The following is a 140,865-nucleotide window of genomic DNA, read 5'->3' on the forward strand; positions in this document are numbered from 1 at the left end:
CCCTAGAACTTGAAGAGGCCACAAGGCAGAAAACCCCTTGGTGGCAGCTCTGCTGCAAGAATGGGTAATGGTGGCAGTGGTGAAGCCTTGGAGGTGGCTGAGGATGGGAAAAGGCACCAAGCTGCCTGTCGGGCTTCCTGTATCTGCCCCACCTGGGAAGGAGATGTCCACTGAGTCCAGGGTGGGATGGGTGTGAAGCCACTTGGCTTTCTGGTACAAAACAGCAACTGAGCCTAAAGCTGCAGGGAACAGTCTCTGACATTTATTTTTGGAGGCTGTTTAGGACCCTTTGTCTTTGGAAACTTGCCCCTGTGTGCAAATAGATAAGGGAAAGGCAGTTTGAGTAGAGTGGACTTTACAATAGGATACTGCTGGGAATGGCATTTGTATTTTCAAACTTTAATAATCTGGCAGTTCCCACTGTGGCCCCATGCTATTTAGGTCTATCTCAATTTTATTGAAAAGTGGTGTTGAAAAGACATATAGACATATTTTGCACACTGGTAAGAGCAGACCTCTTCGGAGTTACTTTAAATAAGATTTCAGAACCCTTTTTTTTTCCCCTCTCCAGGTTATTTTCCAGCCCCGTTCTGCAGTGTTTGTGAGCAATTTTAACAGCTGTTCTTTCCTTAACCATTGTCATTGGTCTTGTTTTCTTGGTTTTTTTTTTTTTTTCTTTTTTTTTTTTTTTTTTTTGATCCAAGGCAGAAGGTGATGGCCAGGCCCTTGCATCTCCAATACAACTTTTTTCTCTGTTGTCTGTATAGAAATGTGCACCTCTGCAGGTGAGTGAGCTCAGGTGTTCAGCCCTAGGAAGGAGTTCTAGGTGCCTCTCTACAGTGCACCAGCCACTGAGGGATGTGTGTGCTTGCAGCTGGCAGCAGGATGAGGCAAAAGTGGAAGAGAATTGTTCCAGCAAAGAACACTGCCCAATCCTCTTCTTCTGGAGGAGCTGGGTAGCCAGAGGGATGAGCAGGGAGTATCCAAGCACCATTGGCGTGGGAAATGCAGCTGGATCCTTTCCTTACCACCTTGAGGTAGGGATTATACACTGATTCTAGTAACTGGCTAATGCAGAGTGCTACAAAGTGCCACTTGCTAAAACCAGAGTCTTACAGTTCATCCTCATGTTCTGAGCTGCCACCCCGCCCCTGGTGTTCACTTTTTCTAGTCAGTATGCCAGATAACGCTCATGGAGGGACACTGGCCAATGGCTCACCAGCTGACACCAGCAGAGCATGAAGTGAGGGCCTCTCCTTCTCTTGTCATCTCTTTTTGCAGCATTCACTTTCTTGCAGCCACCTACCTCTCTAGTTTTCATCATTCAGAAGAAATTCAGTTCTTTCTCTGCAATATCATTAATAAAAAATGAAATTAAAACCAAATACCATGGAAAAACCCGGAAAAAATTACATCAATGATGCAACATTTCAATATTTACTTAATTGCTGCCATTTCAGATCAGATTCCCTTGATACTGTTGACTTCAAATAAAATTTAAAGTATAATTTTTCATACATAAGTACATTCCTGACGGGTGAAGACGGTGGCCAGTATTGGAACAGAGTTGGAATTGTTTGTGAACCTCATACTGGGACTTATTTCACTTTTAACTTCTTTTGCAGGGATAGCAGTCCAGTTGGGTTATTGAGTTGATATTTATAACCATTTTTTAAAGTATTCTGATCTGGGAAATTACCATTGCATATTTTTAGATCAGATTTCTGAGTAAAGAGAGTAGTGGTTTGCTATGTGCAAATAAGATGATGTTACTATTTTTCAACTGCCTCTACTTGCAGTGGAGAAAGTTAGTTCAGCAAGCAAAAAGAAAAATTTGAGCCTTCATAGCAAATGCTGTTTTTAGCCTGCTTCAATCTTTGAACTAAGTTTATATTCAACCACTCTTTCTCATTGCACAAGCAGACTTTGGAAACTGATACACTAAAATTAGGAGGCATGTTTGCATTTTCTGCCTCTCCAAGTGCAGTGCTGCAAATAGTTCATTCCAGCTATGTCATTATTGTACAACATAGGGTTTGGGGTTTTTTTTAGAAAGCAAATGTCACTGCTTACATCTCTTCCACATTGCTTTAAAAAAATACCCACTTTGTTTGGCAAAATGAGTGTGAGGACCAGAGCTGCCCTTACTGCAGTGTCCTCGCTGACCTCATAAGCATAGGAGCCTGAGTTTGTCACAGGCACTTTGGCAGCTGGTGGCTCATCTGGAGAGAAGGTGTGAATGCAAAGTTGTGTCTTTTCTGTGTTCAGGAGATGGAGAAGGGATCACTAGAATAGTAAGTTGTCCCTTCTATTCAACAGTATGTTATTAGTCCTGAAAAAAATGTAATTGAATGTGTATCATTCTGCTAGGGTTGTGTAATCCTGGTACCTGGGACGATCGACAAATATTTAGCATGGTTCTCCTCATGAGTATGGATGACGTAGTGTATTTTAAGACATTGTGATGAAAAAATCCATTGTTTTGTTTGTTTGTTTTGTTGTTTGGTTCTTTTCATTCTGAAAGCTTACAACTAAAGTGAACTACCTCCTTACCCTTTCAGCGCTCCACATGCCTTGAACTGCTCAGCACAAGTTTGCACAAAACAATGAGGAAACTTAATTTGCTTAAATACGAGCAAGGAATGATTTGATAAAAGTATACAAGCAAAAATCCAGTAAATCCTCCCTGACGAGAAACAGGTAGCCCAGCTTTTAATTGCATACAATCTAAACACTGTCACTACCAGAAGAAATTTACTGCTGTAGTTAATCCTTGCTGGCACCATGCCACACCTTGGAATGGGTTTTTTGTGGGGTACAGGCTCTGTTCATGGGCATGTATAAAAGACTTTTTTCATGAAGCCCTGAGCAGGTGTGGGATTGAATATAGACTTAAGTTTGGCTTAAGGACAGAAAATTACATAAGGATTGGTCTGGGGGAGGGAGGAAACCTCTTTGTATTATATAGAGAAGACCTTGCTTAATTTTGGTTTGGGTTTGTTGGTTTCTTTTATTTTGGTTAGATTTCGGTGTTTGTTTGTTTGAGAGACAAAGAAAAAAAGTTTTATTGCTAACTTGTTAACGAGGGAAACTTCGAGGAACAGATCCGAGTTTCTACACTTTGCCGCCAGATGTCCGTCATGAGCAGGGAAAGGCCGGTGAATTGCGCGACGCCCAAAAACCTGGATTCGCAGCGTTTCTGAAGATCTGACAGCGAAAACTCGAGTGAAATTAGGTGTTTCCATAGAGTTTTGCACAGTAGGTATGCTGCGAAGGCTTCTTGGCAGCGAAAAATCAAAAATCCTGCCGATAGCTCTAAAATAGATGTTTAACTCTTAAAACGTGTGTGTCTCAGCCCGCAGCTGCTGTAGAATACAGAACCTTTGCACTCCTCCAGAGAATTAGGTACACAGCTCTCATCCAAAGTTCTAAAATCCTTTTGGGAAGCTTGCCCTTTCAGATGGCAGGAATATCTGAAAGCAGTCACTGCATGTGACCTCTCTGGAAGGAGACCGAGTCCTTTTCAGCCCCGTGGAGTTGCTGAGTGACACTGTAACTTTCATAGGTCAGATAGCATTAACTGAGCCCCACAGTAAAGCTTCACATCCACAAGCAAGCGGCATTTTCCAGGCGTAAAGTAGCGTACCACTCTGGAAAGCACTTCTGGAAAAGAAGTGGAACTCTTTAAAATTAACAAGGTGCAATGACTTCTTAAAGAGGGCATTAGCTTCCCACCTACACGAAGGAGTTTACCTCCAGATAAGGTAACTTAAGAGGGAAGTACTGGAAGCTTTGCTGTGTGTCCCTGTCCTCAGACTTCTTTAAACTCAGATGCCCAAATGCTTCCAACAGTTATAACAGCTGCTGTTTATTGCAGTAACCCCTATTTCAGATTAAAAACGTAAAGGTGATGTCAGAGGAGAATCAGAGCAGCACAAACACCCAAGAGCTGCTCCGGAGTTTGACACAGTCTGTTGCTAAACGTGCACCATCTCTTCCTGTCTTCGGGAGAAGCAAGGGACACTTCGGATGGATGGGTTCATTCTTCAGCAATAACCGTGTAATGGGACACTTCCCTCTCTCATTATCAAAACAGGAAGCTGAGGCTACAAAGCTCTTCTGGACACAGCGACAGGAGCTACACCCAAACAAGCTCAGAGATCGGGAAATGGGAAGCGGCTGCTCTCCTCCCCCACAACCTGCGGGATAAGTACCCGCCTAGGAAATATCCCTCCCTCACCTAAGGGCTCCCGCACTTCCTCCCAGCTTCCAGACGCCCTTCCTAAAGGGCTGCAAGATGTCCTGCAGCCCTCTCAGCTCACCAAAGGGGACAGCTTGTGCTCCTGGCTCTACTCCTGGGAACCTGGGTTTTCCCAGCAGGATCCCACACTGCCTTACAGAAGGAAAGGTGCGTTGCTCACCTCCTCTCTGGGAGTGAGCCCTACTCTCCTCATCTAATAAAAGCAGCCCCACTGCTCTATGTTGAGAAAAGTGAATAAATGAACCAGGAGTACAAAAATTTTCCTGGACATTGCCTTCTTGAATCCTTCTGGGAAACACAGACTTCTTTCATGAAGGTAGTGTGATCCCCTACAGCAAAAGGAGCAGGGGTCACATGCATTCCCATTTTCAAATTTTGAATGGCTTCGCAATCTGGGGAAGAAAAAAAGAAGAAGAAAAAAAAAGACAGTTGCAAAAGCAACTTGCATGCTCTTCCCTCCCACCCCCATGACTGCTATGCTCAAATCTCCTTATAGATGCCTTTTTTCCTATCAAAACAAGTTTTAAAATATCCAGCATTAGTGTTCCTTGACTGGTGCAATGCAACCACACATCTGTAACCTTGCTTTCAGAGACGTGAAGGCTCTGTGTAACCTCCACTTCTGAAAATACCATATTCTGTCCTGAATATTCTCAGCTGTATCACTGGGAAGCTGAATATGAGCTTATTGCCAGATTCTGATTCTAATAAAGTTAATGGAAATGTTGCCAGTGACTTCAAATGGTCCAGATATTATTCTCGGGCCAACTCCCATGAAATTATCCCAGTTCAAACCTAGAGCAATTACACTGATTTCAGTGAGACTAGACAGGCTTTACTCATCCGATCCGAGGAAGATCCATGAAGTCAGAGATCAGGGTATGAAAGAGCTGCCTCTCGCTCACGCAAACAGCTGTTATTGGAGCTTTGGATGGTGTCTGGGTCTGGGGCTTCCCCTCCCGCCCCCTCTTTTGATGAAAGTGATGCAATCAGAGCTGTAGTATTACTGTAGGAAGGGTCGTGCTCTTTTCTGGCAGTGTAGCCCTCTCCACAGGGTGCAGAGCGGCACTCCACCGGTCAGGGCTGGCGGGGGGTACCTGGGTACCGCCAGCCGTGTACCACAGCTCCCTGTCCTGTTCTGCAAGACACTTCAGAAACAAAACCCGCGTAGTATGCCGTAACCCGCTAAAATGAACCGCAACGCTTATTCAGATTTAGAAAACTCCACCTATTTTCCGGACAAATAGCCAACACCCGCTGGGGGCAGGAGGGGTGGCCGAAACCCTTCCTTTAACAAGAAACAAGCCGGCAGAGTCCGGCGGCAGAGGCGGCCGGAGCCGCATCTTGGCGGAGCGCCTCTTCCAGCTCAGCGAGACCGTGCCATCCGACGGGGCCGGCTCTTCCCAACCTGCCCCGTGCCCCCGCCCCGCCCGTCCGCCCCGCGGGGCCGCGCTACCTGCGCCCGCTCCCCGCCCCGGAGGAGCGGCCGCCCGCCCCGCCGAGAGGCGGGCGCGCCGCTGATTTGCCTTCGCTGTCAGCAGCCGCGCTCCGGACAGCCCGCGGGGACCGGGGCTGCGGCCGCAGGAGCCGCTCGCTCGCTCGCTGGCGGCGAGAAAAGTTCCCCGCTCTTCACCCTGCTCCTTCTGCCCCCGTACGCAGCCCCCGCGGGCCCGGCGCGGATCCCCGGGCAGGGGCATGGCGAACTGAGCGGCCGGAGCGGGCCGGGGGGCGGCCCCGCCGCACCTGAGCGGCGGCGGGCGCGGGGGGCTCCGCGGCGCGGTGCCCCGCGGGCGGCCATGCGCGGCGGGGGCCGGCGCTGAGCCCCCCCGGCCTGGCCGCCCCCCGCCGGCCCGGGCCGAACCCGCCGCGGGGGGGGCGGCGCTGGAGGGCGGCGGGCGGCCCCCGGGGACAGCGGGGAGCGGGGACGTCGCCCGCCCGCGCCCGGCCGAGCGCCATGCCGCGCCGGCTGGCCTGGCTGTGCTGCTGCTGGGCGCTGCTGAGCGGCGCCTGCCGCCCCGCCGAGCCCGCGCTGCCCGCCGAGGGCGGGGAGCCGCCGCCGCCCGCCGCCGCCGCCGCCGCCTCGGGCTTCCTCTACCGGCGGCTGAAGTCGCACGAGAAGCGGGAGATGCAGCGGGAGATCCTCTCGGTGCTGGGGCTGCCCCACCGCCCCCGGCCGCTGCCGCGGGAGCCGCCCGCCCCGCCGCCGGGACGGCTGACGGCGGCGCCGCGCTTCATGCTGGACCTCTACCGCTCCCTGGCCGAGGGCGCCGAGGGCAGCGCGGGCGCGGAGCGCGGAGACCGCCCGCCCACCCCTGCCCCGCCGCTGCCCAGCCCGCAGGACAGCGCCTTCCTCAACGACGCCGACATGGTCATGAGCTTCGTCAACCTGGGTGAGTGAGTGAGTGAGGGAAGGAGGGAGCGAGCGCCGGGCTGCGCGGAGGCCGCCGGCCGCTCGCCCGTCCGCCCGTCCCGCGGACACCCCCGGCCCGGGCAGCGGGGACGGGCGGCCGCTCCCCGGTGGGGCGCGACGCGGTCGGGGCTTTGCCGGCCGGGACCCGCCTTTGGACTGCGCGGGTTTCGGCCAGGAGGGTAGCTCACTTCGGGGAAACGGCAAAAAAAAAAGCATTGTACCCCAGCGTGCAAAACCTTGATGGGGGGAGTGAGGGGAAGGAAGAAAAAAAGAATAGTTTTTTTTTTTTTTTTTTCTTTTTTTTTAATAGTCCTTGTTCTGATGTTAGTTGTCGGAGCCTGTAGTTCGGAATTAAATGCACGCTCCTCTGCTTCTTGGGCGGCAGAGCTGGGGTCATGCCGGAGTACAGGTTGCATTCACTCAATGCAAGATCCAACAGTGCAGAGATGCCTTTCTGTCTTAAGCAAAGTACAGCCACGCTACTTCACGACGTCCTCGCCCTCTGCTCTTAAAATTTGTTTGTTTGTTTTTAAGGGACCAGAACTAGTGAGGTAGTGAATATGTGACTCTGTGTAGGTTATTCTGGTGATTGAGCACGGGAACATGATAAAAATCTGTACTCTGTGGAAATCTTGAATTAAGTTCTGTTAGACGTCAAACTGCTCTTCAAATGAATCATCCTGTCAGTGACATGAAGGGCTCTGAGGTGGGCATTGCAGTGGGAAAATCATTAAGCTTTTTTACTTGAAGGAGCTCTTAGTACTATGCAATTGTAAAGGAAACAGTGTAATTAGATTCTGCCTAATGTGGATAATGAAAATATTTCAGTTGGCAAATTACAGTTCCTTTTTTTTAGGGAATTCCTGTGAAGCTCAAGTATCTTAGCTGATCAGCTGAAAACATTGGCTTTTTACTTGTGCTGCCAAAGCTGTGTGCCAGAACTACAACAGCTTGTTTTATTTAAAAAAACCCAAAAAATCCCAAGCCCAATTTGTTGCGTGTTTACTCATTTAGAGCAGGGATATGTCACTGCAGCAGGAAATTTCTTGGAGCTCTCAGTGCTGGTACAGGTGTTCAATAGCTTTGTACCATGCTGTGTGCATCTAGAACAAGAGCTGATTAATTTTCGTACCTGGTGGAAATCATGTAGTAGCTCAGAAGAGTTGCAAATAGCAGTTAAAGGATTTGTCTACACTGAAACTGAGGCGACCACAACTCGTATGGGTAGAGCTGAGCTGCCTTAGGTGCTCTGACCTTCCAGGAGCATGGGGTCCTGTTGCCTCCTCGAACTGCAGGTGTGTACCTGTCAGGTCTCAGCTGCCTTGTTTAAAGTCAGCTCAGGCACGCTTGGATTGTGCTATCATTTCAGAGCTCGGATGCATTTGATTGAGATATCCCGAAACTGTCCATCAATGAAACCAGCCTGGTCTGTGGTCTCAGCTGAGAAGCTGAGATCTGGGGAATACTGTACCAGTTTCAAGTCCAAAAGGGCACCTGCCTCTGTTTTTCTTCCCTCCCAGCCTTCCCAACCTCTCTGTCCTTTGAATACCCAGAGCTGCTGCTGCTGTCTCTGTTCTTTGGCTTGGGGACTTTCAGGACCTGTACTTGGAGCTGTGAATTTAAGAAGAGTGGTGCTGGCTGTAGCTGTCTGTAAGCGACCCCCGTGGCACATTTTACTTGAGGGATGTGAAACAAGGTGCCTGCAAGGGGCTAGGCAGCTCCCAAAAGAGCTGATTTCAGGGATAAGTGTGAGCATGTGGTGGTTTAGAAGGTAATTAGCTGTTTATGAAGCACCAGAGAGTATTATTAGATGGCAGACCTGAAAGTGTGTTTTGAAAATAACCCCTTCCACTCATATGATTCAAATCAGTTCTGATAATTTGAATCTAGACACTTACATAACAATGAGGGAAATTATTCATGTAATGTAATAAAATGGTGCAATTGAAATGCTAGTTATGCATATCAGGAAGCATGAATCAACTGTAGAAATTTCTCATCAACTTCCAAATCCCGGGTCATAAATCATAATGTCATTTAATGTGATTATTTGTTACCAGAGTGTTGACAAATCGATGGGCTGGGGCTGAGCAGCTGTTAGGCTGTTTTCTGTGGCTTCCCTGACATACCAGGGATTTTTTTGGGTCTTTCACCTGTTTATTGACATTTATGTTTCCATTTAATGGTAATTCAGGTCAGAAAACTAGAGGAAGCCTAAGTTTATATTCCAATACAGAAACCAAAGGTTTGATGGGAGAAAGCCAGCTTGTGATCTGTCAAAGTAGCTTATTAGATTAAGTCAGAAATGCAGCAAAAGATGGTGGGATCACAGCAGAAAGGAAAGAATTCTTGATTTCAAGCACGCTGACTGTTCCAATGAAGTACGTCAAACAACACTGAAAACTCACAGCTGGAGTCTGCTTATAAGTGGACACTGCCAGAATTATTTTAGTTGGGGCTTTCTGCATGTGTCCATACATACAGTTACCTCTGTCCAGTTAAAACTGACTTCAGAAGAACTTTGTGTTCAACCTTAAAGATTTTCCTTCCCATTATTGAAGGGGCAACTACCAAAGAGATGTGAGGGGCTCCTGCTGTTCTCTCAGGGTGAGGAGTGTATGGTATCACCTGGGGTTGCAGGTGTGTGTGACTGTGTGGGTGTCAAGTCAGTGTGGGTGACCTGCTTTCAGGTGCTGATGCTTCTTCTGCTGCAGCTCAGACCTAGACAAAAGTTTGATGGATGTCATGAAAGTTTGTAGGTGTTGGTGTTCTTTTAAAAGTATGTTTAATTTTTCCAGCCCCGTAGCCCAAAAAGAGTCACTAGCTTGTAGTCACCGCTGGTTCTAAACATGCAGGGCTCCTGTCCTTCCTCACCAACCTACCTTCTTCAGTCTGGGGACACAGCAGATGTATTTTCTGTCTGGGACAGGCTATGTTTCCATGTGTGCTCAGGAATGAATCCTCTTTGCAGAGGTCTTGCAAAGCTGAGGGACTTTGGTGAGGCCTCAGATTATTCAGGCAGTGCAGGCTTGTACCAGTCTCAAAGGTGATTGTGTTCTTGGAGATGGTTTCTATTTTTATTTATTTGTTTGTTTATTTATTTATTTATTTATTTTAAGTGAAAAAGGAAAGTCACAGAGGTTTGGAGGTTCCTCAGACATGGGGAGTTGCTGTCTCAAGGGAGGACAAGAAATATTAGTCTTTGAAATGGAGAGTCTGGGATTTATCTTGCCTGCCCGGTGATGTCTGTATTGTAGTATGGGCTTGTAAGGTGTGGGCAATGATTCCCAGAAAGGCTGATTATAGGGGAGCTTGGTGTGTTTGGGGTTTCCAGGAGATGCTTAGCACGTAGTTTTTTAAAACACCTGGAGAGCAGTATCAGGGAGGAGAAATAATTTTTTTGTTCCCATTACAAGCAAAACCACATGAGATATAAACCAGTTCAGATAATTTAGATAATAAATTTAATCTATCAGGTTGAATACCAAAAAATAATTTGACAGAAAACATAACCTGTCCTTGGTAAATCTGGTCCCCTTTTTTGGGAAGATGATCTTAGAAGTGTCTATTTGGGGTGTTTTCATTAGGATGAGACATCCGACAAGTGCCTGTTTCTTTTCATTTCCCACATAGGAAGTCTGGATAGCTAGCACAGATGGAAACATCTGCATGGATTCACAGATGAAGCAGGGTACCAAACTTCTGTGCTGTGGAAATGGCTGTACAGCAGGGTTGTGGGGCTGGGGCAGGGGAGTGCATTGTGGACCAGCAGGCGTCTTTGCAAAACTGTTCAGCTCTTCTTGTAGAACAGCCTTGATATAAATGTGTGGTGTGTCTTGACACAGTACTGTTGGGAGAATAACATCTATTGATGTTTCCAAAAAGGAAAATATACCTTCCTCATGGCATGAGGTAAGGTTATCTCCTCTTGGCAGAACAGCCCAGGGTTGGTATGGGGATCCCTCTTGAGGCAGTGATGCTGGATTGACAACTTGACCCCAAAGCTCTCAGGCACATCAGTGCTGATGTGAAGGGGATCTGCACTCCATCCTCTGTTTCATCCTCTGTTTCACCAGCTGGTGTCTTCAGAGTAGTGCATGCTGTGTGAAGCAGCGGAAAACAAGACTCTCAAAGACTTTAGAAGCTTTAGCTGCATCCAGAATTATCTGAGTATCATGAAAGGTTCTGTGAAACAATCCTGTGTCAGAACACGGTCTTCACCCATGTCTTCCTATCACGGCATCCACATTGAGAGGAAAAAACAGCCGTGCGCTTCCTACAATCAAACCCAAGGAATTCAGTGGCAGTCTGAGTTTCTGCCGTGACCCAAATCTGGGGCTGTTGAAAGCCGTGCAGGAAAAGTCCAAACCCATCGAACCCCCCAGAGATAAGGATCACAAAAAGTGTGCTTTGGGGTGTGGTACCTGGTTATTCAGAGTTGTGGCTTTTTGTAGCAATGAAAATATTCATTGCTACAAATGTTAGTATCTAACAGCACTGATTCACTGTATCTCTACTTTTGGAGAGAGGGTTTTCCTTTTTATCATATATTTTTCCCACAGGTCCCTTGGGAGGGCTTCATGCAAAAGGTTGAGGGGAAGCTTACCTTTTGCAGTCAGCCCTGAAGCTTCAACACTATTTGAGTTGAAGTTGTGGTGAAAAGCCTCCTCTATTTTTGAGTCCCCAAATTCCAGGCAATCCCCATCCTCCCTGCAAGACTTCAAGTGTCTGCTGGGGCAAGGGTGCTCCCTTTCAGTGCAAGGAAGTTGCTTGGAGGTAAATGTACTTGTTGTACAAATACTCTCTCTCTCTCCCCTTGCCTATAAAGCAGCACCTTATGGATGTGATGTCTTACAAACAGGCTTTTCATCTCTTTGGCAGTGGTCACCTACCAGATTTCCTTCTAGGAATGATCTTGCACAAATCCATAGCACTTTAGGTGCAAGCAGTATGCCTTTGTTCTGCACAGCTTTTCACAGGAGGGAAGCAGTGCTCCAATATCCTTACACGTGTTTCTAAAGCAGTTGAAATTTTACATCTGAAGGATTTGATCAGGCCCACCTGCCTTTTTCCCAGTACTGTGCTTGCTGTTGGGAGATACAAAATTAGGCAACCAAGATGTATCAGGGATGTTGCGTGATTGTATTGATGGGACCGTACCATTCATACTGTCATCCCATCTGTTTATACTCTTGGCCACGTGTTGTAAAGGTCAAGACATCTACTCAGAGGGAATAACTGGAGTGTGTGATGCTGCAGATCTGGCTGTGCTGCCAGCTGGCTGTGTACAGCCTCACTTGCTTGGCATGTGAGCAGTGTCCTCCACGTGTGTCCAGAGCAGGCCAATATTAGAAATCATGAAGCTGATGATGGGAATGAGTTTACTGACCTCTGCCAAGCCTTGTACAGTGTGCTTTGATGCCAAGACAGATTCCCAAGTGCCGAAGAGCAGCCTTATATTTGCTGTTCAACTGATGCAGCTCGAGATCCTCATTTATGCAATCTCCTTGAAGTAGCTGCTGATTGTGAAGCTAGCGTGAAACTGCCTGCCAACATGGTTAAGGAAAGGGCAAATGGTCTCTTAGAAGTCCTCAGCTCCTCTAGACTAGGAGTTTGAGGGACAGTAGTCATCCTTCTCCCTTTGGCTAGGAGCCCTGGAAGATGTGTGGCTCCTGGAAATGCTGCTCTTCACAACCTGTACTGTTGAACTAAGTGGAGGGTCATGTTCATGTAAGCAATTTATCCAAGCCTAACTGTCATCTGGTCTAAGCTACTGGAACCAGACAGTGTGACATTAGTAGGATTATTCTCTGTCTTGTGAAAGCTTTTCAGAGCTTGAAAATTTACAGTCTTAGACTTCAACATTTCACACAATTTTTTCTTCCAGCAACAACAATAACAACAGCGATTTACTGTAATTGTAAAAGCTAGTATTGCCAAACCAGTCTTGATTACTTCAAGCCATTTTTTTTAATCTTTAAATAAATGAAAATTTGCATTTTGAATTAGAAACCCAGGTGTGGGGATGGGTTGGTTTTATATATATATATATAGTAAAAATAAAAACAGAACTTCCTAGTTCTTTCCCTCAGAAAAAAATTGGAGCTAAACCACTTCTTATAAAAAGGTTTTCTTTCGGCAATTTTCTTCCAGCTCAACATGGCTCTAGCAGAAAATCACTTGGGCAGCTGTCATGGATGTCTTGTGCTGAACTCCTGCTGGGACTTTTTGCTGCAGGCTTGTACCTCTGCCAGGGAGCTGTGGGTCCTTGCTGGGTCCAGCTCGGTGCATTGGAGTGGTTACACTCTCTCTTGTAGTTTTAAATATAAACTTCTAAGTGGTGTTTGTGATTTAGGAGGAAGGAAGGTGGTGTTTAGACTTTCCATGCCATGGAGTCACGATTCTTTTTAGGTCATCTTGCCTCATTGCTAACTTGTTGGGGGTTAGAGGAAGGTATGATTTACTTGGGACGTAAACAGTCCCATTGTGTGTTTCTGCTGCATCCCAGCAGATGCACAGCGATGTTGTAAAGTTCAGCCCACCTACTGATCATTTATCATTGCCATTTGAACATTTGTATAGCAGTGTGAAGCAAAGAACAAGCCCTATTGACTAAATGGACAAATGGCTCATGGGTGAAATATTCATTTGTTACAGTAGGTATCAGAGCTCAGAGCCTGGGAGATGGAATTTAAGGATTGGAAAGCTGTCTTCTGCCCACCTGATTCTTGGAGCCTGCTGTTGGGTCACACCTAGATTCTCTGGGGCAACAGTTCTAAACTCAAAGGGGTTCTGATGGGGTAAGAGTTTTAAACTCAGAGGGGGTAGGTTTAGATTGGATAGAAGGCAGAATTTTTTTGAACAGAAGTAGTGAGACACTGAAACAGGTTCCCCAGAGGAGCTGTGGATGATGCCCCATCCTTGGAGTGATTCAATGTCAGGTTGGATGGGGCTTTGAGCAATCTGTTTTACTGAACAACGTTCCTGCCTGTGGCAGGGATTGATCTGGATGATTTTGAAGATCCATTCCAGCCCAAACTTCCTGAAATTCTAGGTGGGAATTGAGAGGTCACTCAGGACTGGGATTCTGTAGCCATGATATGCTGGGGGTGAGGAGACACGCCTGAAAAGCGTTCAGTGAGTTGTTTCTTCCCACCTTTTTTCAGTCGTGGCTGGCAGAGGAGGAGGAGTGGTGCCTTCTGCAGAGCTGCAGCGCTGGCAGCAGCACACCAAGTAGCCTGGTGCTTTCCACCCAGAGCAGGCTCCCACTTTGGGAGGGGCTTTGGGAAGGGCCATAGGGCTGCAGGGCTGGTGCAGGAGAAAAAAAGCTTAATTAAAGAATCTGAGTCCCTGTGGGATTGCAGGGGTGTTTAGTACCTTGTAATGGACTTTGATTCCTAAGGCCTGCTGTGGATCGAGGCTGGCATTTCCTGAACTTCCAGTTACTTAAGAAACAGTCTTGTAGTGTTGGGTAGAGTTTTGGAATGGATTTTTTCTGTTTGTTTGGGCTTTGGGTTGGTTGGATTTTTTGGTGATGTAATGAGATTATTTTTTGTTGTTGTTAGGGGCACAAAGATTTTGACAGCACCGCTTTCAGCTCTTTTTATTTTACGTAGCAGTGTTCATCATAACACAATGACAGAATTGAATCAGTGGTAGCAACAGTGGGAACTTTTGGCAAAAAAGGATAATGTAGACAGAGCCGAAGTGTTCTGCTAACTAAAACAGTAGCTGTATTTTTCAGAGAGCTAGACATGACTGTTTTGATCCAATGTGGTGTTAATCACAAGAATACATAACTGCTTTCCTGTGAACTTTCCCCTTAAAAATATCCAATGATATCACCTGATGTTTTGCACGAATGCTCACTATAACTAGAATTCAGAACAGCTGGCTCCATATAAACTTGGAACATTCGTAGGTCAAATATTGGAGTGTAAATAAAAACATTTTGAAAATGAAAACAGAAGCACAGTATTGGAAATATACTGAATGTGCAGATGTACTTCATGGCTTGAATAGCTTTACAAATTAATCAAGACAGTCTTAACACTTGTTCTGAAGTCAAATTTCCTGATAGTAAATGAGAGAGTGTTTTCAAACAGTATTCCAAAGATGTGCTATTCCATGTAAGTTAATGGTTGTTTGCAATGTGAGAAATGCATGAATTGGCTATTTGAAGTGCTCTTTTAATGAATATATATTTTTTCAACCCAAAATCTTGTCAAATGGAGATCTGCAGCTTCTTTTACTGAGTGCAGGCTGTAAAATGTGCCATGTTTAAAGCATGCACAGGGATGTTTATGTTGAAGTGTACTGCTGCAGGTTTATTATCTTGTCGCTCACCGCATCGCGTTCGTGTGGCATGTATGGTCAAGGTATTAGACACTCTGTTTGTACAAGGGCTAAAGGGTGACATAATGTCTATTGAAGCTCAAGTGCTAAGCTCCACACCAGGCAACAAAGAGCACTTAAAAAACGAGAACCGATTAGAGCTCATGAGCAGGGTCTGATAATCACACATGTAAGCTAAGAGGAGCTGGTGGGAGGAAAGGGTCGGTAGCTATGGTGTGAAACAGATGTGCCTTCTTGCATTCTTGTCTCTCCTGGGCTTTCCAGACCACTTGAGAGAGAAATCTGGAAGAGTAAAGCTCTTAGCAGTCAATTCCAGTCTTTTTATACGGAATAAAATTATCCAAATAAGTTGGAAAATAAGGTTTAACTGTAACTAATGTGTACAAGATGCAAAAGACTTGTCTGCCTCTGCCTCTGTAAGCTCTGTCATAATACAAAGTTGTTTGAACATTAACACTTGCTGCAGCCTGACTTCCATATTTTTCAAACTGCTTTAAAATATCTGGACAAAGGTTCTGTATCTGGGATTAAAGAAGTGGTCAGCTTTAATTCCTCATGGCACAGAGGTGCAAGTTCCCTCTGCTCAAATTCAGATGATCAGAGGCAGAGGCAGCAGTCTTTAGTCACCAGATGCTCTGCAGTTATAAAGGAGAAGGCATTTCCTATGTCACTCACCATGGGCTTCCCGTTCACATTTCTTCACTGTTTTTGGCCACACTGGTGGTGTGGTGCAAGAAGAGGCCTTACACACTTTTAATGTACCTGAATCTTCATAACAAAGCCAAACCTGGTTCTTCAAAACATTTGTGTGCAAGCAGGGAGAGGCTTCTGTGCAAGCCTTGACGTGAGTGCACAATTTTGATGCAAAATAGTAGGAGGGTAGTTCTAAAATTTAAGCCTGGTTTGAAATTAATCTTTTAATATCTACACAAAGATTTGATCCACAAGTACAGGATCCAGGTGCTCAATTTAAATGATGAAGGTTGGCAAAGAAACCCTTCCTTTTAGAAAAGGCCTCTCTTGCCCACAAGCCTTCATCCTGAGACAGCATTTCAAGCATGCAGACCTTTTTGCTTAATTATTGTAACATCAAACATCTTTGACATGAAAGGGACCAAGCAGTGGCTATGCAAGATAATGACTTGTTTATAAAAATAATTTAAACAGCATATGAAAAGGATAAACATGCATGTCCTGCCAAAATTCACTGTATGTTCTGCAGGCTTTGGTGATTGTGAATCTCTTGGCTTACTCTTTCAAAAAAAAATTTTTTATTATTTTTTTAAACCCACAAAGAAAAAAAGGCAGAGGGGAATGGGAGTGAAGAGAAATGAAAGGAGAAAAAAAAAAAAAAAAAAAAAGGGTTTTCATATTTAAGGCAGTTCCAGCTTATTATGCTATGGAAGATAGCTGGAGAGAAAATACATTTGTTCATTTGTTTAAAGTACTACAATAGATTTTCTCTTTGAGATGTCTGTGTCTTGTCTCTTGCATGTGATAGTTTTTACACTTTAATGATTGTAGCAGCTGTCCTGTCCAAAAATATTCCATTCTGCAGGATATGTAATGCTTGTTACTTGCTAGACAGTATCAAGATCTACTCTGTCTCTTATTCAGAATCTCAAAACACTTCATAAGCATTGAAGTCTCACAGTGTGCTCTGACAAATATAAATCACTCTTATACTGATTTTTCTAAATAACTAAGCTTAGGCTCAGCAGTTATGACTGGACCAGGGCTGTGATCCTGTGATTCCCTGAAATTCTTTCTACTGGTCCTGCAATCCCGCCATGAGCCTATGTGCTGTTTTACTGACCTGGACATGGCTCTTCAGACATACTTGCCAACAGCTGAACACAGGAAAGATGAAAGAGGTCACAGGCTAGCACAAGTTTCACTTGAAACAATAGGAGAGCCTAATAAAGGTTTGGTTGACTTTTGGTATGCCTATGCTGCGGGGAAGCTAACAGTAGATGTTCTTCCGAGTTAACCAACAGTTCTGCTGAGAAACTCCCCATAAAAATGCAGTGTAACAGCTGAAGTTGGTATAATAACTCCTTTATGTTTCAGAAGCTATTGGGATTGGGTCTGCCTGATACTTTTGCTATCTCTAGTCTCAGTAAAAACAGTTTTATGGGGTCCCAAAGCGGTCTGTTTCTTCTGGCAGCCAGAGAGCTGGCAGCTCCGATGCACTGAGGCTTGAAGAGATAGTTCATTAATTCATGGCACTTTCCAGAATAAACATGGCAAACCTCCTCTGAAATAACAGACGGTAAATCCTCCTTGTCACTCAAGACTGCGCGTTTGTCTTCAGAAGGGGGCTGTGAAAGAAGCTGTCCGTCTCCTAATGAATGAAAAAATAGAAGAAGAATTGTGTGTTATGTCATACTTCATACGGTGAAGCTTCGGGGTGGAATAATAACAGAGCTTGCCTCCAATCTTAGCCCTGTTAATTGTAGACCAAAACCAAGCAATTCCCTCTGGGCAGGCTATCAGATGGCATAAACTACCATAACCCTTTGCCTGGTGGGAATGACAGTGCTTTTTGCTCCTTCTTTGACTCTTTTTGGGAAGGTTGGTGTCAACATCTCTCAGCTTCAGGTCCTCAGGGATAGGACTTCTGGTCTCCCTGTGCTGGGAGACTTGTGAAGGTTACTGCAAGCCGGGGCTGCTAGGAGTGCACAGATGTTTTGTGCAGCTTGTTATTTTCTATGTTGGAGGTTATGAGTCAGATTACTGTTACCAAAATGTTTATGTGAAATCATTTCTGAGTCATATATTTGCATCATATACAACCTGTCTGACAATCAAAACATTCAGCACTCGGCTAATGATTATACTAAGTTTTCCAACACTCTGCTCCAACATAACATAATTACATGGCAGAGTGCAATATATTATTTTGGCAGGGTTCTTCATGCATCTTGTTATGTCAGAATATCATCGTTGCTATTATTTTAAATTATCAGGGTTTGTTGCATGAAACAAAGCTAAAAATAGTGAGAGGCAGCTCCTCAGAAACAAAACACCCTGCAAATGTTCCTGGCCTTTTTCAGTCCCCCCAAAAAACATATTTCAAGAAGTTGCATGGTACTTTTAAGTTTATTCTCTCCAGAGAGGTGCTTGATCAGGGCTTATTGGTTTAATTGACAGATTAGTTGTGGATATTTGCCTGAAGAAATCATTTGGTGTCTGTGGGACTGCTCGGTAGTTTCTCTAAGAAAAAAACTGCTTGGTAGTTTCTCTAAAAACTTGGGAGTTTCTCATTTTTTAAGAGAGAACCAGAGTATTTTTAGTAACATAAAGTGTCCAAACTACAACTTAATACACTTTATATTTGTCTCTTGCATGAGTTCTAACATAAATAGGAATTGCTTACAAATGTATTCTAAATAACTAGCGCAAGCATTTAAAATTACACTCAGCTTCTGGTGTGTGAGAACTCAGCAGGAGTGTTTGCCGCTATGTTCCAGTGAATTCAGTAAATCCTCTTTATCAGTTTATTCTAGAGCAAAATGGGGAAAATGGAAGCATGCCCCAGCTCTGTGCTAAGGTAATGGTCAAGGAGATAAAAAGTGCATAGGGGCAAAGGGCTGCTCTTTTGTTTGTTTTGAAATATGTGTCCATGAAAAAGCACATGAATGTTGAAATGAAAAATTATGTTAGGGCTGACTTTGGTTTCCAGTCTTTTGGAATTGACTTTGGGAGCTTGATTATAAGTGTGAAGGGCACAGGCAAGTCCATTTAAATATAAAATATCATTGCATTTCATTGCTCTTACTGAGCTGGTAGAGTGCAAAGTGCAGGATGGATTGTGATGACATTCTTTATGTTCCTAGTAAAAAAGTGTGGACAATACAGTAGTGGACTTTCCTGGCTACAATTGACTGGGCTGTGCTTAGTAATTAGGGAGCCCGAATTTGGAGCAATAAAAGTATCCCTGTGCAGTATTAGTGAGCACCATCTTTGCTTATGCACTCTACTTGGCCAGCGTCAGTGGCAAATTCATAATTGGTCTATGAGGACCAATATATTGTGAAGTGTAGTGGAAAATGCCAAAATAAAATTTCAGTTGGATGGAGTCCATTTGTCCTGTGCTAATTTCTAGCCCTGTAAACAAACACAGCTGCTGAACGTAGAATCAGTGCTCAGAGTGGTTAAAAACAGTGATGCATTGCTAGTGAGATCACAGCAGAAAAAAATATGTAACACATGAGGCTGCAGTAAGGATCAAACCTATCCTCAGCTCAGAATAATTGTTTCAGTTTGTATATTTTAATCTATTTATGGTGCTTAGAATGTAAAGATTACTGTTGATTGTCATACCATTCAGCTGGGACAGTCAGCATATTAAGTATTGATGAGCCCGTTGTCATGAACTTCTGCAAAGAGAGTGAATTGGCAAAGGCTTGATAAATGTATATGTGTGTATTTTATATTTCTCTCTTTTATACCAATATGTCACCCATTTGGTCATCTGGGCTTTGTTGTTATTTGTTTATAAATGTGAAGGATCCATGCAGGTAGGTTTGCCTGTCACTTCATCTTAATTAAAATGTCTTTAGAAGTACTGTAATACTTCTAAAGGAACAAGGAACGTGAGACTTCAAACATTAAAAATCTCAGGGCCAAGCCTGCTAGGTCATTGGCAGAGTAGCAGCACTTACACTGTAATTTGTCTCATGGCTCTGTTATATGTTTTGACATCCCTGAGCTGACTAATTGCTCTGGGGAAAAAAAAGAATCTTGGTTACTGTAGTAGAAAAGATTGTTTCCAACCTCTTCTGTCCATCAAATCCATTATCTAGGGACTGCTGCATGGTCATCCCCAGAGCTAGCAGAGTAGGGCACCCTTGAGCAGCATCAGTTTTAATGTTTTAGGCATTTAATAGCCATCCTGGGGCTTTGGCTTGTGGTAGATGCTTCACTCCATGCTCTTGCGTAGCACGGGTTGGTGCCACCCTCTTCAGAAGCCTCCTGGGGCTTGAGGAATAATTGGGTGTTCATGCTGCTGTGCACTGGACTCGTGCCATCATGGATTTTGTCATGTCTGCAGAGCACGACTGGGGTCCATTGGTGGCCTGGATTCTGGAAACTCTCCTAGCCCCTACCCCAGCTCTACTACAGGCTGGCATGGAGCATTTAAATCTCAAACTGTCAGTCTGGCACGTTCCATAAACACTAAATTGACTCAGAGTGGCTAGGTCTAGTGCTATAAAACATACCGTTCAGGTATTATTGCCAAGGAAAAAAATTACCTGTAAATAGCAGACTTACAGCATAGGGGCTTATTTCTGTGCTTATGCTTTTTACATTTCCATCTTTGCATCAGATTGGCAAGAGGGTAATTTAAATGTCAAAACTATTTTTATGTAAATATATGCATTATTGAATCTCTTACTCATAAGGCAAATAGTACTTAAACCCCACACAAAACAGTTGAAGCTATATATATTTTCTCACTACTGAATTTGGCTTTTAATAACTTGGAGTGAACTGTCCAAAATAAAGTTAGGAATCAAGGGCACTTTATTTTCCAGCTAGCAATATATGTATTCTTGGCTTTGCAGTGTACCAGTCTGAGATGGAAGAAAACCTGGATTTGTACTACAGATCCTCTCAGCAATCAAGGAGAGAGAAACATCATAGTTAAATAAACTCATTATTTTAAAATTAACAGAATTTTCTAAAACTGTACGAAGCTACAGAAAATATGAAGGACTGTTAGGAGACTGTGGAGGCTTTGATATCGAACAGTGATTTTCTAATGTATTTCTCCTGCTGGAGAGTGCAGTGTTGCGCCAGAGTCAGAGGCAGCAGCTACCCAGAGAAAAGATTTCACTGCTGCTATTTGAGGAATAAGGACAGCAAAACTTGCCCTCAGCATGTACAGACAAAACCTCAGCTGAGGTTAGGGATTGTGTACTAGACCTGGGTTGTAGTGGCCTGGAAGGAGATGTTTGCTGTCCTTTGTGGGTTTCATGGTCTGTCATGGATTTTATTGCCCCACTGTCCTCCCGCCTGTGGGAAGTTACTTGAGGTTGGTTCTGGATCCCAAAGATAAAGTGAGAAAATTCGCATCAGGAAGTCATGCAGACAAGAGCTTCTTGCTGAAGGATGCCTGGCCAGTGCTCTGCCACTGTGTCCTGTGGGATCCACCTTGTCGCTGTCTTATTGCTCCCTGCCACATGCTCAGTGTCGGAGCCGCTGTAGCAGAGGTCTCCACTGGTTTTGCCATGCCCTCTGTGCAACAGTTCCCCGAGCGTGTGGGTGTGTTCAGGCTATATGGGATGCAAAGAAGCAAGAGAAGAAAAGAGGAATCCTCAGCAGAATGGTGTATGATCTGCCAGCCCAGATTTCAATTCAAGCTTTCAAGTCAATTATCCAGCAATTCAGATCATCTCTGGCTGGGTATTTGCCTGCCACTGTGTGTGGCATGAAGGGCACACATTGCTACTTCTGCCCTTTCTTGTTGAATAAACCCAAGCTGTACTCAAGGAGAAAAAAAACTATTAGTGTGCATTCTAGGGCAGCTGGGCTGTGAAAGCTGCTTTGGTTATCTGAGGCTAAAGTACATGTGAAGCACAACTGGGGAAGACCCCTGAAAAAAGCAAGCCCTTGGAATGTTGGATACAATCACAAGCAAAATATGGAAGACTCCAGTGTTGTAGTGAATGCAGCAGCTGTTCATGGGCAGGTCATGTCCAGCAAATCACTTGGGCTTGCCATGCATGCCTGATTTCATGGGCATGAAGGAGGGGAGAAACTCTGGAGAAGGAGGAATGAACTGGACCAGAGAGAAGGTCATGGCTCTTGCCTGTGAAGGCAAGTGAATCTGAAGGATGGTGACTAAGAGGTTCTGGTTTTCTAAAAATCATGCTTTCCAATGACTGAAACCACAGCTCTTACTGATGCAGCTTTTGATTATTTTACCTCTTATTCCATCTTTCCTAGCTTGCATGATTCAGACTTATGTAAACACTAGTAATGGTGCCTCACTGCAGTGAGAGCAGCACTGTGTAAACGGGACAAGGCTCACGGGGCAGGAGATTTGTCCTGAAAGCCTTTTTGTCCATGAGATCCCCAGCGCATCCTCAAGCAGCTATTGGTGTGAGGGGTCAGATATCTCTCTTTGGTGATGCCCAGAAGAGAAGTCTGAGGAAAACAATGCTGTTTTCCTTTCTGGCAATGTCCCCTCCTACAAAACTTCACTGTAATGACTTTTGTTCTTTCTCATTAACTACAGGGTATGTGAAAGGGCTGCTGAGAGTGGGGTGCTTTGGGTTGTCTTTAAACACAAGTCTTAAGGAAAAATTGAAACAGCAGATGAATAAAGTGGTTGTGGTTTAACTTGAGCCATAAATACTATTTTCCTTTTTAATTATGTTTTTGGACGGTGAGGGGAAACCAGTTATGATCAAGTTTAAAGCAAACAGACTATTCCTTTACTTGACTGAGATGTGTGATTCATCTTGTCTGGCTTTTTCTTAGTTTTTAGGTTATTCTGCTTGTGTTGCATTAATTCCCTGAGCTTCTTTTGTTAACCTTGCCACCTGAACAAATTAAGCACGTGTCTTCATGTGGTGTTCCCTTAATTATGTACCTGCTGGTCACAGTTGGGCCACCTATATTTGCATCTCCTTCTCTGTGTAGCCAGAGGACAATTAATGCTGCAGGTTTTTACTCCAGCCTTTGAAAACCTTTTTTGTGTCTTGTGCATATTTTGTTAAATCACTGTTTTCCCATCACTTTGGCATTTCTTTACTTGCTTGGAGCACAGAGGTAGTAAGCTAGAGTACAACAGTTGATACTTTCATTAGCAATGTTGGTGAACACAAAAAGCCCAAGTCAGAACTAGAAAGGTAAATTCATGTTAGGACTAGCAAGGACCCTCAGAGCTATTGAAAAAAAAAGATGTTGTAGACATTTTGTCCAGCAAGCTCCACAAAAATCTGTTCCAGTTTTCCTCCATGTCTCACAGGTCACAGGACTTCAGCCAGCTGCTCTGGGGAGGGAAAAAAAAAAAAAAAAAAAAAAAAAAAAAAAAATTAGGGGTGAAGAAGTGAAAACCAGCATCTGCAACTGTAAGCTGCTGGGGAAGATGCTCTGGGAGCAGGAGAGATCAGCAGTGTTGCTGGTGTCCTGGGTCCTCACAGCAGTGCAGCAGCTGTTAGGTGGTGTTCCCAGGTGGAAAGTGGATGCGAACTCTTCTCAGTGTTACAGGAGGAAGAGAAAATGCCTGACATGCAAACTCCTCCTGCTGCTTTGATTTGAGGAGAATTTCATCACTGCCGTAGCATTTGAGAGATTGCCAGTAATTCAGCAATGGAGTCTGAGAAGGCTCTTGCCCCACAAGAGACGCTGAGGCTCTCTAGCTTGGTCAATACCTCATGCTTCTTTACAGGACCACAGGAAAAGGCTCAGATTGTTGATGTAAGTCATGAAATGTGGGACTGATACACTGTAACTATGGGCCAAATGAGCACGGAGAAAAGAATGATCGCTTCCTGCTTGATTGTGCTGTAGCAGTACCGACAAATTTTACACCTCTGTCCTCACTTCCCAAGTTTCAAGTTCCCATTCCAGAAGCTGGAGGAGTAGTGGTTAAGTAGGACAAAGCACACCTCAGCATTTCTCCGTTTTTCATGTGGATGTGTGCATGGATGTGTGCTCACGTGCTCTTCCCCTCCTGCTCAACACCATCGACATTCTATCAGGAAAATCTAAAGTCTGCAGTGCAAAGGTGTTGGAGGTAGCTTGTGAGAGATGTAAAACACAGGTACTGCATATTGGCTGTGGGGGAAAGGATCCGCTAGTTGAAATTTGGCTTATTGTTCTGACTTGTGACATCTATATTGCTATAAGATATAGGCATTACTATTGGTAGGAGCAGTGACTGAACACTGTTCAGTGAGTGCCCCACAAACAAGCGTTGGTTTAGATAAAGTTTGACTTTGTTCTCCACCATATAAGTAAGAAGGATATAGACTCAAAGGTCTCAAACTCCTTGCAATATTGCTTTGAGTGGTACGTGGCCAGTAGGTACCCTTTGTGAGAGTAACTGGTGCGTCAAGAAAACGAGACAGCTTCCTGATAGTGGGGGAAGAAGCCCTGGAGTTTAACTGAAACAGCATTAACAGATTGTTTCTTGGAATGCAATCAGCAAGCAGTAAGGGTTGTTAAATTGATACAAAATTCAAGTGACTTTACTCTTAATAAAAAAACAGCTAAATAAATATTTCAAGAAAACAGTGAAGTCAAATTGCAATAAATTTTATTATTTAGTGCACTTTTAAGGCCCCAGGACAGGAATATATCTGCATTCAGGAAAGCACTTAAGCACATCCTTTCCCGAATAGGGACAGTCTAAGGCTTATACTTAAGTGCTTTCCTGAATGTGGGCCAAAGCCTCCTAAGAGTTTATTTTAAAGACACTCTGCCCTTAATTAAAACACTTGGTCAAATGTAACAATTAGGTGTCAGCTTGCTTACTGTCGCACAGCAACCTTCTGTAACAGCAGGCGGTAGCACTCTACAATGACTGAGGTCAGGAAGCGAAGACTACTTCATCGGCTGACACTGTGAGAGGAAACTCAATTTTTATGGGCCCCCCAATAGTTCGCTCTGGCAAGTGCCAGCAATCTAAAATAAATTGAAGGGCTCTGCCAAGAAGTTGCCCAAAGCTGTTTACAGGGTCTGCACTGGAACCAGCCTGAGCTCGAGGCTTCTCCCCGCCTCAGCAGTGTTAAGCAAGCACTGGAGCTCTTGCTGGTGCTGCCAATATATGTGGCTGGACCCCACTCATTCTGCCAGATGTTCTGTTCCATTTATTCAGATGTTAAATTTTTATTTGATCGTTCCTCACAAACATCCAGTTGTTCTTTTTCTCCCTCAGGTGGCTGGGAGCCAGTTGTGCTAACGGCACTATCAGATGTGCTGGGGAAAGTGGAATCATTGCAATGCTGCTTCTCCCCAGTCCAGGGTCCTGGCTGGCTCTGAAATATAGATGGAGCAGTGGTGGATCCTCCTGCCCTTCCCTGCACTGGGTGTTCAGTGCTTCCCACCTGGAAGAACAAGAGCTGCCAAAGTAGTTAGGAAGTTGCCTTGCTGGGAGGAACAGGTGTGAACTGGTCACACAAGTAACCATGAAAATGAAGTTGTTCTAGAACATGTTGTTAAAGAGTCCCTGTTCCTCAAGAAGGTGGCCTTCTAGCATCTCCTGCGGTGCCAGGGAACATGGAAAAGCAAGGGTTTTATTCTAGCACCCCGGAGGCAGACAAATGACTTTGATGAGAGGATTTCCATACAGAGCTCACCTCAGATCCTGTATTTCAGGCACCCCTGTGCAGAAGCCATTTTGGTGAAGTATTGGGAGTGGTGTTGGATTCCAGCCTTGTAGCAGTCTCAGCTATCTTATGAATTAGGAAATTCACTCTTTAGTTTTCTTGAGGAGTTGGACTTTATATTTAAATTGTGTATGGTTTGAAAGCCTGTTGCATTTTCTTTCCTTCATCTTAGGCTTAGTATGCCTGCCCTCTACCTCGTAACTAAAGCAGTTCAGTGTCTTCCTCACTTCTGCTGTCCTTTTGACTCTGTTGTTATGATGGTTGCCCCATCTCACTCATTTTTATATTCTTTGCTCCAAATTGGTGATCTGTAATTGTGTGATAGCTCACAGCAATCCAAGCTGTTGTCTTTTTTTTTTTGTGTGGTTCTTCTGAATGACCCCTGCACAGGGTTTTCATCAGGTTGCAGTAACCTTGGTTTTTACATCAGCACTTCATTTCTGACATCCAGGGATGTTAGATATGGCAAGGATTTAAAAGACGAGGTGTAAGCAAGTCCATACCATGTTCAAAACTGATCCTGAAAGATTTTCCCACACTAGGCCTCACATGCAGTTGTCCCTTTCTTGCCCTTTTGGATGTGGTTTCAACTTGAGCTTGGGAGGACCTGAAGCCTTCTCTTGGCTCTTCCTGGCAAAGAGGCAAAGAACAAAAGAGAAAATACGTTTTGTGGAAAAAGGTAAAGAAGGATGTAAGATTTTGTAAACTGAAAACTTTGGTTTTCAGACTTTGACAAGGACTGAAAATTGCATCCCTGATAGGTTGAATTTTCCACTTTGCAGAGAATGTGCCAGAGTACTACAATAAAATGCATAATGTGTTTCCTCTGCCTTCCCATTGTAAAACTTGAGAGTCATGGCATATTAACCAAAACCAGATACATCCATTGAGTTTCCATACTCTGAAGCAGTATAGGGTGGGGTGAAACTGGTATTAATAGGTCTATTCATCACAATAAGTGTTCCTGGTAGATGTGGGTGGTTCAGACGCAGTGAAGAAATGGCTCAGAAGTGATCAGTCTCCACCCAGAGAAGCAGGAATTTTTAGCAGGGAGTGTCCCACATACCGGCAATAAAAAATGATGGCTAACTGAAGAATCTTTTCTTGAAGGGTTTTATTTTAAATTCAGGTGACCTGAGGTTTCATTACCAGCAGGAGTCATTTTAGTTCCCCAGCTGTTTCCTAATGCAACTTGCTAATCATTGGTCCCTACTCCATAGGTAAATCTGAGTTTGATTAAGAGCTGGCTTTAGGCTGTCAACTTCTCACTTCTGTCCCAGCGTGCCATAAAAAGCCCTGTAAAATATGGAGGTTCTTGAGGGAGTCGGCATCTGCAGCGCTGACTGACACTAAACCAGCATTTTTGTGAGTTTGTGTCATTATGTAAGTTGTACATTCTCTTCAGAAATTTATCTATTTCTTCATGGGTTTAATTGCTATTTCTTTTACAGCAGGGCTTGGAGTTTATAATGAGAAGTCTGTGCTGGGCGTTGTACCAATACATAACAGAGAAGGCAGCTCTGCCCTTGACTGCTAAGAGGACATGACGGGATGACAGGAATAACAAAAGGGGTGGAGGACAGAGTAGCAAAATGCACAGAGATTAACAGAAAAATATGTGTCTTCCCACACAAAATAATTTATTTGAAATACAGTGTGTTATGTGTCAATACGCAGGAATATGCAATTTTCAGTATTTCCTATCACATTTAGAGATTTACATGGCTTTTTAATCCTTAAGGAAAAGTAAGGATTGTACAAAGTTTATTTCTGTACAGGCGGAATAGTCTTCTGTACCTCATCTTTCTTCCATATCCCTGGGAGGCATGAGTACATGGCAATAATTTTTAGGCTGGTGCAGCTGAAACAGAAAATGAGACATTGGTGATATTTGGGTTTAGAACTTGGATATCTCCTCATAAATGAATGTTTTGAAATCTCTGCTTGCTGGAGAGCAGAGGGATAATTTCTCATGTTGAGTGATGGACCTGCATTGATGGTTGGTCTCAGCAGAATATACAGGATCACTTGGCATTTTGGAGAACAGCATGGAGGGGATTGAGTCAGTCAACCGAACAGGAGAAAAGCAAGCAAATTTCTATTGCAGTTCCAAGACCAAATATGGACAGAAAGAAACCTTTCCCCTTAAAGTTATGTTTTTGGAAGGATGGCAAGGGAACATATAGGGGTTTTGACACAAAGCAGTCACTGAGGTAAAGGTAACCTGTCATTTGCTGCCCACATTGTTTGCTGTGGGCATTTTCAGAGGCTTGTAGGCATGGCTTTGCATTTCATGGTATATTCTACAGAGGAGCTTATGGACTCCCTGGAGGTGAGAGGAGCACATTCTTCCTTGTCAGCTAAAATGGGCTTTCTGGCCATTTTGATGTCCATACTGTGAAGTCACAGAGACCAAGTGGGTTGAACAATGAACAGAAGTTGCCTGAGAAGGCTGGAAATGCAAATTCATTCCCATTGCTTGCAGTAAGGTGGATGTTGGTCTCAGCTCTGGGTTTGTTTGCTGTGGGCTTTCTTCAGCGATTGAAGACAGCCCATGCCTCGGTGGAGGAACATTGTCTGTTCAGCTATGCAAGGGCTTGTAATTTGATCACGTAATTCTGAAGTGGTCACATTTTTGTGGATGAATGTGGGAGGCTGTGTGCCACATCTCACCCTTTCTCTCTTGGGTTTTACCATTTAAGCCTCCTGTTTGCCGATTACGCAAATGCTGATATTTCAGACTTAGGGCTTCATTCCCGGGTCTTCCTGTTCTAACTTTTAAGAAAGCAGCATTCTCCACCACAGTCCAGCCAATGTTCACAATGTGACTACTGGGTTGGCTTTGTACACACTGTGGTTTGCACTGATGAACTGCTAGCTCTCATGGGTGAGAGGTGGCTGATGCCAGGATGAGTTTGGATGCTTGTGAACTCCCCTGAAATACGTGGCAGTGAGGAATTCAGATGGTAAATCATGTTCCTGGTTGTTGTTGGTGAGAATAGATGAGTAGTAAGTCAGGCTGAAGTGGAAAATGTTGCCAGAGGCTGGGGCCAGGACTCTGCATTGGTCAGTGATGGAGAGGAGAGAAATGTGGGACTGGCAAAATAGATGAGTCAGAGAGGAACATTTCTGCACATATTCCTGAGTGGAGGAGTGAGTGAGTGAGGTGGATTGCTGATGCACTGTGAGAGCAAGTTGGGGTGTAAGGCTGCTGCCGAGCTTCTGGTCGTAGCTGGCACAGCACTGCAGAAATGCAGTGCTTTTTGTGGAAGCAGTGGTAAATGGAGGCATTAAAGAAATTGAAAGAGTGTTCTTATGAGTTTGGGGTGCTGAATTACTCTGCAAGTGATATTTTGAGGGAATGGACAAATTTGCAAAGAAATTTGGAGTAATTTTGCTGCCGTTGAATTTCAGTGGTGCTATAAGTTAATCTCAACCACATCTGCAAGAAGGAGGAAAAGGCTCTTGAGTGCTAGGTGCCAGAGTTCCTACTCCAAATTGTCTTTTGTCCTATCTATGGCCAGTCCTCCTTGGGGATGAATGGGGTGCCCAGCATGATCCCCTCCACTTCCCGGGACCAGCCTGAGCATCCCTGCCACAAATATAAAATTATTCGAAACCTTGTTGCAGCATACCTGACTGAGAGGGAGGGCTGGGCATGACCTTTGCTTGCATCTTCTTCTGGAAGTGCTGGGGGCTACCAGCTTATAGTTATTTTGGCGTCTGAGTTAGCTCACTGGTACCAACAGTGTGTGACTTGTCATGAGTTGCACTGCTGGGCTTCAACGTTATTGTTGGTCAGACTTTTTCTAAAAATTAACATTTTAGCTTTTTTAGCAAAAGACCTAAAGTGTTATGGTTTGGACTTTAAAAGGACATTATTCTTCTTTCTATTGAAATAGAAATGAAAAAGAGAAGAAAAAGAAATTTTTTTAAAAAATAGTCTCTTTCCCATTATGAAAGATTCTTTTTTCCATCCTTTTACTGGCATATGTGATGGTTATTTGCAAAAGTTTCTTTCATTTTTTAAGACCCCCAGGCATTTTTTCTTAAAGGGAATGTTTTAAATATGAAAAACATCATTTTTCGTTAACTTGATTTTTCATTAACCTCATTTTGGAGGGTTTTTCTTGCTGTAAGCTCAGTTTACCAACTGGAGCTACCTAGTTGTTTTCTTGAATCTGTTTTTGTTAGTGAATCTCTGCATAACAGTTTCCCTCTTCTTTTTTTGCCAGAGTAGGATTAGAATGAAAGAATCAGCCAAAAGATAGAGAGTGCGCATAGATTAAAGTGTTAGTCCAGATGATTTATGCAGAAAACATGCATCTCATGCATTGTGAAAAACACCAGGGGTAAAAAGATTCATCTTTTGAAGGTTAGTTTGTAGAGGGCAAAGAAAATAATGATTGCAGCACTTTGGAGCAAACTTTTTGCTTCCCTTTTAAAATAATTGAAAAATCAGTTATTTTTATACAGTCATGCTTAAGTATTTTAGTGTTGACCTTGCCTTTTTGTAACTTTTTCTTACACAGTTCTTCAAAAATTCCTTTACTGTTTTTCTCAAATTTTATCTCAGAACACGTGTTTTTGTCATTAATTTCATTCTTATACCTTCATTGTTTTACCAACTTTTTGTTGGCCTACAGTCTCTCTCTCTGTGTCTCACTATTAGTTCCAATTCAGTTTGTCCTACGAGCGTGATTTCTCCTCCTTCCCTTCCTTCACCCCTTTCCCCTCCAAGACTCCCTTTGTAGTGACAAGGTTCTGATGGCTGGAACACAGTGACAGGGTGCTGATCCTCCTGTGTTGCCTTGCATTTGCCCCTGAACATTTCTTACTGGCCGCCTTTGGAAACAAATCTCTGGGCTTCCTGAGTTGTCAGTCTGGTCTATTAAAGCTGTTTCTGTGATCTCATCAATCTGACACTCTCTGGTTAGGGCTGTAAATAAATGTGACTTGCTAAGTGCCACATCACAGACAGAAGGATCAGCCTCAGCCCTCCATCAGCCTTTGTTGGCTGTTATTTTGGTTGAGCAAATGAAAAGGAGGCAAACCCTTTCGTTTTTGAGCTTGCCATGGAGCAATATCAAGAGACTTTACTGGAAATTGTCCCTTTGCTTGCATATTGTTGGTTTTCTTTTCTGAGAAGCTTTGCTCACATACTGCCTTACAGCACCTGCCTCCAGGGCACGAGCTTGTGAGCAGACCTCCCTTGTGAGGGACCCACAACCACTTCTGTGAAATTTCCCCCCATCAGCCTTTTCCCATGAAAACTCTAGAGAGTGGACTGCCGGCCTTTCTTTTTTCTGTATTTCTATAGAAGAAATGAGCAGCAAAGATCAAACTCCTCAGGTTGTTGTCTTGACTGAAAAGAGCAAGTTGGTTAATATCTTGTTCTTCGCTTATCAGTCTTTAGTTCTGAATTCTCCTGTGGAAGTCTAGAAAGATACCTTTATATGTGTCATTTAATACCAGAAGGAGTTGTGTTTCATTTAGTGGCTGACTCAAAGATTTTGAATATATAACAACAAATATAAGTGTATAATATAAGACCCACAATAAAACAACTCAATATGGGAATGGGATGAAGCGCAGTGTTACAGGTACAAGGCATCAGCTGCACTGTGGCTGAGGAAACCCCTTCCTGTTAGTCTGCTGGACAGATTGTGCACCAGGCAAGCTGTGTTACAGTGATGAAAAAAAGTAGGTAACAGGCAGAGCTATACCTCTTCATTAGAGGTCCTTGAGCAGAAACCCAAGTGGTGAACTACAGACCTAGGAAAAGTCCAGACCTATGGACTTTGATTTTATGAGAGCACCAACAGGGGGTAACCTTTTGACGTAAGATTGTTTGGTTTGGACATACCTACAATTAGAAAAACAAAAATGTGCAAACAGATGTTTCAAGGTTTTGTTTTGAATGAAAATATCCAGTCCTAGCTCAGGGTTTTTTTAGGCCAAGTTCTGGGTCAAGGCAGGTGGGAGATCTTTCAACTGACTTAGAAAGCCCTGACATGACTCAAAAAGTGAGTACCAGCATAAATTGTAATGATGCCCATGGACATCACTGATCTGCAGATTCAGAGTGGACAGGGAAGATGAACCTCTGCCAAATGGCAGTCCTGCAGTGGGGCTGCTTTCACTGATCCCAGTCTGTGCACTGTGCATTTTGTTCTGGGAGGCAATGCTGTGTTTCTGTGTGCTTTTTGGATCCTACAAGAATTTTGTTGTTTTGGTTTGGCGCTTTTTTGCAGTCAAGAGAGTGGACAAATCAGAAATCTGTTGCTGGCGTAAGATTTTAGTAGGGTTGTATATGTGAACGAAAAGGAGCTGCAGATTGTGTCCATTGAATAAGTCAATGGCATGACAGTGAGTGAATGGCCTGTTTGCAGCCGACGGGCCCTGGGATTTGGCTGTAAAAAAGAGTGGAATGAATGATTCCAACTAACAGATCTGGGGCTCACAAGCTGCTCATTGACAACTGGAAAATGGAATCAGGTCTTTTGTCTGGTTAAATCCTTGAAGGATTAGTAACCTTGGGAAGAGTAGCTCTTGATGGGTGGGAGGACTACTTAAAAAAAAAAATAGAGAAACTAGTTCAAGAGATTTTGTTGCTTTTTTTCCTTTCATAAGTTGAATTTCGGAAAGACACCTTTCACAGCAACTGTCAGAAGTAAGTGTGATATGAATTGCCCTCAGCCCCTTGAGAATCCTCAAAGAGCTGGTTGATGTCAATCTCAAAACCGTTCTTGATGATTTTGAGAGGTTGTGTCCTGATTTTAAAGGGCAAGAAAGGATGCCAGAAATTACAGGCCTGACAGTCTCACTTTAGTGCCTGGTACAGCTATGGAGAAAATTATTCTTGGAGGTGTGGATAAACACCTGAAAGACAACACAGTCATTGGTCACAGCCGGCAGGGCTTCATGAGGGGAAAGTCCTGCTTATCAAACAAGATTTCCTTGTATGACAAGTTAACCCATGCAGCTGACCAAGGGAAGCCAGCTGATGGGACCTTTCTGAATTTCAGTAAACCTTTTGATACTGTCTCTCACAGGTTCCTCCTGGACAAACACCCATCGTGTGATGGGTGAACAAATGGCTCACGGGTCGTGCACAAAGGGTTACAGTCAATGGGGTGACATCAGACTGGGGATCTGTCACCAGGGGGGTCCCACTGGGCTCCATCCTCAGCCCTGTGCTCTTCAACATCTTCATAAATGACTTGGATGCAGGACTGGAAGGGACACTGAGCAAATGATACAGATACAAAAATGATACAAAACTGGGAGGAGCTGTTGACGCAGTTGAAGGCAGAGAGGCCCTGCTGAGAGACTTTGACAAATCAGAGATGGGCAATAACCAACAGGAAATATCAATGAGGGAAAGTGCTGGATTCTGCGCCTGAGATGGGACAGCCCTGGGTAGATGGACAGACTGGGGAATGAGAGGTTGGAAAGCAGCCCCATGGAAAGGGACCTGGGGGTCCTGGTCAGCGGCAAGTTGATCAGAGTCAGCAGTGCCCTGGCAGCCAGGAGGGTCCTGGGGGCATCAGGCACAGCATGGCCAGGAGGGCAAGGCAGGGATTGTCCCCTCTGCTCTGCACTGGGGCAGCCTGACCTTGAGTGCTGGGGGCAGTTTTGGGAGGCACAATATAAGAAATATGTTAAGCTATTAGAAAGTGTCCAACGGAGAGCTACAAAGATGGTGAAGAGACTTGAGGGAAAGTCTTATGAGGTGTGACTGAGGTTACTTGGTGTGTTCAGCCTGGAGGTGACTGAGGAGAAACCTCATTGCAATTACAACTTCCTTGTGAGGGGAAGAGGAAGGGCAGACATTGATTTCTTTCTTGTGGTGACCCGTGACAGAACCCAAGGGAATGGCCTGAAGTTGTGTCAGGGAGGCTTAGGATGGGTATTTTCACTCTGAGGGTAGTTGGGCACTGGAACAGGCTCCCCAGGAAAGTGGTCACAGCACCAAGCCTGACAGAGTTCCAGAAGCATTTGGGCAGTTCTTTTGGGCTTCGGGTGTGGTTCCTGCAGATGGTGGTGTGCAGGGCCAGGTGTTGGACTCAGTGACCCTGATGAGTCCCATCCAACTCAGTATAGTCTGTGATTCTCTGGCTCTGGTGAGCCATCTGAAATGGATCATCCCTCTTTACTCTCTGGGCTGATGGGTTTCCAAGATGGAGGATTTACTTCTTCCATACCCACTCCTCTTAGATGTTTCTGGCACTTTATCTCAGACCCTGAGTTTTGTTTTGACTGTCCATTACTTCTGTGAGTTCAGAATATAGATGATACAAGTTTGGATTGCAGTTTGTGGGATGTGAAAGGCACTTTGGTGAGCTCAGCAGAGCCCTCTGGTCTACTCAGGACATCAGGGCTTTGTGTAGGGATAACTTCTTTGTGGATCAGGTGTATTACCTCGAGGAAATTCTAGCAAGGATTAAGGAGGACATGCCAGTAGCTGACCCTACGTTGTTTCACTTGAAATATCTTGGGCTGCTGAGCTGCTGCTGAATATAGAGTCCAGGAGAAATGTGCTGCATGTGGCAGCCCTCCCCTGTGGCAGGAGGTGCTGGGAGTGTTGGGGTCCCTAATTCCAGGACAGGTATTACAGGAGGATCTCCACCATGATGCCCATCTGCAGAAAAATACATCCAATTTAGCCCAAAACCATACTCAAAAGAAATTAAAATTTCCTGACAACTGGAAATGCTGTTTTTCTGCCAGCTCTCTACCTGACTCCAATTTCATCTCCTAATGGAAACAACCTGCAAGATCCTAATTACTGGCTGACAGCTTGGGACAGAAGAGGTAATGGCACGGCTAAATGCAGGAAGGAGATTTCATCAGGCTTTGTGAACTGCCCTGCCTACTCATTGATGTGAGGCAATGACTCCACTGTGGGTTTGTTGTCTGGCCCCAGGTTCCTGTCTTGGACCAGATCACTCTGCAGTATGGAAGTGAACTGGATCAGATGTGAACAGATGACATGTGATATAATGCTACCTTGGTGCTTTTATGTTGGCCTTATGTTGTCTGTCGGCGGCACAGACTGACAGATGACTTGGCCAGCAGCCTGCCAATGCAAAGTCAAACAGGCAACAAGGAGTGGAGCAAGCTTCAACCACCAGAGGAAGTTTTTCCTGATCTTGGTTCTTTATCACTTTTTTTTTTTTTTTTTTTTTTTTTTTTTTGGTAGTAGGCATTTTAAAACTGGATTCACCATACCAGTAAACCACAACATCAGCATTAATACTGATTTTCATCCCCTTTCCTTCTGCTTTTTTTACTAGATTGTTTTGCAGATCTGACCTGGAGCTTGGCTTCACACACACTTCAGTCAGCACAACAAGGCTCCAACAAGAGCCATTGAGGATGTGATGTCTAGAATGGCATCCTGGAAGTAGAAAGGCAGACAGCAACATCTAAACTGTCTCTGCCACCAAGGGATGTAAGTTGTGGGACTCCCCTCTTGGAACTAGAATCTGCCATCATAGCTTTTCAGGAGGCTTCAGAAGTGTTTCTTCTGGTACTGAATATTGTTTCTTTTAAGTAAAGTTTGTCCTTCCTCCCCCCTTTTTCTTTTTTTTTTTTTTTTTTTTTTTTTTTTTTTTTTTTTTTTTTTTTTTTTTTTTTCCCTGGTGCTTAAAATCAGTTTTGCATATTTTGCATATTTTGCATATTTTTTTGCTTGCTGGAATTCTTGACAGTTTATCATTAGAATCACAAATTATATATTTAATTAGAGGCTGTGTCTACAGATCCTTTTTTGCTCTAATGAACCCAAAGAAGTTAACGTAAGCAATTTTGTAGTATGATGTAAGAACCATAAAGTGCTTTTTGTAGGCTCTTAGATGTGTTCATAAATACATCTTACCCCAGTTAACACAGTTACCCTAAGTGTTCTCTATTAAATCTGTGCCCCAGGAAATGGTAGGGTGGGTTGGCCTCGCTCTTCCCAGAATTCTTTATTCCTGCTTGTAGGCACATGTGTACAGATATACTGTTGTGCCTAGTCTGTGTGGCAGCTAAATGTTTACATGATTTCATTGCAGCTCTTGTAAGGTGACTGTCTCTCTTGCTTCTGCATTGCCAGAAAACCTTGATGATTTAGTAGTTTTAAGGTTAAATATAGGTAGACCTAATATAGATATTGTGCATATTAATCCATGTAAATGCATGTATATGTAGAAAAAGGAATGAAGTACAGCTGTGCAGAGGGCAGAACCTCATTTTTTTTCTGCATCAGTATTGATATATTAAAAACAAAGGGGAAAAAAGAAAAAAAAAAAGCCTAAACAAAAAACTCAAACCCCCTCCCAAATCCCCTCAAAATTCTGTGGTGTGAAGACCCTCTGGGCTTTGGCTGAATCTCTTCTCCAGGTCTGAGTGAGAACAGGCTTGGAGATTTGTTGTCTCTTAACTTGTTTTAAGAGGGTTTCCTTTAAAAATCTGTTTATGGTTGGGGAGGACATGCCTGAAAAAATATTTGCACATAAAACAGCTGTTAAGTGAATCTCCACACACTGAGATCAAGAGAACGTGAAGAAATATGTACTTCCAAAGACCTCTCTGCCAACTTGGAGCCTCCTTCAGAAAGTAAATACAATCTCCCTACAAGTCTCTGGTAACTTAGTTACTGAAAAATAAATTGAGCTACTTAGACCCTTGAACCTTCTTATTTTTTTTTCCTCCCCCTCCTGCTAGGTCTGAAGCAAATGCATAAAATTGTGCTGGAATGATACGCACCGAAGCCAAATAGATTGATTTTAATGTTTCTTTGGTATGTTGTCAGCTAGTCAAGTCGCAGGCAGCGATGAAGTTCATCTGTGTGTGAACTAACCACTTCCAGTGGTGCAGCAGCCAGCCTTCCAGCAATAAACTAAAACATCACAAAGCCCATTTTTAAATCCCCCCTCGTTGCCTTCCTGTCATCTAAAAAGATCATCACCTGTGAGGGGCTGATGGAGGTGCAGGCCAATGTTATTAAGGACTTTTTCTTGCTTATAGTTTTAATTTGTCTTTCCTTCTTTTACCTGGCCCCAAAAGCAGAGGGTTCACCGTGGCGGCATGACTCGGTTTTGCTCTGTTTTTGTTTGTTTGGGGGTGCCATTTGGTCCTGGTGTCCTTCTAATCAGGATGCTTAAGTCCCAGTTCTCTGCTGGAACCTCATGGCCCTTTAAAACGCTCAGTGGCCACAGCCAGAAGCGGTTGGTGGTGCGCTACAGATGTTTTTACAGTTCGTTTCCGAACAGCTGCTTTTTCCTTCTTTCGTCTGTTTTTCCTTTATTTATCAAGTCCCTGAGGAAGGCTGACTGCTCACAACCCTGGCCTCTGTAAGAGACGGAGCCCGGGGCAGACCCCCGGCAGCACCTGTTACTGCTGGGGGGGACGTCACTTCAGCAGGTTGCAGCGAGCCCAGGCAGGGGCTCTGCAGCCTCAGCCGTGGGCAGGCAAGCCAATGTACCTGCAGCTTCTCCTAAAATGGTCTGGGAAAAAGATGGAAAAGCACTTGAGACAAAGGTCAGTCATGCCAGGGCCCTTCTGAGGACGGTGGAGCTGTCCTCCGCCTCGAGGGTGTGCCATCTGAATAGCTTTTGTCCAACCACAGGTCCTTAAGTGAGCTCCCTGGATTAACACATCAAGGCACGTATCCTATCTGTCATCTTGGAGAGGAGTGCATGCTTGCTCACCTGCTGCTGCCATCCACCCACAGTGTTCCTTCATGTGCCTTCAGTGGAGATTTGTCCTCTACTGACATAAAAAGTTTTGATTGCAGGTAGTGGGCAGAAGAATAAAAACAAGCCAGAGGGCTTTATTTGGCCAGCTGACAAAAATTCCCAGGCGTTCGCAACCAGTCCTTGGCTCATGAGATGGATTTTTCCCATTCATATTCCCTTTCAGCAGTCAGATCTCTGTGGATTGTTTCAGGGGAAGAAGTCCAAAGATGAATCCTGTCTCCACTTGCACTCTAACAAAGTTGTTTGTTTCTTAACTTGTTTGCAAAATCACAAATATATTTCATCTGCTGCTTTTTCTTTTAAATTTTCTTTATGGCAGTTTCTTTCTTCGTTGGAGTGCAGGACAAGTGAATGCTGTTGGGAGGCTCCAGGGTTGTTACAGCCACGTTTGCTTCTGTTGTGTGGGCCAATAAATCTGGGGCTGCTTTTTCCCAGCAAAGTTTCAAGTTTTATAACAGCAGATTTCAGATGTCTCCTGGACTGGAGGATGCTGATGGAATTGGTTGGTCGAGGGTTCAGTCCGGCTTTGTTAACTTGAAGGCCTGTCAATTCTTTCATCATTGTTTTGTCAAGTCTGGGCTGGGCAGATAATTACTTGTGACAACTCCACAACTCTGAGAAATAAAGTTGATTTTTTTTCACTCCAGACCTTCAGAGCAGCAGCTGAAAGGTTGGATGCCAAACCAAAGGGTTTGCTGGAGAAGGAGACAAGTGGTAAAATGATTTTGCATTTTGCGTTCTTTTGTCAAAGAGCTCAGCTGGCCACCCCTAGCGATGAGTTAAATTAGCTGTGTGGTCTTGCAAAAGGAAGGGCAAGACGCTGCCATTCTCTTTTAATAAATGGCCATCGTGCTCTGGCTTCTTGCAGAGCATGGGGAATGGGGGCAGGTCTGGCATGGAAGGAAGAAGCACTGAGAAATCAAATTTGAATAGAGTAGATTTTATGCAAGCTGGCAGGAAACTTTGTGTCCTGGAGGGGAATGACAGGAGGCAGGAAGGATAGTCTTTTTCTTGAGATGATTTCTGGGCATCCTCAGCAGAGGGTGAGGTGGAGGTTGCCTGTGGCGGGGGAGCAGCAGGGTCAGAGGGCAGCACCGCTGCTGGCGGTCCTGCCTATCCAGGGGCATGGGGGAAATGCCTGAGGTTGGGTGAATTTGGTTTGGTTCCTATCCAATGTGTGCTTGTGCAGCAGGCAAGCCAGAAGGCTGCAAGGATTCCTGAGAAGAGGGTTGAGGTAAAAGTGTGGTGATATTCACCCTCTGGACTGAGGTCAGAGTGTCCAAGAAAGAGAATAATGTGTAAGTAATCATTGTGGAAAGGTCCCTATGTATGTCCTTCATGCCTATTGCCCAGTTTCTCCTCACAGCTGGATCTCTTTCACTTGAGTAGACTAATGTTCTGCAAGTGGTTGGAGGTGATTTTCTCATTTGAAACACCTTCCAGCTTAGCTTTTGAAAGAGAAAGTCGCTTTTTGTTGGCATTTGAGTTGCATCATTCCTGTCAATACTGCCCTTTCTACATCACTGTCACTAGTCTACATCACATCTCCCGTGCTGGATTAAGTGGGTTGAAGCTGAATGTCCTAGCCTTGTGTGGTGTCATGCAAAATTAAATGCCATTTCTTTGCCTGATGAGTCAAGAGGGCCAAGAACAGGGATGCTATTTACTAGTAAACTCATTTCCGTACTTTGGGTATTTGGCAGTAGCTTTGAGAAGTTTTCTCTTTCTGTTTTAGCAGGTGATTTGTTTCAGAGCTTATTTGCTGTTGAGGTAAGCTCTTCAGATTTAGCAAACTGTGTCTCACCACTCTATCAGCAAAAAGTTACGCAGCAAGTTTTTCCTATGATTTTATCATTATTATGGCATTTGCAGTATTAGGAAATGCTCTATGAAAAATATTATAAGGCTAGAAAGGTGTATTTGGCTTTCACATTTTTAAAGATGTTCATTAGGACAAAACCACTTTTTAAGGTTAATGAACCTTAAAGTTCATTAAAGTTAAGTAAGAGTTGGGATTTCTTTATATCCTGAAGTGAGGCACCTTAATTCCTAATAAATAAGAGGTCTGATTTCTTTTTTCAGTTCATGTAGGTTTAACAGTCCTGCCCAGATGCTTGCTTAGCTAGACAGCTCCCCTTGGTCTTTGAAACCTACTTGCTTCTGATTTAGGTTTGAACACCACAAAAGCTTAAGCTGAGAGTTAAACCTTTGTACTTGGAAAAGGCTCAATAAAACTTGAGTGAAATGTAGTCAGCTTGAAAAACTGTGCATGTGGATACCATTTTGGGGAACTGATGAAGCATTTGGGTTCAGCTGAGTGAGAGCACTGCTTTGTTCTGTGTAGCTTGAGAGGCAAAACCATGAGTCTTCCTGAGAGCCTCTTTCTGCAACCCCTCTTCTTACAGAGTTGTTACCAACTGACTTCAGTGGAAGATCCACGCTGAGAAACTTTGTCACCCACAATCGTTGCATTTCAATGACTATTTAAAACACTGTGTAGAAGTTCACCCTTTAGAGAAGATTATGGAATAGCCCTTAATTTCACTTCTGTTTAGGATTATTTTTGGCCAAGTTTTTTTTTTACCAAAAAGGGCTTAGTTTCAGAATACTGAATGTGAAAATCTGTACTGCATGACTTCATTTATTAACAACAGAAAAACTGTCCCATATGCTTTACTGGCAGGGAAAACATATTTTTACATAATAGAATTAGAGTAGAAAATATTGTTCCCTCTTGGAAACATTATAGCACATTAAATATGAACTTGGGAGCCACATTTCCAAACAGTTTGATTGTAAAACTTATTACAGTTTGATGTATGCTCTAGTATCTTTCAGTTACGTTGGTTGCAGGCATATTAATTAGCTAAGAAAATATCAGTTGATGGCTGTAAAATTATGAATGTGTATCTTGCCACTCCTGAGTCTTCAAGAAATTTTCAGGGACTACCTTTGGTTTTGTGGGGCTCAAAAACGGAAAGGTAGTTTTCCTGGCAAAATAAGTGAAGGAAGTACAAACACAACTGGCCTTTTACGCCTTAAGAGCTACTCCAAGCATTGACATTTATGAACATACTGTTTTGCTTGGTTTATGCTGACATCTGGAAGCCTTGATCTGAACTGGCGCTCTCCTGTTGTGCAAGGCACTCTACATAAGGATCAATCCTTGTCTAGGAGAGTTCACAGTCTAATTAAAACTAGATGCAATAAGTTGCTTTGCCAAAAATTCAAAAGGGAATGGGAAGGGGGAAATGGTAAAGCACGGTGGTTTTTGTTGTCTCTGGATTCACATTTAAAAGCTTCAAATTCATAGGAAATTGTGAAAGCAGTATTTTAAGTTATGAAACTCATTGTTTTGCTGGTACACTTTGCATTTTTTCACAGTTGGATTTCTACAGCTGTGTTCAGATGAAGGTTTGAAGGTTGCAATGGTAGAGAGATCTCCTGGTGGGAGCCTGGACAAGTGCAAAGCTCATGGAGACACATCTGCTGGAGTCTTGGACCTAAGTGCTGCAGCCTCAACTGTCAGCAGCACAGTCTCCAAAGAAATACAGGCAGAGAACTAATAAAGGTCTCTGCATTATTACACTCCCACTGGGCATCCTTGACCAGACATGTCATATATGCCTTGATGTGTTCACGATTCCAGGTTGCTCCTGGTCCTCTCCCTGGCTTTGATTACAAGCAAGTTCCAACACATGTTGCTGGTAAGAGTGAGCCCTGCTGGAAAAATGTAGGCACTGCCTGGTAAAACAGGAGGGTTAAACCACTACCTGTTCCTCCTTAGGAGTCCTGCGGACAGGTTTGGAATGCAGTAGCAAGACATGTTCTGCAGTGCTGTTCCACTGCTGTCCTCCTTCTTCTACCTGGGGACATGGTGGCTGCATCCCCCTTGTCTATTAAGGAGCCTTTCCACAGGGATTGGCAAGAAGGAATCCTTCTGAGATGGCTTCCAGTTGACTTTTCTTCTAGAACCTGAACTGGAAATACCACTGACCTTCCCATCACTGTCCCCCTCTAGAAAGGTTACAAACATTTCATCAGGAGTTTCTTCGTCCAGAGCACGCTCCAGCGCATCAGGGCCAGTAAGGGGAAATCTTTGTAGAAACACCTGCATCATAACAAGCCTACTGCCATTAAGAAAAGGAAGAAGTTTCTTGTAGCTCTGGATGTATGAATTAAATCTCATACTCAGTTTTTATATTTAACCCCCCATTATTTTTAATACAAACTATTACTGGAGGTGGGGAGGAAAGAACTCTCTTTGGAGAGATGCCTTCAGGCAGTAAATGGAGACCAGAAAAAGTATTTGAAGACTGGCCTAAGCACGTTTTAACAATACTAAAAGAAACCAAAGGCAAAATTCATGGTGTTTTTTGTTAGCATATTAAGTGATCTTTTGTTATCATCCTGACTGTCTGGTCAGAGAACGTTTTATTCATTAAGCAGAGCAAGTTGGAGTATAACTTTTTTTACTCTGTCTTTGTGTTGCATTGTGTGTTAAATGTTCACATGTGCTTTCATAAACAATGAGGACAGTATCTTAGGTCCTAAGTAAGGTAGGCTTAGAATTAAGATTTTTGATATGGAAGACGCATAGATGAGAACTAATGAATGCTTCTGTCAACTGGGATTGTAGGGAACTCCTTGAAAAGGCATCAGGTATTTTTAAAATCCCACCCATGAAATATCCTCCAAAATACCTCTTCCCTCTGTCTGTCACAGAAATCTAGGAAGTGGTGTGATTTGTCATGAAGCTGTTTCAGTCCCAGGCTCTCTGTGATAGCAGCAGCTTGCAGGCAGATGGGTGCTCCTCTGATTTGCTTCACTTGCCCAGACTTCAAATGAGACTCTGTGTAGAGTGAGATTTAAGAGCAGCAGAAGCTGAGCCCACATGGTTCGACTTAAGGAGGTACTGGGTCCCTGTGGCCGTCCTTGGTGGCAGTGGGGCTTGCAAGGGGCGCTGCTGCCCCAGGTATGTGTAACTGAGCCTTTGCTAAGGCTGCCATTGACATCTTTTTCCAGAAAGGTCTTGTTCATTTTGTTGACCTTTGGGTTAGACCCTGTGTTTGGCAGGCTGTACTTAATCATGCTGTCACTGAAGGACGGCCTATTTGTTCTTCACAGTCTTCCCATTACCCATATTTAGGGACTGTCAGCGAGAGCCGTAGGCTGTTAGCCATCTCTCCATGCCCACACTGTCTTCATAACCAGATATTTCCACAACAGAAAAGGGGATTAGTCACAGGAAGAAGCAGGTGTGTCATATGTAGGAAAGAGCATGATTGAACAGTGGTATTTTCTGCTTAGGCTTCTCCAGTGAACCGAAGGAGTTATCCTCAGCGCGGCATTTGCTGAGGTTCAGCTGTGAGGCTCAGGGACAGGAATACCCCCAGGCTAACACCTGCATTTTGTGCAGAAGCATGTTGCCTTTAACTAACCCGTGGGAAATTTTCTCCTTTCTGCTTGTGAGCCTTTGGAGGAGGAGGAAAAAAAAAAAGTATTCTTGAATTCACAGTAAATATAGTTATAAATGTTTTGTCCTTTTTTAAGTAAAGGCTTTCCATGTCTTTCTTCTTGAAATTGTTGGTGTTTCTTCTGAGTTTTGCCACCCCTGTGATGGCTGGGGATTTGAGCACCCTTGTCAGAGGAAGGTGGTGTGAAGGGAAGAGGAGATGTTTCGACCTGCTGCTGTTGGTGTCACCCGGAGCAGTGGGAAGATCTTCTCCTCCTGCTGCTCTGCTGTACCTGTGCCTGCAAAGTTGTGTTTGTTCCTGACTCTCCTGGTGGGCCAGCAGCCAAATGTGGGTTTCCAGAGTGATGCTATAGTTGCTGGGGTCGTTTTTGCTTTGCCCTAACCATAGCAGGCCCTTGTTCTAGCAGCAATTTTTCTCACGTGTCAGACTGCCCTTGCTTACGGAAGGAAGATGTGTACCTTGAATAAGGCTGCAACTTGGCATCCTTCTTACTTTTCCCTATATCAAGATGGCCACATATTTCTGCTTTTCAAACCTAGGCTGCAGTTGCCATGGAAGGCTTTGGTTTTGTTTTATTTAAAATCTTCATTTCTGATTGTTGTGTTGCTAGACCAAAGTTGAGCTCTATGTCATTGGTTTTTGAGATTTTGAACCATGTTAGAGAGAAACCTGTGAGAATTCCTACTGTGAAGCAGTTTTCTGCCTGGTTGGGTGTGAATGCTTCTTAAAGAAAAGCAAATCCAGATGAAGGGAAAATTTTTCCTCTTTACCAAGGTTTTAGGGGTAAATTTCACCTTCAACAGCACCTGTGCTACAGGTACTCCCATGGCAAAAGGGGACAGAATTTAGGCTTTGATGCTCTGATCTAACATGAGACAAGGTTCAAATGGATTTTTCCCAGTTGCACGTTGCTTGCATTTTTGTTTTCTAATACACTCATAGAGAGTATGAGTGTATGTAGCCATAAGAAATGACTAAGAAGTCCACAATGTAGGTTTATTGTTATGCTGCTGTTGTTCAGGCAATTCAGAGTAAAACACTACATGTATCTTGAAAGAGACAAAACAAATAGTAGAACTTTGTGCCTCACTACCCTTCCACAGTTGCTCTGTATATCAACTGCAGTAATGAAGTAATAACAGAAAGATAGTCACCTCCCTGGAGTGGTTTCTGATCTGCAAGCAGAATTTATGGGGGTGTATTGTTCAGGAAACTGCAAGCAGAATTTATGGGGGTGCATTGTTCAGGAAACTGCAAGCAGAATTTATGGGGGTGCATTGTTCAGGAAACTTATTTTCCCCATGGCAGATACTGCAACCAAGTTTACGAAATGATGTGTTGCTGAAAATAATCCCTTGTATTTTGACAGTGGCTTCTGAAACCCCCTACCTAGTTCAAGGATTGTCTTAATCTGGATCAAGAGATACAGATGAGAGTTTGTAGGAGCGTATTTAGGGGTGTTATATGTACTTCAGGCAGCTAAAGAGAGATCACGGACAAATTTTGCTGATACCTGATTACAGCGAGCATCCAAAATGAGTAAGGGTAAATGCCGTGATTGGACTGTGTACTTAATTCTCTGATATGAATGGATATTGCTAACAGAGTCTCTCTTCTGTCTGATGGTCATCCTGGGAGCACTCTGCCGTGCATATGGGGAAAGAAAACAGTGATAGGAACAAGAGGGAAGCAGCACCTGGGGATGCAGTTGTGTTAGGAGGTGTTGTTCTTGTTCAGAGGAGGCATGGGAAGATAGTCGGATGTGTGCTGAGACCTGTGTTGCTGCTTTCTCTAACCTCCACGGTTCAGAGATCCTGTCATGAGGATGTGGCCAAAATATTAGGTCATTAGTAAAGGAAAGATGATTATGAGGAGCGTGGCACACAAATGATATGGAGAGGTTTGAATGCGAGTGGCCTTTCACATTAGCTAGTATGAACTGGGGGGTTTTGTTCATAAATCACAGCCAGTCGGCAAGTGGGATGGGTGGCATTCAAAGATGGTCTCAAAGAGGTTTCGTATTCTTTCCATCAGGGGCAGGAAGCAGACCTTCTCTGTCAGTAAAATTTTATAGAAGAAAGAGCCTTGTTCCAACTGGTGACAGGGCCAGCATCGTCCCTCAAGTAACTGTATCCACCACAAAAGGGATTTTGTGTCAAAGGACCCTGACCCGATTCATCAGGTGGGTGAGGGGCTCCTATAATTGGTCTGAAATTATGATTTTGATGATAGACATGGAGAGCAATGAAGTTAGTCTTGGCTAATTGCAGGCTTTCTGAGCAGCAATTAACATGTCAGAAATGTAGTTATGCTTGAGGCAAATGCTGATACTTTCCCTGCCTATTATTTAAAGAAAAAAAAACAACCCAAAAAACCAAACCAAGACAACAAAACCACAAATGGAAGTCTCCTGTAAACTAATGCAAAGAATCTGGTAATACTTGGGAACCTGTTTGTCAGTGGCGTGACCCGATGGCTGTAAAGTGGGCTGCCAGCAGCTCTAGCTTTGCTCTTACTCAAAGCAGAGAGGATCACGCTGTGTGTATGAGCCCTGTTAATGCCCTTGGCAGCTGTAAGAATTGCCAAGTCTATAAAAGCAGCTTATCTCCTGAGGAGGAGAGCCCCCTCACCAACCCCCTCCAAAATTAGACAGATTAACTTCCTAAGAAATGGAGAGTTACTCCGCCCCAAACCTATGCTGCTCATTCAAGCTAATCTCTGGAGGGCTGAAAGGCCTCTTGTCTGTGATTGGAATCATATGATAAAGCCTTGCTTGCTTTCTCTTTTACTGTGCCAAAAAGTTTTTCTTGCTTTTGATCTAGCTGAGAGCTGAAGTGGCTTTTAGTCTGTTTATGTGTCATGTGGAGCATTTTGAGACAAGAATTTTGGGTCTTGTCTCTGGGTTTCTGGCATGGTATGTCTTCATACCCCATGTGGTGCTCTCCTGAGGCATCAGCTGTACCTTCCCCTTCCTCGTGATGGTTAAGAGCACCTCCCAGGGAGCTTTTCCACTGACACAGTGAGGCAGAGTGCAGACTAAACAGGGGTAAAGTTATCTCCATTTTCAGACTATATTCTGTAGGCTGGGAAGGAGAGAATGCTACCAGAAATTGTGATCACTCCTCCTCTCCTATGTCCTGGCCCCATGTGGGAGAATGACACTTGTGTCTTCTGCTGTACTCAGGAATGACCTACAAAAATACTGTTAGTAAACAGTAAATTGCACTAGCTGCATAGTAATGAAGAGATGTAATGAATAATCTTCGCCCCACTCTTCTCTGTGATCTCCTAATCCTTGCCTGATGAACACCAAGTTTACTTCTTAAGAGGTCTAACTTTGGCATAGATGTGTGAAGGCTATAAATGTTGTGAGGTTTTTTCCCCCAAAAAAGACTAACTTTCCACTTTATTAAATGCTTGAGAGTCTTTTGCATCAAAAATCTGTTACAGATTTTTTCCTAAGAACAAGCACTCCTTCCTCTTCCCACAGAAAAAAAAGTCCCAAGGAAAAAAAGAAGTCTTTCCAATGTACAGTACATCAGGGTTGTAAAAAGGCAACAAGCACGGAATGCTTGGGTGACTTCTATGCTCCCCAGGACTGGATCCTCGTTGCTCTGTAGAGCTATAGCACATAGGTTTTGCTTGGGCATGCTAAGATTACATTTCATGAGGGCAGGGGAACTTCCCCCACGCTGTTTTTAGTGCTGATGCCAGATGCTGATGCTGAGGTGTATCCCGTGCTGCTGCAGCTGTGGGTGTCTGTGGTTGCAACCTTCCCCTCTTGGCATGAAGAGCTGAGCTGGGAGGTTTATGGCAGAGCCAGAATGTGCTAATGCTTGGCTGGTGCTGGGGGAAGCTGAGGGACTGATGACGATGATGATGTGGGCTACAGACTTCCCACACTGTTGGTTACTCCGTGCTTTCCCAGGGTGCAGTAGATTGGTACCGCTCCTGCTTTGTTTATTGCCAGCTGGGATTGAGGGTCCTGGGAAATGCTTGTCCCTGAACGCCCTGAAAGGAGAAAGAAAAGAGAAATATCAGGACATGTGATTAGTTGAGCACTTCATAATTCGGGAACATCAAGGCAGACTCCCAGGCCCTCTTCTGATAAGATGAAACACTCTTAACTGTGTCAAAAATGAGGCTTCCAAAAACATCTGAATTTGGATCATGGTTCAGACCATGACTCCTTTCTGATCTTGTGTAAATCATAAAATTTCCCCTAAGAAAGATAAGGGACCTTGCCCTTTGAACCTGTAGTTCTTGGCTTGTCCCTCTTCTGGCTTTCCTGTTCAGCTCTTGGAAGCCATTCCTATTTGCTCTCAGGTTGGGGAACTGACTGCTCCCTCTTCTCCTTGCAGAACAATGGGGGAAGAGTCATTCACCTGGAAGCTGGTTTCTGTCACAACAAAGTTTTTGCCTTCTTCGCTTTTTTGGTCTATCTTGCTGGTCTAAAGTCTGAATGACAATTAGAAGCCTGCCTAGCTAACGTCATGTGAGGAATGGAACATTTTGGAGTAATGGAGGGAGTAATGATATTGTTTTCCTGAACCCTGGAAATATGTGATGTTTTGGGCAGGAGAGCCTCTTATCACTGAGCATTCTGAAACTCCTCTCTCTATCAGGAGAAGAGCAGAGCATCTACCTCGCTCACTTCATTTGAAAGGAACAAAAATACTTTTTGCACACAGTCTGTACTATGCTGCATGCATGTATGTGTACCATTCAAAAGCATTGTTGTTTTAAAAACCTTTGTCGTTTCCCATTAATTGATCAGAAATACAGTGGCCAGCATCACTTCAACTGTGCTTTGCTTCCTCCATCACTTCTGTGAAGGCCAGCACAGGTGATTTGGTGGTTGTGTTAGTGGAAGCTGTCACTGAGGGCTTGCCTTTATTTTTTTCTTTGTGTGATGATTATAACAACTTGATGTTTCTTAAACTGTCTGTGACAATTACTGCCCTATTGTTTTCCTGCTTTGTAAGCAGGAAGGAAGAACTGTATATTTTCCTATACAACAAATGGGCCTTTGTCAGATGTTGACTTTCGCCTTGGTGAGCTAGTCTGTCACAAATGGGCTCATCATAAATGTCTAACAATATGTCGTTCATGCCTTATGCTTTTTGAATTGTGAAATCATATACTGATATACAGGTATGAGAAGGGCTCTGGATCCATTCAGTGCAGGTGAGATTGTTATCTAGGCAGTAATTAGCTTGAATGGGAGACTGGATTTAACTGTTTCCCTATGATAACTTTACAGAGTTCAGACATTGAGGTGCTGATGTTGGGGGTTTTTTTGCAATTACACAGGTTGCTTTTCTTCTCACAGCTTATCTCTGTTTTAAATGGTTCAAAATAATGGCATTTTAATTGTACAGATGGATCAGATACTCTGGAATGAATCCAGATCTTTCCCAGTGAGGGTCATGCTGAAGTTTTCATGTAACGAGAATGACTATGAATCAATTACTTGGGACTTCATTATGATGAAAGAAAACAAACATGGCATAAGCAGTGGGCTTAGCAGCCTTTGTTTCAAAAAGGAACTTGCAGAACCATTTAAGGCAAAATAGAATCCCAGAGAGAAGCATCAAAGGGCTCAAATGAGAGCATAAAATTCTGTACAATGAAAAATGTCACAAGAGCTTCAATGCCTAAGATATGTATGTGAAAAATTTCAGGCTGAGCCTTCCCACACTATTGGAGGTCATCAAGTAAAGCAGAGCTAGCACTGTTTATCTCCAGTTGAAGCGACACATGACTTCATTTGGGTTTTAGTCTCATTACTGCTGAAGTGTGAAGTGTCAGGTTAAAAAGACTACACGCTTTTCACCCCTAGGGATTGCTCTGTTTTAATGGGTCAGGTCAATGCTATGGCTCAAAACATTTCAAACTATTAATGTTTAATGCATTTTAAACTAAAGTCCTTGAGAATGTAAAATTAACCCTGTGGATGTCTGTGGTTGGAACTTCTTGATACTCAACTCTTTCAAGGAGTATAATGTCCTATTACTGCTGGCAATGGAGGTCTGTAACAAAATCAGAAGAAGATATTTTTCTCAAACTCTATTGCTCTTCACAGAGTGGTCCTGGCAGGCTCTGTTCTCTTGCATCCTCAAAGGTTGCCAGGATGAGTTACGTTACACAAATTTGTCAGTCCTGGGCTATGAGAGGAGAGCAAGCATCCAACCTAAGTCAAACAAGACAGTGCTGCTACTTTTCAACCAGGAGTTTCCCATTTCTGACTTTACCTTCTACATTCCTCCTGTCATATACTGCAACTTAAAAAAAAAAAAAAAAAAAAAACACACCACTAAAAACCCCCCAAACAAACAAAAAAAACCCCCATCAAACCAAACCAAACTAGACAAAACTGAAAAAACCCCAGGAAAAACCCAGCAAAAAAAACCCCAAACCAAACAAACCCCAAACCCTCAACAGCCTTTGCCCAGAAGGGTGAAGGTTGCAGTTTCTATTGCCATTTTAGTGGCAAAAAATAGGAGACAGAGTGCCCTCCTTATGCCCACAGTTTAAAAATCTTCCATGAGCTTTTCCAACATACCACACAATACCTCTGGTGTCTTTTGGCATTGTAACTGTAGTGGTAGATGTCTGAAACAAGTAACTAAGAGAAATTTGTGACTTCTTCTATCTTGTCAGGAATATCACTTTTGTGGTGTTTTATCCTTCCTTGTTAAATTTAAATAATTCAGGAAAAACTGGCTAAGAAACTGCCTTTTTTGGAGTGGCATGTGGACAATTTGCCTTAGTCATAATTTTAAAGGAATGCAGTAGTCTCTACTGTATAAAATCTTAAGAGGAACACATTTCTATGGTGGTAGCATTCTTCATTCAGACCTTTTTTTTACCCTAGACTACTGGGACATTTATTTCAGAAAGGCATACATTATGTCAGTGTTGAGTTTGTGTCTGTGTAAAACAGTGGGAAGATGAGTTAAATTCATGTAGAGTGCTTTGTGGCTGACTTTTTATATGATTTCGTAAAAGGAAACATCATTAATTAAATGTTTCAAAATTTAAGATCAGTGTTGTTCTTCTAGGTGTATGATCTCCTAAGGTCCTCTCACAGCTTTTGTTGTTGAATGTCAAAAGAAATATTCTGATCAGCAAGGCCTAATGGAGGGATGTTTCTAAAACAGGATTATGAATCTTGTAAAACTTTCTTTTACAGAAAAAGGAGCCTTTTCACTGTCTTGAACATTAAGCTGGTGTGTCGCAATCTGTTACTTGGACTCAGTGGAACAAAAAGCTCAGTTGAGATCCTGGTTTTGAATTTTAAAATTTTTTAATTGAACATTTGTTCTTAGGAAAGAGAAAGGCTTACAAAGATGCTGATATTTCCCCCTCACTGCCAACATTAGAGTTGTCTATTTTTATTTACTTTGAGAGGCAGGGGAAATTGGACAATTGGCTGAACTACAGTAACCAGCATCACCCGCTTCTCATTATTTCTGATGCTTCCTTAAACTTCTGAAATCTTGAGACTGTAAGGAAAACATAAAGGGTGGTGGTGTGTTTTTTTTTTGTGGTGTGTGGGTTGTTTTTTTTTTTTTTTAAATTTAGAGACTACATATAATCTTGCAAAAATTCCAGTGCTTTCAAGCAATGACAGGATATATACTCTTGTCTTTGATCCATACATTGGGAAGGGCCTTGCCCCCTACCTCATCCCCACCCTTCTTCTCTTCGCAGTTTAACTTGGACTGTCAGAAGTGGTTTCAGTGTATAATCCTTTGCAGACAGAAATCAATCTACATCCCTACAAGGGCTAATTTGGCTGGCAATCCCCAAAAAATAAAGCTTGCGGTCCTGGTGTTTGCATCCCAGCTTACCTTGCTGCAAGATAAAGCACTTTTTAGCAGATGAGCTGTCCCAAGGAAAAGTGGAAGAGCAGCTCCCAAGCTGGGAAAAGAATGCACAGTGTGGATGTTGCTTATTCTTCATGGTTGGGTGCAGGCAGAAAAGCATGAAACTGTGGTTCAGAAATCAAATGCAGACAACCTCTGTTCTCCTTGGAGGACTGCACAGAAAGTGTGTGTGTGCAGGAGACATTGCTGACCACTGACCACATCCCACTCACACCCAATAGGGATTTTCAGAGTCCAAAAGCAAGCCAATGGCAAGAGACTTTTTTTATTATTATTTTATTTTTTATTTTTTTAAATTTTTTTTATTGTGAGTATCTCTTCTAAGCTTTTGTAGCTGGTGAGTTGGGTTTATATCTGGACTTGAGGCCTTATCTGGGCTGGAAGGGGGTGGGAAAAGTTCCATAGACAAAGAATGGGAAGTTTATTCTGGGCATTTGCGAGTTCTTCCTGGGGATTTAAATTATTTGTAGATCTAAAGCTCAGATTCAGCTGCCCCATGGAAGGGGATTTGTCTTCTCTGTTTTCACTCTATCCCCAGCATTCTGAGTAGAGTAGCATAAAGCTTTGAAAACACTGCACTGAATAGTCTCAGTCTCAAAAGGCTTTATTTCAAAGAGTGATTGGCTAGGTCTATACAAGTGGCTTAACCCTGTTTAACTCCATCAGGTCATATGTTTCCAACTCACTTAAAACTTGCATTTAGAAGTTAAGCTCTACCCTCTTGGGATCTGGGCTGGTGCTTCCATCCCATGTCCTGGCACTCCAGCGTGCCAGGGGCTTGCACTGAGTTGGCAGGGCACTGGCACCTCCCAATCACCCTAGCCTGCATGAGCACTGGTGTGGCCAGTCAAACTTCTGCAAACAGACTCTAGCATCAGTCCTCTCATTAGCTGTGACCACACATAAAAGAGGCTAAAATTCATATTTTCACACTCAGAGGCTTTTGTCAGCTTTATAAATTCTGTTTCAGGTGCTTTCCAACTGGGTTTGTAGATATCATAAAAGTGTTTTTCCCCTTGTCCAATTAATCAGAGCTAAATCTAACATGCAGAAGTTAATGTTTCCAAAATTCTTATTCCCTTGATGAACCTCTGTGCTTGGAAAGGAGAAAAAACAGGTTCTTGCTGCTACTCTTCTGGTGAATCTGCTGGGTGTGACCAGGGAATGGGTAGCTTGTTTCCCTCTCTGACTTTTCAGGTGCTTGAGAGAGAAGCACACATCATCTCCCCCAGGTATCTCACTAGTGGTCTTTGACAATGCAGTATGCAAACATCCTGATCCATGTAGCCAGAAGGAAGGGAGGATTTCACCTGATGTAAATTTAGTTTTCAAGTAATTGTCTTAGTCTCTAATTTGAGAGGTAAGAGAAGTGGATGGGGTGAATGTGCCACAGTGGTGCTTCTCCCTTCCTGATGGGAGGCGAGTGTCTGCTGCTGGAGTTAATGTAGCACTTTGCTTAGGCTGGATGCAAAGCCATGGCCCTCCCGAGATGATAATTGGTGGTATGGAGGACCTGAGGCCTTCATGGTGTGAGTGCAAACTCAACAGACAAGAAAATAGTGAATTTGAACCTCTGTGTAGACCTATCTACTGCCAGTCTCTCCTCACCCAAGTGAAGGTAAGCATTTATACCCCGTCTCACTGCTGTTGGCTTAGCGAGTGTGCGTACGAGAGCAAGGGATCACACACTTGAAAGGAAGTTGGAGGGTGGAAATCCCACAGCCCGCCATGTTTTGTGAGTCATGGTGAAGGTGCAGCCAGTGGGAAGGAGAAAGGAATGTAAGAGCTGCAGCTCATCTGTGATTATGCTATTACACATGCCGATCAAACAAGAGGGGGAGTTTCATTCCTTTATTAATGCACCTACACTGGTACTTGGCAGTACCATCTGTCTCAGAGCTCTTTCCCACATATAAAACTGGAAAAAATAGGAAATGGCTGAAAACACATTTTTTACACTATAATGTTTGTAGCCTGGATAAAAGTTTAGCAAGTGTCTGCATGTATACCCAATGAGGAGTGGAGAGTAGATATTTAGGACTTGAAATAACTATTGAGCAGTGTAGTTTATGCAGTATTTGATGGTGTATTTTCTAGTCTTTCTGAAAGTCTGCTCCTGTACCTTGTGATGTGGATGCTATTTTCTGCAGAATGCAAACTTTTGTTACTGTTTCCCGCCATCTATAGGAATGCAAAATGAACTCTAAATATATGGAAACTTTCTATTACCTACACAGACCAAAAAGCAGATGTTAGTCTTGAGTTGGTGGAGGTGAACAGCCAAATAAAGTTCAGCCAATTTTATTGGGAAATGAGGAAAATCAAGTAGAATATTTTCCATCATTAAATTGCCTTGTTTCTCCATCATGCTACTGGTATTAAAAATATAGATTGGCTAGGGGTGCCAGCAAAATATTTCATCTTGTAAAAAGAAGAGCATTGTGAGGGAAGCTGCAAAATAATTTGTGTTCTGGTTTTCCAAGATCTTTCCAAGGTCTTTATTTGGGGGGGAAGTGCAGTTAGTAAAATAACAGACCCTTAACAACGGCTTAAGAATAGGAAGGGGTTTTCTGAGAGTCTTTACCTACTCGTTGCAGTTTTGTGAAAGGTGTAGCTGTTCTGTCACTTAAATAACTTGTCCCAATGAGCTTTTAATTGGGGCACCATTCTGATTGCAGTGCTTCAAATAACTCAGGAGTGTCAGGCATGATTTTGGTTGAGCCTTCTTGCTCAAACCAGAAGGGCCAAGACTTTCTGTGTTTCTGATAATTGTTTCAGCTCATCTGATTTCTTCATGAATTACCCTGAGTGGCTTAAGTGTACTTTTGGATTCTACCTGATAAAGCAGCCACTTTGGATGAAACTTGGTCAGGTTTCCCTGACCTCTTTCTCTTGCTCTGCCCTCTATTGAGGTGAAATTAGGCTATTTGTATATTTTCAACTAGTGCTTTCTGTTTTCTTACAAGCTGGAAGCTTTCTATACTGTTAGCATGAGAACTTTTGCTTCAATGAAAAATGATTTCAGAGGTTTTGGTTCACTTTGGGATGTTTTGGTTCCAGTCTGACATTAAAGAGCATCCATTTGGAAGTGTTAAGATTTTAGAAATGGAAGCTCCATTTCTAGCTCTATCATAACTCCAGGATCCCAAGACTGCTGGGTGTGTTCCTGTGACATTCATCTTTTAATGCTTCCCTGTAAGGCATCTGAACTATGATGGTATCCATAAAGTTTGTAAAGTATTTCAAATTGGAATATAAATAAGAGATATTTGCTCCTCATTCAGTAACATTCCCTGTTGAAGCTCTGTTTTCCAGTTATGTGGAATTCTAGGAAGACCTTAAGTTTCCCAGCAAAAGTAGCTGCATTCAAAAGGGGTTCTGAGGGGCAGTTTCTTGCTGTTGCTCAGTGCATGAACTTGTAATATTTGATCTCATGAGCTGTATGTCCTTGGACAAGGAATGAAAGGTAGAGGTAGATAGAATATTTGTTGTATTCTGAATATGACATATCAATCCAAAAGACTTTTGATTCAACCTGTGCTGCTTATTTAAGAGTGTGCAGCCTTTCAAAAACTTTTAGTTTTAAGAAGAAAACTATTCCATGTCAGAAAATAAAGCATTAAAACTGCATGTAGAAGAAATGCAAGTCTCTGAAGAAGAGTATAGTGAAAATACATCCCACAGCTTTACCTGAGCCATACAGAAATGCAGCTTTAGCCTCTTCTGATGTTCTACATGCAGGACATCATGAATATGTAGCCCAGAATGTTAACTTGAACAGTGGCTATTTATATCTAACATCAGGTTGTAAGTGTTAAGGCATTGAACTATTGCATTCATGTTTCTCTTTCTTTAGAAATAGAAATTTTTTTTTTTTTTTAATTCAAAGTGAATCAGTGTGTACTTGATTCCACACGTATATATGTACTAGTTGGGGAAGTTGATCAGTGTACATTTTGCTGTTAGCAATGTAATCAAAACTAAAATCCTTAGCAAATCCAGCTATATTTCCATTTATTTATGGATAGAGTAGATGATATTTCTCCTTTCCATCCATTCTGAAAGGAGAATTCACATTTGGCTTTCTTTTCAAAGCCTTTCAAACACTTTTTTTCTGTGTGCAGAGTACAGTTGATTCCTTTTCTAAAAACTAAATAGTCCTACTGCTTCAGATACCTGACAGAAGACCTTGATGCTTCTGCTTTGTAATCACTTGGTGCCCAAACAAGACTGGTCTGCGATGCTCTGAGCCAAATCAAACATTTGAGTGTAGCAAATCACAGGGGGTGATAACCTTATCCCAGGTCAGTCAAGCTGTCAGTGATCAGACCACTGCCCATGCCCAGAGCTATTTTGGGTGAGATGCAACTTGGGTAGGTCCTATGACAAACAATGCATTGGATGCAGGGCAGCCATCCCAGCTGCTGCTTATTGTGCTTTTTGTTTGTTTGTTTTGATTTCCCTAGTAGGAAAAAAAAAATTCAGATTCCAAAATCTTAAGAGCATAATTATGAGAAAAGCATTTCTTATGGAAATACTTGTTAGAAAATATTTTGTCTTTACCAGGATTTTTTTAAGTCCCCAGCCTTATCTCAGTGACTTCAGTAGAAGCTGAGAGCTCTGTTCCACCGAGCCTCTTCCTGGGTCAGCCTAAAGCAGAGTTGCTCAAGCTATTGATATTTTCCACATGGTAAAGGCAGAAACTTTTCTCTTCATCCCATAGAAAAGGTTTTCTAATACTAGATGGAAAGACTTTCTAACACTTTGAATGTATGCTATCCCCAGTAAGATAAACCTTCTATCTAAAATATTTTCCATCTCAGATTTTCCTCTGATGGAAAGATATCGAGTGATTCTTTCCATGCGTTTGAGTACCAGGGAGGAAAATAATGTTGATACAAGCTCTTCAGGATCTTGGAATACAAAGGGGATATTATTCAGGTTAGGGTTGTTTTGGTTTTTTTTTTTTAATAATGTCTTCAGATGAAAAGTGTGGGTCAGAAAGGATCTGGAAGGTTATATACATCAACACCTCACCAAGACATCAAGCATGTGGAATTCAATATTGCAGTAATTATGCTTGAAAGAATGTTTGAAAGAATTCTCCCTGGCTACCCAAACAAGTGCACATGTATCAGGTCTTCAGATCTAGTCACAGGTCTTCAGAAAACAAACAAAAAAGTCCACCAAATAATCCCTTCTTGAGTTGGTCTATTTCCTGTAATTTTCTAACTAGCATTAAGTAGCCAAATTCTGTGGTCTAGACTGATTTGTTCTGCAATTTTTTTTTCTTAGGGATTTACAAACCACAGAAAGTTGGAATGGATCAGAATAAATATTTGCTCATGCACCTACTGATTAGAGCTTTCAAAGTCCCCAATCTTGTAACAACACAATGTGAGCATTAGCATTCATATAGGTTAGGTAAATATAAAGGCTTTTCTCTCCACCCGCTTCTCCCCTCCTCAATTTCAGTTTCATGGAGACAACACTTTATATATGGTGCATTTTTCTTTTGGTATTCCTTAGTGTTTTCTGCCTGGCAATTATCTGAGACTGTTGCTGTACTAGAGAGTACATTTTTTAGAATCCTTTTTATCCCCCTCCCTTAACATCAAGCATATTATTACTCATCTTGGAGCACTTCATCACTGTGTTTCTGAGTAGGAGATTTCTCCAAGTATGATAGCAGCTGCAGCTAATAACATCAATTATACAACACTGAGGTTCCTGCTCTCCTGTTTTGACTGGAGGAAGTTCTTCACTAGTACATGCCATATAATTAATTACTTCTTTTTCTCTGATTATAAAAGCTTTAGTCTTGCTGTGTCTATGACAGAATAGCCGTAAAAAGATTCACTTGCTGAAGTTACAACACCACTTGTTAGGGCGGCTTAGTGTGCAGGGGTGAAAAAATTTAGTAAATTTGCATTAAAAAGGTCTGGTGCTTTTCAACTCTCCCCACTGTCTTTACATTTGTAAAAGGAGTGCTTTGATGTGCTAACCTGATCCAAACTTTCTTCTGGTTGATGGTTTTCTTATTAAAACACAAATAAAAAACTGAGTAGGTATGGCAGCTGTCTCCGTGGAGTCTTGTTAATACTGCCATATATATAACATTACCCTCCTGCTGTAATTGTAAAAAAATATTTTAAAGGACTTAAGAAAAAAAAAAAGGCAATTTTTTTAACCAATGTGCCTAAAGTCGTAAACTAAAATAAATAGTCACAAACTAAATCATAAACTGAGTCATAAACTAAAATCTGTGTCTGGGTAATTTAGTTGTTGACAACATTAAAAACACTTCAGGCACAACAAAAGATAAATGATGTATTTTAAAATTAAATTTCTTGTAGGTATTTATTTAAATTGATTTCTCTATATATATTTATGTATACTCAAGCTTGAAAGAGAAACATTTTGATGTTTTTCTCCAAGGATGGCATGAGACCAGTCAAGGCAAGAGAGGAGGGCATTACTAAGAGAGAAGAGTGGAAAAATGAAATCAGTGATGACAAGGCTGGACTGGGTGGGGCAGAGAAAATCTGGGATAGCCAAGCAGCCAGGACATGATTGCAAGGAGTGAAGATACAGAACCAAATGTCTAAAAATTAGTTTGTGGGCAAGTGGCTCTGCTGAAAATTTTAACGCATTCTCTCTCTGGTGGTTTTTTGTTTGTTTGTTTTGTTTTGTGTTTGTTTGTTTGTTTGTTTGTTTTTAAATTTTGTCTCCAGGTACCTTATAACTTACAGAAAAAGGGCAAGATAAACTGAAAGCCAGAAATGCCAATATACTGGGTTATTTCTTAAACCAGTGAAGTTTATTAGTTTCCTATTTGTTAACCTGAGACCTTTTGGAGTCAATTTATGTGCTATTACTTTGAGAACATTTGTAGATAACTTTTGATTTTTAAATGCCTAAAGCCCAAGGATTGTTTTAGGTATTTGCTGAAAGTGAGGGGGGTGGGGAGAAAGGAGAGGAAAAAAAAAAAAGTAGAACTTGGCAGAGTCTGTCCCTTTTCCTGCTGGATGTTTTTCAGGTGAACTACCCTGTTATGCTACTGTACGTAAGTCAAGCCAACTATGTGGAACTAAGGATTATTCCACAAATCCTCTTTTAATAGTTCTTTTAATGTTGTTTTTCCTCAAGTCTTACTTTTTCCCTAGGATTTCCTACCCTGACAGGGAGTCTCCCATCATTCCCAAAGCATTGCATCTCCCTGGCTTTCACCCGGGCTGGGTACCATGCTCTGCAGGCAGGAATAGGAGCTGTGTCCCCCGCAGGCCCAGAGTGGAGCTGCTGCCACTGATGGCTTTATCAGATGGACAGAGACATTCCAAGTATGTTTCTGGTCACTGTGGGATATGGGAATATAAAAAATAATGAAAAAGGAAGGCTTAGACCAAAGCTGTTAGTCAAACTGGGCATTTTTGTCAAGGGTTTTTTGTTTTGTTTTATTTTTTTCCTTAGGTTTTTTTTTTAACAAGTGAAATTCTTTATTCCTAAGCAGATTGTTAAAGCTGTGTGATGCCATTTTCTTTTCTTTTTAAAGCTGTGTTTTGAGCAGCTGAAAGCTGTGGGTTAGGTAAAACTATTAATGACCATTTTTTGACCTCTGCTCCAACCGCCCACAGCGGCAGCAAATTTTTAAATGTCTGACGGCTGCTTGGCTCTCCACAGCATCATTATGTTGGTTGACAGCAGATGAGGTTTCAGAGGTAAAAAAGTCACTTCCCAAATTGCACCCTGCTGGCATGGCCAGGAGACAGATTAAAAAATGGGAGTTCAGTGGCATGGTAGGGTAGGAGAACTTGGTGTTTTTATGAGCAAGGCATGCCAAGAGTTCCCTCTGAACCTCTCTGGCTGCGTGCATGATGGAGGCAAATCATGACACAGGGCTAGTGTAGGGAGAGGGCTTTGCGAGATGTTATTGCCTCAGAAAGAGGAACAATTACCTCACATTGCTGTAAGGGCTGTAAAATATTCTGGGATTTCTGTGGGGGTTTTTTTGTGTTTTTTTTTTTTTTTTTTTTTTTTTTTTTTTTTTTTTTTTGTTGTTGTTGTTGTTGTTTGGTTTGGTTTGGTTGGGTGGTTTTTGTTTGTTTGCTGTTTTTTTTGTTTGTTTGTTTTTTTGGGTTTTTTTTCAGTTTTCATGGTTGCTGCTCTTGAGCACTTCCCAGATGTGTTAGAGCTGCGCAGCGAGCAGCTTCATGGCCCTTCTGCCTTTCCTAGAAAAGGTTTTGTAAGTGGTGAGACTTTCCTTTGCCTTCTTCTGTCCCTCTTTGCCAGTCCTTCTCTTTCTTTGTCAGTTTTCTGGGCCTAGGAGAGTCTTGCCTGAACCTTCAGGGAACCTGTCAGGATGACCAGGAGAGAAGGATAGGGAGGAAGGTGTGGTAAATAAGAAGGGTGGCAAGAGAAATATTGAGTTTAGCAAAGGTGCTCTGGTATTGCTGTGTAGATCAATGTCTTCCCAGGTGCTGTTTTTTCCGTTTGGCACAGGGAGTTGTCCTAACACCGTGGTGGTGTTCAACCCCAGCAGTGGTTGAGAATCTCCCATGGCCATGAAATGTTGGAACCCCTTCCTCTGGATCAGTGTGCCAAGCCAGCACACAGTGAATGGATGCACTGAGGGGAGGTTCACTTACAAACGGCTCTGTTCTTTGGACAAATATACATAGCCAGGAGTAATAGCCTTTAAAACACTTTACTGTTTCTTCAGGCACTTCATGCATTTTCTCTCCTCAGTCTTCAGAGCTGTAGCAACTTCTTGCTTTGACTGTCACAAAGAGTGTTTGCTTTGCAGGCATGGTAAAGGTTGGGAACTTGTGGGGTCTCCAGAGCATGATTTTACTCTTTTTATCCCTGCAGCCACTTCCTGCCTGTTTTAGGGGTAGTGCTTCCTCCTTTCTTGTATCTTCTGTTTTCTGGCTCATGCCAAGTCTGGTGTCCGTCATGCTCTCTCACAGAGTGCCCTGCCCGTTCCCCAAAGCCCATGCTCTTTGGTGGTCTTTATGGCTGGATGCTGATTAATTCAGTCATTTGAAATTGGAGCCCTGTGTAAAACACTAAATACTGAACAATAGGTGAGGCAACAGCATTTCATGGTATCAGCTGGAGTCAAAAGTCATGTCAGCAATGGCAATGCCCTTAGTGGTGGTGTGTTTGCCAGGACAGCCTGACAGCCACTGGAATGGGGCTGAATTCTTCTGTGTATCTGAGTCTTGAGTGCTGGATTAAACTTTTCCAAAAATTTATAAACCTTCAGTGTTCTGGACAGTATTTTTATGGGGAGTGATTGCATTGTGCTCAGGAGATATCTTTTTCAGCTGTGCCATTAAATGAAAAGCTGAAACCTGCCTGTGATGCCAAGTGATGAGCGCTCAACAAAATGAAAGCATGCAACTTAAATTGCAAACATTTGTCTGTTGCCTGCTTTCCTGCCTGCTGCTGCTGGATTCACAGTCATGCCTATGAACATAAAACCTCACCTGCAAGAAAAGCAGAGAGGGTAATGCCCATAAACAAAATAAAAAAAGTAAAACTTCCCCACTTTGCACAACCTGCATTTTGAAATTTAGCTCAAACTCGCAAGTGAATTGGTTTGTCCTGCTTTAAATTCCTGCAGAAGGACAGATAATTTTGAGACATGGTGCGAGATGACTGTACCATTTAAAAAATTCTGAAAATATTTCCAGACCCAGTCGGTGCACCCAGGGCAGCTGTGCTTCCAGGGAGCTGCGTGCCAGCGGCGGTGCCAGCAGGAAATGCAGCGTGACCTGTGGCGAACCTGGAGGGTGGGAAACGCTGCGAGAAGATTTCTACGGGCGGCTCTGAGCGTGCCAGGCAGTTGCTCTGTGGGTGTGGGCACAGGAGCCAATGCTAAGCCAAGGAAGCAAGCAGGAGCAGTAGAATTCTCTTCGGTCGTGCATAGCTGCAAAGCACTTCTGATCGTGTCTCTGTGCCGATGGGCTGACAGCGCTGCCTTCTCCCCTCCTACAAGCTGGCTCTGCACGCATGAAGCCTGGCTGTGAAATAGAAATGCTTTTTGGAAAGCATAATATTATTTTAATCATAAATTATTTGGAAATGCAATACAGAAATAGCTTCAGGTCACTCCTTCCAGAGGGGTGTTTTTGCAGTCAGGGTCTTTATCAGCTTCTCAGTGGGAACTGAATTAATATTGCCACAAAAAACGCAAACAGTAGTGTCTTTGATAAAGCAATTTGGCATCTCTTAAGCAAAAAGATGTTTTGTTTTCCTAAGATACAACACTGTTTGCAGTGCAGGGACCTGCCGTATGTGCCAGCATATGGAAAGAAAATACCAGTTTTGTTACCATTTGTGCTGGGAAGGCATGGGGAAGGAACGAAGGAGGCGGCTGTGGAAGCAGTTGCAAAGCGATCTCTGTTATTGCAAGGGGAGCAGCCCAGGAAGCCCAAAAGTGAGTGATGGTGGCAGAGGTGCTGGTGGCCTGCAGTCAGCCGCCTGGCTTAGCTGCCCCCGAGCACTTTGTCAAGGGCTCTCCTTCTCTTCAGTTTTGCTTTAACTTTTCCCGTCATGTGCTAGAGCAAGGCTGGTCCCCACTGCTGCCTCTTCCCATTGCGGAGTGGAAAAGCTTTACTGGCCGTACAGTAGGCATCTTTGTGAAAGAGTGAAAGTGCCTTTTTAGTACTTTCTTGTGTCCCGTGGGTATTATGTATTTGATTAGGGCATTATTTTGATTTTTAGACTGCCTTTGGTTCAAGAATCCTGAAAGGAAACTGTTGTTGCAACTATTTTAATCTGATTTTACAAGCCGATTCCAACTTGATTCCCAGCATAAAGAAACAAAGAAGAGCTCAGTTGCATTTTTCATCCAAAAGTAAAAACCTCTCCTCCTTTGAAGCTCTTCTGTAGAGTGTTATGTTTAGAGAGCAATTTGCTATTGTTTAAATTTAATCTCCATAATTACTTTGGGATTGGATTAATGATGGGTTATTTTCTGAGTCATTATTTTCTGGCACACACAGCTATCGAGCATAAAGCCAGGTCTTCATCATCTGTAAACTGGCATCGCTCCACCAAAGTCAGTGGAATAATTCCACTTTATACTGTGTCAGCCCAGATGTGGTATGAGAGCTGTTTTGAAGAAAGCATCCTTTTGGAGTTGTTGGCCTTGAACCTTTGTATTATTGTAAAGATGTCTAGGCATTAACTTAAAACTGCGTTAAAACTGCACACAGCTGGTTGTTGTGTCTAACCCGCCTCAGCTGGATCCAGAAGGATCAACAAATGGTGCAATGCCAGACTGAACCATAGGTATCTTGCTTTTTTTTATGTTTAAAACCTGCCTTTTATTCTTGTGGATGTGGGACAAGTTCATCAGGGAGGTCCAGCAGACCTACATGCTCTTAACCATGAGAACAAACCTTGGTGAGTTTGTTTGGGATACTCTACTGAAAATCCAGGGGAGAAGTCTGAGAAGCAGAGGGACTGGACTGCTTCTTATTGGAATTAGTTATTTTTGCTCATTCTGCTTTCCAGAAATGGGTGAAGGGAGGTGGGGAATTTGGGAAGATCAGGCATGTATAAGAGTAGGAGCAGTAGGCAGTGATGTAGCTGATGAATCCCTCATCATGGTTGGGGTGATAGAAAGATACAGTCTTTTCTTGGGAGATTCTGGGAGGCTGTGTAGAATTGCTGTGATCACAGAAGGTAGTTAAAGTTGCTAGGCTGAGACCAAGGTGGGAAGATATCATCTCCCAGCCTCTTATGCATGTTGGGCGGGGAAGTGTTTGCTTTCAGACCTTGTATTTTAATGTCTCATCTGAGCTTCTTCTCTTTTAAAGAATTGTCTTTCTTACTACCTGTGAAATGGCTTGTTAATAGATCATAGTTTTGAAAAGGGGAAGGTTTTGCTTTCTTTTGGGTCATTACAGTAAGGAGAAAGTGGTCAGTCCTGTCCATAAGCAGTAGTGGATTTAGGATGTCACTGCAGTGGGATAGACCACTTTCCTCTTCATCTTGGTGCCCAAGTGGCAGTGGCACACATTGTGTATATGTAAGTATGAAAAACAAGCAGCAGTGATCCTTTTCTGATGCATCCTCACTACTTCCAGGAACCACCTGTTTTTGCTGCTGGCCTGCTCTTGAACCTGCAGATCCTAGAGCAATGTAACTTCTGTTTCCTCATTAAATAGGAGAAAGTACCTGTAAAGCCTTTTAGTCTTCTCTCCTTCCTATTTGAAGATATTAAATTGGTATATTGTGCCCTTTGGGTTGTACTCCGCAGGTTTTAAAACAGTGTTTAGGAAATGCTGCTTATTTTAGGATGAAATGTCAGCTTTAATCTTTAACAGTAACAGTGCTTCTGCAGTTGTGATCATCTGTCGGAGATGTAGGACTGTTTGGGAGATGTGGTACCTTTTTTCGGCTTGATCTTATGTCAATCTAAAAAATGTGAAAATACAGACAAGTCTTCAGGCACATTGTGGGCATCTCTTCAGAGTAAAAAGAAACTGCTGCAGACCCCATCCATGTAGATCTATAGTGGAACAGAAGGCAAATTGTAAGACCCAAATGAAAACCAAGTCTTGCTCTGAAGTTAGACATCCCTCAGATTGGTTGTACAAACCCTCACATTCTTACTCGCTTTTCCTTCAAAAGAAACAACTAGCAGCTGTGGACAAGATCAAGGAGGGGAGATTTAACCTTACAAAAATTTTGATCTGTGCAAGCTATTGGCAGCCAGTATTGAAGAAATTCTGGTGATGCCACTGTAAGTTCACAGCATAGATCAGTCACATATGTACACAGTCCATTTATTAGAGGGGACTGTTGGAGCTTTAGTAATGCTTAAAGCATTTGAGGCCTAATACACTGCTTCATTGCTCCAGACGTGATAAATGCTGTTGACTTAGAGCAGAAGTTGGTGATGTAATACAGAGGAATTGCCTTTGTGCTGATCATGTAGAGGTTAGCAATTCCAGTTTTCAGAGGTTTTCTCATTTTATTTGGGAGTGGGTCACATGTGAAGGCTGAGAAGAAACCAATAGGAGTGGCTTACATTTGTTCTCACCTGAATTCAGGAACACTTACATAAAACTCACTTTGCATGAGCAGGCTATGAATCCTGGCTGCTTTTCCTGGAGCATCGTAGCTGTGGCCCTGCAAAACCAAGTCATCATTAAAGATCTTGATGTACAAAGGATACTTCAGTAGTTTCAGCTTTGAAACTTTCAAAGGGCAGATGCAGAATGGCCTGTCCTATATAGTCCTGTCTTATTAATTTGCAACCCCACTCCTTCTCTGCACCCACTAAGGAACCACATTGTCATGGAAACCATAATTATTTATGTATGAAATTTATTTTTAAAAAATTATTTCTGGAGTTCTAGGTTAATATTTTTGGCTTTATTAGAGTTTGAATGAGAGACTTTCTTAAGCCAGTATTTTAATTCTTACCTGAGCACTTGACCTAACACTTCTCTCAGCAGCTGAGAATGGGAGAAAATCTCCAGATATCATGATATTGGTGCTGCTGTTCTAAGTGAAAACTGTGTTTCCTCAGGAAAGGCTCTTGACCTGTTATTTCTGCATACTGGTCTAATTTGGATCCAAAAGAAATGTTTAAAATTCCAGTGCAGAAGGAGAGTTCATATCCATGACTGTCATTAGGCTTATGTTTCCTTTGGTCCAAGGTGTGCGCTACACTGTCAAATGGAAGTAGGATGGTATAGTTGCCCAAATAGATGTGTTAATTTCTCAATTAAATTTTTTCTATGCAGTGTTTTTAAAGCAACAAGTATTGTAAGCAGCACACTATTTTTAAACCAGGGACATTTTGTGCTGAAATTGGCTATTGCAACACTGGGTTAGAATTAGAATACACAAAATTCAAAACCACAGTAACCCTAATTTTGCCATTCTTGCCTTTTTAACTGCTCAACAATAGTGCTGTGTTTGTATACTATTTAAAAATATTTGTTAAGGGGGATGTAAAGAGCTATTGGCAGGCTTCTCCCTTAACTCTTTCTGCACGCTCTGCCACTCTGCTCAGAAATGGGCTCTAGCGAAAACTCAGGGGTGAGTCCAATGTCCAGAGCTCACACCTTCCTTTGCATTGCAAGCAAAGGAGCAGCCACCAGCCAGGATGGGGGCAGACTCGCGTGGTGGAGTGGGCAGTACCTCTGGCTCATGATGGGCGAAAAACTCTTTGGCATCTCCTTTCCCAACTTGTCCTGATATGTGCAGGCCTGGATTTGTAACCTCCAATGACTTACTCCAGCAAAAGTATAGTAATGTTTGGGATAACACAGTCTGACCATGACGATGAAATTTATAGGCTATAGTTCATGCCATGACCTTACAAACACTGGTTCTGCCTGGCTTGGTCCTCATGTTTCAGTCAGCACTCTGGGAAAAGGTTGTGGGAGCCCAACACCACTCAGGGCTTCTACCTTCCAACTCACCCCAGCTGTGAGCTGCCTGATTTTCCCTGCAAGAACTTTGCGCAGTTGGGACATTCTTATATCCATCTTCAGATGGAAATTAGCGCTGGATTTCACATCACCGGTCAGACTGACCCAAATGTATTCATGTGGAAAAAATAATAACGGGAAAGCAGCTTGAGAAATGATTTCTGCTTTTTGCTGTTGCCTTGCATTTTGGTGTATGCTGTCTATATTTTGAATACAAGCTCATATGATGCATTATAATGGGATAGCAATCCAGACTGGATAATCCTGGGAACCAGCAACTTGAATCTTGCCTTTCCAATTTTTACTGTTCTAAAACTTGACTTCTTTGTTAAAAAATGAAGTTTCCATGGGGCAAAAAGCCCCCAGAGAAAGACTGTTGGCATTTTATATTTTTAAGCTGTCTTGCTGAATGAAAACAGTTGATTATTAGCTTGATGGGGTGACAATGAGTATATAGAACTTAAATATCTCACCACTCCCACAAAAAAAAAAAAAAAGTCCACCCTCTATTGTATCATGGGAAGATACACAGCCAGAAAAACTTTCCAACTCGTTAAACTTTTATGCTTGCTTCATGCAAGCTTAATGTAGGCTTTTTTCCATCCTGTGATGTTGTTGGGCTGCTTCTGAACTGATCCCAGTGGAGGAGGACACCATCAGCTCTTAGTAGTATTTCTTTCTTATAACAGAAACCTGCCCTTCTTATAACAGAATAAGCTGAATTGCTTAATTTGAAGGATTAAAAAAAGATTTCCTTGTTTATGTGTTTCAGGTTGTTTATTCTGCCAAGCCTGATAACGAAATCAGTCTGAATGTTTCCCCTGTAATCAGTTTAGTCAGCTTCTATGATTGTGTGGCACATTCGGGCAAGGACAGGGATAAAGGAAGAAAGTTTTAAAAAAACAGGAAAATACTATTGTGAATATATCAGGCCAGTTATAAACTGGGAAAGGGTAATTGGAGTCAAGCATCATACCTACTGCTACTTGTCGTGCTCTGTGGTAGATTTTTTGGTGCTCTCCTCTTCCTCTCATGACTTGTGTTTGACTATTTAGGAGAGGAGTGTGGGGAAAAATACTGATTTAAAGGCCTAGAGTTTGGTTATATCACTTTTAAACTGCACGTTTTGTAGTGATGAATGGAGGTCAGGCCACTGTAGCTGACTCGGGGTCAGAAAGAAACCAGAAAAAGTGGTGTTTGGGCTCATTTCAAGCTGCATACTGTGTGGGACAAATCCGGACTCTCTCTTGTGCACTTGGAGAGACCATATCACATCTTGATGTGGGGCAAGAGCTGGCAGGAAGCATCAACAACTCCTTTGCTGCCTCTGGTGTAATTTTAGCTTTCTGGCACCCTGATGGAGTTCTGTTGCTTATCCTGGTTGTGTCCTTCCCCTTGCTCTTCCTGCTTGCTCTTTATCATCCTCAGCCATGAGCCTGGGGAAAAACCGCCTCCCCGCACCTCGCCTCTAGGTCAGCTCATCCCTTTGACAGCACGGAAGGGGGTGTGGGTTTCATCTGGTCACTGCACCCACGAGTGAGGATGTAGTGAGTTCTAAATTGAGAATTGTTGCTTCATATGTGTGCCTCTCCAAACACCTGGATTTAGACGTTCCCTCACCATTAATTACATCCTCTCATCTTTTAGCAGCGAGTAAACGGGCCAAGCTGGGACGTCCTGCTGCAAGCAGCCCAATGCAGTTTCTCATTGTTTGGCTGCTTACAAGTTTCTCAAAGTACATGGCTCCTCTCTTTTGGGAAGCGCATCCTGTGGGACTCTCCTCAGGATGGGGAGTGATCAGGGAGCTCGGGTCCCGTCTCCGAGGGCGTACACGATAGGGACACCAACCAGTCTGGTATTGCTGGAGTCGATCCCCATTAAACACAGGGGCAGGTGCTGCAAAGGGAAGCCCAGATCACCCATAGCCAGTAACCAGAGAGGTGACTCCTGGTGGCACAGGAATTGAGTGTGCTACCCTCATTCTCTCGGTGCAATCTCTGACAGAGATGCTGGGCATCACAACTTCATTTTTGGAAGTTGTAGAGCCCAATCACCCTCATTTGTCTGCTCAGACAGATGCACTGCAAGACTAACAAAACTGGCAACAATGTCTCTGACACTCTGACGCACTGGAAGCAGTTTGAGAATTTGCCTGTTTGCCTTGTGGCAGCCCTTAACACATTATCCCCCAGTGTGGTGTCCCACAGAATGCTGGGCAGCAGTCATGCCGAGGTGAAAAGATTTCCAGGTGGCTTCAAAGAGAAGGATGTGACTAACTGTCTCAAAGGGAGCCAGGACATGGACCCAGCCAGATGAGGCAGCTCACATGGAAGGGCTGCCAAAAGAAAGGGAGAGAACAGATGAAACTGTGACTGGAGAATGAGGAGGAACAGGCAATTGGGCAAGGTAGAGGGGAAAGTCTCCATGGGCTGTTTCCAGCAGCTGGGAGATGTCTGTTCTTCAGGGAGGTAACCTGTGGGCAAAGTGCTGAACCTCAAGCACGCTGGCTGTCATTCCTGGCTCTGCCGCAAACCTCCGCCGCCTGTCCTTGGACAAGTCACTCTCCCGGTGACTCAGTATCCCAGCCGGAGAACAGGCATTGCTGCTTACCTCATGGGCATGTTGTGAAAGTAGGCTCATGGACGCCTTTGCGGTCTGATGTATTAAATGGATGTGGGAGGTGGGGGGGGACAGCAAAAAGTGACCACAAAGGCAAACATTGAAAGGGATCTGTTCTCTTGCTGCCTCTGAACATAATCATGTCCCTAATGATAATGGAATGGTGACTTATTCATCACTGACATATGCTCCTTCAGTTCCACTGGTGGGAACGGCTTTCTGTTTTTACTTTTTGTCCCCTCAGGCTTGTAAAGATGTAATTTTGTATGTTTATATAATATGTTAATGTTTTAAGCAATTTCTGGTAGAAAATTAGAAAAAATAACAAACAATTAATTAGAGTCAGACTAAACTGAGATGTAATCAAGCAATACAAGAGTGGGACTGGAAGCAGAGTTTGCAATGGGAGCCTCAAAAAGAGAAAATGCAAATCCTGAGACCTAAATAAAGAGGAATTCTGTTTTGTGTCTGTCTTAAACCCTGTGCCTGAGAACGTACCCAAGGAGGTCTAAGACCAGAAATCAAAAGTGGTCACTCAGCTCTCTCATTCTAAAATAAGCTTCTACAAAGGAGGGGGAGCTCTGGTTGACTTTAACCCTTAAAATAAATGTCATGTTAATTGTATTCACTCACAGGGTGGTCCAATGGCTAGTGTACAAACCTGGGAGCCAGAAAACAGGATGCTTTAGGGTGCTTAGGGAATTAGTTGACATGCTGCTATCACTTGGTTCTGCTTGTGACTGTGTGTGCTAAAGCAGAATGGAACTACTTGTCTCCTCGTTTGGAAGAGGGCTGTGAGACTTAGTGAAATGCTATGAAGAACATGGAGAGCCACAGGTGGAAAATGCCGGGAGCGGTCACAAGCTTCTGAGTATTACACAGGAGCAAAATACATGGCCATATTTCACCAGTCAAAGCTGGCTTTTCTTTAAAAAATAGGAAATCCCAAAGGAATTGGCTAGACAGGAGGAACATTCATATTCACTTAGTACTGCATTTGAAAAGCTTTAATTGCATAAGTTTTCCTGGCACTTGCCAGGGCTATCTTTGGAGAAAAAAAACACGATTCTTGGTTTTGTTGAAGGAACAGGTGGCAGCATGTAGAAACCTTTTGTTATTAAATTTTAGTCATGGTTCCTTTTTTTTCCCCTTTCTTTCCTTTTCCCATCTGCAGTTGAGTATGACAAGGAGTTCACGCCTCACCAGCGGCACCACAAGGAATTCAAATTTAATTTGTCTCAGATTCCTGAGGGCGAGGCCGTCACAGCCGCTGAGTTTCGGATCTACAAGGACTGCGTTGTGGGAAGCTTTAAAAACCAAACCTTTCTTATCAGCATCTACCAGGTGCTGCAGGAACATCAGAACAGGTATGCAAGAGGGGGCTTGCTCTGTGCCACCAGCTGCTGTCCTGGAGAAGGCTGAGCTTATGCATTAGTATTGGTAGAACTGAAAATAAATATCAGGTTTGTTCATGTTAACAGGCTTATGTTATTGCATGGTCCTTTCCTTGTGGGAAATGGGCATGGTAGAGTGAGAATGAGGGTGTGACTTAGCTGCAAGCTTTGTCTTTAAATAAAGAAAGAATCTGCTGAGAAGCAGTAGATTTTTAAAGCACTGCTGCCATTGCTGTTGTGTGCTGAAATTCACATATCCCCTTTCAATTTAATACTACCAGCCTGTTTGAAAAATACTGCTAATTGGTTCAGACTTGATCTGCTATCAGCCAGTCTTATATTAAAGTAAGTAAAGCAGAAGAAAATTCAGCATGCTGACCACAGGTACAAAATAATTTCTGGTCTTACAGTGGCAATGAGAGAGGAAAAGTGAGAGAGGCAGGGTAGAAACTGTGACACAAAAATCCAAACAAGTGTAAATGGAGTGATTAATTTAAAGAGAGTAATGTTTCAGATGGAGGAATCATGTAAGGCTAATAGATGGAAATACACGGTCAATTAAATGTCAGAGTAATGCTGTGGTACAAAAGTGTTTCATTACTTCTACCAAAATTTGTCAGGACTGTAACTGTTCCTCTGCTGAAGAAATTAAAAAAAAAAAAAAGAAATCAAAACCAGCAGTGTTCGAAAAGAGCTCAATTTGTTTTCTCTGTGAAGGCATCATGGGTGTTTCCCTTTCTGCTCCTTCTTTCTCCAGCCTTTCCACTGGTACTATTTGGAGGGATTGGCCTTTGATGATTGGTAGTTCTTAGGGCAACATCAAATGGCTCGTGGTTGTTCTGTGGGGAATGTAGCCTCTGGAGAAAAGAGAGAAATATTTGGGTAAATACGTGATGGGAAAGAAGGTGTGGGTTTTGGAAGATCAGTGTTCTCTTTGTGCTTCAACTTGCAGGTGGCTGGAGTGCCTCCTGGGGTGGAGTGCATGCTGGTTAGGATGTTACACCAATGCCAACTTGAAGATCTGATCGAAGTCCAGACAATCATGTAGATTTTGTAGATGTTAAATATATTGTTCATTCAGAGCCACATTGCAGGAAAAATTGTGAGTGTTGATCTGCTTCAGAATCCACAAGTAGAGATCCCACCTCTGGAGAAGGAAGAAAAACCTCTGCCAAGTGTCTATGGAAGAAATTTATATGCTGCTCTGTGACAGCCACTGAAGTAGGGCACAGAGTAGGAGAACTGTCAACTTTTATGTGGATATAAAATTTTTTTCAGAGTAAACTGAGCAAGCAAGGCAATGTGGGAAAGAGAATGAAGTACTGGATAAAATACAGGATATGGCCCATAGTACACCCCGTTCCTAAAAAATTTACAAACTCTCTGCTTTGAAAAGTGGCTGTGTGCAACAATGATTCTGGGACCTTGTATCTCTGTTTCACACACCATAGCAGAAGCATGCCAAAATGGGATTGCACTGAGAAGCTGTGACGTGGGTCCTTTGGCATCTGTATGTCCTGAGAATCCTTGGGTGCTAGAGACCTCCCTAGGGACAGAACAGAGACAGCAGCACCTGGGTGGGGATCACCAGGTGGTCTCTGTCCCAGAGCTGGCGAGTATTTTGGGTCTTTCCATTCCCTTCTGCCATCTTCCTTCTGCCATGTCTGGCAGCCATGCTGAAAGGATCCCACCACAGGGACTGGGAATCCTAACGAGGCTTCCTCCAGGCCCAGGCTGCCAGCAATTCCCTGTTCCTTCTGACAGGAGCTAGGCGTGAACCACTGACCCAGGGATGAGTGTCTGTAGTTCATTACTAACCTCTGACTCATCCAGTCCCTCAAGGCTCCCTTTTTGTTTCTTTTCCTGCTTTATTTATTTACTTTTACTGGTGGGAAGGAAGGAGACGTTTGGCTAAAGCGTTTTGTGCTTCACATGAGTCTGTGGGACTTGTCACATCGGCCTCACAGAGGTGGGCAAGATGTGGCTCACAGATTCTTGCAGCTGTAGAAAGGACATGCCCTTTTTCATTCTTTTTTCCTTTCAGCTTAAAGGACTCTTTCAACTACGTGTAAAATATAAAATCATATTTGAAAACATGTGCTTCTCTATGAATACATGGATCGGCTTGAATTTTCTGAACATATCTGTATATAAAATTGCATATATATTTATTAATTATCCCCTTTCTATTAAAAATATGCAGATGTTAAAAGAGTTAACGATAGTAGAAGCTGCCTATTGCATATTGTTATATCCTGCTGACTCCATTGGCTACAGCAGCCATAGGTTCAAACATTCACCCTCTCTGGTGACCTGCATGGACTTTGGCCCATAAACAGTCTTGAAAGCAAATACTAGAGTTGTATTTAGCTGTTAGCTAGGAGCTCTGCTTGGAGGGGAAAAATGCTTCAGGTTATTCTGGTATGCCTGAAGAAACTGTGTTATAAGAGAGGTTATGGGTTTTGATCCTCCATTCACTTACTTGCTTTTACTGAGGGAAAAAAGTCCAAAAGATATTTTTTCCCCCTCTTGTCTCAGCAGATTAATTTGGAAATACAATGCTTTTATTTTCAGTTCAGAATGCTGGAAGGTTAAATTATAAGGAAAAGAAAGCACTGGGTTTTGAAGGAACTTGTTAAATATTTGTGAGGCTTCTATTGAATTTTAGAAAACATCTTATGAGCCAGAAAATAACAGCTGCCTTTGACTTAAAAAACCCCAAAAACTACTAAAAAAAGTTGTGTCACACTTCCTTTAGATTAATGGTTTTGAATAACAGCCTAATATTTCCTGACATTTTATGACATTTTATTGCATGAGGAGGAGTCTGTACAGATCTTGAAGTCTAGCTGATGAACTAGTATGTAGGAGAGAGAAGTTGATGTCACACCTTTTTTCATCTTTTTGTGCTGACAAATATTCCTTCTGGTCAGGACAATTCATCTCTAAGGGCTGCAGAAGATGCCTGTTCAGTTAACATTTGCACTCACATAATTCTGAAGTTAACTTCAGAGAAAGTTCAAAGACACCACGCTAATCTTGGCTTTCATGAGGTTGACAGTTGTCTTGGGCAATTACTGGTAGCTCCTAAAGTACTTTTGGGCACAAATGATTCTTAAGAGGGCAGCTGGCATGTAGAGATTTAAACCAGGAGTCTACAAGGGAAAGGCAGTATGCACCTCTGGGGGAAAAATATAAAGAGAAAGGATTCTGCCTGCTTCTGTCGAAGAAACAAGTTTGGCAGGGTAGGAGATAAGAGAAATCTTCAGTAAACTCAAATCTTCACCAAAGCTCAGAGTCTGGAAGTATCCCTTGGCTCCAATTAAGTGTAATGAAGTGGCTTAATTCAGTATTACTTGAGCAAAGGGAAAAAACCTCCTCATCTGGACAGTAACAGCATGAGCTTGTGACTCCAGCCCAGATGTGCACTGCTGCACGGATTCACGAGGCATTGCTGGCTGCTCCCTGATGGCTAAAAATGGAACCAAGCCTGAGGCTAAAATTTCTGCCAGTTACTGAATTATCAAACTGATTTTTGCCACTGTAGACAAGGCTAATATCGGGGACTATATGGGTCCCTGATATTTGAGGCTGTCTTCTAGGCAGATGTGTATGGAAAGAGAGCATGAATGATCAGAGATCAATGCCAATTGAAATAGCATAAAACCTGTGGGCAGAAATGTGACCTTGTCCCATCAGAAATATGAAAAATATACTTGTGAGGACTCCAGGCAGTGAAACTCACATTGAGGACAGTGTGGTTTATGTACATTCTCTCTCAAAAAAGAAAACATTTTTAATACTGACTAACTTGTGTCAGTAATATTTTCATCTCCCCAGTCCTTCCACCCTTTCATAAGGTAAGAAAAATAGTGCCTAGAAATGAAGCTTTTGTTTTTTAACCAAACCGTGGTTAACAGCCACATTTTGTCATAACACAAACTGCTGGAGCTGTCGGTGGGATGCTGAGAGGAGATTAATGAAATCCTCAGGATGGATGGGTCAAGCTTGTGGCTAGCCATCAGTGGTATGCATTTTGGATTGTGTGGAGAAGAGGCTTCACCAGGCAGGGCTGAGGTGACATCTGGTTTGCTTTGAGGAGGGTGACTGGGCTTTGAAACAGGCTGTGGGCTGTAGGGGCTGATGTTGGGAGAGGGAACGGGCGATACATCTGGCGGATGTTGCTGTTCTTCAGCTTCTCACCTCCCAGAGTTTTAAGAGACTGGGCTGTTTGAACACTAGGGTGGGTTGTTTTTGTTGGTGTGGTGTGTTTTTTTTTTTTTGGGGGGGGGGGGGTGTTTTTTGGTGTTTTTTTTTTTTTCTATGCAGAAAACAGGGACATTTGCCAAAGCACCAGTTTAGGAAGGCAGGTGGTATCAGCTTCCAGGTGCTTGTCCCACCTTGGCTGTATACAGGCAGGAGCTGCAGAGCCTCCACTCTCCTCCCTTGTGTGGTACCAACACACAGCTAAACCCAGCACCTGGGTTTGAGTCTAAAGAGAGCAGGACTCACTTTTTGGAAGAACCAGCAAAGCCGTCTGTGATTTCTGGTGCCTCTTGGGAGTGGAATGCCATGTAAACAAGACCTTTACAAGGGAAGGGAAGAAATGAGTTTGTCCCTGAAAACAGATCATTATTTAAACAGTTTCTTTCTCGAAACTTCCATGCCCTCACCCAGAGAGGTGTCAGGTCAGGACTAGGGAAGGCAGTTTATGGTTGATCAAAGATGTTAGTCCTTGGATTGGATCATCAGTATGTTTTCAAGTGTAAATATCCTGCTAATGCAGACCTCAAAACACTCCCACACTGTCCAAACAACTGATCTATGAAAAACACAGTGGCCTGTGTTAGTGATCAAAGGAAGATACGGTACGTTAATGGTCAGTTTATTAAACAGCTTTGTTTGCACCCAGAATGAAATATGGGAGCATGATGGTCAGGAAGATTCCTCCTACATGAAAAGACATGTGTGGACATAAATGTGCCCTGCAGAGCAACTGCCTGGGGACCATGTTCCTGTTCTAATGAACACAATTCCTTAAGGATTAAGGCGCTTGCTGGTTTTAGCTGCCAGTTATAGTGGTAATAAAGTCTTCCTCTTTGCAACAGGATATTTATACAAATGCGATCTGAGCTTCTAATCTAAAGGGCAAATTGATTCAACTGCAGTGTTTATAGCTTAGAAAATAAATAACCCTCCTCGACTGGGTTTTGGAATGGGTTGTGTAATGCAGATGACAAAGCTAGCATCAATCTGTTTCAAGTTGGGGTCAGATTTGTATATAGTGTGCATATATTTGTATATGATAGAGCTGTTTCCATGATGCTATAGAGAGGCATCTGTCCACATCTCAGTTCAGCTCCCACTGTGGGTATGTGATTTGTTGTGTTTTAGGCTGGTTGGTTTATAGTTTGAAAGTCAGAGTTATTCTGCGTGAAACATACTGGTTCCATAACCAGCTGGCATTTTCTATCTAAACTAAAGAATGCCATATCATTGCCTTTCTTCTTTACTTAATGGACAAAGAGAAACATTACCCTTTTGTCTGCTCTCCCGTCTTCATGCCTCAAACTGCATTTAAACTCTGAAGTGTAGTACCATAGCCATCGCTACAGCTGGAATGCCCCTTACATTATAGAGTTGTAGTAAAAAGAAAAAAAAAAGGTAAATATGTTTCTTATTCCTATGACTTGGCCTGATTTTTTTTCTTTAACTCTTCCAGTTGGTAAAATAGTCATTCCTCAGATCTGTAAAGCTCAAGACCTTAAGCTGAATGGGTTGGAATACCTTTGCACTCAGATATCTGTGTTGCCTTTACTGGGGATTATCATGGACCTGTCAGTTGAATTTCCCATGGTCTTCTAGCACTAGGCTCTGAATTTCTATTCTTTGCCAGAGGCAGCTCTGGGTTTCACCCTGCTGCTGTCTGGTGAGTCCAGAAGGCTTTACCTTCTGCCCTTGGAGACTTTGGTGCCAGGGGCAGCGGACACAGCGTTACAGAGCAGCCTTTTCAGCACAGGGTTACTCATTACATGGACCAGTGGAGGTGCGAAGCTGAGCTTATCCATTCCTTCTTTTGCTTTTCCATGTCTGGATGCATCCAGGATGGCTTTTCCTTCCCTATGCTGAATTGCAGATCTCCTCCAGAGTATCCCAACATCTCCATTCTGTGCTTTTTTCCTCTGCTGGCTCTCAGTCCTTGCAAATCTGTGCCCAGCTGCTGGTCTTCTATTCCACCTTGGAAGCAACTTCATCTGTAGGTTGCCATTTCTTCATACCTCCTTCCGTGTTTTTAAAAAACTCTTACCAGCTGTGTACATCTCTCCAGGCCTTCTGGCCCACAGGTGGCATGGCTTCTTCAGGACAGTTAAATGGAACCTCACTTCTGAAACAGTAGAGTCTGCCTTTGCTTTCCATGGCAGCTCACTCCAGGTGCTGGTATTCCTCTACCTGAGGCTCTCTGTACAGAGGACCACTGATAGATTAAATTTTCTCTGCTGCTGTTAAATCTTTGGAGTGCTGGTCATTTAGATACACTAAGTCATTAAGGTTTTGTATTGCATCTCTTGGCAGTACCTAGTGCTGTGGGAGATCCACATGAGTCCCATTCTATAAGTAATAAACACTTTTAAATTTGAAGTAGTGCTTACATCTACTGCAAGATGCGAGAGCTACAGGTCTGAAAAGGCTGCGGTTTTATCTGTGAGGAACTCCATTCAACTCTGCAAGACCGAGTCAGTTGTGGGTAAGAGTTATTTGCCCATTGAAAGTAGATAAGAGCAGATAATCTTGCTAGTTTGCTATATGCAGAAAAATTTTTACAGAAAGCTGATGTCACGGCAAACTAAAGACGCTGATCCTGAGGTTTGCAGTATTTAGAAAGTACATTATTAAAATGTAGATTCCACACACTTCTGTGCAAAATTCCCTTTTGAGAAACTGCTGCTAGGCAGTCTAGACTATTATGTCAACTTGTCTTTGAAGAAAAGTAAACAAAAAGGTTGAGCCGAGGAAAGTTTTAGAGACTTATAGTAATTAATGCTTTGGTAAATGGCTGTTGATGCGTAACAATCCTTTAAACACCTGGGTAATTGCAAGCTTTGAAGTTGGGCCAAAAATGTTGTTCCAAGACATGTAATTAAAATACGAGACCTTTAACTTGGTCATTTTGAAGGTGAGATTTCTGTTTGTTCTCACTGTCTCCCTGGTAAGACTTCTGTCTGCTTGGGGAAAGAAGGCCAGGGAGGGTGGGAAAGTAAAAAAACCCACAAAACTCAAAACTAGTTCAACAGATGCTTCTTTAAATTTAGCTTTTTATAGCTTTGGTGTTTTTCCTGTAGCAAAGTTCCATGTTGTAATGTGTATCCAGAACAGAGAAATTATTTTAATGTGAACATTTCACTAAGTATAGTAACTAAGAGAAACCACTTGACCTGGTTACTAATTTGACTGAATTCTAATTTAATTAGTGTTCAATTAAAGAGAATTAACACCCAGAGACGTTCTGTTGAAAGGTTTACACAGAGGTTTCAGTTAACAAAATATTTATCTTAGAGGGGGAAAAGCACTGAAGTTAAATGCAAGCTGTTTCTCCTATAAATGCTCTGAGCACATGGTTGGGATGCCGGCATTAAGAATAGTAGCTATATTTGATATTTATATCTGACAAATCTGCTCTCTGAGGACACTGGAGCTAAATCCTGCCTTCTGAATTACACAAGCCATAATTCCTCCAGTAAACTGTGTACTCCTTTCTGTTTATTGCAGCCACTTGTGACTTCTCTACTGACCTTTGCTTCTCTGTCCTTCTCCAAAGTCTTCTGAAGGCCATAGAAATACTCCCATTTATTTCTTGAGACTTGAGCCATACTTCAGGGCCTTGATGCAGAACAAAGACCTCCTGTTTGGAGTTGGGAATCTCTAATTTGCATCTTCCTATTTGATATCCTCTCTTGTATCAGGAAAGTTGTTTCAGTTCATCACCTCAGTTTCTCCCATTCACTTTCTTCCCTTTAATAATAATAAAAATTTAAACTTAAAAAAATTTTGCCTGCAGAAGGCTTCCTATGGAAACCGGTAACTGGACTCATCCAGATGGCAAAGCACGCTAAAATTAGAGACTGTTGGGGGCATTAGTGACAAAGAGGTGGCAGTAGTTGTGTAAAAACCCAGAGGCAGGTTTAGACAGAGTATGGTAAGAAGCTGCCTGTTTTAGTGATAAAATTTACTTTCTGTACACTGAATTTTAAAGTCCTATGGAGGTGCCAGAGGTTCTGTGATGTCCTTGACGTTGCTTGGGCATGAAACCTTTGGGCTGACTCTGCTTTCTTCAGCCTGTGTTGAGAGCAGATACTTCTTCCTCTCTCTTCAGTGATGCTAGCTCAAAAATTTCTTCCAGCCTTTATTTTTCTAGTTTTTCTTGTTCCTCACACTCCCTTCCTGCTTCGCTCAGGTTCCGTCTTGCCTCTGTTGTTCTCAAAAGCTGAACCTTTCAGCTGAACCCTTCCATGAATGTGACCACATACACAGTTGCTGCTTCTTCTTAGAAGGCTACTGCCTGCCTCACTGCATAGAATGAATGCTGTTACTTAACGACTAGAAATTTAATATTTTGCTTTGTTTGACTTGCTCAGTATATGATCCATTTCTCACTTTCTTGTCCAATGTTAAATTTTGCTTCAACTGTGGGCTTGCATCTACTTATGTGTAGCTCTCTTCGGCATGGTGTTTGACTGCTTCCTAAACTATTTCTCTTTTGGACATGGCTATAAGGCCTCGTTCTTGTGCAGATGAAAATCTTTGTAATCCCTTTTTTCCTACAGAATTTTTATCCAAGGTTTCTTAATTTGTCCTTGCATGTCTCTGTGTCCCCCACGACTGCCAAAAGCCCTCCACCTTTCCCCGTCTAATGAAATACTCTTTCCCTTTGACCAGGGGCTGCGGTGACATATTCTTTCCCTTTGACCTTCCTTCCTATTTCCCTTTGAACAAAGGCTGGTCTGGGAGATTTCCCAGCTTCCATTTCAAGATCAGACATCATATGGCTCTTTTTGCAGGAGTAGCAGGGGTATCTCTTAGCCATGCGGCTGGAGGAAAGAGCAGATTTCCCTCAGGTGATTCATGGTGTTTGGTTTACCAAGGGGGAAAGTATGTTCCCTGCATGCAAAAAGTCTTGAGGATCTTGTTGCTAAGAGCTGAATCTCTATTGAGCCTTTGTGGGCAGCAATTTTCAAGTACTTACCATTTGGCCAAATTTGAGGTAATTTTCTTAAGGGGGGAGGGACATACAAGATTTCTGAAAAATATAATATACAAGATTGTTCTGAAAAATACAAAGGTGTGGTTAAAGACACACAGTTAAATAGTTGGGAGGGTTTTTTACATGAGTAAATTCTTTTTTTTTTTTTCCCCCCTCTTCCTCCCTAATTTTGTCTTTGAAAGTACGTGACTGAATATTTTTTTTAATCTTCATGTCAAAATGGAAACTAGTAATGATATGCACTTCTTTGCACCTTGCTGATGCCTGACAAATGTTGATTGAAAAGAGACTTGGAAAAAAGGTATTCAGATGTGTTGCCTACACATCCACTATGCCCTAAAATATTTGTGGGATGAGCCTTCAGCATTGGTTTCATCCAATAGAACAATGCAAAAGTCATCTGAATAGCAAAGCTGATTGAACTGTATGAGACTTTTTGCAGAGATTTAACCAGACTGGAAAGCCCGATGGTCCATTTTTCTTTGTATTACAAGGGAATCAAAATCTTTCCAAAGGGGGAGTGACACACTGGGATAAAGTGGCTCATTCTTGTTTGGTAGAATTGTTCCTTGGTCAGGCAGTTATCTTACTGTATTTGTGGAGCATGCTAGAATGGGGGATACCCATTGGAAGGCAAGTTTGTATTTTAAGTAATCTGATAATTGTGGAGGTTCAATCTGAGGTGAGGTGGGGGAAATTTGATTTGGTGGAAAGGACAGCTGCATTTGGACATGGAAAATCATTGATGTAGATACACTCTAGGGAATGACTGTGTCCTTTGCGGCTCAGCAGCATGAATCTCAGGATTATAGCAGATCACAAGGTGAACATGAGTTAACAGTGTGAGTTTTGTGAAGAAGCCAAAATCATATTCTGAGGTGTATGAGCAAAGGCACAGTCTGTGAGATGTATCAACATTATCCTTCCACTGTACTCAGCATCAGTGAGGTCTTGATCTGAGCTGGGTCAATAAAAAGCAGTGAGAGAAGTCAAAGTCTATAAAACAGGGCTTGTTAAGGAGAGACTGAAGATATTGTTGTAATAAGAAGGGGATATTGTTGTGACATTTAAGTTAGATAATAGAGAGGGGGGAAAATGGTCACAATGAAGCCCATTCAATTTCCTGGAAAGATAAGAGAGTTCATGAGGCTGGAGATATATGAGATCAGGTCAGGCAGACATCTCTCAGGAACAACACGGATGTAGGTAATCCTGCCTGGAGTTCAGGGGAATGGCCTACATGATGCCATGTGGGCTGTTTTGGCTTTACAGCTCTCTGATGTCCAAGTGCCTTCCCAAAGGTCAAGGCAGTAGGAATGTAAACTTCCAACCTGCTCTTCATGTTTTTTAAGACCTGACTACTCCTATGTGTGTGTTTCAATGTTCAGGAGGGTTTGCTCTTGCAGAGTTCCTTGTGTAGAGGAGTTACAAAGTACAGAGATCACGAAGCAACAAGTGAGAGGGGGAAGGTCGGAACAGGTGCTAGGAAAACCTCTTTTCAGATATAGTTGGTTTCAAGCATTGGAGAGGCCCAGTGTTTAAGTCATATTCAGAGGTGGGAATGATCTAGAAGTTCATTCCTCTCTTAAAACGGGAGGGGGAAAGAGTGGTCACAGCTGCAGCTGCTGTTTGCAGTTGCCTTTAAGCAACATTTCATATATTTATATATGAATTTTATATATATATATAAATGAATTATAGATATCATATATTATATATATGATATAATATGATATACTATAACATGTATATGAATTTTATATCTATGAATTATATATAGAAATAGTTTATATTTATATATGAAAGGTTGCTTACAGGCAACTGCAACATTTATATACCCTTGGGAAAGCCCAAATCTCTCACCCTTAAGGTTTCCAAAACATGTAGCAGCTGACCAGCTGTAGCTGCTTGCTGCTGCTGGAGGTGAAGGTCAGAGCTGATCCTGAGCCCTCTTCCCGCTGGAGGAATGGTGGCAAAGACTCCTGTGGGAAAGGCTGCTGAGTCAACCACAGCATGCAGCTACCAGTGAGGTGGAGGAGAGCCTCCATGCTGTAAAAATAGCTGCACTAGGAGCTCTAGTACCCTTCAGTGCTTATTTTTCCATGTGTGATCTCATGCAAACCAAGCTGCTGGGCAGTATGACATAGCAGTTGGCCAAAAATAAAACGTAACTCAATCAAATTTTTTTTTCTGTATTTAGCCTTTGGTGGGTAGGAGAGGCAGGTACCCTGTTTCCTCACTTACAGCACTAGGAAAAAAAAAAAAAAAAAACAGGGGGGAAAGAGATGAAGATGGGATTGACACCTGGTATCCATTTTGTGGTGATGGCCACAGGTAAAGGGAAGGAATTGTAGCTTTCCTGCATGGGAAACTTGCATCTCTAATACAGTAAGAAAATGTACATTGGGTTTCTCTGGGTGTTTCTGCAGCGGAATTCATTGAATAGAGTTTGGGGGAGTACTTGGTGCTGCAAAAAAGTTATTGAGTTAAAAGCATTTGAAGCTGAAGCCCATGAAGGTGATGCAAGACCAGCAGCCTTGGAACAAGGTGTCCAATCCTTGTTGATAAACCTCAGAAAAGGCTTATCAAGAGAAAGGTCTTTAGAGGCCTTTAGAGGTCCATCTTCCTTCACTGTTTGGTGCTTGGCCAGTTGTTTATTTGGTTCTTTATTTTGGTCAATTGAGGTAAGGCTGTGTTTGTGTATGATGAGCTTAAACCATGACACCCCTGTGGCAAAAGCCATTAAATGCCTGGAAATGCTGGTGGTTCCACTGGCTATGAATGTAAAAATTGTATGAATGAAGTAATGTCAGGGCTAGCAGTACATTCTTTAGGAAGAAGAGTGCCTTACTAATCCCTTGCTGGTGGAGAAATGAACAGCCCTAAGGAGTAGCATTGCTTTCCTTTATCTTAGAAAATGGTGAAAACCTTTATAATCCTGAATTTTACATGTGGAAGTATGTGTGTCTCACGGCAAAACTCTGTATACAAACAGGCCTATATGAGACGTTGTTTTGTTTAAGCTTTAACATAGAACTGTTTCAGATTTTGTTTCTGTAACAGCAAAAGCCTGGAGAGAGGATCCCCAACCTCACAGTTATGTCACTGCCCTTCTCTGCAGGGCCTCTGACCTGTTTCTGCTGGACACGCGGGCAGTGTGGGCGTCGGAGGAGGGCTGGCTGGAGTTTGATGTCACTGCAACCAGCAACATGTGGGTGATGAACCCCCAGCACAACATGGGACTGCAGCTGAGCGTGGTGACACGGGATGGTAGGTTATGAGCCAGGTAACACCAGTCACCTCCCGGTCTCTTGGATGCTGTCTAGAAGTGGAGCTAACAGAACTCAGCTGGGATGGGGCAGGGTGAGCACCCTGCCTTCGTAAGGCAGCTGTGGCCAACACTATGAGCAAGATGTCTGAGGGAACAGGTGGTGGGCTCTCCTGGCTGTGTTCCTGTGATGGACGTGTCCTTCCCCATAAGTGAGGTCAGGTGTCTCCCAACAGTACCAGGACTAACAGGTGGAGGTGGGTTTGGGTAGGGTCCCAGTTTCTGGGTAGGAGGTGGAAGGGGACATGGAACTGGGATGCCATGTGGGGTGAGGTTTAGGGACGAGAGGAAGAGAGAAGGCAGATATATGGGTATGTACCTCCCCATGTGGGTTTATGTCACCCCTCCTGGCTGCTGCAGCTGCTGTTGATCTCATCAAAGCTGACGTGGGAGCACTGCTGGAGACACTATGTGGTTGCTGTGTGGAGCAGCTATTATGGCAGCATTTCACAGCCTGCAGAAACTTTGAAAGGTGGAAGAGACTACAAAAGAGCATGAAATTGAGTGTTGGAGGATAAGCAATGGAGAGGATCTTGATGAGAAGAAGGTGATAGTTCTATAGGAACCAGTCTCCAAATTTTTTTTTCTCTGTTGCTTAATGCTGGAGTTTGGTACACCTGTGATGTCAAGTAAGACTAGAAGGTCTGTCCACTTCTTCCTAAGGAAATGTTAGTGCCTCTAACCTCTATCTCCCAAGCTGGGCTGAAAGCCCATCACTGTGCTCCTGGCAAAAGCACGCCATCTCTTTGCCCTCTGCTGTCCCTAGATGTCTCCTAATCTCATGTCTGCTTCTTGTGCTTCACAGGCAGCAGGACTAATTTCATGACACATCTGAGTTTAGTGTTCTATATATCTATCTATATAACTTTACTGCCAAAATAGGACTAGAGATGCCAAAGGGGAGCCAAGAAAACAGATGCTGCAGTGAAGAATCTTCCAGCACGGGTGGAGTGCTGTCATAAATATGTCCATAGGTTGTGGTGTCAGGAAAGGAATGTTTGGTGTTCAAAGAAGAGTATGAGCAAGAGGAGAGGACACACTGCCTATGGGAATTCCAGGTTGCTGCACGGTTTCTCTAACACTCCCTTTTCTGTTTGGCTTGAAGGTTTCAGTGTAAACCCTAGAGAAGCAGGGCTGGTAGGGCGAGATGGCCCTTATGACAAGCAGCCTTTCATGGTGGCCTTCTTCAAAGTGAGCGAGGTTCACCTACGCACCACTAGGTCAGCGACCAGCAGGCGCCGGCAGCAGAGCCGAAACCGCTCCACCCAGACTCAGGATGTTTCCAGGGTGTCCAGTGTCACAGGTAATCATGAAACACGGGTAATCATGCGGCACATGGGGCGGGATGGTTTCTTGTAACGGCTCTGGTTGCTTTGGAGGACAGAAGCAAGAAGGGGTCTTGAGGTGGGATGCTCTTCTTCAGGGGAATAGGTTACATCTGCAAGGTTGTGGAAGAGGAGGTCTCACATAATGAAACTTACTGGGGTCCTCTTGAATCCAGGTGTGGAGTCCAGACCCCCATGTGAAGTTGCATTCATTGAATTCAAGGTGGTGAGGTATTTTAGCCACAAGCCTTGTGCTTGTAGGTTGCTTGCTATGCAGTATTTGTCTAGAATTCACTGCCCTGTAAAATGCAGTATTTAAAAGACACTCTCTCTGTATACACTGAGATTTATGGTGTTGCATGTATGCATTCCCAGCAGAGTTCTCTTTCTCTTTTCTTTGGAAAAAAACATGGAAGAACAGCACAAGATATTTCTTTTTATTCATCTTATGATAACATCAGTGTACACATGATGAAGTACTTTTCCAGACAGGCAAGGAAGTTTGTCTTTTTGCTGTGGAGAGGTTGCATGTTGCAGGTGTTGTATGGCAGCCTTGTGGGCTGTTGTGGGCTGGTGGGGCAATAGAGTAACAATGACATTTTGGCAAAAATCAAGAGTCTTCTAAGTCTTATCTGTTTTCCATCATAGTGCTACAAGCCCTTCATTCATTGAATACCTTCTTTCCTCTCAAATATTTCAGCCTATTCCAAGTTGCTTGATTAATTTGCTTATGCTGCCCCCTTCGTTTCCGATAGGATCTTTGCTTTTCCCACCTCTAGAAATGACTATGCCCCGAGGAAGAGAGGCAGCTGTATTTTTTGAGTCCAAACACAGCAGAGGAAGATGCGCCAGCATTGCTGATGTTTAGCTGGTGGGAATCTGTAGGCTGTTCCCTGCCCTTCATGCTTAGGTTGTGGGTGAGCCATGCTTGCACCCAAAGCTGCTCTGTGCTGCAGGGACCAGAGCCAGGTTGGGAGCTCTTTCAGGACTGGCGGCCAGGGATTGTGCGTGGCTGTGTGTTGACTCAGCTCGATTGCTGCAGCCCGCTGTGGTGATGGACCTGCCCTCTGGGCTAGCGTGTGCCAGCAGCAGTTGGCCACTAGTGGCCTTTGCATGTCCTTGTGCTGCACGCTGCAGCATGGCTGAGGGCTCCTGCGCCGTGCCATGCAAGTGCCAGACTCAGCTGGGTGTGAGATGTCCCTTCACGGATTTTAAGGACAGGAGGAACAGCTCAGTTCTGCAGCCCAGCCTCTCTGGGGAAGGCTGGCCAGTGCTGGCATGGCATTTCTGGAGGAGTTATCATCTAATCTGCCATGGGAACACCTTCAGTGGATCTAAGTTACTGAGACCTGCTTTGGTCCTGCTCTCCTTCAGGTTTCCATGCTGCAGTTTTAAAGCTGGGCATTGTAGCTGCTTGCTGAGTTACTTTCCCACATGATGAGGCTTGCCAAGGGCACAGGTAGTTTATTCAGCTGGGTGTTGTAAGCCCAGCTGTTATGCAGGCAGTTCTCCCACTTAGGTAGGCTCAGCTCCCTTCACAGGAGCCAATTTTTTAGTGCATTCACGGTGCTTTGGGAAAGTTACTTGCTGCATTGCTGTTTTGTGGTGCTAGTGGCACTTGGAATCAGGATAAGCTCCAGCTTTCTTTCCTTGGCTCTGCAAACCTCACAGTGCTGAAACAAAATTTTCACACTATTAAATCAGGTGATGTGACTCAAAGCCTCAGAGGGAGCTGATGTGTAGGGCAAAAAGGGCCATTTGTACTTTGCTGCTTTCTTGACTACACCCCACATCAGGTCATAAAATTCTAAAATGACAAAAAGGGGAAAAAATAGCTGGCAGTCTGTGGTCTCAAGGGCTTTTTTTGGGCCAGCTTTAATTTAAAACCTGGAATTTGGCAGTGCAGTAGTCAACAAGGTATGGTTGAGACTGTGAATTTAAGGGAGGGGAATTTAAAGTTAAGATGTATGTTTGGTTGGTTTCTCTGTTTAGAAAAGAGAGACTACATAATCATGTTTTCCTTTCTAAGTATGACACTCTCAGTCTGTTCTCTTTAATAAGTTGTTGATTTAACAGCCCAAGAGGCACTGACAACAGAAAAGTGTTTTTAGCTCTACAGATCACAGGGCTTTTTTTCCTTATTTTTTTAACCTGTGAGGATAAAAAAGCCATGATGCATGGTGGGGCTGAGGAAGCATTTGCTCCAGGACAAAGCAGAAGGCAAGCCCAGGGATTATCCTAAAGGCTGCCTAGCTCTTCTGAGGGTGCCCTGATGCATTTGGGTGAGTGCAGAACTGGGGTGCTGCAGTTCCCTTCTGTGCCTCTCCTCATCCGTTCTTCTCTTGCTGTATCTCACATCTTGTCAAATTTTTGGTCTCTGCTCTTCCCCAAACTAGGATTGCTGCTGCCTACCAGGGCTTGAGAGCAGTTTCTGTCCTGTGGAGCAAGGCAGTTTTTTGGTGTTGATGTTTTGGTTTTTTTTTTTTTTTTGGAGATTGCAACTTCCTTCCTCTATGTTAATCAATACACAGGGTTGGCTTTTCTCAGTCCAAAAAGGAACTCCTTTCCCAAAAGATGCTGTGAGTTGTTTTGGGGCAGTGCATTTTAAAAAGCCCCATTTACTGTCCAGATAGAGCAAATATTTTAATCAGTTTGGAGTGAAAGAAGTGTGCTGCTGGGCTGGTACTGGACCTGGGGAGGCAGGGAGTTAGGTGAGAGCATGTTGCAGTATGGGAAAGGGACCCCAAGGGACCCCACTATGCTCCCTTTGATGTGCAGTTGTTGTCCTGCAGTCAGTACCAAGAGCTCAGATGCTAAGGCTGTGTCTGTGGCACAAGGTTCTCAATGGTCTGTTTTTGGTTTGGTTTTTTTTTTTGCCAAGAATGCTTATTTCCATGTATTATAAACACGTAATTATCACTGGCTTATATAAAGCAGAACTGAGCAACCCCCATGGTTATAAAGCGCTTTGACATAGAGTCCGGCGTCAAGGTGTTCCTGGAGCCTCAATTCTTCTGCAGAGGGAGGATGAGCAGGAAGAAAAGGGAGTATTGTCATCTGCTGAGGCAGAAAGTCATATGCCAGGTCTGGCCCTGGACGTGGAGGAACACGGTGGGTGGGAGGAGCACACAGGTGTTTCTCTGCTGTTGTCTGCAGTGCCTGCAGGCCCTCGCTCAGCTGAATCGTGAACACGTTGAACTCGTGTTCTCAGGCTCGTGCTGACCCTCCAGCTGACCAAAGAGATGGGACTGTCCAGCATAGCAGGCGGTGAACATCTGCCTTTCAGCCAAATCCATGATTTATGGGTTTTGCACGGGGCTATCTCCTTGTCCAGTGGGGATAATCCTTCCCTTCTGCAAGTCAGCCTCCAGGCACATCCCTTCCTGTCAGCCCCTCCTCATGGAGAGGATTTAAATGCCTGACTTTGGGCTGCACTCGCTGCACTAAATGAAACTCAAGCCAAGTCCCTTTTCAGGTCCTTCTCTTTAATGCCCCCCTGGACTGATGTGAGGTGCTCCATGAAAAACAGAGAGGCCCTTCAAGTGGCCTTTCCTTCCAGCAGGCGTGCGTGGCACCAGACAGATTTCCCGTGTGTACGGGAACCAGTTATTGCAAAGGGCAGCATGCACAAACACTGAAGGCAAATAAGGCCAAATGCTTTTGTGATGGCAAGGGCCTTGTTAATAAACTTTGTTATCTGGCAGTCAATCTTCCCTTCAGTATAGTTTTCCCTTCAGTGCAGTGTTTGGATGCAGAGTGGAGCAGCGTGGACAGCATTTCTGTATGTTCCTTCACATGTGGGTTCACGTCAGCCTGACATCTCCCCTTCTTCCCACCCAGGCAGATCACTTTCATGTGAAGTGGGCTGTTATTAACTGTGTGATCAGTTTACACCAGCTTTATCCAGACAAATCACCAAAGTCAAACACCAAGAAGAAGGGGCTGGCTTTGGAGACCTCTGTCAAAGCTATTTTGAATCACAGAAGCAATTAATTACTGCGTGGAATTTGGTAAACTGGCACCTTGGGAGCAGCGAGGGTGTTCTCAGATGGATCGACCTCAGTAAATATTTATATGTTCTTTGCCAGCACTTAACGTGGGAGAGGTTATAGGAAATCTAAGGTGGGTGCATAAGTATCTGTAGGAGGAAGACCATTAGGGTCAGGCTGTTCTCTCACCCTTTTCAGCAACACACATGCCAGTGTCCAGCCTTAAAAGAAACATCTGCGCTTGCAGAAAGTCTGACTTGGGTCCTGGTGAAGGCGGACAAGATTCAGTGCAAACACACCGCAGAGACAAGCCATCTTGGCTGTGCTGTTTTAACTGTGCTGCTCCGGGAGTTATTTTTAAGTGCAGAACTAGGGGTTTGAGCTTATTTTGAATCTCTGTTTTAGACAAAATTGTTTGCAGCGTGATTAAATGCAGCGCCTTCTAAGTGCCAAGCTAGAGTTTCTGAATTGGTACGTTCAGGGGAAAAAATAGAGACAATTTTGCTAAACCCACAATGAGCCTACAGGAGCTCCCAAAGCAGCTCCTTAAACTCTCAGAGATGTTGAAGGCCTCTGGCAAACAATCCCTGCCAACTGTGCCATGGGAGCGTAGGGCAGCCCTGTGGCAGCTGTGTGCAGCACCTCCCCTCCGCAGGCTGCCCGCTCTTGGCCCTCCTGGCTCCCTGCTGCAAGGCTGGCAGGAAGGGACGCAAACCCTGTTGCCTCTTGGCAGCTGAACCTCGCTCTGCAAACCACGAGTGGCAATTTGGGCTGAAACAGCTGAGCATGCTGGCCCAGCGTGGCTGACGCTGCTTTCCAGGCTTTGCAGAAAACGTGTTGTGGAAGCCAGCTTCAGTAGCTCAGTGAGCTTTAGCTCGTTGCCAAAATCCTGTGACTCTGTGTATTCCTCTTCTTTTCAGGCGCAAAACTGGATGTATGTCCAATGCAGGGCATGTGCTGAGCCTCTAACTGAAGGGAATGGGTCATGGGTGCATCTGTATTGTTGCACCTTTTTCCCCAGTTCAGAAAGCCATTGTTAAATGTTGCTTAAAGCTTTGTGACTTACCTAAAGTTGAGTTAAAATAGCTTCCATAAAGCAGACGTAAGCAAACACATAACAAGAAAAGAGGCCGGGGGATCTTGGGGTGAGGGTTAAGCAGGGAAGAGTGCAAAGCTGGGGAGAGGGGATGTTTAGTTGTGTTGACATTTAGGAAAGCAAAGGCTGAGGCTGGGCAAGTGAGGAGGTAGAGCCGTCTGCATCTGCCCTGGATGGAGAGCAGCCAGAGCTCCATGCAGAGTGTGAATCAGGTGACTCTGACCAGTGAGCTGAGGCGAGTTTTCAGGGGTAGTGTGAGAGAGGACACGTTCATAACATGTTCTGCTTGGTGTAGCTTGTTAAGCAGCTCTTTTTTTCCACCCCTGTGTTTTCTTAAACTTGTGATTGCTTGCAGCCTTCCTTCCCACTGCTGTTTTCTCTGCCTCCCTTGCCTTCTCCCCTTTCCTGTCAGAGATTTGGGTAAATTGTAGCTGAATTTGGAACGTAGCACCATTTTGCCCACTCAGTTGTGAACAGATCAACTCCACTGTCAAATACAGATGGTTTTCCTCTAAAAAATATACATTTCCCATTGAAGAACAATGAAGTCGTGTTTTCAGGTGCTTTAATGAAAGCTGTTGATCACTCAGAGTATCTTCTCTTCTTTTTTTCCCCATTATAACCGAATCATTTTGAAACATCTCATGCTAGAAATTTTCTCCTAGGCTGAGCCTGGGACTGGAAAGCTTCATCTGAACTAAACCACCACACCCTGGTTTCTACTGGGTATGTCTGGTTTGAAAACGGAAAGCTTGAAGAGAGAGACTCGCCTCCATTCTTGCTACAGCGTGCTCCTGGAAGAGTGAATGTTTATGCTGCAGCCGGCTGTTAACCAGCTCTGCTCACCTGATTAAATCCATGATTGAAGTGAAGCTATTCAAAGTCTGAAATGCAATCCTTAGAGTTTAAAACCCAACTGCTTCTAAAAACAACTCTAATCTTTGGTGGTTGGGAAGCTGGGTTTGAGGTGTAGGGTTTTTTCAGCCCTCAGTGTTAACTGTACCCAGCTGTACTGCTGTGCTGCCCTTAATGTCAGTTGGATGTGCTTTTAGTATTATAGTTTTTCTTTTGAATAAATATTTGCATTTGTAGTTCCCAAACTTGGCGGGGGGGGGGGCGAGGGGGGGGGTGGTGCTGAAGGGAAGAAAAAGAAAGGCTTATTCAGAGCCAAGGAAAAAAAATCATTAAAAATATTTTTCTATCCTAGCTGCCGCATCTGGGGAAAGCAGCACTGGGAGGGTGCCCTTTCAAACCATGTTAGGGGTGCCAGGGGGCTGGTAAGCTGAAAGGTCCAGGGCAGCAGGAGGCAGGGACATCAGCCTGTGGCATCTGCCTGCTGACAGGAGCGCCTTTACTTGCAAATGAGGGCTGTGAGGGAGGAGAAGGCCGCTGTGGAGAGGCATGGGGGGGAAAACATGGATGGTGGCCCGGGCTCTCAGGCTGCTTGGCTGAATTTGTTGCCATCTTTTTCTCTCATACCTACCATTGGGTGCAGAGCACAGGATCAGCAGCTGTCGCTGGTGGCCGAGTCACCCCACTGCAAGGATGGTTTCTGTGGCTGCTCTTCTCAGGTCCAGCAGCAACCACCCATCAGGGTGGATCTGTGCAGCCACCTGGAGGTGAAAGGCCCCTCTGTCACAGCTCAGCTCCTCTGCTCACTGTGGTTTCAAGTGTTCACATGCAGAGTCATCTCTCTTTCCAAATATAAATGGGAAATTCCACTTGCTGCCAAAAGCTGTACTTTGTGGAGTCATCAGGAGCAGCTCCTGCATGGTTGAAACATCCCCATACACTGTGCCACAGCAAGGGAGAAAGTCTTGGTCAGATCTTTGCATCCTGTGTCCTCACTTCTGTTGCCAATAAGGAGCAAGTGAATGGCGAGAGTGTGTCAAGTGCTGTGTCATCTGCAGATAAGCAGTTTATGGAAAGGAGTAATGTGTTTTTCAGACCATGGTTAGTAAAGGTCCATGGGCAGAGGTGGTGCCATGGGTCACATGAGATGTGTGGGGCAAGCTGGAGTGAAGCAAAGAGAGGAACAAGGACATGGCTTCCCTGTCTGTGGGACGCCGCAGCTGTTTGAGGGCTTCTGCAGACTGGTGCAGGGGCACAAGGTGATGATTAACCTTCCTGGGGCTGTAATTCCCTCTCTCAGTGAGTGTGTGCAGCTTGAGCTCCCCACCTGGGGCAGCACAAGTCAGAAATGGGAGCCGAGGAAGTGGGGTGTGTGCGAGCACCCAGTGAGGATGCAGCCTATGCTGGGCTGAAGTAGATTTATTTTTAAGAAGTTGTTTTACTGGAGGTGTTTTCCGAGCAGTTTAGAGACAGCTGAAGTAACTATAACTGAGTCACTGTTACTTGGGTTCCTCCATTCCCACAGGCATCTTAAAAGCTTCAGCCCTGCTTTGGATGTCCCTCAACACCCTTATCCTTTTGGCTGCTGAGGGAGCTCGTCACTTCTCGCTGCTGAGCCTGCAGCATGCACGCATCTGGCCAGATGTGCCCCCCAGCAATGCTCTGCCTGTTTTACTTTCTAAATTCTTGTTTTGCTCTTTTTCTTTTAACAGATTACAACAGCAGTGACTTAAAAACAGCGTGCAGAAAGCATGAGCTTTACGTTAGCTTCCAAGACTTGGGATGGCAGGTGTGTGATGTTTCTCTCTGGGTAAACCAGACATTTTGTTATGAAATGTTATCTAAACAATGTCACGGTAATTCCACTCGAGTCTGCCATTATGCTTTAAAATGTCCCTTGTGCCTCCTCACTAAAACCAGTCACAGAGAAGGGCAAATAAATATTGGTAGTTGTGACATTTGATAAGACCCAGAGAAAGCTTGATACTTTATGGGATTCAAGTATACAGTCATTCTCTGTCACTCATGGGAGTCACGGTACGGGCAAGGGCTTATATCTGTGTACTTCTTAATGATAAGGAAAACAATCGGATGTTAAGCAGTGATTTTAACTAATTTTTTTTTCTGGTGATTACCCTGGTTTTAACCTTGGCCATTGTTTGGAATCCTCCATCATCCCTGCCCCACAATTAGCATTGCCTGCGGTAGGTAGACTGAAGACTGAATTTAGTTGAAACACCATGAGGCCAGAAAAGTTGTTTTGAGTAAATTATTTGGGACCAGGCTATAGCGCAATCAAACACCACATTTCAAAGTATTCCCTCACATTCTCTTCTTTTTTTGTTTTCATTCTTTCATTCAGCACTTGTGAGGGAGGTCCCATTTCTATCTGCTAATGTTTTTATTCAGAGTGCCAGGGCTGTCCCTGCTGCTTCTGTAATACCCAACACATGGAAGTCCTCCCTCTTCTAATGGGACAGCAGCATTTTTTGTAGCTTATGAGTCAAGTCCAGCCCACTAGCTGCAACAGTGGTTGTGTGCTGACTCCATTCCCCATTACTTTATGGGTGGCTTTCCACTTGAACAGACCCTTTCCATCTCTTCCTTATCTTACTCATCCTGCTTTTGGGCAGGAAGTGGATTCCAGTTGGGAATTTCATGATATTGAAGGCACTGCCTTCACCTTTTTAGTTGCAGAAAGGTAAGATGCTGCCAAAGGAAGACCACAGGCCAGAAGAGCTCATTTTAAGAGTTGGAATCCAGATCCTACTTTTTATAGGAAGGTGATCAAGGCAAGATAGAGGCCCCTGCAGTTGTTGGACACTGCTATTTCCTTCAGAACAAACTTGGTTAGCAAAACTGCAGCAACAGTGTGGCTGCTCAGGCCTGCTGTAGCAAAATTCAGGCAAACTCAGGTAATTGTCAGCTAGAGTGGAAAGAGATTCATGCGTAGTGAAACACACTACGCATCCCTCTGCAGGGTGACCTGCAGAGCCCAACACCAACAGAGGCCAAGTGTCTCCTGTTAAGCAGTGCTGCTTTTAATTTTCCTTTGGCTCTTTTGTGTCAGCAGCAGGCAACCTGTAATTTTTTTAGTAGCCCTTTGGTGAAGAGTCCCCTTTTTGCCTGTTGTGGCACTCAGATTGCTACCAGAGCCCTCTGCTTGCTCATGCAGCTCAGGCTGGCTGTCCTGCCCCTCCTTCAGGAGTCTGGCAGATGTGGACAAGCTGTTATGCAGCTAAGATTTTCCCCAGTGTCTTTAGCAGAGTAGTGCTCCTGTGTAGGAGTGTATAGGCTAGGCTGTCTGCAAGGCAGCACACCAGGGTTTTATATTCCTGTTGTGGAGCTCCCTGGTGGAATGGTGCCCATGTGCCTGCTTATACGTGATTTTCTCCATGAGGGGACACCAGCTGTGGCTGTGACTCAACCTAGGAAAGGTATTTCAGCCAGAGGGCCTGCAGGAAATGTTGGAACATAAAGGCCTCCAAACCACAATCCCCACAATGCAACCCAGTGAGAATTTTAGGGATAAAGCCTTCTTAGTTAATGGTAGTTGAGCTGTACATAGATGTGCACCATTCTTTGGACGTTAAAAGCAGCCTGTCCATGGAAAAGTGATGGCACACAAAAAGCAAAAAAAAAGCCAAACAACTAAAACCCGAGCAGTTTCAGTGAAAACACATTTTCACCCTCAAGGAAGAAGTTAGTGGAAAATTTTCAGCTCTTCTTAATTGCATGCAGTTGTCTGTTGAACCACGTTCTGTTTGTTTCCCTAAAAAGGACTGGATAATCGCTCCAAAGGGCTACGCAGCCAACTACTGTGATGGGGAGTGCTCGTTCCCACTCAACGCCCATATGAACGCAACCAATCATGCCATTGTACAAACTCTGGTAAGTCTCCAGGCAGCTCAGTGCCAAAGCACCAGGTGAATTTGTAAGCAATATACCAGTGTCTCAGTTGTGTTTTCTTTCTTGGCAACAGGTTCATCTTATGAATCCTGATTACGTTCCCAAACCATGCTGTGCACCTACCAAACTAAATGCCATATCTGTCCTTTACTTTGATGATAATTCTAATGTAATCTTGAAGAAATACAGAAATATGGTAGTAAGAGCTTGTGGATGTCACTGACAAAATCTTCCCATGGACTCCGTGATTCTGCCATGAACGTGGATACAACCCTCCCCGTTTTCACAACTTTGGGAAAAAAAAAAAACATACGATAAACCACCCTTTGGAACACCATGTATGTGCCTTGTGGGAGGAAGGGGTCTGGGGACTCCCCCTGGGGTGGGAGCAAACTGCTGGACTTCTTACAGACTGACCCTACACCACGGTGGCTGCTCAGCTCAGCAGCAGCAGCAGCAAAATGCCCACACACGTTATTTGCCTGGGATTGTCTTAATCTCACAGAGAAGCTTGGCCTGGAGCAGGTGCTTGGATATGTGCTGCAGTTTTACCAGATGAGCACTCAACATCCAAAACAAGTGAGGTCGCTTTTTGGAGGCGGGGAGGGAATATGAGGGGGAGCGGCAGAGAAGCTAAAGAAAGTGGTGTTAGCACTTCAGACGTAACATGTACATCTCGTGTAAGATCCTTTTGGCAAGAAGGATGTTACTGCACCTACTGTTAGTCTTCTCCTGACATCTGTCATGACAGTAAGCATCTAAATATGTGCCAAAGCAGATGTTTCAGTTCTCTTATCCTCCCAGCACTGTTTAGCTCTGCTCTTGCAAGTGTATGATGGCTTGGCTGCACCCTGTGTTAGAAACACTACCATGAACTCAGACCCTGGCTGGTCTTCCCAGTTCATCATCTGACTGAGCAATACAAATTTATACGCTTGTTCTTATGCAACTTCCTTCCACTCCCCACGTGGAGCTGCCTCATCTACTACCACTTGCCCAGGAAGGAAGTCAGGACACTTCTTCAGCTGTAATTCAGATGTAAAAGCTTAGGGGGCCATTCACTCTCTAGCTGGACAGTTTGTTTACAGGAAGACAGAATGTCAGCATTTGCAATCTTTCCCTTTCAACTCATGCAACTAACAAACTGGTATAAAGGATATGCAGCGTAGAGCCATGGTTTGTCTTGCAGAAGCTAACAGCAAATTGTTTTGATCAATATTAAACTTGTATTAAATGCACTTACCTCTACTTGCATTTAAAGGCTTCTTGTAAATACAAGCTATAATTTATTGCACCTGTCACTGTATATTCATTGTGCTGTATCATTTATAGAAAGACTGCTTTTTTAAGAAGTTTTTATTTAGAAAAAAATCTCATTGTAAACAATTGTACCACTTTGATTTTATACAAGAAACTCATGAGATTGTGCTTCACTAGAAAGTTGTTAAAAACATAATAAAGGCTTCCTGAAAGGCAGAAGTACACACGTTGATCCAATACAATCTGCCAGTACAACACTTAGCTTTCACTGTGGCTTTTTCACCTTCACACATTTTCAGATTGAACAGAATCAAAAGTTCTGGACAGACAGTGAAGTGAAGAACCAGAAGAAATTCACTGGTATAAAAGTTCGTTGATGTTTTGACTTTTTTTTTTTTTTTTTTTTAATAAAAAAGAAAAGCAACCCAATTTACTCCATATGATGGACAAACCCAGCATCTTGACAGATTAGTCAAATTAGCCTGTAGCAATCCTCATTCCATGAGTTTCTGTGCACATGAAACAGCAGAATTCAGTCCTTGGTTTGCTGTTGCCTTTGTATCATGACAGTCTCTGCAATGTGAATTCTTTGGCTTTCAGTTAAGTCTAACATGGAACATCTTATGCACCAAAGAATAGATTCATATTATAATCCAAGACACCACTAAGTGTGTGGTCCTAGCATTCAAACTTAGCAATGCTTACAGCTTGGAAAAACGTTAAGGCTCAAGAAGAGGGGGGAACTATTTTACGCTACTGCAGAAGAGCTGAATAGAAAAAAAAAATTAAAAATTGTACTACTTGTTCTCTAGGTACTCTGACTAAGGAGCAGGTCAGCACAATGGCTGGATTCAGGCGGGGGTAGAAAACAGCTCGTCAGCTCTGGATCATTTGCCACTAAGAGAGAAGTTGTAACAGCACCTATTTTTTTCACTCCGGCTCTAGAGAAGTAGAGCATAGTTGTGCCTCAGGAGCTGGATGGCAGCAGCCTATGGAAATCCACCTGACACATGTACACTATGGCATCAGTAACATTCAGGCACATGTTACAGTACCATCACTTTCATTATGGCTAGACCTCCCATGCTGAGAGGATTAACATGAAACAACCAGCTCACAATGGCCTGGTATCTTCCAAAGGTGTGTGTGTTTTCAAACTTTCAGCAGCTATACTAAGAAAAATAGGGATTAAGTACAGTTCTAGAGGCAAAAGTGACTCAACACAGCTTTTGCCTTTCTAGTAACAGTAAGCAGTTTGTAAGGATTACTTTTTAACCAGATCTAACCTGAAGACAAAAATACTCTACTGCTGCCCTTTAGTTGGTTTTCTTAACGTATTTTGGTCTCAAAGGAAACCATTTACACTTCATTGTGGGAACGCAGAAATGCAGTGCAACTACCAATGCTGAAAATACTCTTGATTTGCACAGTAACTACTTGTTAGCTTTCCTTCACACACACAGAGGCATGTCTCTAACACACACACAAGGGGAAGATACCAAAGCTTAGTACATTCAATTTCCTAGAAACAAAAGAAACAAAAAAAGCCCCACCCCCCAAATACACGATTTAAAAATGAGCAAAGATAGAAATCCCCCAGCCACTGTACAGAGACAGCCAGGGACGGAGCATCCAGACTTTTATTACAATTCATCCCTTGCCTGACGCAAGACAAAACTATGAAGTGATTCAAGGTCTCTCGTTCCATTGTGTTCACTGACTTTCTTTCCACCTCGGAAAAGCAGAAGTGTAGGATAACCACGTACCTTCAAAAGACACACAAGAAAAGAAACTTGCTGTTAATGTTCAAACTTGTCACTCATATTTACCTGTTGCTGAAAAGCCATCAAACTCCTCTAAAACAGTAAGGCATTTTAATTTAAAAAAACCAAACCCACAGCAGAACTTTCAATGCCAACCTGCAATTTCTGAACTTTAAGAGAATGGGGTAATACATGTTCCTCTAGGCTTTTGGAATGGCGGCTCCAGCTCTGTCTTCAGTTGTCTGCTTAACAGCCCTGAAAGACATTTTTTGTCTAGGAACAGAATTTGGCTTTGGATACCAGAAGACTGCCCCGGTGCTTACAGAGAGAGAGAGGTTCCTAAAGTAGGAACTTCTTCAGCTTTGTCCATTAATGAGAATGATCAAGTCTGAACTAACAGTTCAGGAAAGAAATGGTGTCACCAGGTGCTTCTTTTTGGCTAAGAGACCACAGCAGGCATCTGGAGTGCAGCAGCCAGTTGGGCTGCACACTGAAGCCTCCAACATCTGGTACACAATAGTGTCTCCTTCATTTCAGAACTTTCACACTTACAGAAAATCTGTTGCAGACGTTACGTTCTACAGTGCAGTCCACTTCTGCTATTTTGACATCAGTCAAACCTGGAAATTGCTCTTTGGCAAGGTTCTCCCAGGTTGGAGCCAAGTTCTTACAGTGACCACACCTAGAGACAAAGGAGGGAGATTTGTTTCACAGATACACTTTCCACTATATCTCTACTGTCTTGCTGTGATTTAAGTTTAACTAGCAGCCTTTCCTATCCCCTAATGCTTTGGCCCTCCAACCCCCTTGCACTACTATGTCAGTAAATGAGCAAAGAAAACAAGTGATTTTATTTAAGTGAAGCACTGAAGTACTTTCTGGCCTTTGTTAGCCTTGCCTAGAATGGTATTCTAGATGTTGGTACATTAACATTGTACCCCACAGAGGAATATGAAGCCAAATAAAGACAAACACAGAGAATATTTAACTGGAAAAAAAAAATCTCTTGGAAACAAAAGTGCTTTTAGGAAGACACAGAATTGTCTATAGTACGAATTTATTTTTCAGGTAGCATATGCCAATTATGCTAAAGATACATAGCCCAAGATTAATTAGTTAAATGAGATTTTAATTTCCCTATTAAATTTCTTCCAGTTCCTAATGGCGTCCTTGACCAATGCATAGTAAAGCATTCATTTTGTTTATATTTTGAACTTGGCTTAGCCAAGTTCCTAATGTGAACTTCTTACTGCCTTCAAGAAGAATTCCCAAAGCATTGTAGACTTTAAAGCTGCATTGCTCATTCTGTTCTAACCCAGCTGCACCTTAATTGGGTTATTAAAACAGACCGATAGTTGCCTTGAGGCTGGATCAGGACATTTATGAAAATAATGAAAGATGTCTCAGTAGAAGTTTTCTTAATGCAAGCCAGTGTACATTTAAACCACCTTGTTAATACAGAGTGACAGTATAAAAGCATTTCTGACCATGCACAAAACTACTAGAACAGGATGATTTTGTGCTTACTATGGAAGTTAACATTAATATTTATCCAAAACTAACTGAAGGGCAGAACTAGAAAGCAACATAATGGTGCTTGCTGAGCCCTACGTAAGTTAATCCACTTGGAAGAGAATATATTCACTTATATGCAGAGCACTACAGGCAGTCACAAGCCTGACTTTTAGAGCCAAAACTAGGATATGAGCTACATAAATATAGGAAGCATTTTCCTAAATGGTGGTTTTCTGAGCATTGCAGCCAGGCAGCACACACTGGCGACTCTACATCCTGAAACCGCTGTTTCTCAGCCTGCCATCCAACACTGCTCCTATCTGTGAGATCCTGCAGCATCCCGTGAGACTCTCATGAGATGAGGACATGGTATTGTTAATAAAAGATAATCAAAAAGGGAACATTTCTTCATCTCAAACTCTCCCAGGAAAAGTTGCTCCAGGTAATGAACTAGTAGATATGCCAACAAGCCCTGGGTTCAAAAATCGGACTGGAAGCTCTTCTTGAGCACAGGTGTGAACTGAATTTCCCAGCCAGTTCTGCAGTTGGGCCAGAAGCAGTGCAGGCACAGACTCAATCTAAATCCCTCTGAGAGTACAGAGGGGATAAAGACAGTAAGGAAAGAGCAGTAAATGATGAGGGGTGTGTGTGCTATGGGCAGGGTATTTCTCAACCTAGTGGTGGGCAGACACTTGCTCACATCCAAAAGCAGATCTCAGAGATGGAAGAGAGCACACATACAGCTTAATTATAATCTCTCCTCCTATACTGGGCTTCCTAGTGTTGGTGAAAAGAGCAGCAATGCATAAGTAAGATGGCATACAAGTTTCATTAAATTCAGTAGAGGCATCAATAAGATTAATTCTATAAGCCAGAGAGAGAACCACAAACTTTCTCTTTCCCTCAGAAAGGGAACAGTAAGAAAAAGGGGGAAATGCTTGTTCTACAAGTTTGTAATACTGAGGTCTTAACTCAGCTGGGGTCCCAGGCTCTGCTGGATATAGCAGGAATGGCAGATGCCAGACATTAGTTTCATTTCCTTCTCCAATGCCTTCCATTGGGTAGCTACATCTACACTATCTGCACTGGGCATTTCTACCTTGGGTCCCTCTAAGAACACACTACACGAACATATACTCTTAAGAACATCTTAAAATTGTCACTCGTGCAAATTAGTTTTTTGACAGTTGTTTGAAGAGTAACAGGCAGTTAATTATCCACAGCTCAACAGTCTGTACCACAACTCAGGTGCTTGAATGAGGCTTCCAAGTGAGGCTGGAGAATGCCCTAAGGCCAGCCTCCTCTCCTTTCTCAGCACTGAGATATGGTTACACGCTCCCCTCATCTCACCCTAATCCAGGGAGCATGCTGCACCTGAAAGAAAGCTGCACTCTCCCTGTTAACCCAGCAGTACCTGGAGGCTGACAGGGTAAAGCTTCTGCGTCAGCCTTCCCACAGAGAGGCAGCTCAAGGGAGCTAAACAACACTGAGCTTTCTTTTGCTGCAACTCTTGCCAACACACGCATTCTTCAGCTAATTCACAGTTTAGATGGAGACAACAAATACAGTACTACAGCTCAAAGACCTACAGCAACTAATGCACTCACAGCTTAGGACAGCAATAACCCTGAACAGCAGCAGCTGTAAGAAGCTGTAAGAAGCAAACTTCTTACCATGGAGCGTAGAATTTAATAAACGTGATCCCCCTAGCAATGGTTGCATCAAAGTCTTTTTCAGAGAGAGAAAGCACTGCAGCCTGTCCCAAGGGAAAAAAAAAAAAAAAAAAAGGAAAAAAAAAAAAAAAAAAAGGTCAAAACATTTGTACATACAATGTCATCCTACTGAGCTTTTACCTTCCCAAAAGGAAAACTGAAATTGGAAAAAATAATATTGTTAGTAATATAAACAAAAGTAGCAGCAGCAGACCTGCATTTTACTACTCAGCTACTTTCCTTCCCCAGAGAGATGCAGAGAAAAGCATATTTTACACTGAAATCTCATTCATAACTGGAGAAACAAGGCTTTTCTATTTTCAAAGGATTTGCCTGTATCCAAATTTTCAGTCATTTTAAAAAGTCAACTTAATTTTAATACAGTTTCAAGGAATAGCCCTTAGAGGAGTTGGCTTCAAGCAGGTAATGGCCATCTGAGATTTTAATGAGGTATTCAAGGCACTCAAGTGATGTCTCAGGAGCTGCTCTCTCTGTTCTTTCTTTCTGTGCATTGCATGCACAGAAAAAAAATGTTAGCAGAAACACAGATTTGCCTGTTCAGAGGACATCACAATACCACACTTGCATGGATGCCAGGAAAAGTTTCTACTCCTGATAGGAGTAAGGGAATGATGGGAGGAAAGCACATTGCTTACAGTCTCACATGAGAGCATGGAGCTGAAACTTCATTTTTTGCTTGAGACCTTTAAGGGAGGGAGGCATTATAAACAAATAAATGTACCTCATGCCTCTAAAAGCTTCAAAATCACATGAAAGCAAAAGAAAAACAAGATCACAGCTGACAGTATTATCAATTCTATTTTAACCCCAGTAAGTTTTGTGAAGCCAAAAAAATTTTTTTAAAATCCAGATTATCCAGTACCTTTAAACATTTCTGTAAATAACTGTTAATTGATGAAATCATTTCACTAAACTGAAGTGCTATTACTTCCAAATAATTATTCAGAAATTAGAAATTATACTTTTATATTTTCTAATTATTAAATAATCAGAAATAATAAAATGAAGCAAAAAAAAAGCACTAGCCCTTCTATTCTAATTTTCCTAAATTGATATCTGAAACTGATGTTCCATACATAATATACATTTTAAGATACAATATTTGAAAACCTGATTAGTAACAATTTCCCCATGATTCACACAGTAAAATGAATTTTAAAGATCAGTAGATTACTATCAGAATAGGAACGTGAACTATATAACCACAAAAATAAATTTTATATCAGATATCTCAAATTTAGCTTTGTGTCTCAAAAAAAGACATCTAATGCAATCACATAATCTGAGCATCTGCTGGATGCTTTAATCCACCTGGATAATTTTTTGAATGATTTTAGCCATGTCTGGCAGTAAAGAAGTCTCATGGATGTAAAAGCATAGCTTCTGTAAAAGGGCTGGCAAGTACTTGGGCTATATAAGACATGGGGGAATCCAAGTAGGGGCTCAACACTGGGACACAAATTTAGAGTAGGAACTCATTGCTTTTGCTGCCTGTGTTACCAGCTGTGGTCAACTGATGGCAAATACAGTCAGTGTTTGCTGGCTACAGGGGCTGGCCCTTTTGGGGAGGAGGAAGCTAGAAAGCCTTATAAATATGACTGCTTATATTCTGAGAATGTGAAACCTATAAGTGAGATAGAATTGAAAGCAAGTTTCGATGTCTGAAGATGTCTTAGTTACTGAATAACTGGAAAACAATTAATATGGCCAGCTGAGGGTTACCTGCAGATAGATCCAAAGGTCAAATGGAATGTTCTGTCTCACCCCCAATGTATGGTTCATGCCACATCTGTAACCCTCCCCTGAAGTATCAGGTATCTGTAACCCCATTGGCCCAAGCCTTGTTCCAACCCACCTTGAAGCCCCCTGATAAGGGGGCCGAGAGAGTGGATCGGCCTCTTGCCTGGCACCCTTTCCCTAGGACCTTCCCCTTAGAATTTCCTCTCCCTACATCTCCATTCCCCCACTCCCTAGGCCTTGCCACAAGTTGCACCTGGCAGCTCTAAGCAAGGCCCCATACCCTTTATAATAAACCACATCTTCCAAAACCTAACTTCAGGGATCTCTCGTCCACATTCCATCCATACCGTCCTGGAGTCCGGCGAAGCAATATCTACAGGCCCCTTGTTTCAAAATTCATGAAAACAAAGAGTAAAGGGTTCTGAAGATAAAAGTTGTAAGGACAAATTGAGTCCTACACTACGTCTACTATTATCTGGCAAAAAAATCCCCCAACAATCCTTTCCTCCTTGTGTGTGTGCTGGTGAATGCAAGACAGAAGTGGGAATTTGTGTCACATGTGGTTTGGGTTATTCCTATAAAAATAGAAAGACAACTAATTACTTTCGGCATTGTACTAACACCAGCTCATTGGGATCTTCCAAATATGAGGTCAACTAAAAAAATAAAATATTGAAGTGCATGAGAATTGCAAATCTATGTGGTCTGTAATGTTTGGCACGCCACTTTATGCAATGCTGCTGGAAAAGTCAGCTGGGAGAGGTAATATTCTCCTTTAAGAAGCTGCATACAAACTGTATTTATATTAATAATATTGTTGCCTGATTGCTTAAGTTCATTCTATGTCACAAGGGAGTGTAAATCGCTGTCCCTTATTTTATAGGCAGAAAGTATGTTCTGCACATTTCATGAAAAATTAGGTTTGAAATCTATCCCTAATTTCTCAGCCTCACTAATTTTTCATTCATCTCCAAGAAAAATGGCAGATAAAATGCCAAAGGGATTAGAAAAGACAGAAAACTATATGACATGGACTAAACTGTGCAAAGGCTATTTCTGCCAATTTCTTCACAACATAAGCCTGTAGCTCCTACAACCAAGATTAAAACAAATCTCCAAATCCCAAGGAGTTTTCTTGTCACAGGGCATGTTACCTTATTGGTACTGGTCTTCATAATCTTTGTTCATTGTTTCTGCAGACAGATTTCTAAGCATAGAACCCTGGCTTTTTTTTTTTTTTTTTTTTTTTTTTTTTTTTTTTTTTTTTTTTTTTTTTTTAGGGGCTTAGCAGTGTGCACCATCCTCCCAGGTTCAAGTGATAATCCTGCAAGAAATGTTCATCTCTATAGTGGTGAAATATGCTGTCATACAGACCCGGATGCCAGCAGTGCCATGGGCCAAAAAGACCACATTTATGCCTGCATCTAAATCACTTATTGCAACCACAAAATAGGAATCAGATTTGTTTTTCTTCTTCAATTCATCAGGTAAATAAAAGTACCTTTAGGATTTATAATCTGATTCCACTCATTAATTACTAAAAAAAATAACCAGGGAAGTATTCGGTACAGTTTACATCCAGAAATTGTCAAGCTATCAGAGAGAGAGAAACACATGAAAGACTCAGACAGGCTGCTGAAACATCTGAACACCTTACACTGCTGCAGAGTGCAGGAACACTTACCTCAGCATGGGTGGGTTCTGCAGGTGGCTGTAGGGCTTCAACAGGTTTATCTGCTGGTGGCTCTTTCCCAGAGCTCTGTAGTTGGGAATCCACGTATTCTTTTAAGGAATCAAAATCCCTCTTCCCTTTGTACTGGTCACCCTACAATTAGCAAAAAGTTAGTGCAACCTTCTATATGCAGTTGACATAGCAAATAAATAATTACTAGCAAAACATAAGATTGCCAAGTGTAAGCATATAAATAATAAATATGATTATCTAGTTCTTAAACTTCTCTATGACATTCCATTCACTCCATGTCTTCAGCTTTTGCCATAGATTCTTCAGTACTCAAAGGGAACAATATAAAATTTCCTTGAAATGAAAGGTATTTTAGAAACTTGGAAGAAAATTTTTGAAATTTTGCCACTTTGACCTCCTGGTCTCACCTTAGTCAGTTTTGCAAAGGTGTGGGGTTTTTTTTGTTTGTTTGTTTGGGGTTTTTTTGTTTGTTTGTTTGTTTTGGTTTTTGTTTTGTTTTTTGGTTTTTGTTTTGTATCTAACTCTACTACAAGGAACAATAAAATACCCATTGTGGTTTGGGTGTGGTCTCTGTTACCCTGTGAGCTATACACAGTGCTTTGACAGGGCTGAAAACCTTAACTTGCATGTCTCTGGACTACAGTCATTCCTCCAGCCTACACACTTGCCACAAATCCTTGGAAAGCCCAAATAGTAAGGCAATGCACTCTGGGCACCTAAGTTCACCTGGGAGCAAGAGACAACAGCAGCCTGCTGCAGGGCAGACATTTCCAATGGCACCACTCTCACAAAAGTCTAATCCTATTGTTTAACCTGCACATAAAGCAGTCAGCCACCCACATCTTTGAGAGGCCACAGTTGGATGTTTCCCCATATTTCAGGTACTTTCCAAATCGAGAGAACAAGACAATCAAGAGATTGTCAGAAGAAGAAATCAGAGCACCTGTGAGCAGCTTCTTTCTTCTCTCAAATCCACTGTCGGCCCACTCCAATCTAGCTCTTGCATGATTGCCCTCAGATTGCCTCAGTCTGTGAGAATTAGCACTAATTTTCCTGTTCAGAAGAGAGATCGGATCTTTGAGGCATTATATATCCATTCTGGATAGAATTCTTGAGACGTGGTCCCATGTGATGTGGGCTGCAAGATGAATCTGCTCTTGCAGACAAGGAAGACTCCTTAAGAAATGACATAGACTCTTCCATACATTAGAAGGAAGAACGGACATCTCTTCAACTTTCCTTTATCATTGGAACTTTTTCTACACATTTTCCTTCTTTTGCAATTGACAGTGTTTCCTGTAACTCCTGCCCCTTTCCTGGCACTGGGTGTTAATCCCTAAGGAGCAAGAAGCCTGTATGTGTTTGTTTGTACCCATGTCAGCAGGGCAGGGTCAGGGTTCCCCCCAGGGTATCTGCTGCACCTCACCAACAGCAGTGGGGTGACGCCAGACTTCAGTTATGGCAAAAGGGATAAAGGTATTCCAGATGAGGCTGGATGACTGTATCCGTTCTCCTCCTTCCCCTTACTGATCAGTATCATAGCCACCAGATAGAGTTTCAGGAATTCCTGGGACAGATTATTGGAAAATTGTTGAAGTTGTTTTGTGCTTTTTCAAATATGTTGTATCAGCCCATGGTGGAACATATGATTTTGGTGGCAGTATTCTACCAAGGAATGTCATGCTGCCTGTGGGGAAAGACAGTTTGACGTCAACTGAAATACATTGTTCAGATTAATGGCCAAGGTTCAGCTTTACCAAATACAACAGCAGTGATTCTTTTTATTTCACTGCACTTCTGATTCAAATAATTCCAAGGCACTCAAACTTCAATTATTACAATGTTTAAACTAAAGTTTAATTAGCTGCAAACCTCTAGCCTTGGACATGCCACCATGCTTGATTTGAGCACTCCCTCAGCCTCCAGTTGTGCTGCTGTCATGTGCCTTGAGAGGTCACAAGGCTGCACGCTTAAGTGAATCTGGCTAGGATTCAAAAATTCAGGAGCTGCTTCATTTTGATTCCCTAGTGCCTGATCTTATAGGGATGCTTATATCAAACCTCATATGCACTGGTATATACTTATGGCCAGTTTCTCTTTAGAGTGCCAGAAAATTGCCACAAGCAGTGGCAATTAAACTATTTCAAGTAGCAAAAAAAAAGTTGCTGATACTGTAAATGTTCAAAAAGGAAAGCAAGATGAATGGGAGAAACCCCCCTCCTTCCTTCCTCACTGCCCAGAACTTAGCAGACAAGAGCTGGGAGTGTAGGCCTGGATTCCCTTGCAGGCCTGTTCTTAATATCCATTGAACACATTTAACTGATCTTGAAATTGTGAGATATAGTGTAAATAACACTACAATTTATAATATGTTTATTTACTGCTGTTCATGTATGTCGTATTTATAAATATTTTATCTCCCCATAAATTCAGAATATTTTAGTTCTCTGAATTGCTGTAAGGAAAAATGTCAGCTGGGCACACAAGATTCTCACTTGCAGTGTCATGTGAAATGTTCAGGTTTACGTAAGAAGGAAAATTTGCATCTCTAGACATCACTCAGCAGATGGGCACCTCTTAGAGATGAGAACCTTCTGATACACACTGAAAATTACACACTTTATTATTATTGCTCTTTATGCTTTTGTGTTCCGTACGAAGTAAAATACTATGACAAAGTAAACCCAGAATTCTCTCACACAGCAGCGTAACTAGAGATACTGCTTACAGATTTATGAACATTACATCAGTTGTTCATAAAACATAGAGAACAAAAACCTTTAACTTTAATCTGTGGACAAAGTCTACCTCTTCTATTACCCAGATGAACCTCCAACAACTTTTCTCTCACAAACAGACTTTTGTATATGTCACTTGTTGGTTTTTTTCCCAGAATGTAAGCATAATCCAAATATTATTTAGAGAAAAATGGTGTGATCATTTGTTGAACTTGCAGACTCACCTTTTCACCATTCCTAAACCAGAGGAGTGTAGGATAACCACGAACTTGAGTTTCAGAGCAGACTTCATAATGCTGGGTACAGTCGACCTACATTTTGGGAATATAAACCCAAAACTACTCAGTGCCTAAAATAAGCATACAACAACCATCACAGCCTCCTTTGTTAAAAAGCACAGAAAAATTGCTTGTTCCTGTGAACAAGCAATACATGGCTTGGCAAAACTCAGTACGAAGTACTGTCTTGAAAATGATTACGTCTGTCGTCCAAAGAGTGGTTTGGTTGTATAATTGGGAGGCTCTGTGTGATTTATTGATTTATTTATTTTTTTTAAGGAGGGATCAGGGAGGGAGGTACGGCTAGAAGGAAGTAGTAGCAGCTACAAACAATGAAGACATAATTAAATATTTCAATTAAAAAGTACTTAATATTCTCAGCTAATAAAATCAGTGCATGGACAATGAGACATGAAACACTAATGTGAGAGAGCTTTAAAGTGAAGACATACTGGCTCACCCATTTTTTAAAAGACTACTCTTTAAAGACTTCAGAAGGCATGTGAACAGCTACCAAGTGAACTGTATTCCAAGGGAAGCTCCAAGTGCACAACAACATTCAATTCTAATATGTCACAAACCAGTCTGTAAAGTTATTAGTTTATAAGCTTTCCACTGAAGATAAATTCTAAAAATTAAACAGTGTTAAGACACTATTCCCCCAGATTAGATGAAGGTCATGGTTCAACCTTCTTAGAAACAGTTGTGTTTCCTGTTTACTTACAGACTTAAAATCTTAGCCAAGACACGCTTCAAGAGATATTTCACAAGCTATACGGTTACATAAAATTGTCTAGGCATCAAGACAAATCTTAGTGGATGCATTAAATAGCAACTATCAGTAATACAAACTGCAAACACTACGGACAACTGATTAGAATACAAATTTTGGAAATTTATTGTTTATTTCTCTCTGGGTACCAGAGAATGGTAACTTTATCAAGATACTTAAGCAATTATTTCATAAGACAGCAAGCAAGGGTATCAAAAAGTACAGAAAGATTGAAAGGAGAAAAAGATTCTGACATTTTGTGCTCAGAGGGAATCTAACTTTATATCCACCAGGTCGGGGGGGGGGGGGGGAATATATATATATAAAAATATATATATATATATATTTGTGTGTATTCTCTGAAGTTCAACTGTGCTTTTATATATACATATACATACATATATATACATATAATATATATATATATGTTTCCTCTAAAGTTCAACTCTGTTGGCCTGTGTTGTACATGTACAGCACACCTGAATTAACAGATTTTTAAAAGCATTTAAAAAAAAAAAAAAAAAAAGCAAGCTCATCCCTCCTGCTATCCTGCTACAGCAGAAAGTGCTGTAAGGGCAGAGGCAGGGCAGACAGCAGAGGCAAAGTCCCTCTGCAGGATGGAGAACACTGCTGCCATGCAGTATTTCCCATCAGTGGAATCACTGTGAAAGTTTAGGGACATGGAGGTCAAGCCCGGTCTGATTTCCACTGCTGGCAGATACAGAGGGATTCCCAGCATGAACCACCTGGACTTAGGTATGGGTCAGCCAGTAACTGGAATTGCCAGACCACCTCCATACCTCTGCACAGAAGTCACTCCACGTACAAGTAACAAGCTCCCATGGTAAATACACCACAGAATCTGGTTATCAACCCTAAGGGAAATAGTAAAGCAGGAGAAGATATCAATTTTTAAAGTGTAAGACCCCCTGAAACCTTTTAAAAGTTTTATGGAGAAAAAGAGGAAAAAACCAAAACCAACAAAGAAAAAACTCATCATAAATACCCAGTAGGGCTAACGCTTGCTTAGGAATCCAATGCTGCAAACAAATTAGAAGTCACTTTCCCACTCAAAATAAAAACTGAAGTCTATCAAGTTCTGACAAAGCAAATGAATAATAAAAAATAACTCTCAAACTACTGTTTCCTGCATCTGAAGTATCAGACTTATTCCCAGATCTCCTAAATACAGAGCGGCAGCTTTGTTTGCAATAAGGCTTTGCTTAAAATGGGGGAGGTCCTGTTAGCTGTGGATGTGTGAGAAAAAAAATAAATTACTGTCTCAAAACCAAAATACAAACTATGACTATAAAAGGATTTAAGAGGTGACAAACAAAACAATTGTATTTGCAAAACACAGCACAAAAGGCATGATTCTTGGCTGAAACATACATTGACACAAACCATATTTTCATACTGAGTGTTTCACCTACCTTACCAATCTTCACAGTTTCTGAATGCTCAAAGACTTGAGCCAGCTGCTCCCAGGTTGGGGCCAAAGCCTTGCAGTGACCGCACCAAGGGGCAAAGAACTTGATGAAATGATTACCTTTTAAGTAAAAAAAAAAAAAAAAAAGAAAAAGAAAAAAAAAAGAAAAAAAAATTAGCTCATTTGGAATGAACTTGGCTGCAATTAAAGCCTAGGTACTAATCTCAGGCTGCAAATTTATCATGGTATTTCCTGAGTTAAAGATAGGAAACACTGTGAATCAAAGGCCAGGACAAAATACTTCAGCAATTAGGTTTTCAATACTGTATGCAGCCCCACAGCATTGCCAAATTTCCTGAAAACTCAAACAGCTTTACAATCTGAAGCCAACAAGTGAAGTATTAAAACTGATACTTATAACCTAACCATTTACCTTAGTGTTTAATTCTACCATGTCAATCAGCTGCTCTTTTACAGAGTAGAAACAACTACCAAGGAATATATGTTGATAACTGCATAAATTGAAAATTCATGCAATGGTGTTTCCTAAGAAATGCCTAAGTCCATGAATTACCTGAAAAATGTTGTTCAGTTTTCCATTCTTCTTTTTCTGCCCTGCTCTCTGAATTTTCACGTCAGCTACTCAGAAATTTCTGCCTTTAGTAGATGTTTCTGGCATTTTATGCAGAGGAGAGTCTCTGTGCTATCTCCTACTAATGTTTAGTTTAAAAGTATATATTATTGATTGCAAAGTACCAGAATATGCAACTTCTTTCAATTAAGACTAATTAATTCAAATTGCTGCACACTTTTTCACACAACAAGGCAAGGCTCTGTTAAATGAAATAAAAATGAACTTAATTAAAATAAAGGAAAAAAAATTAATTTGCAGGAAACACCAGCAACTGGAGAAAAGCTCTTTTTAGCAGAATTATTCATAATCCTTTGAAGACTGCTTTGGGGCTGGTATTACTTGAATTCTTTTCTAGTTTGAAGGCTTGTCCACAAAGGAATGTCAGAGGAAAAGCAGTACAAAATAACCAGGGAACAAACTGCAGCAATAGTGTTTTCTGTCTTGATTGGTCTGCGTGTGGAAGACTTTCAAACTGATTGACATACTCTGTGTTGGTCCAGTAAACCACAAAATTAAATTTCCCAGGAATTAAGAAGAACTCTAGTCAAAATCAGCTATTCTTTACCAGGGACTCTGACATACTCTCCTCAGTAGAAAACAATAAACTTAATTTTTGTCCCAGAGCTGCAAAAAAGTTAAAGGAGGCTATTTAAGAACAGAAGTCAACCTTGCTGGTGTTAACTGCTAAGCCTCATGTTAAATTTAAGCACTGAACTTCTTGTAACTGAAGTCAAGAGAGGGTAACAGATTTACAGATGATCATAAACCTGCTCAACCATCAGATTTGACCCATGAGAGTTTCTCGTCTATGAAGGCCAATGGCTACATAATAAAAACACTAAAACATTTACAATGCACTGAACTTTACGGTCTGAGAAGGTAGTTAGGCTGACAAATGCTTAGCATATCGCTGATGGCTTAGAGGAAAATTAATTTTGATTAAATTCCACATTAAGCCAGACATGTTGGGAAATTTTAAGTTAGCTGCACAAAATGCTGGTTTACACATGAAAATATTTTTAATCAGCTAATGGTTACTTTAAGAAGTTCTGGTTTGACCTCCCTAGTGATATCACATGGGTAAACATTTAATTTAATCCAGCCTTTCTTTTTTGGATAACAGATGGAGAAAGTAGGATCCTCTGTTGTCATGCCAGCCTTAAGTCTGTATTCTAAGATTTTGCTCATTGTCTTAAAAAACATCATGTGAGGAATCAAATTTCCCATATTAGGTATCCCTCCTGGCATTAATTTTAAAGCTTCCAGACAAAATATTTTTTAAAGTAGCCAAACAGACAAAGTGTTTTGCCCACATTAAATTCTGGAGGAAGGAAGCTAAACAATATCAAATAAAGGGCCAGGCTGGAGTGGGATGGGGGCTGGAAGGAAGAAGCGGGTGGATTATACTTATCCAGAATAACAGCCTGGGAGAAAGAACAAGCCAGCACCTAAGGAAGGAGGAAACGGGACTTGCAAAAAAATGGCAAGGCTGTGACTGAGCAAGGAACTCAGGAAAAGAGACAGTTTAACTGAGCAAGCCCCACTAGTTTCTTCCCTGGGGTTAGGAGCCATAGTTTTACAGTCTCCTGAGTGCTGTACTTGAAATTTCTCATAGACTGCAATATGTAAATTAACCCCTGCATTTTTACATAGTTTGCAGTTTCATCCTCTTTCACTAGGTATTACCAGAAAATAAAAGAGGGAAGGAGGTACCCTTGAAAACTAACATTTCTGGTGCAGACTTCCCACCACTAATGTCTCTGTCTGTAACCTAGTTTCTCTTCTTCTGAAAAAAGAGTTACCTTCTGCTATGTGCATCCTGAAATTGTCTGCTGAGAGTTCATACATTCCCTGCTTAGGTTCAGGGGCTTTTGGTGGTTCCACATCGGATTCTGGGTCCTATTCACAAGAAAAATTAACTTTTATTACTCTTCCACAGCAAACAAAACATTTGTTTCCTGTATCACACCATTCTGTGATAGTGCCATGGACTCTGAAATTTTAAATTCTTAAAGCAATGTCCTTATTTAGCTTGATTTAGGTACCTAATGTTTCCTAAAAAACAACTACTTGAAAGCAAAAGGTGAAAAGGACTGCCACATAAAAGAGAGTTACCAGAGTCTGTGGAATACCAGTCTTTCACTGTGCTATAGTACAGTCACAGGGCACAGTAATTGCAGTAGCATTCATTGGATCACCATATATTAACATGCCTAAATTATATAACAGTGCTTCCAGAGCATCACACATCCGCCACAACTGCCATCACACTCATTTCAGTGGCCTCTGGGCTACTTAAAAATAGAGCAAAAGCTATTTTCTGCTCCCCTACTGTCAGAGGGAATGCTGTCTACCTAGTGGCTCCATGAAGACAGCAACAGTGGAAATAGAGCAAACACTCAATATATACAACTTGCAAGACACTCATGAGCATTTCAGCAAAAGCAAGTGAATGCTTTCTAGACTCCAACCCTAGAGCTGAAAAGAATTTTTAAGGAACCTAAAAAGTGTATTTCTTAAAATAATTTAGCACTTAATGTTCAATTAATAAAAATACCATGTCTGTTCAAATGTAATCACACTCTAACTGTGGTTCAGCAAACACTGAAGACTTCTCTGCATTAGAAACAGCAACCAGAAATTAAATTTTAGGCTTGGCTCCCGTATGTGAATGACACCCCTAAACTTATGGATTTTCTTAGTGATGGTGTTAGCTTATCTTACTTAACTGATCATTTTAAACCTTTTCTTTAGGTCAAATTATTATCAGAAAGTAACTCAGCTAAAGAGAGCATCCATGTTTTAAGAGGCAATTAAGCCAAACATATGCAATTTATAATGTATTAGAGCTAAATTGCTTTTCTTGTTCTAGAAACATTATGGTCTACAGGTGTCAAATGAATTGACAGGAAAGACTGTACCTCAAAATGTCAAATGCATAAGCATTAAAACTGCATTGTGTACTGTAATTTTAAAAGCAGGAAACAGAGAGCAGGTCACAGGATGACAGTTTTAATTACTACTCTGACTTACGGGTAAGCTGTTTCAGACTGATACTGCAACCTGACTTTTATTCTCAGGAGCAGATTTCCTCCTGAAAATTTAAATCTAACTTAAAGAAATGACAGCTCAGTAAACCTGCAGAAAAGAGTGTTTCTTTTTCACTTACAGATGGTTCCTCATTTAGTTTCTCCAACATCCAGTTTTCCAGTGCCTGGAAGTCCCTAGGGCCTTGGTATTTCAGAGGCTCTTGTCCCGGTTTAAGCAACTTTAGCCTAAAGGGTCAAAATGTGGAGAAGAGTGAGGAAAAAAATTTCACACAGGAAACATTCTCAGAAAGATAACGTGCTTTGCTAATCCATGGCAATGCAGCTCAGGCTGCAGTAACAGATCTCTTGACTATTAACATCAGCATCAGGTACACCTTTCAGATTGAAGTGTCATGGTTAGAACTTAGGACCCTTTTTCATTCCCATGTAAGTTTTAAGGAGATTTTTAAAAGAGAAAAAATATAGGAGGTGAAAAATCAGCATAGCGTAACATTACTTTGATCAATAAGAAAGAGCAATTTTAAAATTTCAGCATTCAGTTCTATGAATCCTATTTCAGTTTGTCAAAAAACATCAAATTTGTTTCGTTCACCTCTCTGCACGACCAAAGCAAAAATATCTAGTGCTTATTTTCCCAGGAATTTCTTTCTCACTTTTTGTTCCCTGACTGCTGTTTTAGTGTAGGGCTTTTCATGTGGCATTAAACTGATTAAAAACACACTGAGACGAGACAATAGGACAAGAGAACAAGTGACTACTTGTAGGCATCCAGACTTCATGACTGCAAAGTTCAATAATCACTATAAAAACTTTTCCATAGACTGTGTAAAGCTTCTACTACTAAATTTTAAGTTAAAATTGGAAGCATATTTAATAAAGGCGTGATACTGAATTCTGACCTAGTCTTACTTTTTAAAGCAAATCTGAGTTTCGATTACTAATGTCACCTAGCCCTCAGTTCCCCTTGCCAAGCTGTCATTTCGTACTGCTTCTTTAGTTTCTTGAAATGTTTTTTCTCTCTCTTCTTGTTCCACATTGGAAGAAATGAACATATGAAAATGTTGAAAAACCACATAATGCAAATACATTCAACAGAGATAGGAGCTCCCACTGTCATTTCTGTTCAAGGTATTCTTTAATGTACTTTGTGTTGATAGAAAGTCAGAATAATAAGGAAGCAACAGAAATGAAAAAGAAGAACATCTAAAACACACCTCCTGGCAATACTTTTGAAAAGTAATAGAACAAATTCAGGTAACATCTTCAAAAAAGCCAGCTGCACCTTTATTTTCTGCAAACAAGGGTAAGTTTTCTCTAGTTCAGTTGAAAGAGTATTTATTTTGCAGCACCAAATAATCCTGAGACAACTGTGATATGAAGTGCAGGGACCTGCTCAGCCACTTTTTCTCTGAGGAGATGAAAAGGGGATGCAGCCTTTCCTTTGACAGGTGTTTGGAAAAGCAGTGTAGGGATCAGCACATCCTGGACTTGTGACAATACCTCTGCCTGAGGAAGCTGTGAAATATCCCTTGCTGGAGGTTTTTAGAAACAAGCTAGTTCAAAACTGACTCAGATAGGAAGAGAGCTGATATCATGAATTCCCCTTCATTGCTATATTTCTATACCTAGCAGATGGCTGTCTTATTATTTTTAACTTCAAATAGATAAAAGCAAGCACTAACTATTCCTATATATTTAATGACCTTAAAGAGGAGTGAGGGGAAAAAACCCTCCAGCAATAACACATCCATTGATTTTTTTCCTATTCAAAATCTCTGCCACTCTATTTTAAGAGGAACAGCAGCACAATATAATCTATGCAAATATGCAATGACAACCAATGCTCACTTCTGGAGATATGAAAGCAGACCTGTAATATTCATTCTTTCTTGGCATTTGTAGTGGAGGCAAGACACACACTGCCCTTAAGGACAATTCCTATCTCAGCAAGGACTATGCTATTTATAACTCTCAGCTTCTACTCAGTCGCACTCATCTGCGTCCAAGTGAGTGCAGCCAGGAGCAAATGAAAAGTTCAGGCTGTTGCTGGGCTTGGCAAAAACACCAGACAAAGTGAGCAAAGGGAAGGAAACTGAAAAATACAGGCTGTGGAAGGGCTACAGACGATTACAATCTCCACGTATCCCCACTAATTAATAAATTAATTAGTAAGTAATTAATAAAGCAGTTGAAAGGATCCTATCCATATTTGCAAGAAGCTTCAAAGAAACACGAGTGAAAAACAAATCCTTTTGCTCCTTTTCTGGGAGTCTAAAAAGGAACATACATCTAAACCAAAGGCATTGACCTCTCATGGATACTCTAGATCATGCTCTGCCTACCAAAGCTGAGGTAGTAAGACATAGCAACCTTAAAATACTCATATAATAGAACAATATAAGCAAATTTAGCTAGAAAAAAGTCCACACAATATCACCACCGCTGTGCTAAGTGATGCTGTTAATTTATTGTTTTATGAGCCCTAAGTTCACTAAAAATCTGAGATCACCTACAATGCAATTAAGAAGGGTGCAGTGTACTGACAAAGTTGTGGCAAGTTACTTTTAAAAGTACTGTAGTAGAAACCAGCTCTGTCATGCATATCACAGCTGCACAATGTACTGTTGCTTCAGAAAGAGGTACTCCCAGACAAAAGAAAATGAAGATTCTGGACTTCAGTTAAACACAGACACTTTCCAAGACAAAAAACAGCTTCTTGAAGGGAAAAAAAAAAAAAAAAAAAAAAAAAAAAAAGAAGTGTAAGAGTACTGTGTATCACATGATAATTGGCAACGTGGTAAAAAGGCTTAAAATGAATACAGCAGGTCCAAAGGGCTACAAAGAAACCCAGCAAAAATGTAGCTCTAGAAGTTAGCTTCAAGAAATTGGCAGAGGATCATGGAAAACTAAAACAGAAAAATAGGAGCAGACTTCTTTCTGTACTTACGTAGGATATCCTCGCACACCAAATTCAGAGCACAGTGGAACATCTACAGTGCAATCCACTTTAACAACATAGACCTGTGGGTTTTCCATGTTGTTGTATTTATCTCCCAAATCATTCCAAGTTGGCTGGAGGCGCTGACAGTGTCCACACCTGTGACAGAAGGAACAAGATACTGTTTAATAGCTGCTCACACTTAAGAGAGGAATGAGCCCATGGAAAAGTCATATGCAGAATGGCGATCTTGATAAATTTAAACAAATTTTTAAATCAAAAGTTAAATCTGTTACATCAGAAATCTTCCATACTCAAGAACTGTTACACTAAGCAACAGCAAATTCTATTAAGAACGGTAGCATGCTGCAAACACATCTCATGTAAAAAATCATCAAGATTTGAGAACGTCTTGCTACTCTCCTTTTACAGTACAAATCCTATGAATACCCCCCAAACTTACTAAGGCTATTAATCAAAGTACTGTACGTCTTCCAGCTTTCTAGAAAAATCCTGCAAGGTTTCCCAGCTTTCTTTACATTCTAATATTTCAAATTTCCTTTTTTTAGCAGTAGGTAAGAAGATAATAGTTTCTAGCCTCTTTGCAATGCCACTTGCACTTCCATGCTTCAGAGGAACTGTAACACACAAGTCAAGAAACATCACAATTGATTTCACAATACAGTTTCCCAAAATTTTGATGACCCTTGTGTGTCCCTTCCAACTCAGAATATTCTGTGAAAATCCTCCCATCCTATGCTCTGCCCCAGCAGGACACCATCAACCCTTCATATACGCATACACACAAAAAACTGGCCTCATACAGTTCCTACAACAGCATCTCCACAGAAGCAAAAAAATAGCTGTTCTTCTTCTCACTGTTTTCCTAGTCTTTCAAGTCATTATAGCAATACTCTATTCCTCAAACTAGGATGGGAAGTTTTAAGGAATGGATTTTCATTTCTCTTTAATTGCTGCCTTTCCCAACCTTCCAAGACATCAAAAAAATACAAAGTTGTAGTAGCAGAAAACATCCTCTGACAGTATGAAAGCAGTTATTGCTTGGCATGACCTACAACTTCTACTTTGTAAGTAACAACTAAATCACCATTAGGACTTTGGAGAACTTTGCTCTGACTTAATATAGTTTCACTCATAGAAATGACCTTGAGTTTTGAGTACACTTGTAGAAAAGTTGCAGAGATTCACACCTTTCTAGGTATCCTGATATCATTATGAGAAAAAAAAAACAAACCAACAAAACAAAACAAAAAAACCAAAACAAACACTAAATAAAAAAAAAAAAAACACCTTGAGATTTACTTTAAGATAAAGATTTTTTTCTGATCTTAATAAAGCTCTGTAACAGTCAGGCACAATGGATCATACATGTTCCCATGATGTGGCTGAATGCAACCTCCTATGTGATCTTATTCTGGATTGTCCTGATGAAGGGATACGATATGTTATTATTAAAATCAAATATTCCTTAAATATTTAACTTCTGACTGAAGTCCCTCCATAGTCAACTCCTTCACAGAGTTTGAATTAAGAGAAGGATTTTAGATACCCTGATCCCTTCCCCTGGCAGATGCAGTGATTCAAAACACCAAATGAATACTGGCTGGTGTTAGAGAACAGAGCATGGACAACTAGGTAAGGGGATCCCAAATAATTAACCTCTGTTTTTAGAGCACAATAGAGCTGCCTTGTCCCTCTTTAACACTGTGATCTCTGCTATACACACCCCTTCCCTTCCTTCTTTGGATTACAGAAGCTGAAATTGAGAATAAAGCAGGAAAAATGTTCCTATCTGAATCAGTAATTGACTAGTTAGTCATTCCCAGTTTGGAAAAAACAACAACAACAAAAAACCAACAAAAACAAAAAACCACCAAAACAAAACAAAAAAACCCACCAAACACAACCAACAGTATTATACAGAATGAAATATATGACAGTCCCAAAAATGCTTTTTCTGAAGTTCCCAAGGAAATATATATAAAACCAAGGAGGGCAAAATCAAAAAAGCAGAACCATGCAATATCAGATGTTCCCCTCAGCCCCATGCACCTACACAGTCTTTGATTGCTGCTATTCTACAACACATTACTGGGGCTGGAGGAGTTGCTGGGGACAGTGGAGACCTGGGTGTCAATGATGAGTTCTGTTTTTTTATCCCTACATGGACTAGAAAGTTGTAGGCACCCACAACCTCCATTGGCAAGCACACATGAAGATCTGTAAGAGAGTAACACAGACGTTTCTGGGGGCCCTGGTAGAGCTTGAGCTCTGCAGCCAGCAAGGGCAGCTCCACAGCAAGATACAGCTCAGATCCTTATCCAGTTGAAAACATAGACCAGGATGGATAATGGTAAAAGCAGCCCAGGACCAGTCTTGCTCTGCACAGAACTCAACTGAAGTAAAATCCTGAAGTCAACAGAGTTTGATTCAAAAAAAATGAACTCTGGTGATCAATTCTGCTGCAGCTCAGTGGACTTGTCAGGTTTACCAATAAAGAACATATGTTGAAAAGATCCATAAGAGTCAAAATAATGAAGTGAAACTACTCAGTTGAGATTCCCTCCTGCTAAGGAACCAGGGGAACCTCGCTCCGCTGTAGAAATGCAACGGGCATGGCAAACAACTTAAAGGACTACTTTGTGCCACCGAGAGTAATCTGTTCTGACCCCAAGTGGGACAGCCTTCTGAATGAAAACCTTATGACATCTGATGGCAAATGACTTGGAATGCTCTCTTCTTGGAGTATCCTGCCATATTTGAAACAAGTGTAGGACCTCGGGTACCACCACTGTTTCGGAGTGAGGCCCTCAGCAACATTTGTTTCAACAATCTGGAAGAGAAGGGTGGTGTTGGCTCGAACCCAGCTCTTACTGGTAGCATTGATGATGCAACATTATCGGCACCCACATAAATCTGAAAGACAATCCCAGCTGAACCTTGGGCTGCTTGCTGTTTGCCTTGGAACTGCAGACAACAGCCTGTGGGAAGCATTAGGAGATTAGCACATCACCTCACAACAGGGCAAGAGGCTCTGATATAGACTCCAGGGCTGTCAGGCTGCCCACCCCTATCCCACTGACAATAAAACTACCGGTGTGTATATAAGCACCTCTCTCAGGCACTTGGATGTTCCCTTTGCTCTGCTCTTCTCTTGGACCTGAAACCTGGCCCTGTTGCTGCCTGTCAGGAGCCAGACATCCAGACCAAGGGCCCTGAAGCCAAGAACGAGAGATCTGGAGGAGATTTGCTAAGGATGAGGAGAACATCCAGAGAAGCAGCAACAAATCTGGTAAAAAACACAGTTCCCTCGCACTTAAATTGGGCAGAGATCCTCAGCCCTCCCAAGGGCACAGTGTGATCCAAGTCTTCAAGGCCAGCACTCCCTCTGGTCTGTACTGAGGATGTGCTGCATACACTGGATTCTGCAACATTTGTTCTGGCAGAGGGTCTCCTCCAAAGTGCCTCAGGATAAGAGAAAGCTCATCTGTTTTTAGGGATGCCTGTGAAATAGTCAAAGTGTGGACAGACACAGATATCATCACCTGAGTACAGAAGAGAACAGAAGCACTCATGCTCTGCATGGGCATTTCTTCGGCCCCACTGCACTCTCAGGCAAAAGTCCTTCACCAGCAAGTCATGCGTTCTCCACTTTTGTGATCTTCAGAGAGCAAAGGCATCTGCTCTTTCAAGCTTTTATTTAACATTTTTACATGGCATAAATAAGTCAATGCTAATAACAAAAAAAAAAGTTTTCAAAGGAAATGCTTTCCTGCTATGGATTTCAAAGACTCTCACACGCCTAAATGGCACCATGTAGCAATGGATAATTTTGGATCAAAACATAACTTTTGCACATTGTTCCCTTAACTTTATTTTATCTACATTAAAGAAAACTTGGGAGGAAATAAAAAAGGAAGAAAGAAACCTAACAACCTTAACAATAGAACTCCCAATAACATCAACTGGATATCAATAAGGAAAAAAAAGGGTAGGGAAAGAGGCAAAGAAAAGAGAAGAATATTAACAACCACGAGAAAGATCCAGAGATGAGAAGTACTCCTGACTATGAATATCCAGTACAGCACTGTTCCCTGATTCGTGTCAACCATTCTCGTGCCAAAAGTACCGGTCCAGGACAAAAGCTGGGTCTCTCCAGCTCTCCTACGGATATCTGCGGCCTCGGGGACACAGGACGGTGGTTAACACAGCAAATTTACTCCTAAATTTCGTGATTGCAAAGAGGACATCGTTTCTGCAATGAAAGCACCTGAGAACTCGGGCTGGGGCGGGCACAGGGTAAGTAAGTGACGGTGGCCAAGCTGCAGCCGCTCTGGGTCTATTCGAGGCACGCCGGAGCGACTCCCCCCCGCAGCCCCAGCCGGGAGCGGCTGCGGGCGCCCATGGGTCGGACCTGATGATCTCAGAGGTCCCTTCCAACCTAACTCAGCCCGTGGCTCTGTGGCGGGGGCGGCCGCCGAGGCCCGGGCCGGGCACACGCGGGGCTCCCGCTCCCCGTCCCAGCCCTTCCCGACCCTCGGCGCCGCCCTTCCCCGCCGCTCTCCCCCGTCCGGCCCCGCCGCGGGGCTCGGGGCAGCGCGACCCCGCGGCCTCCCCGCCGGCCCGGCCCGGCCCCGCCGCCTCCCGCCGCCACGTCAGCGGGGAGGAGGCGGGCGGAGGGCGCGGGCCGGGCCGCGCCGCGCTCGGTACCCACCACGGGGCGAAGAACATGACGAAGTGGGGGGCGGCGGCGGCGCCGTGCCGCAGCATCTCGGCGCTGTAGAGGTGCCGCCCGTGCGGGTCCTCCGCCGCCGCCGGGCCCGGCCCCGGCTCCGGCTCAGCCCGCGCCGGGCGGCCGCAGAGCACGGGGCCGAGCACGGCCAGGGACAGGACGCGCCACCACGCCGGGCCGGAGCGGAGCGGAGCCATGGCAGCGCCGGAGAGCGAGCGGGCAAAGCCCCGGGCGGCCGCTGCCGCCGCCGCCCCGCTCCGCCCCTGCCCCCGCCTCCCTCCCTCCCCCCGCCCCGGGCACCCCCACGCACCGCCGGACCCTCCTTTCTGGAAATGCACCGCTCTGCAAAAGCGTTGGTTGTGTAGCACGGGACATCTGGTTTTTATGTTACTTGTTAATTAAATTGCCCTATGCGCCCGTATTGAAATTTAAAGTAACTGCAGATTTGCAATGATATATATTATTGTATATATCTGCAGTTACTTGTATATATATTTTATATACAAACATGCTTATTTCTGGAAATCCTTAATTTTATAAAGGCGTGAAGATATTATTTAAATATAATATCAATTTTTAGATTATATTTTGATTATATTGTTCCATAAATCTATATTATAATTTAAAACAGTAGCAATTTTTACATATTTTTATACACACACTCATTTCTGGAAATGAAGAATTAAAATTAAATAAATAATGTTATAAAGGCCTTAAAAGGTTATTTCTATAACACATCATACCTGTTTTATATTATCTATACTAATTATATTGATCCCTGGATTTATATTAAAATTTCAAATAATATTTTTTTTGTGTATATTTAGGCATGCACACACACTGCAATGAAGCTTTTTGTACAATGAATGAGTGATGAGAAGGGAGGTGTGGTGGTACCAGCCAGGTCAGTAATGGCGCCGTGCCTCTGGGAGCAAGCCTGGCCCCCGAGGTCCTCAGTCCCTGCTCCATGCCCAACAGGAAAGATGTCTCCGTTCCCTCGGCTTGGTTCCCTTACTTCTGAGGGAAGGGATCACATGGGTACTCACACTGCTTGAGGGGTTTTGAGCTGCAACCAAGTAACAATAATCACTAAATAGTCATACTAATAGTACCAAATAATAGGTCAACGAGATCAGTATGAGATAGCTGCAAGCTGATGTAACACGTGAGAAGGGGGTTGTGTTTCGTGGAATCACAGAATGGTTTGGACTCAAAGGGACCTTAAAGATCATCTAGTTACAACCCCCCTGCCACAGGCAGGGACACCTCCCACTAGAAAACCCCCATCCTACCGAGCCTTGAACACTTCCAGGGATGGAGCATCCACAGTTTCTCTGGGCAACCTGCTCCAAGGCCTCTCCACTCTCACAGTAAAGGATTTCTTCTCAATATCTAATCTAATCTAAACCTATTCTCCTTCACCTTAAAGCCGTAAGCCTTGTCTTATCATTCCGTGCCCCTGTAGAAAGTCCCTCTCCAGATCTCTTGCAGGCCCCCTCTAGGTACTGGAATGCTGTTCCAAGGTGTCCCCAGAGCCTTCTCTCCTCCAGGCTGAACAACCCCAACCCCCTCAGCCTGCCCTCACGGGAGAGGCCCTCCAGCCCCCTGAGCATCTTTGTGGCCCTGCTGTGGGCTCGTTCCAGCAGGTCCGTAACTTTCTTATGCTGGAGGTCCCAGAGCATTTCTATAATTGCTTCAATTTTAATTATTTTCAGTTTAGATTTAAACTTCAAATCCTTGAGCTTGTGATAATGAAGTGGGTAATAATCAGGGACTCACCTTGTTTAACAGCAAAGTACATTTTAATGAAAAAGTCAGGAAACGAAATAACTCATCATGCGCATTGCACGCAGACACACATCTGACCTTTGTACCTGCAGCGGTCTGTGTTGGTGTAACATCAGCACTCAGAACCAGCAAGACAGGCTCATCCTGGCACTGACAAGCTTGCTGACAAGCTGCTGCTTGCAGTCAAGTGCCCAGACAGGCAGCGTTCACTTCAAATTGAGTCCTCCAGACTCATCCTTCCCCAGATCATCTCATCACTGAATGCTTCGCTCTAACATCACCTCTTCCACAGAACGAACGCAAGGAAGGACCTGGCTGTGCTGCCCATGTGCATGTGTAACATCCGCCTCATCTCCTGGGCTGCTTTTTTGCTTAGAGCCTGTGCTGACTCTGATTGCTCAGCTCACTTTTATGCTACAAAAGCAATCCTTAGAGCCAACAAAAATCACTTCTTAACCCCTCCCCCCACAAAAAATAGAAATTAAAATTAGAGGTGTCTTTTCTTTGAAAAATTTTAGTTGCTTTCTAAAGGTATTATCTGCCTCAAAATTAGTCTTCCAAAATTCTTCCTTATGTATACATGACACAGCTACACTTACTGCCAAGCTAGAAGAAAGGAGAAACCTAGGATGTCCAGAAAAGTAGCTAATCTCCTGAATCAAAATTTAATTTCAAATCACTAAGCTTAAATACAAAGCAATAGCCTTTTCTTTAAACAAAATTTCTTTCTGTGGTGTTCAAATTAAGTGATCGACTAATTATGCATAAAAAAAAAAAAGAAAAAAAAAAGACAAGTACAGATTATTTCTGTCTTCAGCATATGGACAAACCCCCTAAACAAAAAGGCAGTGTCAGAAAGGGTGAGAATTACTAATTCTCAGACCTTGAGGAATAGTGTCGATACAACCAGGTGAGTTGTCTAACCACAGAAAGTACCTCCTGTTGTCAAGAGAGCGGTTTCTTTTCCCCATGAGTGTATTTTTAATCTGTATTTTTTTCTGTACGTTTACTATACTTAAAAATAGGCTTTTAAATTACAGATCCTCTTACCTTAATTAAAAATGGACTAATTAAAAGCTATTTTAAAATATTTCTTTAATGAACACGTGAAATGAAGGCTTCTGTCTATTCTTTCGCTGACAACACTTCTTTCCTCTCCATAAAAAGCTAATAAGTTTAATATCGCTTATATGAGTTAGTGTTTCCATCTTGCTGATTTGCATTTTGATTAAAACTCAGTCACTTTGTCCACCACCTCACTCCAGCTCCCTGCTCCCTTGGCCTGTCCCAGAGTAAATGTTGTGGAATAGCTGAGAAGGCAAGACCTAGGGCAAATAGTCCCGAGGATGAAGCGCCACCAACATCAACCCCTTATGCTTGCTGCAGTTGCTTCTCACTGATTAGCACCTCACAGCAACTCATTCTGGCTGAGAACATGCATGTGGAGGTAAAAAATATTAGGAAAAACAAAGCTACAGACGGTAACTGGTGGTTGCAAAGACTGATCTAAACTAACCTCCTAATGGAGAGGAAATTGCCGATACACAGCAATTAGCTCACCATGTTTATAAACATGAGGGCTCATCTTTGGATGTCGACGGTCACTGCTGGTTATGACTCCCAGTGAATCCTACAGCCCCTGTGCACATATGTCATCTCCCAATGTCCTCCATTCTCTTGATCTCAGTTCTCAGGAAGCAGAAATAATCTCAAAATCTTTGCAGAGATGTAATCCTGTTACCTCAAACCTAGCCTCTTAGCTCCCCATGCAGCCAGCTCCCTCTGGCTAAGAGACACCAGTTTATTTCTAGTGGAAGCTTTGACCTGCAGAGGTCAAACTGGACAAGCAAATTATTTATCCACATGTGTTTGGCCAAAGAGAGTCGTTGGTAGGTAGTATGTGCTCAGGGAGGCTGTGCAATGCATTCATTTGATGTAAATGCTTCGTAGGACCAAGGAGCCTAGGACTGGAAAAGACCTCAGAGTGGTTGAATTTGAGTCCTCATTCTGCCAGGATATCATCACACAATCCTATTTTTAAACTGTCTCAGGTCTACTTTAAAACAAGCAAAAAGTTGGAAGTTTTGTGCCTATACCTCTCTGAAAGTTAGTTTCCTGCCTAGGTTCATGAACATTTTCATAGTCAGCCTATATTTGTTTATAGCTGATTCATACCAGGGCATTCCTCTGCCAGCATTCTTTTCAATGAAATACTCTTTTCCCCTCTGACAGTATTTAGAGGTAGCCGTGACATCCTTTCACTCTTTTGTTCTGCTAGACTAAACAAGCCAACAGCTCCCATTCATGCCTGAGTACCATCCCACAAATCTCCTGCGCAAATCAGACTGGCAAATAAAAACAATCATTCATCTTCTCATTCATTCCCACACAGCTGAGCAGCAAATATGTGTTCTAACACTTGCACATCTCAGTTGTCTTATCCCCATTAAATACATTTCAGAAATGGGACTAACATCTAATCTAAGAGTCTGACTATTTTGCAGATGTTTCCCTTTCCATTCATGTCACAGACAACTACTTCCTCTCAGTGACTCAGACCTGAAAAGGTGATATTACGTACGCATTCAATTTGTTCTGGGTTTTTTTAAATGTGATTTTTCTTGCTGCAATATGCAACAAAAAATTGCCCTGCTTGATAGAGTCCAGAAATAGGTGCTCTGACACACATACACCCTCCTCTGCCTGGGCTGCAATGACCATGAAATAGTGGAATTCCTTAGAGCACCAAGGAGGGCACACAGCAAGCTCCCTACTCTGGACTTCAGGAGAGCAGACTTTGGCCTCTTCAGGGGTCTGCTTGGTTGTATATGATGAGACAAAACCTTGCAAGGGGCCCAAGAAAGCTGGTTAATATTCAAGGATACCCTCCTCCAAGTTCAGGGATGATGCATCACAATGAAGAGGAAGTGGGGCAAAATCTCCAGGAGGCCTGCATGATTAACAAGGAGCTCCTGGACAAACTAAAACACAAAAACAAAGCCTACAAAGGGTGGAAACAGGGACAGGTAGCCTGGGAAAATACAGAGAAGTTCTCCAAGCAAGTAGGGATCAGGTTTGGAAAACTACAGTCCTAAGAGAATTAAATCTATCCAGGGACATCAAGGGCAACAAAAAGAAAAAAAGCTTCTATAGGTACATTGGTGACTAGGTAAAATGTAGGATTTCTTCAGAAGGAAACAAGAGACTCAGTTACCAGAAAAATGGAGAAGGCTGAGGTAATAGATGACATTTTTGCCTTGGTCCTCACCTGCAAGTGGTCCAGTCACACTGTCTGAGTCACAGAGGGCAAAGGTGGGGACTGGGGAATGTGGAAATGCCCGCTGCAGGAGGCCAGGTTCAATCAGCTGACCCCAGCTGACCAGAGGGATATGACACACCACAGGATGTTGCACTCATGAATAAAAGCTGGGAGAAAGAAGGAGGAAAAGGGAAGTCCAGAGTTATGCCATTTGTCTTCCTAAATCACTGTTACAGAAGATGGAGCCCAACTCTTCTAGAGATCACTATTTTCCTGCCAGTTGAAAAGTGTGAATGAATCCCATATTTTGTATTGCTCGTGAACACATCTTTTGCTTCACATATTGAACTGCCTTTATCTCAATCCATGAGTTTTCACACCTTGAGTCTTCTGATTTTCTCTCCCATCCTATTCAGAGGGAGTGGACATGAAGCTGTTTAAAGACAAGCCCCCACTGGAGCTAAACCAGAACATTTACCCAAACCAAGATACCTTTTTTTTTTTTTTTTTTTTCCTTCCCGCCCCCCCCCCCCCCCCCCCCCCCCCCCCCCCCCCCCCCTTATTGTCTGGGGAAATTTTGGAGAAGTTTTCTAAGACTACCCAAGTTGTCCCTTCCAGTCACAGTCAAAGGCTGTACTGAGACTCTTTGATTTAATGCTTGGTCACAGTAATTTTCAGATACTTAGTGTACAGCAGTAAATGCTATTAGAGCACAGGTGACTTCAAGACACTGGACAAAACCTGGAAAATCAGAGCAGATTTTACTACATATTGTATGACATGATAGTACACAAAGGGAAAAGCCAGCTTTATCACAGGATACTGAAACCCACTGAGTCGTTATAGTGCTGCCATTTGCATCAGCCTGTGATTTACAGCAAACACTATTTATTTTAATGTGTAATTTGTATCTTGTGTGTATCATTTAACTTACCGTGTAAGTGTAGCTTTTTCATTAGCATTCCATTGTTAATGCTACCTCTAATTCACACACACACAAAAAAGACAAATCTTATGTACAGCCTGCTAAGAGACTTTTAAAACTCAAAATAGATCAACTTGTATTTTGACAGCTGTCCTTTGAATCCCAAACTATAGCCCCTCAGGGGACACAGCATTATGTAATTTTAGTGACAGTCCAATTGTCATTCAGCTAGAAAAAAGGATGTTGTGATCTCAATGGAAAAGAAAAGCGATACTGCCATCTGTAAGCTTATAGACCTTTTTCTTTGGTAATTTGTACCTCTCATGAAGGGTTAGGAGTGGAAATTGCTACAAGCTGTTGGGTAAAATGACATCACTTTGCCACCCACAAAATGTTACGAGTTTGTCAGCCTAGCAAATGGCACAGCAGTAAGGAAAGAGCAGTCTCATGGCAAGTGAGGGCTTTTCTTTCTGGAGGAAACATATTCTCATTGTGTTGGCCAACCACAGTCTCTGTGGGACTCTGACCACCATGGCCACAAACCCCAGCATCAATGGTTGCTCTCTTCATTGTCTGTAGAAAAAGAATATATAATTGCTGGGAGTGCTACTCACTCCACGGTCCTCTGATTTTTATGGTTCAGTCAAATGAAACTGAATTCTGTTTTCAGGCAATTTACTCTCAATTGTAAGTCACTATGTGGCAAAATTAATAAATGGAGAAATTCACTTTTGCAATTAGAAGTTGTTAGGAAGAATAGGATAATATGCATTGAAAATTTCATGGATCATAAAGAAGGAATTTCCTGCTGTTAATTCTGCAGCTGCTTTAATGTATTCCTCTTAATGATGGAATACCGGAGGCTATTTTTTCCCATGGTTGATTTCTCTTCCATTACACTGCACACACCCTCTTAAGTAACCTGCAGCTGCTTTTATCTGCCAGTACAAATGCTGATCTATTGTGATGTTTGACACATTACAGAGCCCCTGCGATTTCTCCGCATACCCTAAATAAAACCAACATGAAGCTCAAGAAGTGGTGGCTGCAGGCATGAGAAAAATTATTAAATGCCCTGACATATTGAGAAGGTGAGTGTGAAGATTAGGGAAAAAGAAATGAAAAAGCACATCTGTAGACAGAGTTACTCACACATAGTTTTTGGCCAGCTCTACATGCTGTAAAGCAAGAAAACTGGTTTTAATTATTTTTTAATCAGCAGTTTCTCCCTGATCTGCCCTGCGCTCTTCTGGTGGCTCATAACCAGCATACTCCAATATCCACCCAAAGAAAATTTGGATTCTGATGTTACCCCTTGAAAGCCCAGCTGCAATTAAGGGGACCAATAAGAGCAATTTTTTTCCCTTTGTTTTTCTCATCTGAACAGTGACACCACCTCTTTAGTAAAGAAGACCCAAAACTGGGAAAACGTGTAATTCTAACTGACAGGGCTGCCATTACTTAATGTTTGTTTTACACTTGCAGTACATCACATAATCTAATTTGGAAGTTTTGAAGCATTAATGAGCTTCTTTTCCCTGCAACAGCTGATGTCAAATACAGTCTTCATGGTTTCAGAGAAGCAAAGAGGGATGTAGAGAGATTAAAAAAACCAGAAAAACCAAACCAAACCAAAACAAACAAAAAACCCCAACAACCAAAACAGACACCCAGCCTTCTAAATGGGAGCTAGCTGATCTGGATGTAAACACAAATGCCTCCATTACATGCACTTTGCTCCCTTCAAAGCAGGCTGTTCTTAGAGCATGAGAGCAGCTGTAAACTGCTCTGGCTGGCAGGTCCCACCTGAGCCTGCTGAGTGTATCAGGGACCGCAGAGCACACACCATACTCAGCACCGCAAAATGTTACCTACCAGGGAGCAACTTGCAGGGAGAGGAGCTCTCAGAAGGGGCTGTCAATACTTACACCTTTTTCTTGATAGATTTCCTCCTGGCAGGTAAGGCAAAGGTCATCAAAGGGGCAAATATTATAGAGGATGCTAATTTCTTGGTAAGCTGGACACTTCAGCAAAGCCAAATAAAAAGTCTTGTGCTTTAAAATAAGGGATCATGACCTAATCTAGAGATTAAAGGATGGTGTTCAAGAGGCAAGAGCTTCACAAAGTGCTTGGGAAGCATTTGGCAACACAGTGAGATGGCAAAAGAGAGAACATGGTGGAACTTTTCCCTAGAAACCAAAGAAAGGAAGGGAGAGCACTCATGGAAAAAGAAGACAGGAAAAGAGAGAGGAAATGGGAAATAATAATGTCAAAAAACTCAAGAAAAGACAAATCTTCAGACAAGACAAAGTCATCAAGCGGGCCAAAGGTAGCAGAAAAAAACATGCCATCATTGCTCTGAACACAGAGAGATGTTCATAAACTCTTTGGAAATGGGTATAACTATGTTTCTGAAGAAAGAGAAAACACGAGAGGATGACAGATAACAGTGATTAGATATAAATAATTTGGCTAGACAATGATTTAGCCAAATTAGCCCTTGCTAGCTCACCCTGGGGGATCTGTTCAACTCCTTCTTGGTGAGAAAAACATCAAAACATGATGCAGGTTAAGCATTGTTTTCAACACGGTTTTTTTTTATTACCATTCCTTTACAAGATGGGAAGAGGGGCTGTGGTAGGATCTTTGGAAGTTTTTTTGGATGCCATGTGACCAGTGCAGTTTCATCAGCTTTTCTGTCATTCTCCTGTGTGTCCAAATTGTTCCTAAGCAGAGACTTTTGTTTTAGGAACATTGACGGTGTCCCTGCCATTTCAGCTTGGTCCAAACTGCTTTAGCCATCAGAGAATTCAAAATCATTATTCTTAATAAGAAAAATTGCTCTTTTTGTAGACAGAATTTAATTTTATCTCATTTCATGAAACGTGATCATTTGGTTTGCTAGAAAAGTATTAGGTACCCATATTTCTGACCTAATCCTTGGATAAATATGACTAAATCAGTGACTGTAGATTTAAGCATTCATCCAGGGAGAAATTAATCTTCTGTGCTGATGTTCTCAACAAAAAGCTGACGTACCTCAAGCAGTTTAACAAAACTAAACCTGCTGCATTTTCTCTGAAGGTTCAGTCTATGTGACAAAAAGCAAATCCTTCCTTGATTGCCACCTTGCCAAGACACATAGACTGTATGTGTGCCAACTGCTAGAAAACACTAAATATTTTCCCTTCAGGCGAGCTTAAGCACATTTAGTTAAAGCTCTGCATGTAGAAAAATTAAAATATTGTAATTACACAGATACACTGTTATAGCTCTATACATTTTGAACAACTTAGATTTTATAGAAGCTCTTATGCAACCAACCACACCAGGACAGCTACTCTGAAATTGCACAGTTAACAATCTTTTCTCTTCCCACTTAGACTCCGAAAATGAAGGAAAGACATCAGTTATTCATACATAATGCTGAAGTTGTCACTGGGGCACATGGACTCCAATGTAGTATCCTACAGGAAAGCAGCAGAAGCCTGCAAAGAGGCTGGAGCAACAGAAGTTACTGATGACTATCCAACCACCAATCTTTGAACAATTTAATCTAGTTTTTTCCTCCATCTCAAGCATTCCATTTGATCAGAAAACAAGGAGGCACCAAGAGTAGCCTGGGTACATTCAACCAGTGGCATAAACCCACCAAAATTCCTGTTTCTGTGAAGCCGTCGTAGCCGAAAACCCCTTCACCAGGGTGTGCTGCCAGTCCTTCGTGATCTGTTGCAGGTCATAGTATTCCTCTCAAAGACAGTGAGTCACCAGCAAAAGCCTCTCCGAAGTTTCATTCTCTACAAATTTTCCAGGTTAAAAAAAGTGCCTTTTCCCCCTACTTATTCTGCTACTCAACTTTCTGTTTGGAAAGGGGGGAGGGGAGAATCACGGGCTGTTTTTACAATGTAAAATATGAATTTAGCCTCACTTACTGAACTTGTATTTTGTATGCTGATTGATGATTTCATGTACTCAAAACCAGCAATTGCCTTAGGGTCTGATTCTCTGTCACACTAAAGAACCCTCAACCTCTGCAAACAGCAGAAACAGAACCACAACTGCTTGCTTTTCATGTGTACGAAGCACTACATAAGGCAAACAGATCATATCACTAAATCAACAACAAAATGTAGGCATTTAACAGGCATTGCTGGCGCAGGACACAGGAGGCAACAGCAAACCAAGTGCCCTTCTCACACTGGAAAAAAAGGAAAGTACCTTCACTCTCACACCAGCAAGATGCCCTACGCAATGGATATATTTTTTATTTAAATGACAAAGTTAATTTCAATGAATATTGAATTCTTTAGGAAAATTGACTCAAATTTGGATTACTATCACAGAGTTTTGCCCTGTGGTCCACAAACTTTAGGACAATAACAGGCAAGGGCTAAACATGTTTTGGATGATAGGGCCAGGAAAGAGAGGAAACCCAGGGTTAACACGCAACCCCTGTCCACTTGACAGTTAGACTCTTCCTTCAGGTATAATGAATCCATTCTACATAAGTTTAACTGAATTCTAGCGTAAATCTGAAATAACTCAAGCAAAGAACAGGGCTGTGTGCCCTGCTGCAGAATACTCTGGCTTCAAGGTAGTGCAGTGAAAACAACCCTAAAGAATTCTTTAACATTCACCATTAAGGCTTATGTGCCAAGGAGTGTTTCTGCTTTGAGATTCATAAGATGGAATTCCTTTGATTGGAAATATCTACCTAGTTCTAGGACCTGAAGAAGCTTTCAGCAAAAAAAGGTATCTCAGACTTTGAATTAACCTCCTTAAGTTGACAGGGCATTAAAAAAATCCATGAATCCACCTTTTGCCTCCATGTGTGAATGAGATGAATCTGTATGAATGCTCCCTGGAAAAAAACATTTTGACCGTAGTGTGAGAAGACATTTTGGCTGTACCTCAAGGCATGCAGGAGCCATCCATCCCATATGTTTACAGGCTCTGGATCCTGTTTGATGCAGAGCAGATCCTCCTTGAGTGGGCAGCACCTCTTACACAGGCGCTTGTTTCATCCACTGAGATGTGGTCCTGGCTAAGGTTTCTTTCTCTGTTATCTCAGGGTGGAGGCAATCTAAGGTTCTCTAGATAAGGCTGTGTACATAAGGCTTGTTTGGACGTAGAAGTTATTTTTTAATGGCAGATCCTGCTTTTAAAGTTGATCTTTTATTGGCAGCAAATGACTGGCAGGCAGCTGGCTCGAGCCTCTGGCAGAGAGGCACTGTCTGTGCAAACCTACTTCCGTAGTCATCAGCCAAAGGATCCAAACCACAGACTCCAGTGCTACCAGGTCTGGAGAGACACAATAAGCTCAACATCTTCCTGATGAGCCACGTACAGTGATAAGTCTGTACTTTTGTTTAGATGAAAAGAAATTTGTGCTCAATCCACAAGAGTGTTGTAAGGATTGATTTACGAATACTTGCAAGTTACCGTGGAAAAAAAGATATAAATAGCAAATAAGTTTTATTGAGCACTCCAGCTAGTAAATGCAGGAACAACTTCTAGCATATGGTTAACTTTTGCTTCATTCTTCCTTTAAGTTTGTTGCTTCCTGTTCTTTATAGTCACTCAAATTAGGGTGAGGTTACAGCTCTTAAACAACTCTACTTGGACATTCCTACTGTGTAGCAAAATATGAAAACTTGGATTTTACAATGTGATTATGAGAAATCATGCTAAAAAATAAGCTTTGTAATATCTGCGGTTACTCTTAACATCTGTCACCACATTGACACCTGGCTTGGGGGCTCTGTTTGCTGATGGAGTTCAGGCAGCAGAAGAAGGAAGTGCAGTTCCTTGACAGAGCTCCGTAAGCCAACACATGTCACCGGCTTTATTGCAGTGAGTCACCCCCTCCAAGCCTCTGCGTGCTCTGCACCTGACAGAGAATTCACCATTTCAGGTACTTTGGCAGAGCACCTACTGCTCTTGGACTACAATTACAACAATTACTGCTCGTTGGAACCCGAGTCATGAATTTGAGATACATACCCAAGCTTTCACAGCGTTAGAGGGCACATTGACACCAGGGACTTTGTGTCACTCCCATCTCCAGAGGTACCACAATGTCTCTAGCTGCTTAAATCTTCAGCAGTTGTAGGAAATGAGACACTCCAGAGAAGGACATGGGGGTTTTCATGCCACATTTCTCATACAGACACACCTGAAGTCCCAGTGAAAAAAATGGACCTGGTTTTAGTGTGGAAAGTATTAATTTTATGTGGCAATATTGTGCAACATTGCATGTTTATAACCACTCTTACAAGGCATCTCTCTGACATGCCTGGTACCTTAAGACATTGCATTTTCTAGCTTTGTTGAAGAAACAGAGAAGGAAATGGGAAAGGAATCAATTCATAAAATATAATAAAATTCTGAAAAAGGCTTTGACAGAATGTCGAGAATCTTCCAGACACCATCTTCTGAACTGAAATCTCAAAACAAAGCTGCCACCCCACACATGCCTTTCTTTTGGTGAGGGCTGTCCTGGTGCTGTGCATGCACTAAGTCTCAAACTCTGGGAAAGCCCTTGGTGACTTCTTAATGAAGAAAGAAAATTGCTTTTCCATTAGTGTATTTAATTCTTAATAGGAAGGAATTGTCCACAGGAAGCTCAGAATAGAAGTATCTGTGGAAAAGTTAAGCAATCTTTTAGATCTCTAGGTTTCTGATCTGTTTGGACCCTTTAGGGGATTCTGTGAAACCTATAGATCTGGATAAAATTAGAAGAGTTCTCACTTTGACCTGTAGCTGGAGGGAGGGTTATTTGCCTTTGCCACTTTCAAGTGCTATTTTGAAGTAACATCCTGTGCTCTTTCTCAGCCAGCACGGTGTGCGTGTTTGATCCTCAGTCCCAGAAACCCCTACCAGGTGCATTTGCCAGGTGCTAGCAAAATAATGCTCCAGAGAGGGGGAAAAACCACTAACAGCTGTGTCTGCCCATGTAGAATGTGAGGTGGTAGCTGTACATATTACCCAACTTCTAGAGTCCTTTACTCCGTCAAAGGCTACTACCTGGTGCAGCTACCAGCTACATATCTTGGGTGTTGTCTTTAGTTTGTTAACATTTGTGGTAAGAAAGGGCACAAGGAAAGATGAGATGCCTGCTTAGAATCCTCTGAGCCAACATTACTGCTGTGTGTGAATAAGAAAGTCTAAAAGAAAAAGCTGAGTGTCCCAAAACAATATTCCCTTCTGATCTCATCAGAAGGTGTTTAGCTTCCACTCTTCTTACACTTCTTTTGGGAATCCAGTGTAGTTCATGTTCCTCATCTATATTTTGCCACTAATAAGACAAGCAATCTACAACACTTTAAAGAATTACATATCATCCATGCAATATGGAGAACTGTGTTCCAGCTTCCTCAAATCCTAGTGAGAACCCTTAGAATCCAGATGAAAAGCAGAACTGAATCTTCAGCAAAGTTAAGATGATGCCACAAAAAGGAAACTTAAGGAGATATTAGATGGGAAGAAAAGGGGAACAGTGAAAACACAACAGGCAAATGGAATCAATAGCACATCATTAAGAAAAAGTAGGTCAAAAAAAAGTACATCGAACGACAAACAGGTTGCAGCACTGCTGATGCTTGTATGCCTGATTGCTTAGATACACATGGGGTAAGGTAACGGGGTGAACACCCCAACACCTTAAGGGGAACAAATACCAATGGATTAGAGACTCTCAGCCTCCACTCACCTGGCTGACTAAGTAGAAAGTCATGATGACATAAGCAGCTCCTGGCCCCATCACTCCTTGTCCCTGCTCATCCCTTCCCTCTTGTGCTGGCACAGCTGGGCACACCTTCTCCTGACAGAGCCCATGGAGGCACCAGTCCTGCTCCAAACACTTGGCACAAGGGAAGGGGACCACAGCAACAAGGTGGGGAGCACTGCTGAGCCCCGTCACAGGTTCTGGCAGTTCTGGCTGCCAGCGTCTCTGGCCTCTCTGGCCTTGGCTCTGCTGCCACTGCCTGACAGTGGCTTGCAAGGTGGCTCTCTGTGACCAGCCCACAGTGCTGGTCTGACTTGTCATTTAGGTGTCCCAAATGTCCTTGCTTGGCATGGCAGTGTCTTTAGTCAGGGGTGCTACAATGAAGAGGTGGATTCCATTCATAACGCTGGCTGTGCTGATTTCTCCCAAGAGTGGTCGCATTTTGAAAGGAAAACATTTAAGTTTGTGGACTTCTTATTTTGACTTATGATCTAATGTATCTGTTTTTTTTTCTTTCCTTCCTTGGCACCACACTAGTTATTAGATATTTATAGAGCAAGTAAAAATGGGATAAATTAAAAAAAAAAAAAAAAAAAAAAAAAAAAAAAAAAAGGGAAAGGTGTGGTCTCTGGTGCTAAAAGTCTGACTTTAGATGTGATGAGGTAAAGTGGGAGTGAGAAGGCTGGAGCTGGAGATGGGCTCATGGACAAAGATTACAGCATAAGTACATTTTGGAAATTCAGTTTTTGTAATAATATTGTTGATTCACAGGAAATCATTATTTTGCCATCCTGAACTCCTGCCTCAGAAATCAGGAACTTTCTCATCTCTTGGTCTAGTGGTTATGAAAAATTTCATTGTAAACCATCTTCATGATGGTTTTTCTATCTCTGTTGTTTCTGCTGTGAAACAAAAATAATGTTAATAGTTCAGTAAAGCCTAAATTTAGAATTCAAAATACCAGTAAATTCAAAGTTTAAAAATTGACAGCAATTTTTCTGTCCTGTGTTGAAGGAACTAGAATCCTAAATTAGATATGATGCTTCATGGAAGCCAAATCTGAGATCTGAGAAGTAGCATGATCAAACAAATACAAGTGGAACTTGAGCTGTACACTTGTTTTGGGGGTGAAGCATGTGTCCCTGAGACCCTTGCAAAGAGCATGTTGCAAGCTGAAGAGTAATACATGGTACAATAAAAGCTCAAGTTGGAAAGCTGGATGAAGTTTCGGAAAAAACAGTGGAATGATCTCAATACAATCTAGCTGTATTGACAGAAAGGAGGAAAAAGTAACAAAAAATAATCTCTACCAAGCCAGATTGGAAAGACAGTTTCTGACATTGAGTCATGTCAAGGAGTAAATTTGATTTAAGGCATATAAGAGATGCAGAAAAAATTACATTCTCCAATTTCTCCTTAATCTGAAATGGGTTTAGCAGCATGAAGGCCAGATATAGTGGACATTCCACAATATACCATTTCCCACTTCCTCCCATTCTAAGCCCTCAGATTTGCTATATTCTTTTGTTAAAGTAAACATATTGAGTCGTATTTTATTAATCATGGTGAGATTTGTGTAACAGAACTTTTATCTCCATCAGTGTTCCAGTTCCATTCAACATGCTATTTGGTAAGATGTGTCTTGTCCAAAAAGCCATGCAAGTATCAGCTGCAGAGATGTAACTTAGCATTTTGGTGAAGACTGAGTTTCTCTGACTAGCTAGAAGATCTCTTGTCTCAGAGAGAACTGTAATGCAGTCAAAAAGTCAAATTTTGATATAGTTTTAGTAAGAGAATATGCCTCAGGGGTTGCTATATTTTTACCCTTGAGCAAAAGAGTCATCCAGATCAAACACAGAAGCATTGATATGAACAGGTGATCACTATTTTGCAGAATAACACTGGAGAGAAACAGGTTAAAATGTCAAATGTGAACTGCTGTTAGCTCCTTTCACATCACCCTTACTATAGGACCTGACTACTGCTCACATTTAAAAAACCCATCACTTCACCTGAGAAGACCTCAAAAAGCTCAAGGATGTGTATGCATTTGTGGACAATACTTGCCTCAGTTATCTTCAGGGTTTTGTCGGCGTGGCTCTGGCACCTGTAAAAAAGCCTGCTGCATTTGGCTGGTACTATTAGTAGACCACTTAAAATAACTGGCTGGCTGTCCCAGAGTGTTCCAGGAACGGCTGGGTGCCTCCTCCTCCTCCTCCACCAGGTAAACCCTGCAACGCATGTTGGCTCTGGGTTGCATCCTGCTGTTTATCTGCAGCAGGCAAGCAGCAGCCCCTCTGCTTCCAGAGCTTCAGCTTCTCCCCGTGCTGGTGATAAGTTACTCCTCGAGTCCTTTCTGCCAATTGTTCTTGGCAAAGGGACCAGGGAAGACTTTTGTTGTTGCTGGCTGTTATCTCTGCCTCTGACTCCACTTGGCAGAGGTGCAAATCCATCTCTCTGGTGTGGAAACAAGCTGCTGGACTTTGGATGAGTCAACTCATTAATAAACAAAGTGTTACAAAGGAAGCAGGGATCAGTCTTAACAAAATAAACGCTTTGAAAGTTTATTGGATGCTAGGGTATTTGTCCTCCCCAGCATGACACTGCTTTATCTTGGGCCCCAGCCTTCCTATCAGAAAATGGGGAAGTTAGTAGTTTATCAAATTTTAATCAGCTTAAATGTTGATGTATTACTTACATAGCATGGAAAGTATTTTCTGTGTTGTTACTGGTGAAAGTGGGTTATTTTTAATTATTAATTTATATCTGTTTCTATACCTTCCCTGCTTTGTGGAGTGCCAGTGCTAACTGGAAAACCTTCCATCACCTACTGCTTACCCTATCTCTGTGAGGGAACCCAAGCCAGCTGCTCTGTGTGAAGCTCAGGACTGAAGCATTAAATTCTCATGGAAAACTCTTCTTTGCTGAAGCAGATGTATGTGATCAGATTCAGGAACACAGGTCGTGAAGGATGGGGGTGTTGCAGCTTTTTAGTGGATGGGGTTGGTGGAGTTTGCTTTTTGTTAGTTTTGGATTTTTTTTCCAAGGAGAGGATATTTGGATTTTCTCCTTGTGTATAGCCCATTGTTGACCAGGACAAATTTCATTTGGATGGGACCTTAGTTCTTGTCCAGAAACACCAATTTAGTGGTAAAAGGAAAACATTGCTTTCTTGATGCTTCTTCTCCCACCCCTGAGGACAGCAACCCCAAGAAACTTGTGCCAGCACTGGGAAAACCTCACAGTTCTCTCATCTGCAAGATGTCCAGAGCCAGACGCCCTTCTCCCACCTTCAGAAGCCAGACTTGCTCTCCAGCAGACACTCCAACAGTCAGTCCCCACTCAGGTGCACAGCTGTTCCAGAGGTATTGAAACAACATAAGATAGGTACGCTACACTTCAGAAAAGCTGGAAGCAAAAGGAGCTGTAGGCAAACATGCTGCTGCACAATTAATTCCACATACAGCAAATACGGATGCATAGATAGAAAGCTTATTTACAGCAAACTCTTAATAAGTGAGAGCAACAAAGTGTTACAATTTTGGCACAGACTGCATCCACTTTGCCTTTCAATACCTTTGCATGGTAAGTTTATTTGAAAGCCCAGAAAGTCACTCTAATGCCATGGATGTATTCACTTTATAGGGGAAAAAATTGAGGTTCTTTATATTTTCCTGGTAGAAGCATGTCCTCTCTCTCTCCCCCAAGTCAATGTGCTGTTTAGATTCCCCCCACAGCACCTTTCAAAGCCATGCAGGATCCAATATCACCCCACCTCCTACAACATTTCCAACAAACTGCACTGCTCGTTCTTCCTGCCCAAAATTCACTGACAAGTTTAGCACTGGAAATAAACCAGATTTGACCAGCCACCTGCATTCTCCTCTTCAAGAATTCTGTGAAATGCGCATGAATGTTTCTCTACCCAGGAAAACAGCAAGGTGCAATAGGATGTGGGAATCTTAAAGGAAAAAGGTACATCATACTTCCAGTAAAATGTGAGATTTTTTGTTAATTCATTCCTAGAGTTCCCTAAGAGTTAGATAGCAACTGTTACACAATATAGAGTATGAAATAGATTGTTTGAAGAACTAAAATCCATAGAAAACACATACCCTAAGACAGGTGTCTGATGAGATGCCTTCATCTGTGTTAAAAAGTATTGTGCAAAGGAAGAGTTAGGAAAGGTCACAATAAATTTAGGCCAAGAAAGCCAATGGAAAGTGTGCTAATCAGAGTTCTTCAATGAAGCATGGACAATTTTTCCAGAAAGTTCACCAACCAAGCAGTTGGTCAGTGACAACCTATAGTGTGGACAACAAATCAATTGTGTGTTCTATAAAAACCCAATTTCTCTAATCATTTGTAATAGTCAAATAGATTTAACAAATTTTATCTCTACTCTTGGATAATAAAGGAATATGAATAGATCTATGATTGACTTTGTGATGTTTAGTGTATTAAAAACTTCAGACTCCACACCACGCCTCTAAAATTTTCCCCCTGCATACACACCTCTCAAAACTTCATCAGATTTTTGCTGTCTTTTTCCCTTCTCAGTCATATTCCTTCTGAGCAGACTGTATTTAGTAGCCCATCTAAGTATATACCATATATCAAGGTTTTACATGATTTGATTTTTTGTATGGTTCTTTATTCTTCTCTTAATACTACCTCCTTTCCCATATATCTCTTTGCTTTTCAGCCAACATGGCAAGATGGAAAGATCTTTTCTCGCTGTTCTTCACAGCCACATCTCTGTCCTTTTCTCAGCTGGTTTCAGTGAATTAAAATCTAGTATGTACACATAGTCAACATCGTTCTCTAAATCACATTACACTGCGATAGCAGCCTCAGCATTATGTCAGATTGCCTGATCTTTGTTAGGTCCTTCTACATTTCCTTCTCCTCCTTTCTGAATGTGACTGAGTAATTTCTCTGGGACATGTGTTGATTTTACGATCCCACTTCTTGCGCCCTCCTCCAAATCAAACATTAGAGAGCACCAGCATAAACTTTGGGGGAACTCCACTTAACCTTAATTAAATTCTATGAAAACAACTTGCATCCACCTTTTCCGCTGTAGGGTCTCATACTCTCTACCATAAAGTAAACCAAACTGACCTTTTCATGTTAAAGAAAGAAAAAACCGAAGAAAAATAACCAGAACTGTGCAATCTCTGATATAGGCTAGTTAAGGAAAAAAGTGGGTAAAAGATGGAAGTTGAAGCTCAGAGGGCATCGCTGCTCACTAGGAAGCCAAGCACAAAACAGAAAGGAGATGAGGGAAATCACAGAAGTGAATGCAACCCTTGAGGGCAAGTCCCACACGCTCAAGGAGGCCGTACAAAAAATGCCCACTCTCTTGGTCAGACCACCAACACCTGGCATGGTCAAAGATGGCACTGGTCATTGCTGAAACATGCATGTCCTCGAGGACCTCATCTCCTGCAAGTCCAAAGGCAACTGCTGTACCCATTGCCAAGGCTTTATGGGATGCAAAAACAAAGTCATTAAAAAAAAAAAAAGGAAGAAATGTGCTAAAATTCTCCAGTCCTCCCAGGTATAATTACAGAAAATAACAACAAAAATAAGGTAGCTTTTGGCACTTTTGGTGTTCCGAGGTGTTTACTGTTCTGAGTCGCGACTGCGGTAACGTGTAGGACGCATAAACAGTGGAGTTGGCCAAGCAGAACGGGCACGCAACCTGCTAATTGGGGAAAGTCTGCCCGAGCCTCTGGCCACAGGCTGGCAACACAACAGCCCCTAGAAAGTCAATTTTTATTTTTAATAGTTATCTTAAATGCTGGATCAACCACCGATCTAAAAATTAAATGAATATCCATTTAATACGCAAAATAAATGGGTTTTGTTCAGAATATGCATTAGCTTTCATCCTTTCTCTGTTTGTAACACTTAATAGTAAGCAATATATGAAAATAACATAACTGCCAATGCCTTACCATGTAGTATTCCTGTCTCTACAGTTTGGTTTTTCTCCTTTCGCTTAGTTACACGGAAGATATACAGCTCCCAGGAGCAAGGTATTATAATTAGCACAGAACACAGCTATTCTACCAGCATATTCAGGAACTGACCCCTCACAACCCCCCCCACCCAAAAGCTCTACAACCCTTCCCCCCCCCCCCCCACTATGATTACATGCACAGTACAGCTGCCTGTTAGAAAGAAACACAATTTGAGACCTTTTCTTTCCCTTTCAATTTTATAGAAAATAAATTTGGAGCCTTTGTGACTCAATTATTTGCACAGTAAGAAAAGGTGACACTCCTGTTTTCTATAGACATTAAAATAATGATAATAAATTCCACCTCTCTCTAATAAATTCAATTTTTTTAAAAAAATAAAATGTATAATAAATTGCCTAAACTTTCCAGACTACATATTCTAAAATATACTTTGCTTCCAAGGAAGCTGACACTTGAGTCTTCTTATCTAATCTTTAGCTGATTATTGCTCAATTCAAATTTCTTCAGATGAAAGGGTTTAGCAAAGTATCAATATAGATATTATAGAATACCAAGACATAATGATTCTTCAGTTGCTTTACTCAGCTCTCTGGGATTGTGTTTTCTCTCCTCCTTTTTCTTCCTTATGATTCCATAATGGAGTGAGGGTCTGATTCTCAGCCCTGGTTTCAGCTAATTGCACAGGGCCACAAATACTGTGAGTACTACATACTTCTAATTGTGAACAGTGGCAACCAAAATAATGATTCACATTGTAAATTATCTGACCTTTCAGTTAAACATCTGTTACTGGCTTAATGGCCACTAACGGTGTTCCAGGAACAGAAATCATTTACTGCCTTTTACCCCTTTTGTATTACACTGCCAACTCAGACGCGAGTTGAAGTGAAGCTAAAGGGACAGCACTGGTGCAGAGCAGAGCATCAAGTCCTATGGCAGTCACAACTATGAGGCCATGTGAAAAAGGATGGGAGGTGAAGCCTGTCAGGGCTCTACCAAAACAGCTTATCACTTCTTTACCATGAGCAAGAGTAGAGAAGGCAAAATGGAAATAAGAAGTTCACCTTCTTATGTGCCTGTTTATGCATCCAGGGCTATCAGGTAGGAAAAGAAAGATCGACTTAACAATAAACTAAATTTAACCTCCATTTGTTTTTGGTTCATGTAAAAGCCACTGTGACATTTTGGGTAAAAGACGAAGTACTCTTATTACCTACTCATCACAGGTACTAACAACCAGCCTACTATTCACAAAACATGTCATGAGCCATACTAAACTTCTTTGACCTCATTACTCATGAGATGCCTTCCAATTTTAAATGCTTAAAAAAAGCTAGCTTTGGGTTGTGATGAACTAATTAAATCTTGATACACCAAACAGGATGACACCTTCACTATTTAATAAAGAGAAATAAATAGATAACTACAACAGTAGATTCAATTTAACAAAGATCTAAATAGCATGGGCATGAAAGTTCAGTGGCATGAGAACAGTGATTACATTAATCAGATTTCCTCATCACAGTTCAAGATCATTATTAAAAAAAGGGACTACTTGCTCCTGTCCTTGAGAAGCCATGTGGGATTACAAACCCTCCATCTAAATTCTAGCTGCAGTGAAGTTAATGTGAATTTTTGCTAAAGGCTTCAGCAGGAGAGGGACTTTGTCCTGTTTTCCCTGGCACAAACACAACACAATTTGGAGACATGCAAAACCCTCTGTTGAATCCAGGTCTTTCTGGCCAAGCAATCCCTTGTAAATGCTGAATGTGCTTCCAGGTGCTGGGTCCAGACAGGCTCTGCAGTCTCTGCTGCTGTGCTACAAGTGATCTCACGCAGCCCTGGAGCTGGTAGAGTTCTGTCAAGTTCCCCCAAAGAAGTAAGAAAAGAAACACAACTCTAAGGAAAGTTATATGATATCTATATATTGTCATTAAATCACAAAGTATCTCCCTTCTTAATTAAATGGAATTGATACCTTTCCCTTTTAAGGATATTTTCTTCATACTCCACCCAGATGCAAGAATGAGAGCAATTTCAATTAAGGGCTTCTGGTTTAATACTACTTGATTTTTGATGTGCATTGACTTCCAGTTTCCTTGTTATGACTTCACAAATTTAATAGTGCAAGGTTCCCTGTGCTGCCTTTCT

The 140,865-nt window shown here is 42.5% G+C and overlaps 2 protein-coding genes across 3 annotated transcripts; one reads left to right on the top strand and one right to left on the bottom strand.

Annotated features, from left to right (window-relative positions):
- The first annotated feature begins 6,215 nt into the window (after positions 1 to 6,215).
- BMP6 (bone morphogenetic protein 6) lies at positions 6,216 to 94,379 on the top strand. The gene is made up of 7 exons (XM_040065199.2): positions 6,216 to 6,651; positions 68,741 to 68,933; positions 81,341 to 81,489; positions 82,653 to 82,850; positions 90,522 to 90,598; positions 92,590 to 92,700; positions 92,792 to 94,379. The coding sequence occupies exons 1-7, from the start codon at positions 6,216 to 6,218 to the stop codon at positions 92,939 to 92,941; spliced, it is 1,314 nt and encodes a 437-aa protein (XP_039921133.1). The 3' UTR covers positions 92,942 to 94,379.
- TXNDC5 (thioredoxin domain containing 5) lies at positions 94,057 to 119,353 on the bottom strand. Of its 2 annotated transcripts, none has more exons than XM_040065221.1 (10): positions 119,337 to 119,353; positions 114,283 to 114,432; positions 111,455 to 111,560; positions 110,088 to 110,184; positions 107,656 to 107,771; positions 105,397 to 105,483; positions 102,414 to 102,554; positions 98,930 to 99,012; positions 96,294 to 96,423; positions 94,057 to 95,744 (listed from the first exon to the last, which is right to left on the bottom strand). In XM_040065221.1, the coding sequence occupies exons 2-10, from the start codon at positions 114,369 to 114,371 to the stop codon at positions 95,622 to 95,624; spliced, it is 972 nt and encodes a 323-aa protein (XP_039921155.1). In that variant the 5' UTR covers positions 114,372 to 114,432; positions 119,337 to 119,353; the 3' UTR covers positions 94,057 to 95,621. The 2 variants fall into 2 exon arrangements, with proteins under 2 accessions (XP_039921155.1, XP_039921145.1); XM_040065211.1 differs by lacking the exon at positions 119,337 to 119,353 and adding an exon at positions 119,009 to 119,259.
- Positions 119,354 to 140,865: the final 21,512 nt, after the last annotated feature.

This window comes from Hirundo rustica, chromosome 1 (genome assembly GCF_015227805.2).
Source record: "Hirundo rustica isolate bHirRus1 chromosome 1, bHirRus1.pri.v3, whole genome shotgun sequence".
In the NCBI taxonomy this organism is placed as follows: Eukaryota; Metazoa; Chordata; class Aves; order Passeriformes; family Hirundinidae; genus Hirundo; species Hirundo rustica.

What these genes read in the sequence shown, in the direction of transcription:
- BMP6 (XM_040065199.2), top strand. Translation starts at nt 6,216, where the DNA reads ATGCCGCGCCGGCTGGCCTGGCTGTGCTGCTGCTGGGCGCTGCTGAGC. An exon ending in CAGGGTGTCCAGTGTCACAG is followed by an intron (nt 82,851 to 90,521) that starts GTAATCATGAAA and finishes TTCTTTTAACAG; the next exon opens with ATTACAACAGCAGTGACTTA. An exon ending in ATGCCATTGTACAAACTCTG is followed by an intron (nt 92,701 to 92,791) that starts GTAAGTCTCCAG and finishes TCTTGGCAACAG; the next exon opens with GTTCATCTTATGAATCCTGA.
- TXNDC5 (XM_040065211.1), bottom strand. Translation starts at nt 119,223, where the DNA reads ATGGCTCCGCTCCGCTCCGGCCCGGCGTGGTGGCGCGTCCTGTCCCTG. An exon ending in CAGAACCCACCCATGCTGAG is followed by an intron (nt 99,013 to 102,413) that starts GTAAGTGTTCCT and finishes CCCTTGGGACAG; the next exon opens with GCTGCAGTGCTTTCTCTCTC. An exon ending in ACGTCTGCAACAGATTTTCT is followed by an intron (nt 95,745 to 96,293) that starts GTAAGTGTGAAA and finishes TGTCTTTTGAAG; the next exon opens with GTACGTGGTTATCCTACACT.